Source organism: Mus musculus, chromosome 5, assembly GCF_000001635.26.
Source record: "Mus musculus strain C57BL/6J chromosome 5, GRCm38.p6 C57BL/6J".
Taxonomy (NCBI): Eukaryota; Metazoa; Chordata; class Mammalia; order Rodentia; family Muridae; genus Mus; species Mus musculus.
In genome coordinates this window covers 54,425,819-54,569,997 of record NC_000071.6, presented here as the reverse complement: position 1 = coordinate 54,569,997, position 144,179 = coordinate 54,425,819, and the positions used below count along the sequence as shown (strand labels likewise).

The window sequence follows — 144,179 nt, the reverse complement described above, 5'->3', positions numbered from 1 at the left end:
TGTCTATATCTTTGTTTGTGATCACTTGCCAGAGCAGGCATGTTGCATTATTTAAATTACTCTACATTCTTCCTTCTAACAAAACTTCAGACACTGGCTAGTAAACAAGACAATCTAAAATCCACATTGCTTCTGAAATATGTCACAGAAAGGCAAAGCCAATTCTAAAGTTTGCTTCTAGAAATGGCATGAGGTAAATGTACATACATATCACTTTGAATGTCCCCCAGGCTGTTGTCTCAATCATGAGATAATGAAAATCATTCTTCAAACCATATTTTTTAAAATGTAAACACCACACTCTCACGCACACAATCCAATGGAAAATACAAGTTGACAATCAACAAAATTGAGTCCAATTTATCAATGATTTTCTAAAACAAGTAGGATACTACCTAGCTGTTCTGCTCCCCTTTATCACAGAGTAGATTCCACTGCTGCTGAGCCTGCTGTATGTACTGTCAGTATATGGATTGCTTTTGACTTGTGCAGCTAACATCACTTCACTTAAGGCAAAGATGTTGTACATAGCAGAACACTGTAAAGTAAAATGTAAAAGCAATGTGCTCTTTACAACATATTGATTTTTAAATAACTAATGAAGGTTCCAAGTTAGCTTACAGAAGAGCACAAGCAAAAAATATGGATAAAATGAAATACACCCAATTTTCCTGTTCTGAAAACTTGTCTTTGAAAGCAATGACTAAAGCTACTTAGGAATCGATGTTAGAAATGTAAGTTAAACATAATAATAAGTGAAGGGTTGTATTTCCCAAACTTATTTTATATTTAAATGAAATAAAGCAATTAGATTTATATATTTAAGGGTAAATGTGTTCAAATGCTTGAGTTAAAGGTCCATGGATTTTTCTTAATGATAGCTCAAGGATACTGCAAAGCGTGGACACCTAAGATGTAGCATGTTACCATCTGTCCAGCTTTAAGGACTTTGATCATGACCAATTTAAAGGCTCTGTGAACAGAGGAATCCCTGAACAAAGCTGCAACTTATATTTTGATGTTTGATTTAAACAGTAGCTTTGGTCAAAATTGCCATGAAATGTTTGATTCCTCAAGGAATCTTTGTGTTGAATGACCTGAATGGAATCGGGGATGCACAGCTACTTGGCAAACATAAGAAAAGTAGAGAACAAACTGCTACAGTGAGAATTGTATTATACACAGAGGGAATGAACGTTGGATTGCTTAGGCCCTAAGACAACAGAGTCACAAAACAAACTACAATATTTGGAGTGTATAACAAGTCTAGGAAACAGCTTTGCCCTGGCCTCTCAGAAGGACAGCAGTTAAAGAAGGCTGATGCAAGCTCTTCATTGCATATCTGACTCTGTCTGATAGCCAAAGCTCTTCATACCAAGTGAGAGGAAAGAGGCCCTCTGATGATGCTTAAATGATCAGAGAAAATTCTGGAACAAACTGTGGAAGCTGCTTGGTCCTTGGAATCACATTGGTTTGATTCGGTATTAGAGGCTCACTTGGTTGTAAATATTCTACTCCATCATTAAAGCATCATTAAGTGTAGGAAACTAAATGCAACTGTCATAAAATGGCCCATTTTCAGAGAATACTAAACACCAAACGCTTCACATATGTCCCAAGGATGTGTGAGAATGCTTTTTGTGGGGATCTTAATCCATTCAGGTTCCTATTAGAAATGCCTTATGCTGATAGTTTGTGTGCAATAGAAATATTTTCTCAAGATTCCATACTCTGGAAACACCAAAATCAAGATACTAGCTGATTTGCGATTTCGGCTATATAGAGAGCACCTTTTTGGTGCCCACATATGGTAGAAGTGTAGACTGAAGCTTACTGAGACCTTTTTATAAAAACACTAACCTCACTAATGTGAAAGCTCCACCCTCATGAAATAACCATCTCCCAAAGTCCCCACCTGTAAATCCTATCACTTTTGTGAATATAATTTAATGAGAAGATTCATTTCAGATAAAGCAACAGCTTATTATGTTCTAATCATTGTTGAGGTGAGAAGAAAATTATTTTTTAATCAGGAAACAAACACAAAAGTTAGAGGTTATTAATATGAAATGTACATTTCTCAAATGTATTTCATGTATTTGTGCTTGGCATTTAGATTGATTGTAGTAAAAAAACGTTGTCTAAAATAAAATAAATATAGTAATACATGTGTTTAACCCCAGCACTCCGGAAACAAAGACAGGCAGATCCCTGAATTCAAGGCCAGCTTGTTCTACAGAGCGTCTTCTAGGACAGCCAAGGTGACATAGAGAAACCCTGTATTGATTTTTTTTTTTTAATGTGGTAAGAGGCGTTTGACAAATATTCTCCATCTGTTCTAAGATGTAGTTAGAAATGCAATTGTGCTCTGAGGCGGCGCCATTTTCGGCTACAGACAACCTGCCACCTTCCTGGTCAGAGCACAGGTGTCCGCACAGCCCGGGAGGCTTCTGCCTCACGTTCCGTGGGGGCCACCTTGGTTCCGAGACCCTGCGACCGGCGGTCTGCGGGTGAGAGTGTGGAACACAGAGGCCAGCAGCTTCTGGAATGGGCGAGAGCCACAGAGCCTCTGAGGCGGCGCCATTTCCTGCTCCAGACAACCAGCCACCTTCCTGGTCAGAGCACAGGTGTCCACACAGCCCGGGAGGCTTCTGCCTCACGTTCCGCCGGGGCCACCTTGATTCTGGGACTCCGCAGCGGGCAGTCTGCAGGCCAAAGCAACACAGCTTCTGGGAAAGATCCTGTTTTGGGCCTTCATCTTCGGCCAGGAGGAGGTCCAAACACCAGATAACTGTGCACCTCCCTGAAAGAGGAGAGCTTGCCTGCAGAGACTGCTCTGACCACTGAAACTCAGGGAAGAGAGCTAGTCTCCCTGGTCTGCTGATATAGTGTAACAAAATCACCAGAGGAACAATCTCTAAACAGAGACAACTATAACAACTAACTCCAGAGATTACCAGATGGCGAAAGGTAAACGTAAGAATCTTACTAACAGAAACCAGGACTACTCACCATCATCAGAACCCAGCACTCCCACTTCGCCCAGTCCAGGGCACCCTAACACACCTGAAAAGCTAGACCTGGATTTAAAAGCATATCTCATGATGATGGTAGAGGACATCAAGAAGGACTTAAATAACTCACTTAAAGAAATACAGGAGAACACTGCTAAACAAGTAGAAGACATTAAAGAGGAAACACAAAAATCCCTTAAAGAATTACAGGAAAACATAACCAAACAGGTAGAAGACATTAAAGAGGAAACACAAAAATCCCTTAAAGAATTGCAGGAAAACACAACCAAACAGGTGATGGAATTGAATAAAACCATCCAAGACCTAAAAAGGGAAGTAGACACAATAAAGAAAACCCAAAGTGAGGCAACAGTGGAAATAGAAACACTAGGAAAGAAATCTGGAACCATAGATGCGAGCATCAGCAAAAGAATACAAGAAATGGAAGAGAGAATCTCAGGTGCAGAAGATTCCATAGAGAACATCGGCACAACAATCAAAGAAAATGGAAAATGCAAAAAGATCCTAACTCAAAACATCCAGGAAATCCAGGACACAATGAGAAGACCGAACCTACGGATAATAGGAGTGGATGAGAATGAAGATTTTCAACTCAAAGGACCAGCAAACATCTTCAACAAGATTATTGAAGAAAACTTCCCAAATCTAAAGAAAGAGATACCCATGAACATACAAGAAGCCTACAGAACTCCAAATAGACTGGACCAGAAAAGAAATTCCTCCCGACACATAATAATCAGAACAACAAATGCACTAAATAAAGATAGAATACTAAAAGCAGTAAGGGAAAAAGGTCAAGTAACATATAAAGGCAAGCCTATCAGAATTACACCAGATTTTTCACCAGAGACTATGAAAGCCAGAAGAGCCTGGACAGATGTTATACAGACACTAAGAGAACACAAATTCCAGCCCAGGCGACTATACCCAGCCAAACTCTCAATCACCATAGATGGAGAAACCAAAGTATTCCACAACAAAACTAAATTCACCAATTATCTCTCCAGGAATCCAGCCCTTCAAAGGATAATAACAGAAAAAAACCAATACAAGGACGGGAACCACGCCCTAGAAAAAACAAGAAGATAATCCCTCAACAAAACTAAAAGAAGACAGCCACAAGAACAGAATGCCAACTTTAACAACAAAAACAACAGGAAGCAACAATTACTTTTCCTTAATATCTCTTAATATCAATGGTCTCAACTCCCCAATAAAAAGACATAGACTAACAGACTGGCTACACAAACAGGACCCAACATTCTGCTGCTTACAGGAAACCCATCTCAGGGAAAAAGGCAGACACAACCTCAGAGTGAAAGGCTGGAAAACAATTTTCCAAGCAAATGGTATGAAGAAACAAGCTGGAGTAGCCATTTTAATATCGGATAAAATCGACTTCCAACCCAAAGTTATTAAAAAAGACAAGGAGGGACACTTCATACTCATCAAAGGTAAAATCCTCCAAGAGGAACTCTCAATTCTGAATATCTATGCTCCAAATGCAAGGGCAGCCACATTCATTAAAGACACTTTAGTAAAGCTCAAAGCACACGTTGCACCTCACACAATAATAGTGGGAGACTTCAACACACCACTTTCACCAATGGACAGATCGTGGAAACAGAAACTAAACAGGGACACAGTGAAACTAACAGAAGTTATGAAACAAATGGACCTGACAGATATCTACAGAACATTTTATCCTAAAACAAAAGGATATACCTTCTTCTCAGCAACTCATGGGACCTTCTCCAAAATTGACAATATAATTGGTCACAAAACAGGCCTCAACAGATACAAAAATATTGAAATTGTCCCATGTATCCTATCAGACCACCATGGCCTAAGACTGATCTTCAATAACAACATAAATAATGGAAAGCCAACATTCACGTGGAAACTGAATAACACTCTTCTCAATGATACCTTGGTCAAGGAAGGAATAAAGAAAGAAATTAAAGATTTTTTAGAGTTTAATGAAAATGAAGCCACAACGTACCCAAACCTATGGGACACAATGAAAGCATTTCTAAGAGGGAAACTCATAGCTCTGAGTGCCTCCAAGAAGAAACGGGAGAGAGCACATACTAGCAGCTTGACAACACATCTAAAAGCTCTAGAAAAAAAGGAAGCAAATTCACCCAAGAGGAGTAGACGGCAGGAAATAATCAAACTCAGGGGTGAAATCAACCAAGTGGAAACAAGAAGAACTATTCAAAGAATTAACCAAACGAGGAGTTGGTTCTTTGAAAAAATCAACAAGATAGATAAACCCTTAGCTAGACTCACTAAAGGGCACAGGGACAAAATCTTAATTAACAAAATCAGAAATGAAAAGGGAGACATAACAACAGATCCTGAAGAAATCCAAAACACCATCAGATCCTTCTACAAAAGGCTATACTCAACAAAACTGGAAAACCTGGACGAAATGGACAAATATCTGGACAGATACCAGGTACCAAAGTTGAATCTGGATCAAGTTGACAATCTAAACAGTCCCATATCACCTAAAGAAATAGAAGCAGTTATCAATAGTCTCCCAGCCAAAAAAAAGACCAGGACCAGACGGGTTTAGGGCAGAGTTCTATCAGACCTTCAAAGATCTAATTCCAGTTCTGCACAAACTATTTCACAAAATAGAAGTAGAAGGTACTCTACCCAACTTTTATGAAGCCACTATTACTCTGATACCTAAACCACAGAAAGACCCAACAAAGATAGAGAACTTCAGACCAATTTCTCTTATGAATATCGATGCAAAAATCCTCAATAAAATTCTCGCTAACCGAATCCAAGAACACATTAAAGCAATCATCCATCCTGACCAAGTAGGTTTTATTCCAGGGATGCAGGGATGGTTTAATATACGAAAATCCATCAATGTAATCCATTATATAAACAAACTCAAAGACAAAAACCACATGATCATCTCTTTAGATGCAGAAAAAGCATTTGACAAGATCTAACACCCATTCATGATAAAAGTGTTGGAAAGTTCAGGAATTCAAGGCCCATACCTAAACATGATAAAAGCAATCTACAGCAAACCAGTAGCCAACATCAAAGTAAATGGAGAGAAGCTGGAAGCAATCCCACTAAAATCAGGGACTAGACAAGGCTGCCCACTTTCTCCCTACCTTTTCAACATAGTACTTGAAGTATTAGCCAGAGCAATTCGACAACAAAAAGAGATCAAGGGGATACAAATTGGAAAAGAGGAAGTCAAAATATCACTTTTTGCAGATGATATGATAGTATATATAAGTGACCCTAAAAATTCTACCAGAGAACTCCTAAACCTGATAAACAGCTTCGGTGAAGTAGCTGGATATAAAATAAACTCAAACAAGTCAATGGCCTTTCTCTATACAAAGAATAAACAGGCTGAGAAAGAAATTAGGGAAAGAACACCCTTCTCAATCGTCACAAATAATATAAAATATCTTGGCATGACTCTAACTAAGGAAGTGAAAGATCTGTATGATAAAAACTTCAAATCTCTGAAGAAAGAAATTAAAGAAGATCTCAGAAGATGGAAAGATCTCCCATGCTCATGGATTAGCAGGATCAACATTGTAAAAATGGCTATCTTGCCAAAAGCAATCTACAGATTCAATGCAATCCCCATCAAAATTCCAACTCAATTCTTCAAATAATTAGAAGGAGCAAGTTGCAAATTCATCTGGAATAACAAAAAACCTAGGATAGCAAAAAGTCTTCTCAAGGATAAAAGAACCTCTGGTGGAATCACCATGCCTGATCTAAAGCTTTACTACAGAGAAATTGTGATAAAAACTGCATGGTACTGGTATAGAGAAAGACCAGTAGACCAATGGAATAGAATTGAAGACCCAGAAATGAACCCACACACCTATGGTCACTTGATCTTTGACAAGGGAGCTAAAACCATCCAGTGGAAGAAAGACAGCATTTTCAACAATTGGTGCTGGCACAACTGGTTGTTATCATGTAGAAGAATGCGAATCGATCCATACTTATCTCCTTGTACTAAGGTCAAATCTAAGTGGATCAAGGAACTTCACATAAAACCAGAGACACTGAAACTTATAGAGGAGAAAGTGGGGAAAAGCCTTGAAGATATGGGCACAGGGGAAAAATTCCTGGACAGAACAGCAATGGCTTGTGCTATAAGATCGAGAATGGACAAATGGGACCTAATGAAACTCCAAAGTTTCTGCAAGGCAAAAGACACCGTCAATAAGACAAAAAGACCACCAACAGATTGGGAAAGGATCTTTACCTATCCTAAATCAGATAGGGGACTAATATCCAACATATATAAAGAACTCAAGAAGGTGGACTTCAGAAAATCGAATAACCCCATTAAAAAATGGGGCTCAGAACTGAACAAAGAATTCTCACCTGAGGAATACCGAATGGCAGAGAAGCACCTGAAAAAATGTTCAACATCCTTAATCATCAGGGAAATGCAAATCAAAACAACCCTGAGATTCCACCTCACACCAGTCAGAATGGCTAAGATCAAAAATTCAGGTGACAGCAGATGCTGGCGTGGATGTAGAGAAAGAGGAACACTCCTCCATTGTTGGTGGGATTGCAGGCTTGTACAACCACTCTGGAAATCAGTCTGGCAGTTCCTCAGAAAACTGGATATAGTACTACCGGAGGATCCAGCAATACCTCTCCTGGGCATATATCCAGAAGATGCCCCAACTGGTAAGAAGGACACATGCTCCATGATGTTCATAGCAGCCTTATTTATAATAGCCAGAAGCTGGAAGGAACCCAGATGCCCCTCAACAGAGGAATGGATACAGAAAATGTGGTACATCTACACAATGGAGTACTACTCAGCTATTAAAAAGAATGAATTTATGAAATTCCTAGCCAAATGGATGGACCTGGAGGGCATCATCCTGAGGGAGGTAACACATTCAAAAGGAACTCACACAATATGTACTCACTGATAAGTGGATATTAGCCCCAAACATAGGATATCCAAGATATAAGATACAATTTCCTAAACACATGAAACTCAAGAAAAATGAAGACTGAAGTGTGGACACTATGCCCCTCCTTAGAAGTGGGAACAAAACACCCTTGGAAAGAGGTAGAGAGACAAAGTTTGGAGCTGAGATAAAAAGATGGACCATGTAGAGACTGCCATATCCGGGGATCCATCCCATAATCACCTTCCAAATGCTGACACCATTGCATACACTAGCAAGATTATGCTGAAAGGACCCTGATATAGCTGTCTCTTGTCACAGTATGCCTGGGCCTAGCAAACATAGAAGTGGATGCTCACAGTCGGCTATTGGATGGATCACATGGCCCCCAATGAAGGAGCTAGAGAAAGTACCCAAGAAGCTAAAGGGATCTGCAACCCTATAGGTGGAACAACATTATGAACTAACCAGTACCCCGGAGCTCTTGACTCTAGCTGCATATGTATCAAAAGATGGCCTAGGCGGCCATCACTGGAAAGAGAGGCCCATTGGACACGCAAACTTTATATGCCCCAGTACAGGGTAACGCCAGGGCCAAAAAAGGGGAGTGGGTGGGTAGGGGAGTGGGGGTGGGTGGCTATGGGGGACTTTTGGTATAGCATTGGAAATGTAAATGAGCTAAATACCTAATAAAAAATGGAAAAAAAAATTGAAAATCAAAAATAAAAAAAAAATAAAAAGAAAGTGGGGAAAAGCTTTGAAGATATGGGCACAGGGGAAAAATTCCTGAACAGAACAGCAATGGCTTGTGCTGTAAGATCGAGAATTGACAAATGGGACCTAATGAAACTCCAAAGTTTCTGCAAGGCAAAAGACACCGTCAATAAAACAAAAAGGCCACCAACAGATTGGGAAAGGATCTTTACCTATCCTAAATCAGATAGGGGACTAATATCCAACATATATAAAGAACTCAAGAAGGTGGACTTCAGAAAATCAAATAACCCCATTAAAAAATGGGGCTCAGAACTGAACAAAGAATTCTCACCTGAGGAATACCGAATGGCAGAGAAGCACCTGAAAAAATGTTCAACATCCTTAATCATTAGGGAAATGCAAATCAAAACAACCCTGAGATTCCACCTAACACCAGTCAGAATGGCTAAGATCAAAAATTCAGGTGACAGCAGATGCTGGCGTGGATGTGGAGAAAGAGGAACACTCCTCCATTGTTGGTGGGATTGCAGGCTTGTACAACCACTCTGGAAATCAGTCTGGCGGTTCCTCAGAAAATTGGACATAGTACTACTGGAGGATCCAGCAATACCTCTCCTGGGCATATAGCCAGAAGATGCCCCAACTGGTAAGAAGGACACATGCTCCACTATGTTCATAGCAGCCTTATTTATAATAGCCAGAAGCTGGAAAGAACCCAGATGCCCCTCAACAGAGGAATGGATACAGAAAATGTGGTACATCTACACAATGGAGTACTACTCAGCTATTAAAAAGAATGAATTTATGAGATTCCTAGGCAAATGGATGGACCTGGAGGGCATCATCCTGAGTGAGGTAACACATTCACAAAGGAACTCACACAATATGTACTCACTGATAAGTGGATATTAGCCCAAAACCTAGGATACCCATGATATAAGATACAATTTCCTAAACACGTGAAACTCAAGGAAAATGAAGACTGAAGTGTGGACACTATGCCCCTCCTTAGAAGTGGGAACAAAACACCCTGGGAAGGAGTTACAGAGACAAAGTTTGGAGCTGAGATGAAAGGATGGTCCATGTAGAGACTGCCATATCCAGGGATCCACCCCATAATCAGCATCCAAACCCTGACACCATTGCATACACTAGCAAGATTTTCTCGAAAGGACCCAGATGTAGCTGTCTCTTGTGAGACTATGCCGGGGCCTAGCAAACACAGAAGTGGATGCTCACAGTCAGCTAATGGATGGATCACAGGGCTCCCAATGGAGGAGCTAGAGAAAGTACCCAAGGAGCTAAAGGGATCTGCAACCCTATAGGCGGAACAACATAATGAACTAACCAGTATCCCTGAGCTCTTGACTCTAGCTGCATATGTATCAAAAGATGGCCTAGTCAGCCATCACTGGAAAGAGAGGCCCATTGGACACGCAAACTTTATATGCCCCAGTACAGGGGAACGCCAGGGCCAAAAAGGGGGAGTGGGTGGGTAGGGGAGTGGGGGGTGGGTGGGTATGGGGGACTTTTGTTATAGCATTGGAAATGTAAATGAGCTAAATACCTAATAAAAAATGGAAAAAAAATGTAAATGAGGAAAATACCTAATAAAATAAATAAAAAAATATTAAAAAAAATAAAAATAAAAAAAAGAAATGCAATTGTAAAATCTGCATTGATAACAAGTGAAATTAAATTTTAACTACTTTGTTATTTTAGCTGTTACATCAGCGTATCTTTTTCACTGGGAGACAAGTACTTGAGTTGTGTTCCGGGGCCTTATACAAAGTAGACAAGCTTTGTATCACTGAACTACAACCAAAACCAAATTTCTTTTTAAGTACCAGGTTGATTTATTAATCAAGACTCAAGTGAAATTTTCCCTACTTTTTGTCTTCAGAGGCAGAATTAATAGCATCTTTGTGTTGTACACAGGGAGGCAGTGAACAATTGCTGTGACTGTAATCTTCTAGCTCACAGCAAATGACAAACAATTAGTTATTATTTGGAAAGCAAATAGAAGAGTTTTCAGTCCCTAACAAAGTAAAGTGTCTTCATAATTTCTCAAAATTAACTCTTCATTTTGGTAAAATGACTTGATAAGTACAACACATGATCTGTGCAGGGGCAGTTTCCTCTATTAAATGTGTTTTGTCCTTCATAAAACTTAAGGTTATGACCTCAGGTAATTTGTACAAATAAAGCACCTTTAAATAAGTTTGGCTTCTACTCAGATGAATATGTTTTACATGATGTAGTTCTGGAAACTAATTTGAGTATGTTCACACACACACACACACACACACACACACACACACACACACTTATAGATTTGTATATATGTTGCTTTTGCCAACTGTACTCCAAGGAAAAAAACTATGAACACCAAAAAGTAGTTCTCCTCCATATTGAGGAACACAGGCCTAGTATACTAGAAGATATGATAAGGCTGTAGACATTTCTTCTCTGTGAATCTTCTATTGTTAGGTCTCAGCACCACAGGTCCAAGAAAGTTGACCTTGTCAGCAGCCCTGGGCTTTCTAGGAACACATGTCAGAAACCAGACGCTCCTAATGGAGTGCTCAGTGCATGTATCGGTCTTATAAAATTCATCTTCCACTCTGTGTCCAATCAGCATGCTCAAAAATATCTCACTGCAGAAAGTCCAGATTACAGTGCCCATTTCTCTTCACTCTCTTAATATCGGTTTGCTTTAGCCCCTGCACCTCTCCACTATCCAATGCTAGAACTTCATCAGCAATGAACTCCATTTTCTTTTTTTTTTTTTTTTAGGATTTTTCTTTTTTTTTCTTTTTTTTATTACGTATTTTCTTCAATTACATTTCCAATGCTATCCCAAAAGTCCCCCCCCCCCACTCCCCTACCCACCCATTCCCATTTTTTTGGCCCTGGCATTCCCCTGTACTGGGGCATATAACGTTTGCCTGACCAATGGGCCTCTCTTTCCAGTGATGGCCGACTAGGTCATCTTTTGATACATATGCAGCTAGAGTCAAGAGCTCTGGGGTACTGGTTAGTTCATAATGTTGTTCCTCCAATAGGGTTGCAGATCTCTTTAGCTCCTTGGATACTTTCTCTAGCTCCTCCATTGGGGGCCCTGTAGTTGACTCCAATAGTTGACTGTGAGTATCCACTTCTGTTTTTGCTAAGCCCCGGCCTAGTCTCACAAGGGACAGCTATATCACTGTCCTTGCAACAAAGGCTTGCTAGTGTATGCAATGGTGTCATCACTTGGAGGCTAATTATGGGATGGATCCCTGATTATGGCAGTCTCTAGATGGACCATCCTTTTGTCTCAGTTCCAAACTTTGTCTCTGTAACTCCTTCCATGGGTGATTGTTTCCAATTCTAAGAATGAGCAAAGTGTCCACACTTTGGTCTTCGTTCTTCTTCAGTTTCATATGTTTTACATATTGTACCTTATATCTCGCTATAATAAGTTTCTGGGTTAATATCCACTTATCAGTGAGTACATTTCATTTGAGTTCTTTTGTGATTGGGTTACCTCATACACCCAACTGTACTTATTAGTTTATCATAGCCCTGCCATAACAGACTGAGTACATGGTCTCAGATGTGTGGTTGCCAAGACATGTTATGTGTATAGGACTAAGTCAAATCTTCTTCAGTCAAATAAATGATACCCCATATGCACTCTTTCTCTTCCCAATGTGTCTACAGATACTCTTGGATATTTTTTTGAATAAATAGTAAGCTATCAGCTATCAGAGTTATGGAATATTTAATATCTATGAGATTCATGGCCAATTCAAGAGTTAAAGAGAAAGCAAATCAAGACCCTGTGTAACAATACCATAGGAATTGACCCTTCGATGAGAAGAGAAAACATTAGCATCTGCAGCATCCTCAGGACCATCCTGAGCTTTCTCAAGCAACACAGAAATCCACGAGTTGATGATGCACTATCTGAAGATCGTGTAATGATTTTTACAAACCTTTCAAGGTACCTATTACCATCATCACCTTTCAAAGTTAGAGTCTAAGGTCAAAGATATCAGGCCATCTAAAAAAAATGAAAAAATAGGAAGCCATGATCTCTGATATTCAAGCAAGGATAAGTTATTCTACTGTTTTCATATCATAAACATAAGGAACCTCTGATACTTATAGATACACATAATTCAAAATAAAGCATTAGAAGACAATACTTTAGATGCAAAGACTCTGCTTTCTGTCCACATAAACTTACTCTGTGTTGATGATACTTCATACCAAAACACAAAACAGTGTCAGAATAAAATACATTTTGATAGAGATCTTTTTTTCTTTTTATTAGATATTTTCTTCATTAACATTTCAAATGCTATCCCAAAAGTTCCCTATACCAGCCCTGCTCTCCTACCCACTCGCTCCCACTTCTTGGCTCTGGTGTTCCCCTGTACTGGGGCATATAAAGTTGGCTAGGCCAAGGGGCCTCTTTTGAAGAAGTAACCAAAAATGCAAAGTAAAATGATTTTTACTTTGGTCTATGGTTTGCATAGTAACTAAAAAAAAAAAAAAAAAATTTAAGGAAGAAATAGCCATAGAACCCTTACATATTTCACCTAATAATTGGCAGAAACTGTGTAAGACCATTTCCTTTTCTGTCCTTATGGCCATTAGGTTCAGGCTAAATTTAATCAAGTACCCTATATATTTTATCTCTGACTTCAATTATAATGACATCTGACTAATCTGAGTAGTCTAGAAGCTATTTTCTTCTTCACTTTCACTTTGCCAATTTTTTTCAAAGCTCCCATAAAATCTTTAACTGTCATAGAAAAGAATAAATAGCTATTCTACTATCATGTTAGAATGAAGGAGAGTCTAAAATCACAACATTCCCAGTGTGATTCAGAGAAAATTGGTGATGATCAGATGCAGATAATTCCCACTTGGATTTAAATGTATAAATCATGCCAGTGTATGTTCTCTATAAAGCCATTATGACAGTTGCTTCACATACAAAATACATTTGTAGATAGATTTAACATTTTCCTAAAAATTCCCTTCAGTCTTTTGATCCACTAATCAGTAATATGAATACACAGTGCTATATACTATGGATCCTATCAATGTATTGAAAGCAATTCTATTCATAATTCATAAATTCAAACTTTTTGTTTTTTACCTGAACTTTGAGATTTGTGCTGTCAAAATAGCTCAGCAGGTAAAGGTGCCTCCCACGAAACCTGACAACCTGGATTCAATCATTTGAACTCACACAGCAGAGAGCGGACTCTTGAAAGTAGTACCCTTACTTTCACACAACTCGCCCTGCACCCCACATATAACATACACAAATGTAGAAAGATATCTGACATTTACCATTGTCAAATTATTTTTGCAGGTCAATATCAGACCTCTGTCCATTTTAGTTTCTCTACGCAAAACTCAAAGTTATTTTCTGTAAAAGCATTTCCCCTCTGTTCCCCAGGAGATAGATCATTTTCACATCCTTTGAGCTGAACTAATCTCCATATAAGCAGTTTTGCACATAAAAGATAATTATAGTAAATATATTGATTTCTATGGAAGGTCCGATTTACAGAGTTACTTTTGAATTTTATTCCACAACACAACATTCTATTTAACAAAAGCTTTTAAAATATCCTATAGTCTTTATAGAGGCCTACTCTGTTTTAATTGTCCCACTTTGGATTATTTATTGTTTTTGTTTATTTTTTTTCTAATTTGGGTCTTCTGGCAGCTTCTTCCCATAGAATGAGAAAGATCTGACAAGGAACTCTCAGTGATTTCTTGAGACAATTCCCATCTCAGGTGTTGTAATGTGACTTCAGTAATTCACTCCATATTTCCTCTGCAAAATAGTATCACCAAAATAAGTACCCATCTATTTCTGTCAACCATAAAATAATGTCAGTTTAACACAAGAGAGCTCCTTCTAAGATTTTTTTTTTTTGTATAAAAGTCTGTCATTGCTAAAGAACAACTATAGTTTAACCTCTAACATAACTTTGAATCTTTTCGCTTTTCTACTATGCAATTACCTTGGTGCTATTTCCTTACTAAACTAAAAGCATAGCTTTAAAAACAGAAATGTGTTCTCAGCTTACAAAATGAAGAATAACTAGCTTTAGAAGTTTTCAGTACAGGACATATTCTAAATTTAAGTTCAATTGTCAAGTTGGTTAATACATTTATGACAATTTATTGTATTGCAAAATGATTCTGGATTTGGAAGGCACTTTTTCAAGTATATGAGCTTTATAACTTGACTTCAAAGACACTGTTCAAAGTTTCTCTTCCTTTGTACTAGACAACAATTTACTTAAAATCCTTCATCGAAGAATGTCATTGGTCATGTCAAAAATAGGGGCAGTTTATCAAAAACTTGTATAAATCTCTGGATAAGATTATTCGTGAATTTTGTCTGTTCAACTCATTTCTAAAACTGGGTGATTGATAATTGTATAATTACCTTTTGTGCACATTATAATAATAAAACCTTTTGAAATATTTAGATAGTAAAGAGAAATAGGTTGTATAAATGTACTCCCCTCACACAATTCTACACACTAATCAAGCCCCAGGAAAGCAGAAGTCACAGAAATGACTGAGTCAGGGGAAGACAGAGTGGTCCTGGCCGCTCAAGGCAGCTACTCAAAAGGCACCATGGGAGCCCAACTCTGGATAAACTGTAAGGAATTTTCCATCATGGTAAGGAAGTGGCCTGGAGAGATCTATCTTTGTCTCCCCCCTAGGCCAGTTCTCCAAGTGCAGTTCCTACCTATGCACTACTTGTTAGGAGCAGGTGTGGCGGCAGTCCTAAAGGCGCCAGGGACTGTAGCTAAGTCGTATGACTTGCACCTGACTTCCTCATATAAGACACAAACATCTTGAGTGCTGGGCAGGTGTACCAGGATACAGGTGAATCCAGTCTGATGGAGATTTGCCCCTGCTGCCCTGATTAGCTGAAGCTGCGTGCCTGGTGAGGTGGCGTGGCCTGCTGTGCGTGGATGGGAACTGAGAGTATAAAAGAGTGAGAGGCCCAGGGTTCGGGGGAGATATAAACAAGGGAGATATAAACAAGGGAGATATAAACAAGAAGAAACAGGACTGAATAAACGTGTGCAGAAAGATCCTGTTGCAGCGTCGTTCTTCCTGGTCGCGTGAACGCGCGTAACAGTTGGTGCTGAAACCCGGGAAGAAAAACTCGGGACGGGACGAGAAGACCTGGGACGAGAAGACCTGGGACGAGAAGACCTGGGACGAGGAAACCCGGGAAAAGAAACATCTTCAGGCATGAGTGAAGACCCCCTGCTACAGGGAGGATTCAGAACTGCATAACGGGGAAGAAGGGGTTAATAAAGTGTTCCCGTAAAACAGACTGTTGAGAAGGATCTGGCGTGGATTCAGAACTCTTCAGCTGGGGAACGGTACTGATGAAGAGAAAGAAGAAAGATGAAGACTGAATAAACTGCTGTTAGAAGGACTGGTGGTCGCGTCGTTCTTGCTGGTTGAGAGTGGGCGCGACAATTGGTGGCCCGTACGGGGAACCGACTCCCCCACCGAGTTCAGAACTTTCAGCAGTCAGTGGTTGCCGGCAGGGTAAGTTCACAGTGAGTGAAACTTGCGACCCCAGGACTTTGGGAAGGACCTCGGATAAAATAGAGGTGAGCATAAAGTTGCCAGGAAGTAGGCACAAAGTAACCCAGGAGTTTGGGAAGGACCTCGGATAAAATAGAGGTGAGCATAAAGTTGCCAGGAAGTAGGCACAAAGTAACCCAGGAGTTTGGGAAGGACCTCGGATAAAATAGAGGCAAATATAAAGTTGCCAGGAAGCAGGCTTTGGGACAAGTTAAGGTTCCTGGCTTTGGGACAAGTTAAGGTTCCTGGGTTTGGGGACAAGTTAAGGAACTATGATAAACTCAGTGTAGTGATCAATAGATCCTCGCTGTGTAGTTATGCTTTTTTCTCCCATTGACCCTTTGTGGGTAGGTCTGATAGTTTTGGTCTTGTTTGTTCTGATATATGGACTCTGGTACTGTTTGAAACTGTGTGTAGAGGCAGTCAAGACAGGTCAGAAAATCCTTACAGAGCAACAAGAAAGTATGTCGGAAAAGGAGAAGGGCTTAAAAAGAAAAAGGAAAAAGAAAGGAGACACAGTGTTATCAGGTGGACAGAAAGGACAAAATAAAAGAGCTGAGGCGGAGGAGGAAGGCGAATTAGCTTTTGCTCCCCCTCCCTATGCCTCCTCATCAGCCATCCATGGGCAGACCTTCTGTCCGGAGGTTTGGAGAGAGGATAGATTCTCCTTGCTGGGATGTCCTATTTTCACCGACCAAGCAGGGCAAAGATAGCATGGGATAGGGATATGCTGCTTGGTTAAGGTCGCTTTGCACAACAACAAACAGGATATCCACTGCAGGTGTTTGAGCAGGTGAATCAGATTGCCATAAGGGCTTGGAAATCATTGCCCAACAGAGGGGAAGCTAGTGAAAACTTGACTCTCATATTGACTCCCCAGATGGACACACAGGTGATTGAGGTTATGGTCTCATCACCACGAGGTATTGTGTCCATCTCCACTGGGGATCGACCGGATCAGGTGTTGACGTGGGCGAGAGGGTCTGTTTGTGTGTTTCCACAGGACCAGATGGAACCTCTTTGGGTGCCGGAGAGATTGGTGAGACGCTGCAAGAATGAGGCTCCTGATCCAGTTGCCCCTGTGGATGTGGTGGATGATCCCACAAGCACAAAGGATGGAGCCGAGATGAGAGATCCTTTCGGTATTCCAGAAGCCGATACCAGCTCGACATGACATTCAAATTTTTCCACGCTTTTTGATCCCTGAATTCCCCTTAAAGAGATAGCCTCTCTGGCCATCTATCCCTTGCTTCAGGGAAGATGAGCAGGGATGAGAGCCCTGGGATGTATGCTTGTTATAGTGTGTGTGTGTTTGGCACATGTGTTAGGTGCAGAGTGTGCGGCCCGCACTTTCGCCATGGTAGCGTAGGCTTTTGCTGCAGTGGAGGCGGGACAATCTCCTCAGATTTGGTTTGCCGATCTAAAAGAAATTATGCTGCGTTATGCCGTGGGGTGCGAGGCTAAGCACTGCACAGAGGATAGCTGCTGTTGGCATCCTGTGGAAGGCATGTCTGATTGCATGAAGGTTCAGTGTCCTAGTTCCCTTCCCCCAGGAAAAACGACACGGGAGCTGGCCAAGACCTCTCTGGGTGATGAGCCTAAGGGATGGTTTTGTGTAGGGCCCCTATGCTTGCACACTGGGGATCAGACCTCTACCTTCACCCATGAGGCTTGCTTGCAGCAATTAAGATCTGGCCATAGATTAATCAACATCCTGGCCTTTTGATGCACCTGCCGCAAGCAAAACACAATCTCCCCAGGAGTGGCTTGGCATGATTGAGAGGTAGTCAGTGATAAGACTCCCTGGGCATGTCACCAACCTAAGACAGGGATCAAACCAATGCTGTTTGTCACCCAAGGACGGGTAAGGGGCATGGCTGCGGGGGGCTATCTACAGACATTCTCTCTGCCAGAAAAGAAAAAAGGGGGAGATGTTAGGAGCAGGTGTGGCGGCAGTCCTAAAGGCGCCAGGGACTGTAGCTAAGTCGTATGACTTGCACCTGACTTCCTCATATAAGACACAAACATCTTGAGTGCTGGGCAGGTGTACCAGGATACAGGTGAATCCAGTCTGATGGAGATTTGCCCCTGCTGCCCTGATTAGCTGAAGCTGCGTGCCTGGTGAGGTGGCGTGGCCTGCTGTGCGTGGATGGGAACTGAGAGTATAAAAGAGTGAGAGGCCCAGGGTTTGGGGGAGATATAAACAAGGGAGATATAAACAAGGGAGATATAAACAAGAAGAAACAGGACTGAATAAACGTGTGCAGAAAGATCCTGTTGCAGCGTCGTTCTTCCTGGTCGCGTGAACGCGCGTAACAGTTGGTGCTGAAACCCGGGAAGAAAAACTCGGGACGGGACGAGAAGACCTGGGACGAGAAGACCTGGGACGAGAAGACCTGGGACGAGGAAACCCGGGAAAAGAAACATCTTCAGGCATGAGTGAAGACCCCCTGCTACAGGGAGGATTCAGAACTGCATAACGGGGAAGAAGGGGTTAATAAAGTGTTCCCGTAAAACAGACTGTTGAGAAGGATCTGGCGTGGATTCAGAACTCTTCAGCTGGGGAACGGTACTGATGAAGAGAAAGAAGAAAGATGAAGACTGAATAAACTGCTGTTAGAAGGACTGGTGGTCGCGTCGTTCTTGCTGGTTGAGAGTGGGCGCGACAATTGGTGGCCCGTACGGGGAACCGACTCCCCCACCGAGTTCAGAACTTTCAGCAGTCAGTGGTTGCCGGCAGGGTAAGTTCACAGTGAGTGAAACTTGCGACCCCAGGACTTTGGGAAGGACCTCGGATAAAATAGAGGTGAGCATAAAGTTGCCAGGAAGTAGGCACAAAGTAACCCAGGAGTTTGGGAAGGACCTCGGATAAAATAGAGGTGAGCATAAAGTTGCCAGGAAGTAGGCACAAAGTAACCCAGGAGTTTGGGAAGGACCTCGGATAAAATAGAGGCAAATATAAAGTTGCCAGGAAGCAGGCTTTGGGACAAGTTAAGGTTCCTGGCTTTGGGACAAGTTAAGGTTCCTGGGTTTGGGGACAAGTTAAGGAACTATGATAAACTCAGTGTAGTGATCAATAGATCCTCGCTGTGTAGTTATGCTTTTTTCTCCCATTGACCCTTTGTGGGTAGGTCTGATAGTTTTGGTCTTGTTTGTTCTGATATATGGACTCTGGTACTGTTTGAAACTGTGTGTAGAGGCAGTCAAGACAGGTCAGAAAATCCTTACAGAGCAACAAGAAAGTATGTCGGAAAAGGAGAAGGGCTTAAAAAGAAAAAGGAAAAAGAAAGGAGACACAGTGTTATCAGGTGGACAGAAAGGACAAAATAAAAGAGCTGAGGCGGAGGAGGAAGGCGAATTAGCTTTTGCTCCCCCTCCCTATGCCTCCTCGTCAGCCATCCATGGGCAGACCTTCTGTCCGGAGGTTTGGAGAGAGGATAGATTCTCCTTGCTGGGATGTCCTATTTTCACCGACCAAGCAGGGCAAAGATAGCATGGGATAGGGATATGCTGCTTGGTTAAGGTCGCTTTGCACAACAACAAACAGGATATCCACTGCAGGTGTTTGAGCAGGTGAATCAGATTGCCATAAGGGCTTGGAAATCATTGCCCAACAGAGGGGAAGCTAGTGAAAACTTGACTCTCATATTGACTCCCCAGATGGACACACAGGTGATTGAGGTTATGGTCTCATCACCACGAGGTATTGTGTCCATCTCCACTGGGGATCGACCGGATCAGGTGTTGACGTGGGCGAGAGGGTCTGTTTGTGTGTTTCCACAGGACCAGATGGAACCTCTTTGGGTGCCGGAGAGATTGGTGAGACGCTGCAAGAATGAGGCTCCTGATCCAGTTGCCCCTGTGGATGTGGTGGATGATCCCACAAGCACAAAGGATGGAGCCGAGATGAGAGATCCTTTCGGTATTCCAGAAGCCGATACCAGCTCGACATGACATTCAAATTTTTCCACGCTTTTTGATCCCTGAATTCCCCTTAAAGAGATAGCCTCTCTGGCCATCTATCCCTTGCTTCAGGGAAGATGAGCGGGGATGAGAGCCCTGGGATGTATGCTTGTTATAGTGTGTGTGTTTTTTGTGTTTGGCACATGTGTTAGGTGCAGAGTGTGCGGCCCGCACTTTCGCCATGGTAGCGTAGGCTTTTGCTGCAGTGGAGGCGGGACAATCTCCTCAGATTCGGTTTGCCGCTCTAAAAGAAATTATGCTGCGTTATGCCGTGGGGTGCGAGGCTAAGCACTGCACAGAGGATAGCTTGCTGTTGGCATCCTGTGGAAGGCACATCTGATTGCATGAAGGTTCAGTGTCCTAGTTCCCTTCCCCCAGGAAAAACGACACGGGAGCTGGCCAAGACCTCTCTGGGTGATGAGCCTAAGGGATGGTTTTGTGTAGGGCCCCTATGCTTGCACACTGGGGATCAGACCACTACCTTCACCCATGAGGCTTGCTTGCAGCAATTAAGATCTGGCCATAGGTTAATTAACATCCTGGCCTTTTGATGCACCTGCCGCAAGCAAAACACAATCTCCCCAGGAGTGGCTTGGCATGATTGAGAGGTAGTCAGTGATAAGACTCCCTGGGCATGTCACCAACCTAAGACAGGGATCAAACCAATGCTGTTTGTCACCCAAGGACGGGTAAGGGGCATGGCTGCGGGGGGCTATCTACAGACATTCTCTCTGCCAGAAAAGAAAAAAGGGGGAGATGTTAGGAGCAGGTGTGGCGGCAGTCCTAAAGGTGCCAGGGACTGTAGCTAAGTCGTATGACTTGCACCTGACTTCCTCATATAAGACACAAACATCTTGAGTGCTGGGCAGGTGTACCAGGATACAGGTGAATCCAGTCTGATGGAGATTTGCCCCTGCTGCCCTGATTAGCTGAAGCTGCGTGCCTGGTGAGGTGGCGTGGCCTGCTGTGCGTGGATGGGAACTGAGAGTATAAAAGAGTGAGAGGCCCAGGGTTCGGGGGAGATATAAACAAGGGAGATATAAACAAGGGAGATATAAACAAGAAGAAACAGGACTGAATAAACGTGTGCAGAAAGATCCTGTTGCAGCGTCGTTCTTCCTGGTCGCGTGAACGCGCTTAACAACTACTCACAACCTTGTTAGAACTGCCAAGTATGAGCTTTACCCCAAATAAGAGCTGAATCTGAAACAATAGGGTGGGACAGATAATTAATATGTGTGCATGTGTGTATTTTTTTAATTTTTTAAAGCACTCAGTTTCACAGGAAAATAATCTGGAAAATGTATAGGGTGTTTTCATGAAACCTCTGCCGCACATATGCACAGCCTCTCTTGTCAATATCTCATAATGTAGTGGGACACTTATCAAAATGGGTGCAAATCTTAATATGTCATTATCAAATAAAGCCCACAGGTTAATCAGAATTTTCTAGATGTAACAGATTCCATAGGCTTCTATAATATACAAAAAAGTACTTACCAATTTAATATCAGAGTATATTTTTACTGTCATAAAAACCATTTGTGCTTTACCCACTCATCCCCTCTTATAATAACCCTTGATCCTGTCATCATTTCTTTATATTTGCCTGTTCCAAAATTTTCTGTATTTAAATATGATAAATCATAGAATCCTTTATTTATCTTGTGTGTCCTTCTGTGTGCATGTATGAAAAACAGAGACAGGCAGAGACAGACAGACAGACAGACAGACACAGAGACAAAGAAAGAGACAGAAACAAGGCAGAAAGAAAGGACATGCACATCAATTGCAGTTCAGGTTTGCATCCCCAGTGCTGTTTCTTGTAATATTTCAGTTCCTATGTGTCTAGCAGTGTCTAGATGGCTTGATACACAAACCAATAAATGGATCTCAAAGTCATTGACGTATTACTTTTCACCTACTTAACTATGAAATAAACTCACTGAGAAGGCACTACACCATGTGGCAATCCATGCCAATGAGTTAAATGCCTTACGAATCTATGAAACTCTAGAAAGTTGGGCTTATTAAAGAAGGGGAAACCATACAGAGAAGGGACATCTATCCTTAAAGTCAAGTCCTACATTTCTTGTATAGAATTGATCCAATATATAGTCTATTTTGCATCAAGATGTCTGTTGCTTTAAGAATTGGATCATATCTTTATGACTTTTGGATAAAAATTCAAAGGTGGAATTCTAGGTTATCCACAGTAAGAAACCATACCATCGCCTTTGTAACAAGCAACTGTATTCTAAACTATCACACTGGTGTTGAGATTTGTTGATGCAGGGTCAACAGAATACTTGTTCTGTGACAGATGGTTTTCAGAAGGCAGCTATATACTATACAAAGATCATCACACTTGCTGTGTGCTGCCATATGTTCACTGACATGACCCCACTCAAGACCTCCTCCTCATTGAGCTTTGTCTAGCCCTTTTCTCTCTAAATTACTAAATCAAAAAACACTTTCCGGAAATATACACGTACCCTTCTTTGGACCACTTCCTCCTCTCAAGTAGATAAAAAATTTTAGTTTGTCTTTGTTTTTTGGGAAGATTTTCCCTCTCCACTGTCTCTTAGGATGTTATGGGAATTTCCATATGACCATGGATATGTACTCTGGAAGAAGACTGCTAACTATGGTAAATCACATGGAAATACTAGAGCTAGTAGTTATAGTCTTTCCCCCTGTGCTTGTGTCCCGTATTGTAATCACATTTTAATTAGATATTTTCTTCATTTACATTTCAAATGCTGTCCCAAAAGTCCCCTATACCCTACCCCCTGCCCTGCTTCTCTACCCACTCACTCCCACTTCTTGACCCTGGCTTTCCCCTGTATTGGGGCACAAAAAGTTTTCTAGACCAAGGGTCCTCTCTTCCCAATGATGGCCAACTAGGCCATCTTCTGCTACATATGTAGCTAGAGACACGAGTTCTGGGGATACTGATTAGTTCATATGGGTGTTCCACCTATAGGGGGTTGCAGACCCCTTCAGCTCCTTGGGTACTTTCTCTAGCTCCTACATTGGGGGCCCTGTGTTCCATCCTATAGATGACTGTGAGCAACCACTTTTGTATTTGCCAGGCACTGGCAAAGCTTCAGAGGAGACAGCTATATCAGGGTCCTTTCAGCAAAATCTTGCTGGCATATGCAATAGTGTCTGCATTTGGTGGCTGATTATGGGTTGGACCCCTGGGTGAGGCAGTCTCTGGATGGTCCATCCTTTAGTCTTAGCTCTAAACTTTGTCTCTGCAACTCCTTCCATGGATATTTTATTCTCTATTCTAGGAAGGAATGAAGTATCCACAAGTTGTTCTTCCTTCTTGATTTTCTTGTGTTTTGGAAGTTCTATCTTGGGTATTCTAGGTTTCTGGGCTAATATTCACTTATCAGTGAGTGCATATAAAGTGACTTCTTTTGTGATTGGTTACCTCACTCAGGATGATATCCTCCCACTAAAATCAGGGACTAGACAAGGCTTCCCACTTTCTCCCTACTTATTCAATATAGTAATCACTTCTAAACACGGATTCCTAACTACAGTGAACTGCTGCCAAGCATGTACAAGGTGATCATTTGATAAGTCCAAATGCAACCAGCCTATAAATCTGAGACCATTCTTCATTCAGTGCTCCATGGCCAATAACCAACCCATCAGGCACGTTTTCATGAAATCTGTGGTGCAAGTGGCATAGTCTTTCTTCAGAATTCCTCTTAGACCTGTTATGCATTCTATATCACCAAAAGCTGCAACCATTTAGAATCTGCTGGGTTATATTGCCTGAAAAAGGAAAGCAGCTTCAATCACAGCTTTGATCTGCTAGAGTCTTTTTCTGCTTCATGCAGATCTATAATCTGGCAGTTATTTATGTTCCTCAAAACTCAGAGAGAGAAATTCCTAGATATGGGATGAGTTGTCACCAGAATCTAAAAGGTTTACCAGCTGCTCTACTGCCTTCATTGTGGTGATGGGTGCAAATTACTACAGTTACTCATTTACTTTCTGAGGGATTCTCTCACTATGTCCCTGATTCTGGTTTCTTTTGCATATGCCTTATCCCCTGTCTTCTGTTTTGATTCTGCAAAGATTCTACAATTATGAGGTACCCTTTGCTTGTCTTCTTTTTCAGTAAGCTGTCAGGTCTATCAGAAGGTCAGGTTTTTTTGGAGACTGTAGCCATAGTTGAGTTAATAAAAATAATTGGGGAAAAGACAGATTAAATACAGTGTTCTTTAAATACTGAATATCGTGTTTCTGACACCTCATTTGAATAGAAGGGAAAAGAATGCATTCTCCAAGCAAAGGGCTCCATATGAGCACATGAAGCCTGAACAACCACCTCTAAAGACAATTCCATATCCAAACTGACAACTGCTTTTACACCCCTGACTTGCTTAAGTGTATGGTAGACTGCAGTCATCTTCTATGATGTTCAGTGACATTCAGAATGTTGAATAAAATGTAGGTATCCTTTAGGATATAGTAGTATTGACATCCATAATTAACCCTAGAATTCATTGTTAGGTTTTTTTGTTTCTATGATTTTGTTTTCAATGTTTGGTCTTCATTGAGTTTATTTGATTTTAATTTTTTATTCTCTTGGTTAAGGTTAGGCACCATTATCAGATACTTCTATTTTGCCTACCCTAATTTCTTACCCCACAAACCTTACACAGTGTAAGTTATTCCAACTTTCAATAGGGTCTGTCCAAGCTATATTATTGAGGACTAGAAAAAATGAAACAAATAGGCATAATGGAGTCACAGCAAGGTGTGTGTGTGTGTGTGTGTGTGTGTGTGTGTCTGTGTGTGTGTGTGTCCGTGTGTCTGTGTGTCTGTGTGTCTGTGTGTGTTTATCAATATTCCATTTTAACTAGCTCCCACTCTAACAGGAATCCATGAGGAGGTTTTGAGAATCCACACTTGGCTGTCCAGTACATCTCTTTCTCTATTCACCTTTAGTATATAAGCATAATCTTAATTCCCAGTATGCACCCATCATGGATAAGTAGGCATAGATCTCTTATGAGTATGGAATAATCATGGCATACTCTCTTGTTATAATGCTGCAGAAACATTCACTACTCTGATTCCAAATCTGCAAATATCTGAGGTCCAAGTACCAAGGAAGATGCTGTGATACTTTAATGATGAGAGGACAACTCTAAGCCTAAATGTATTTGATTGCCTTTAGATTTTATTATTCTTGATAATAACACTCTTAATAGTTTTACTTACTATTACTGATAATAGCTCCTAGTTTTACTTATAAAGACTATACTCTATTAACAATCACTAAAGATAGTTCTTCCAAGCTGCCTCTGACCTTTTCCACCAGTGACAGTGGTCGTTTTCTGATTTCATTCCTTACGTTCTATCTATTACTGGGTACTCTTATTCCCGAGGCCATTGATAAGTCTGGGACCCTAAGTTCTCTTCTTCCCTTATTTTGGCAATAGAACTCCATGTTTCATCCTGAATTATTGTGGTTATGATGTATCACCTATCTAATTTCCCCATAATTGCCTACGTTATCAATGACTTCTTAGACCTAAACTGAACTGGCCTATTGTGGTTTAATGTGAAGTCAGGCGCTCATGAACTTGCTCTCTCCCTTGGTTCATTTTGATATTCAATGGCTTCTCAAGCACAGTGGCAGACCATTTTAAGCCCACGAATGGGGCAAAACCAGAACAATAAATTACAGCTAGTTTCCTAGATCTTCAAGAACAGACATTCTACCCCTCCTGAAAGCAAAATATCCTATAGAAAGACTCAAACTTCTGTCTTGTTAAAATACTTCAGCTATCAGGTATTTTTAGAACAGCTAAATCTGCACTCCACCACTCATCTCTGTCACAGTTTCATAAATCTATTTTTATGTAGACTCCGAACGTGTGGAAGGTAATTGCAGATGCAGAGAAAGCAAAAATCTGGAATAGTTTGGGGTCCAAACATCACACCATCAGCAGCATCAGACACATGCATTTCCCAGTCTGTTTCAATAGCTACTGTGAAAAAAGTGAAACCACAGTATCTTCCAGAACATGTTGCATCCACTCAGGACACTGACTGCTCAGTTTCTAACTCTTTTTTCTTTGAGTTAACCTCATTCCTTATTTTTCTGCATAGATCCACTCTGATCGCAGCTACTGCCATTACCATTAACAGCTCTACCTTCAAAACCATTACCTCCTGGGTTTCCAGCTCTTAGCTCTATTAATCTCCAAAACCATTTGAACTTCATGAAAAACATCTAATATTTTGATCCCATCATTTTTCATGTTCTTTTTAGCCTTCTTATGTTTGTTTATTCCTTCTTAGGCCTAATAGTATCTGTTTATAATAAATCATTCCCGAGTCCTTTGTTCCTGATTGATCCAGGTTAATATATTAGAAGTTTCTTTGGGTATTAAGAGGGAAATTGAACAAAGAAAGTAGAAAAAAATTTGCTACTATGATTCTTATTTTCACTAGGAAGAAACATGTTATAGTATCTATATCTTTGTATAAATAAATATATCTTTATTACATTGCCCACTATATAACTTGATATTAACCAACAGTTCCAAATAAATAAATGAACTATAAAATGTACCTAAATTTGGCATTAACTAAAATAGATAAGCTAAATCTGGTACTCAGGCTTATCCGTTTATTCATTAAAAATTAGCCAAATGAGTAACTCCCTCTATGGAACTTTTGGAGTTACTCAAATCTGAAAAGGTATTTACCACAAAATTACATTGGCCATCTTCTCGTGAAATATGTACAACAGGCTATACCATATGAAGTAGTATTGCTAATACATTTTTGCTTATGTATACATATGTTGATTACACATGTGTTTATTTTCATTCACATGTATAGAAATCATATGTGTTCAGGCCAGTAATTTCCTCAGTCCTGCTCCACTTTATGTCTTATGCAAGGCCTTTTGCCTTAACCCAGGGTCGGTTGTCAGACTATGTAGGCAGCTGGATCCACCAGGTATTCCCTGTCTCCTCCTCTCAAAGACTGGGATTACAAGAGGGCATAATTTCCACCATGCTGTGTGGCAGCTGGTGATCTGAACCCTTGTTCTGCCAGCACATGTCGGGCAGAGCCATCTCCCCAACACCCATATTTCTAATATTTTTATATTCACCTTCAAATGTGGGCATGCATTCTAAACTTAAGTTGGAGTGAAACTTAATTACTTGGGTTTGTTAGAACTTCCAAACATTTGGTAGATACCTGGTTATTGTAGGAAAAACACTCTGCTAACTAAAAACAAAAAGGGCACGAGTACATATTAAGAACTTTATTAAATATTTCCATATATTTTTAATTTTAAATGTGAAAGAATTTACGATTGATTATACAATGTTTAATAAGAGTATAACATTCAGTTTCATTCAAGAGTATATTAAAGTTAATTTATAGAATTAACAATAATTATAATACTAAAAATTAAAATTTTGTGTCACTGAGAGTAAAAATGTTTATTGTGGCAGCCTGGAGACACGAATTCAATCCATGAAAACCAAGATAGAAAGATAGAACTACATTCCAAAAGGTTGTCCTCTGACCATTACACATACCACAGGGTATTGTGAGTCTCTACACTCACACATGCATGCACACACACACACACAGGGTAAAATAACAACAACAACAATAATGAAATAATAAAGAATTAATTCTCTTCTAAGTAAATAAATGAATACATGAATAATTGTACATTGACCACTATATACAGCATTTTTCTTATCAATTATTAAATCTTATTTTTTGCATATTTTAAGAATGAGTCTCATTTGAGTATGTGTTCACTACTGCAAAAGAAAATTAATTCAGAAGATCAATTTCCCTAATAATTATTTCATCAGAGAGTAACAATAATCAGATATCCAAGATGCTGAACTATAGTGGATTTCAAAGACCCCCAAGGATGTAAATGTGAGGTCAGCACAATGAAAGAGATGACCCCTGGCTTGTTGTACAGGAAATGGCTCTGAAGAGATCAAGTTTTTCTGTATTTATGTCATTTCAAAGTCATAAAGTACAGTTTCATTTTTATTTCCTAAAACATGCAAAAAATAAAGATCATAATTCTGAATTTTTTCAAATTAGTTTCTTTCTCATATGTTTTATTTTCCCCAGCAGATATAGAAAATTATGGGCTCATAATTAAGTGCATCTCCATGATTGCTCTGATTAGCACATTGTGTCTTAAGCACTTACTACAAGTTTTAATCTCAGTCTACACTGACAATATCTTTATTTCTGTCCTGAACAACCATAGCCATAATACGAAAATGTATTTTGTTGGCAAAAGATCTGGTTGACTCTTGACCAATCTTTTCTATTTTCTGACTACTTGAGGTATTGGTATCCACATAGATGAGTTCCTTGTTCCTGAATTAATGTCTTCATGTTTATATGTATTTATTAACCTTCTTATCCATTCTTGCAAGAGCTTCTCTCTGAGTCAGTATACATTATGTACTTTCCTGAAATAATAATTACATACCACAGAAAACTGCGTGATTTTTATTCTGTTCTTCATAGAATTTGCTCTAAGTATTTTGCTTGGTTCATCATTTCCATTCCATCATATATGTTTAATAAATCTACAGTAGAATTATTAAGAACTTTCTATATACCATTACTACACTCAGTACAGACAAAGTAGTAGAAAAATCTCCTAAGAGCATGAATAGTGTTATACTGAAGGATAAGAATTACCTCACAACCAGTCCCAGGAAAGACAATGAAGATTGCAGGTTCTGTCACACTGGTCTATGCCAGGAGTACAGGAGTTTCTCCTATGATGTTTACCAAAAGGAGGGCAAATCACTCAGACATTGTTCCCTGAAACAAAGCCACCAATATGAGTGATTACAGGGTTTACACACAAGAGAAAAACGACAAGTCAAATAAAACAATAGGCATTATAAAACAGGTTATCAATTTTTAAAACTTTCAGCAAGGTGCTAAAGTCCAACACAAAATTTATGTTCAAATGATTAGTACAAACCAGCAACATTTTTAAAATTCCAATTTTCTGAGAGACAAAGAACTTAAGGATTTACAAAACCTTTCGATCCTAGATTGAGATTTTTTTGGAAGACAAGTTCAAGGAATTATTTTTTTTTCTTTTCAGTATGTTCTGCTATAAAGCACACACAAAATTCTGTGCTATAATTAAATGGTTCCCTTGTGTTCTGACTATCAGTCCCTTGGATACATAAAATCTACAAATGACTTTATATTTTAGTGTTTGAAAGCATGTGGGCTCATGTCACTATGTTCTGCAATGCTTTGTTACAAAAAAAAAAAAAAAAAACCTCAGAAATTTCTAGATTTTACACAGATGAAAATACAGTGATCTGATGGAAGAAACATTTACAGCATGCAAAAAATATTCCCTTGAGGTGAGTGCTCATGTGGTGATTATAGGCCTGACATTATCAGAAAGACAGCGAGCCACTCCTATCACACCTTAGCAGCCGATAGCAGCTTCCCAACACACTAAAGACTCTGTCCCTGTTTCCCCATGTGCTCATAGATCTTGCCCTAACAAAACAGCTGCAGTAGTTATACACTCAAAAACCAGTCTGTAGCAATGGAAAACTTTACATCTACTTTGTATGGAATGCTGAAATAGATGGATTTTTGTTTATTTACTGGAGCTTGCAGATAAAGTTAAAAATAAAAAAAAAATCCCTTTTATTCCTTGCCTGAAAAATTACTCCATATTTCATACCAGAGCTGGTACTAAAATTAGTATCTGTACACAGGAAGCTGAGATAACCACAGAAGGTAAAGAATGGAAGAGTATACTTAAAGCAACTTTTACTCTGGTTCCATGTTTTCTTGTTCTTTTGCAAATGAAATTCTATTTATTTGTATTGTACAAAACAATCACACATAACATAAATAGTGAGTAGGACAACAAACCTACATTTGTTGTGGAAAATATTCAGTAAATAATTTTGTCGTTCTTTTGAAGTATTCAGTGTGATTTTGGCATTGTTTTATGAAACCATGTCATATCTACTGGCAAATCGTTTGACCTAAAAGTCAATAATGAGATGTCCTTGCTAATTTACTCAGAGAGACAAATGAGAACTTAAAGACTGATGACCACATCATAAGAACCATATGTGAACAGAGGTGTGTTTAGCATTACAAGGCAACAAGACCACCATGAGGGTCTGAATTAAAGAGCCCAACAGTGTCGAGGAGGGCTTGGTGCAGCCTATAAAATGAAGATTAGCAAAATTGACAATATTTTAACATTAGAATTTTAAAATCATAAAATAATAATCTATTATTAATAGTTATTATTCTATAACATTTATTATTCTTGACTTTGGCCAAGTCCTGTTTTAGAAACAAGACTATTTATTCAAAATATGGCTGCCTTGAATCTTATTTTCCTAAGACAGTAAAAACACCAAAAGATAATACTTCAAAGTTCCCCCACTAAACACAACTATTCCTCATCTATCTGGGCTTAAATCCTCCACTCAAAGCTTTCAATATGTGGGATGCTTCAGTTTCTCCATAAGTCCAAGATCCTCACCTCCATCTCTGCTCAGTCATGAACAGCATAATACTAATATATTTCACCTTAACAACAACAATGTCTTTGACATGAGGTTCTTCATAACAATTTTGTTTATTTGTTGCTTTTTACTTGACCTTAGATAATGAGTAGTTTTAATATATTAATATAAATATAAGCACGAAGTAAATACTTAAGAAATACACACTCGTCAACTCTCAAATTAGATATAATTTGTCTTGTGGCAAAAATTCTACAATGAAAAGAAGGATAACTGTTTTTAATTCCATTTAAGATAGTGATGGAAAAATCCTGGTAATAAAATAAAAAGGTATGGAATGCTTCAATGTGTTTATGTTAATGAAATAAGTGACAAAAGTTTCTGTTTGACTTTACAATAATCAATTATGTAACCAAGGATGGGGAAAAAACACAAAACATTTTCTTCCAAACTAAAGTCCCCTTGAAATTCAAGAATGAGATCCTAGCCCAGTGTTTTCTCCCTCAGATTACAAGGTATCCAGTAAATAATGGTTGAAAATACCCTTTAGCACTAAAGACGCTTTCAAAGTGTAGAAGCACTATGGTCTTTATTTTGTAACAAAGAACTAAACTTAATTAAGTTTCACCGGGTCACAGAATTAGTAAATAAATCTCTTTTTAGTATATCTGCTCTTTAGTTTGTTAACACTTTGGCTTTTAACAAGTCAGCATTTTAAAATTCTCTTTTAGAAGCCCATTGGTCAGGCAAACTTTATATGCCCCAGTACAGGGGAACGCCAGGGCCAAAAAATGGGAATGGGTGGGTAGGGGAGTGGGGTGGGGGAGGGTGTGGGGGACTTTTGGGATAACATTGGAAATGTAATTGAGGAAAATACGTAATAAAAAATATTCTCTAAAATAAAATAAAATAAAATTCTCTTTTAAAGGAAAATAGAAATTTGTTTTACTAACTTTCAAGACACTTGGTCTCAAAATGAGTAAGTAGAAAAAAATCCCATAGAGAACTTTAATTTTTATCAAATTGTTACTATTTGGGGAAATTTTCAAAACAATGGAAAACAAGACCAAAATTGAAAATTAGAAACGCCAGGGCCAAAAAGGGGGAGTGGGTGGGTAGGGGATTGGGGGGGTGGGTATGGGGGACTTTTGGGATAGCATTGGAAATGTAAACGAGGAAAATACCTAATTTAAAAAAAAAAAAGAAATACTAGCCTTAAAACCTAACAAAGCTACTTTTCTCATAAATATCAAAATGATAAACAGAACCTAGTTTAAATCTTACTACAATGTTCCTCACATTTTCAAAGGTAGAAATCTTATTCATACAGACAGCTGACCATCTTGAATAACAGTCAGCATAGTCGTTGGAACTTGGGGACTTGATGAAACCTGAGAGCTCTGTAAATACTGATGAAGGAGGTCTCCCTCCCTCCCTGTCATATGTACTTGTTTGTCAGCTCTCTGTTCTAGTTATGAATTCCTCTCTGGAAGACAAATCCCTGTGCTGCCCTGAGTTACCAGTGTTGTGAATGTGTGTATAAATGCCCTGCATGATTGGACCTATTTACCTCTATTAAGGGATTCAGGCTAAAAGATTTGTTCTTTTATTTCAGACAACAAAAACTGAGGCACAGAAGAGACAAATACTGAAGTGGTAAAAACCTTCCCAAGAAGTTCAAGATTCCTGGGCCTGAAAGCTTATTGTTATTATGTGAAAAGTAACTATTGGAGCCAAGCACACAAGTGAACATTGCATATTTATACATGCATATGTATATGTATATATATATATATACATATATATATGCCTATATATAAGAAAAATGATCTAACAATGAAAACATAATGAAAGCATGAGAAGAGTTAAGAACACAAAGTGTGACGCCAAGTCAACAACATATTTCTAAAGGAGACAATTAAAAGAATTTTAAAATCCATTCTATAATGTATGTGCTTTGTTAGAATAATTAAACTACGCAAATTGTAGCAATAAGTTGATAACAGGGTGTTTCTTTCTTTTTGTATGTTTTCTGCCTTTGAATATTGCTTATTTGTAAAACCTTTTAAATACTAAGAAACTTGTATGAATGATTTCTGTTCATATGGCTATACCTTGTCAATTATTATCTCAAAGGCAATTAGTGCATAGTTTTCTCATGATAAAATGTTTGCATTCTTCATCTACCAGAAATATCAGTACCTATGTTGAGACAAGTGATCTTTAAAACTGAAACCCTTGGTAAACATGGTTTGATTTTAGCTTTCTCTGCTATCATTTTTCTTTAGTCCCTGGGCACTACTCCCCATATGCCAATAAGGACCTCTGGCAGGAGTCAGTCTTTTCTTTTTTGTGTGAAACATTCCAGCTGTATATACAAACATGAGTTATATTTTTAGTATTAACTCTATTTTGCTTCTCAACAAAAATATTAGACATTTACCAATGTTCTGAATAATCATTGTTTCATTCGGAAGCTCCATCAACATATATAAAGGAAAGCAGAGAAGGAAGGACTGCTCCCCGAAAGTTGGCTAGGCTGCTTGACCCCTTCACCCTTTTTTTTAAGTCAAAAAACTCTGAAACATCATTTTGCACCTTCAGTAAAAATGGCAACATACACTATGGACTCAAAGGGAGGAAAGAAACACACAGCAACCGCTAGCAGGACACTATCACCCACACATCTAGGGAACTACATTAATGCTTGAAGGTTTCTTCTTTTGAAGTAAGAGTTAAGTCTCCTCTCTCAGACACTAGCATGTGACCAGCATCCAGTGCCTGGGTCTCCTGCCATGCAGCTGCTACAGATAAAGAAATGACCTGGAACCTCACTCCAATAACATATATAACCTTAGGGGTGGGTTCACACTGTTTGATCTTTCTGAGACTAGAAAGATATAATAGCAAAAATAAGAAATGAAAGGCTTTTATCTTCTGGAATTGCATGCAGATAGTGGAACAATCATTGACTTGTAGGAAAAGAAAAATCAAGAGTTTACAGATTTCTTTTTGCCATCTGGCTGTGAAATAATCAATGGAAATAGATAGTTCTAGAAAATATTAAAGAAAGGCAGCAAAAACTTTCTTTTCTCAAAGGAAATGTCAATTTTATAGACTTATAAGTTAAGCATTTACCAGCTATATACATTTATTCTATTTGTGAGTAATTTAGAACGAGAAGTTTGTAAGTTACTCACATAGAACATATACTGTTAGAAAGTTAACTTTCAAAGAAAGTAATGCAATAAAAACTTCCAAAATACGGTGGCTTTGTACACACTGATGCCCTACGATAAATCTTACTGTGTTTGACAACTTAATGACAATAAGATCAGCTTCCCTGATTTGTTTTCAACTTTCCTGTGTATTTCAAAGAAATTCTAATGAGGTGTAGGAACGATAGAGAAATAACATATGTCAAAACTGAGAAAATCATGTTCTGTAGTTACACCAATTATCAAATCTCTGGCCGCTCTCTATGTCATTCCCCCCTTCTATCATTAGTACTTTGAAAATATTTAGACACATCACATCTTAATGAAAAAAGAGAACCACAGTATTGATTTTGAACAATGTAATGTAATGCCTGTCATACTGAAATAGGTGTACACAGCCAGAAGAAAAAATTCACACTATTGATTTCAGAACAGAAAATGGTAAACTCTTGAGACGAAGGAAAGTAGCATAAAGGCCTGTTGACGTTTCGTGCACCTCATTCTTTCATAGAACACCAGGTTCAGATTCCTGGATTGTCATTCATGCCAGTGCTGAATTCTGTAACACATCTATCACCAAGGGGAAAGTATTGTAAATGGACTTTTTTTCCAATTTGACAAGGTGTTGGATATTCTGAACTAAATACTTATCTTGATTGAGCATTAGTATAATGTGCACTTAGACCATCCAGGAGCGATGTATTGATTGGAATAGAAAGAAAATTGCTATTGGTTGAGAGTAGAGTAAATGCATTCGTGATTTGGGCCAGATTCCATATGTTAGAATGCTTAATTTTGCAATGAGAAATGAGAAAGTTACTAATGTAATAAACCTTGTCTTAAATTTATATACACACAGATATAACATCACATACATGTGTGTGCTTGGATGGATGGATGGATGGATGGATGGATGGACTTAGTATAGACACAGGTATGAAGGCAGATATTTCTCTCTAGATATGGCACATATATCCTTGGGATTGAAAACTTGCAACAAATGCAATGGATATCTATCTTGTGAAAGTTAGCACAGTCAGGAGATAGGTAGAGTGCAAAGGATTTATTACTTTCTGCAGGCAAGTGTAACATGGAAGTCATTTCCCAAACAATGCCCTTTTCAAAGAAAGAAAATATGAGGATATTATACAGGGAGCCTACACATACCTGTATACATGCTGGACAATGTCTAAGTACACTCAGGTAAGGAGTACACTCTTGAACATGCTCAGTGAAGAGGTAGAAATGTTATAATCTAATTGTAATCTCAAGAATGAAAATAAAGATCTCATTTTGAGATCATGGTGCAGATGTTTAGGAGATTAAAGGGGTCGCCATGAGGATGTGGGCATGCTCAGATTATACATGAGGCATGAGCTGAAAATAAAGGAAAGGACATTTTGACATTAAAATAGGAGTTTACCCCTGAAGGTGTTTGTCCGGCTTAGGGCCTAACAATCCTTGTTCCTCATTCTGAGTTCTGCCTTGTCATATTTTGAGCTTTTGTATACAACTTGATCTATAATATTTATTTTGCTTATGTATATTGCTAGAATTTTATTTACTTGAAGAGCTGATTCAATGAAATGTCAATGGCTCAGTAAAATAGCTTACTTCAAGGGTTAATGTGAAATCCCCATTCTATATCGGCTGTCATTATTGATGCAGATGCTGATGGTTATGGAGAGTCAAGGACTCATTAAAAATAGTACATGGACAAACATTTTCCATTTTCTCTGTGGCATTATGAATCTCATTATTTTAGAAAATTCAAATCTGAGATTACTCAAAGGTGAAAATTAAAACACAATAATTCATGAAAGTAGATACAAGTACATTCAGAAGAGTGAATTATTTGAATTATGAGAAGATAGTAGTTACTAGTAAATAAATGGATCCAAATAAATACTAAATGGAAATTCTGCATCAATAGACACATAATGAGGTGATATGCACTTTCCAGGAGTTGTCTCATCAGAAAAAAATATTAGATTATACAAGAAAATAGACAGTGAACTTGAGAATTTATTTATTTATTTTTCTTTTTTTTATTACATATTTTCTTCAATTACATTTCCAATGCTATCCCAAAAGTCCCCCACACACACTCCCCTACCCACCCACTCCCATTTTTTGGCCCTGGCGTTCCCCTGTACTGGGGCATATAACGTTTGCCTGACCAATGGGCCTCTCTTTCCAGTGATGGCCAACTAGGCCATCTTTTGATACATATGCAGCTAGAGTCAAGAGCTCTGGGGTACTGGTTAGTTCATAATGTTGTTCCTCCGATAGGGTTGCAGATCTCTTTAGCTCCTTGGATACTTTCTCTAGCTCCTCCATTGGGGGCCCTGTGATCCATCCAATAGTTGACTGTGAGCATCCACTTCTGTGTTTGCTAGGCCCCGGCCTAGTCTCACAAGGGACAGCTATATCACCATCCTTGCAACAAAGGCTTGCTAGTGTATGCAATGGTGTTATCGCTTGGAGGCTATTGAGAATTTATAAATGAAGGTCCATCCACAATCTAAAGCAGTAAGACAAACAAGACTGACAATAAAATGAACTATGCCTTGGGGAGCCAGGGACAATATCAAAAATTGTAACGGATACATATGTATGTGTAGTCTAGATGGGGAAACAGGAGAAATTCAATAGGGCAAAATCATGCATTAGAGAAATAATGGCTGAAAACTCCTAAAGTTTGATGGAAGATAAAGATTTCAGATTCAAACTTTCCAATGAGGACATAGCAGAAAAATTAGATCATAAAGGAAAAATCACAGAAAAATATACACCAGAGTCAAATTTAAGGATAAAGAAAAAAGTTCTGGAAGCCATCATATTTTAAAAGCCTCGTTACATAACCAAAAACAGAGTTAATTAAAAGAACAGAAGGTGACGTTATGCATACAGCTGAACAATTACTCCAAAGTGTGTGCCTCAGGAGAACCTGGTAGTCGCTGATACAACTACAGATTTCCAGGTCCTACCCAAGATAATTATGTTGTAATGGGTTGTGCTCTGATTTCTAAATTGTTTTAACATTACTCTCTATGCGGACTTGCTCATGAGATTATTTTAAATTACTGTGCTCATGAATACCCTAAAATTTCTTATTCCCTTCAAAAAATTGTACAAGTAATATCAAGTAAGCAATTGGTCAGATAGAGACCTGGGTCCTCCTGAATTTTATTTCCTTTACACATTCCATATCAGCAAGTACTATCTGCTCCAACTTGATTATACATCCCAGATCAAGTCTTATTTCTATAATACCATCACTATCTCCAGCCCCTCCTGAGTAGAAAGACTGCTGTTGTAATCTATGAATTACATCTGTAGAGAGAATCGAATATACTGTATGGAAACATCACCTGTCAATAAAATATGTTGTTGACCTATAAGCTTAGGCAGGAAGTAGGGAGATGGAAATTCTGGAATAGAGAGAGGAACTCTGGGAAAAGAGTTAGGTGCAAAAGATTGACACTAGACTCAGAAAAACATGGTCACATGAAACTGAGCACTAGGTACCCGGCAATGTGGCATGACTTAGAATATAATAAAAGGGATAATTATGTTACAAGCTAGTTGGGAACAAGAAAAAGCCTGTGGCCTAACCATTTATTCATATAGAAGAAGAGTCTGAGTTATTATTCCATTAACCTGGGCGTGGGTGGGAAGGTGTGAGGTTACAGATGGAATTTGCTACAGCATCTCTTGTCTTCTTGTCTTCTAGAATAAGTATTCATCTCAATAGAGTTTTAGGAGGAAGAAAGTAATTGTGCTCCCAATGACTTAACCTTATAGCTCTCTTCCCTCTGTCTTTCCTCAAGACACACAATGTTACAAGTTGTTTAAAAAAAACGATTAGTAATTTTTATACATCTACCCAATTTTCAAGTCCAATTCTTTTGATGCATTTACTAATTTGACTCAGGAAATTTTTTCATATACCTGCTGTCTGATCTGTAAATAACCATTAAGTGAAAATGGAAAGGAAAGCATCAGAAAGTATGTGGTTTCAATAATGTGCAGTCCATAAGCTCAAGAGGGTTCTTGTTCAAATTTATAATGGTAATTATAATAAAATATTGATTTACAATGTCAAGAAATACTTTTTTTTTTTGCTTTTTGTTTATTTGAGACAGGGTTTCTCTGTATAGCCTCAGCTATCCTGGAACTCACTCTGTAGTCCAGGCAGACCTTGAACTCAGAACTCAGAAATCCACCTACCTCTGCCTCCCAAGTGCTGAGATTAAAGGCATGTGCCACCACTGCCCGGCAAGAAATACTCTTTTTTGTGACCTCTAATATCTAGCTATTTCCTGATATTGAGAATTGAATTTGGTTTTGACAGGACTAATCATGTGCTGTGATTTTGTTCATATCAGACTGGATCCGAGTTGTAGTAGTTTGAAAAGTAGTGGTTCCCTAGGCTCATATATTGAACTAGTTGGTCCACAGTTTGTGGAACTGTTTGAGGATTAGCAGGTGTGGTCTTGTCGGAGTAGTTGTTCTCTTTCATCCTTAATGCTTGTGGGTCAAATTTAAGCTCTAAGCTACTGATCCTTCATCATGCCTATCATGCCTACTGTGCCTGCCTGCCTATTGTGCCTTACTACTAAGGCTGTAATCTACCATGTCTGGACAGTTCCTGAGCTCAGCACAATGGAAGACTCCTTTACTTTAGTGGGGCTTCTTCTCTTCCTGATCTGTGGAGCCTGACTCCCACATGTTCTACCTGAAGGATGTCACATAGTCCATGGTGACATTACAAATTCAACTTAATGCAATGCATGCAAATGAGGTATTCCCAGAACCTTAACCCTTAGCCATGAAACATCATCCTAAGAAGAACCTAGTCCCACTCTCCAAGTTTTATATAGTCCTTGTTCACCCAGAATGAAGAATACAAGCTTTTTCGAGGATATCATCTAAAAGAGCTGTTTCACTGATTATTATTATTAATTATTATTGTTGTTGTTGTTATTAATGATTTCGCTTATTTATATGAGAACGCTGTAGCTGTCTTCAGACACACACCAGAAGAAGGCATTGGATCTCATTACAGATGGTTGTGAGCCACCATGTGGTTGCTGGAAATTGAACTCAGGACGATCTGGAAGAACAGTAAGTGTTCCTACCCTCTGAGCCACCTCTTCCGTCCCTCAAAACTGTTTAAGAGACTTATAACACTAAAATCCTCAAGGAAGGCCTTACCCCCCCCCCCCGTCACAGCCAGACCAAGATACTGCTGACCCACCTATTTTGAATGCACTCCACCGTTGCCCATCCTTTGTGAAGTTGTACCTCAACACCCTGAGGGAGGAAGCATAATGTGGAACAACACTTGCCTGTTTCATGGTCTTCACCTTGATAATCATGGACTCTAATCTGTTGGAACCATAAGCATTTAATTAAATGCTTTCTTTTGTAAGTTGCTTTGGTCATGCTGTTTTCTCACAGCCATAGAAAAGTAAATAAGACAAAAAGTATAGTTAAAATTCTCAGAAATTCCAAGAACTAACAACGCGAAGACCAGAAATCATAATCATATCTCTATGACTCTTTCTGAAATGTTTTTTCAAAGTTGTTGTATTTATTATACTTACTTTCTTCCTATCTGCTGTTCATATTTCTTGGTGATGCTTATCTAGAAATTAGTGCTAGCTATTACTGTAGCTTCATTGGTATCAGTAATGTGATTTGCACCATTAGCAAAATCATAATTGTGACATTATTTACTTGTTCATCCAGCTATTCTTTATTAAGTGCATTTTCTGCACGAGACATTATGCTGAGCCACAAAATAGCAATGTTAATACAAAAATGCATAGTTTACTATTTCTAATATATGATATTTAATCACAAAGACAATAATACTAGAGAACTGTTAATTTTACATTAGCTAATGGCGCACATATCAGTGGGGGTCCAATCTAGCATACGCACTCAAGGAAGGCATTGCTAATAGCATGAATTACAAAACAAGATCTGAAAAGTGGGTGAGATTGAGCACAGAACATCAATGGGTGATACAAGGCAGAAATCAATGGTGGGAAGAGGACTTTAGCAAAATCAGAAGCAAGGTCTACAAAATCTAAAAGGAAGGAGAGTCAGAAACAGGAGTTAGTAGAATGAATCCACAGCCACTTAGTGAAGTTTTACTAACTAGTGCTTTGTATTAAGTGAGCACAGTGGGTAATTTCATTGAGAATGAAGTCAATTTTTCAAGGATTTTTCTGTGCATTAATTTTTTCACATGTAATGTGGTCTCTTATAGCATATGAATCCCATGAGACAAAAATGAAGAGTCTTGGAAGAGATTTGTTTAGCAATTTAAACAAATCACAATTTAAGTAGTTATGACACCTAAGGACCATGGGCTTGGGTGACAAAATTCATTATCTGAAATCCAGAAGAATGTAGATGTAGAGCTAAGCTGTTGGAAAGAGGAGAGTATGGTATTCTCTTCTGTTTCACCTGAGCAAAAAAAAAAAAAAAAAAAAAAAAAAAAAAAAAAAAAAAAAAAATGAAAACAGTAAGGTTATCAGAAACCCACTTCATGCATGTTATCCTGTCCCTTATCATAATTTATTTTTTATTATAGCATACACACACTTATTCTGATGGAGGGTGAAAGGTTATATCCCTGAATATTTATATCAGTGAGAGTGCAAATGCAATAGTAACAATAAGAATAATACGTAACTATTCTTATCATACCCTCTAAATGTTCCCTGTGGTGAAGTACCTCAGTGTCTTCATCACATATGTGCAAACTTTGTACTCCTATCATTCTTAATATGAAGATAGAAATTCAGGCACAACTGTTGCTGTCCTCCCAGTTCACAGGGCATTGTGAAGTGAGATTTCAGCCTAACACCCTAACTGTAGAGACCACACTCAAGGGCATTTATTTCTATGCATAGTCCACACAGGTCAAGTTGTGTGTTATGGGGTGAAACACAAAGGGATGGAACAGTGTCCCTGAACAGATAGGATTTACCCAACTGTACATAACAAAATCAACCCATCTTTACTCCAGTAATGCCACTGCTCCCACTTAGAAAATAACGATTTACGATGAAAAGGCACATTTGTGGACTAACCAGCATATTATCATCCTAGCCATAAGCTGATGGACATACAACAAATACAACAAATTTACATATTATTCAGAATTCTACTCTCTAAAGTCACTTTCTCTTGATCTGGCTGGAAACCCTTATCACAGGTACAGAAGAGACTTCTATCATTGGAGGTTTTCCTGTAAATTAAACAAAGATTAGAAAAATGAAAATATCACTATAAACAAAGTATTTTTCAATGGAATGATAAGGTATGCAATGTAAGAACAAGTAATAAGATATTTGTTCTATGATGGTTATCCCAGAATAGAACAAAACATAAATTCTATATCAGGAAAGCAATTATTCAGACTATCAATATCCTATTGTAAAACTTCATTCACAAAGGTGGGATGCTACTCTGCTTCATTTACATTTCATGTAAATCCAACAAAAATTCCAATGGGGATTCAAGAAGCTTTAAATCCTAGTCTCAAATTATTTTTTTAACACAAAATTTAAAAGTGACTTGATGGTATCTGAGCAACAGTTTAAAAAAAACTAGTAGAAATGAAAAGACACTACCAGTTATTAGAATTTTTGAATATTTATTTTTGTATAAATGTATCTGCATGTACATATATATATATATATATATATATATATATATATATATATATATATATATACTCTGTATGTGCTTGGTTCTTACAAAGACCAAAAAGGTATATGGGATTCCCTGTTACTGGAGTTTCTGGTTATTGTGAACCACCAAGTGAGTGGTTCTGGGAACTGAACTTTGGCCTCCTGCAAAAATGATAATTGCTCTTAATTGCTGAACCATCTCTCCAGCCCTTGGATATCAAAATTTCTACAAAGTCATAACAATTAGCAAGTTATATTCATACAAGTGTAGAATGGGTTGGCAATCCTAAAATCTGACCTCTGCACACAGACTAATTGGTATATAATAGAGTTTACATTACAGATCCATTATATAGCAAATAAGATCAGCCCACAAGTGAACGGTGTCTTTAATAATTGCTAAATTTTTACCTAGTGAAGAAGAGTTTGAGAGAAAAGTAAGATCAAATAAAATGAGAACCAATAATCAGATAAAGTCTTTATCAGACAATTTTATAAATCACTAGCCTTCTGAAGATTAGAAATTAAGACAGCCTGGGTCAAAGGAAGCCTTATAAAGTATGCAGAAACTCAGAATTAACTCTTCTATGAATGAAAATCATTTACTGAATGGTAGAAGTGACTGTAGCAGATTCATTGCCAATAAATCTTTGCATGCACAAGAGTAGAAACACTACAGAGCATTAGTGGTTAAGGGTATTTAGGAGTATAGAAAATGCTTCCATGTTAAACACGGAAAAGGAACAGCTTGAAAGCAACAGAAATTGATGTCAGAAAGAGAAGGGGTGCTTATCTGTATGCAATGGGTCCTTACTAATTTGGTGATCATAAACAATATTAATTAACCAATTAATTAAATCTCTACATTCTGAGTAGTACTTCAAGCTGAATTGGAAATAAACATACACCCTGATATAGCTGTCTCTTGTGAAACTATGCTGGGGCCTAGCAAACACAGAAGTGGATCCTCACAGTCAGCTATTGGATGGATCACAGGGCCCCCAATGGAGGAGCTAGAGAAAGTACCCAAGGAGCTAAAGGGGTCTGCAACCCTATAGGTGGAACAACAATATGAACTAACCAGTACACCCAGGAGCTTGTGTCTCTAGCTGCATATGTATCAGAAGATGGCCTAGTCGGTCATCAGTGGAAAGAGAGGCCCATGGTCTTACAAACTTTATATGCCCCAGTACAGGGGAATGCCAGGGCCAAAAAGTGGGAGTGGGTGGGTAGGGGAGTGGGGGGAGAGGGTATGGGGGACTTTTGGGATAGCATTGGAAATGTAAATAAAGAAAATACCTAATTAAAAAATGTAAAAATAAATAAATAAATAATAAATTCAAAAAAAGAAATAAACATATAATTTTAGATAAATTAGACATCTATATTTGAGAACTGCACGTATCAGTCTAATTATAACTCTACTTTCTCCTCTCTAAATCTTTATTACTCATGAATTAAGAATAATTAGTATGATCTCACAGTTTATGAACTGTGTAACTGGTATTTAGAATTATACCTGACATAGCAATTTTACAGTTTGAATAACACTTATAATGTATAGTTATATCATATAAGCAAAAATTGTAAAGTAATATTTCCATAATTCCATAGACAGAACAAAGCACAATGGATATAGTAAGTTATCTATCTTGATACTACTATATAAATTTTCTACACACATAGAAAAGAAAGACCTGCTGTAATAGTACATGAAAGTTATCTCTTATTTTTTATTATGCCATTTATGCCCACAGCTTCATCTGTGATTCAACTAGAGTAAAAATCAAATAGTTTTCAAAATGCATAAAATTCCATCATTAATGCAGTGGCACTCAGTTAAAAGAACTATGCTAAAGTCCTCAGAGCTGTTCAAGGTTGGATACTGGCTCAGCTACTTACTAGATCTGTGGCAGAGTAAATGTTGATATCTCTGTGGCTCTATTTCCTCCAGACATAAATATAAACAATGGCTGAGAATTCAATTTGTTACTGTTTTATTTTGCAATTACATACTCACACTTAGAGCATCCCTGACATGTACAGCCACTTAATAACTAGAAAGAGAGAAAATCAACTTACAAGACAGCAAAAAAAAAAAAAAAAAAAAAAAAAAAAAAACAGAATTGAAGTCCATATTTTCAAACTGTGGAGAAGTAATATCTTCATGTGAAAAGAAACTTTTCTTGTAGTTCTACACCCTGACTGTACAACATCATCTAGACAAGCATTTGCATATGAGGAAAGAGTTAACATATCTGAAATGCATACTGACATTTGACCCCACCCTACTGGTCCCTGCCCTCGGTGCTTACAGCTACCTGTTTACTATATACATCATTCCTATGCCTTTTGTAGCATGCAGACATTGGAAAATGGAAAGGTTTTATGAAGCATGTATTTCATTCTCCATTTGCATAGACACAAACTCTCATGAAGGACTCTGTCAACTCTATTTCACCCTTTTCTTAAAGCAAGGTAACTCAGTCACTTAACCTGGAGCCTTTATGTAGAGAAAAAGACAAAAACGATAAAACCAAGTTCTTACAAACAAAACTCTTTGGAGTTCAAGTGCTTGGGAATGTAACACTGTTGGTCTTTTAATTTTCATCTTCTCTGGCAACAAATGCAGCTGAAGGGCTCTCCAGTCCCATACTCCTGCTGTTCTTAGAGTTTGATTTGCCATTTCAAAGATCTTTAAAAAGCAAAGGAAAACAGCATTTTATATATGATATAAAACACAGAGGAACACTTGGCCATGGAAGTAATCTTTTTGCCCATCCTTAAAGCATATGAACAGATGTCAGATAACTGCTCCAAAGAAGGAAGCCTGGAGGCCATCACAGATTTTTCTTTCAGCTTGCTTCCCGTCCTTTTCTGAACTATATTCCTATGCTCCCACCAGAGGTGTCTGAGGGAGGTCTTCATGTTGTGACTTGCCTCTGGACCCCTGCACCAAATAACAATCCCTCTAGCAATGGGAAAACTTCAAAGAGATCATCATGAACATTCCTTGATGTTTTCCAAGACTGATGTGAGAAACACACTAAGTTTTGAATCAAAGATATATGTAGTTAGATCCCTTGTGTCTAGATCAGTCTTTCCACCTAGGAGTTGAGAGCAACAAGAGGAGATGCTGAATATCATAGTCTCATATTCCTTCATTAATAAAATGTGTTTACAGTAAGAAAGTAATATTGACAACTCTCTTAAGAAGCAAGCCAGTGTGTGTTCTAGAGATATTTCTGCCCTCTTCCATACCTCTCTTCCACTCTATTTAAAAATTTTAATATAATATTTTACTAGTTCTTTGAGACTGCCATATGTGTATATTGTATTATATTCAATCCCCAGACTTCCCTCTAGATCTCCCAAGATTCACTTCCTACTCCCCAGCCTCTCCCACCTTGTTTTTTCCCCTTACAATATAATTTGTGCTGGTCATAATGGAAATCCATATGGAAAGACCATAAATGAGGTTTTTGAAAAATTCAAAACATTTTATACACACAAACACATTCTCTTTATATAGATAGATAAATAGGTAGGGAGAGAGAGAGAGAGAGAGAGAGAGAGAGAGAGAGAGAGAAAGGATATAGACATAGATTAGATAGATAGATAGATAGATAGATAGATAGATAGATAGATAGATAGATAGATAATGATGAGCTTAACTGTTAACATGGTCTTCCCAGAAGCCCTAGGTTCCAAATAAATAGCACAGTGCCAAGTGTGAAATATCCCCTCTCAAATTGTTGGTCAGGCTATTGCTATTATTCTTTATTGAACACCAAAACCTAATGCTATGGTCTTATTACTGAAGGCACCACATACTTTGGTCACAGGACATGAAAAAAAATCAGTTGAGTATTGACCAGCTTGTCTCTCCATCCCTCTACCTCCCCTTCTGGGCTACCTCACTTTCATATTACTAGAAAGTGCTGTTCAGACTGCTGAGATAAATAATGTCTTACTCTACCATTAACCTGTGAACTATAATAATGACCAATGTGGCAATATATGCTCATAGGTACATAGAGTGGCACGAATGTTAAAGGGGTAACTGGTTGCTTTCTAATTGAACTTACAGGAACTACATTCCTTATACTTGAAATCTTGTCAAGAACTCATAGTTGGAGACCTCATAGGTTTTGGGTGTGAACATGTTACTATTATTATGATAAAAATGACACAGTATCAAACTGTTCTCCAAATTCATATCTCCAGCAATTAACAAAGGTCTCAGACCTCATCAGAGACATCTCTTTGTGGAGCAAGAGGCAGTTAATACAGAAACACACAACTGAACAAAACAAAAAGAATAAGTGTCCACAGAGCTCTCAACCACAAATGAAATATCTTTCTCACACTGTCTACCCTCAAGACTCGGTCACTGTAAAAATAAATAGATAGATAGATAGATAGATAGATAGATAGATAGATAGATAGATAGATAGATAGATAGATAGATAGATAGATAGATAGAAAGAACAGAATGTTAGAGCAGAGGCCAGGGTAGATGAGGTGAAACTCTATATTCTGGACATGACAGCACTGGCATTCATATGTATTAACAGCACCTCACATGTGTGGGTCCCTGCACAAAACCTGGCCTAGATCAATCTTGTCAACATTTAAGTTTAGAATGGAGAATTCAGAAGTTAACTCTCTAAGCTAGGGAGCTATCAATCATTGATGGTTTGGGGAGAGGGAAAGTCCAATTTCTCTAAGTCTCTGGGAGGTTGACAATATTCCAGGGGTCATCTTCTTTCCTTATTAGTTCTGACTTATGAAAAGCAGAAAGAAGGTGATTTATTCAATGTTGTCACATTACAAAGAGGGACAAGAAGGATATCCAATTACCACAAGTCTCAGGTCCATCTTCTGGGACCTGACATGAGCTTAGATTTTAAATAGAAAGTGAGAGATGTGCATAACTCAGCAGTCCAACCAAAGCGTGTTCCCCTGCCCAGCACTATCTCAGCTCACTATCTCTCCTGCAACAACTATCTGACATATTATAAATCTCTCTCCAGGAGATAAGTTACTGCTCTGCATGACCCAACATGTAGCCATGTCTTTTCCACCTGATTATTTCTGAGAAAGTTCTAATTTCTTGAGTTCCATTCTTTCAATAGTCTGCTAGCCAATGTGGGAAGGACAAATGTCTTTATATTCATTCTTACAATGGAATCAGATTATCTCCTCCTCTCCCCCAACTGATGCTTAAATATACATTTAAAATCATTTTAAAAAGTAATATCTATCTCATAATGTTGTCATGAGAGTAGAACATGTTGTCATGCATAGAACACATAATAAACACATATACTCTCTCTGCATCTTTCAATTCTTAAAACTGAAGGAAATATATGTGGAGACTCAACTTCTTAGATTCAACTTCTCAAACCTAAAACTGAGGAGTTCCAATAGAGTACCCACATAGAGAGTAAATATAGCCTTGACTTTGGAATCACTAATTCATGTGTAGAAAATACAAGGCAAGAGAGATTTAAACAACAGTGGTAAGTCCCATTAAGGAAAACCTAGCTGCTTTTGGTCAAGGGGTGGAGTTGTTAGCCTGACTGAAGTCCTAACATTCCAAAATACCTAAAATACAAAGGAGTAAATCCAATTTGGATAGTCAATCAGCTGCCTGAACAAGGGATCATCCCACTGGAGTTCATGGTAACCTCTAGAAAGTCATGCTGGCAAATGGACAGAATAATTATCTCTTTAACAAGCTAATGTAATAATCCTACACACACACACACACACACACACACACACACATACACACACACATACACACACACACACACACACACACACACACACACACACACACACTGCAGTTCTTGTATGACACCATCAGATTTGACTTGGTCTATCTACTTTTCTGAGCCCTCACTCAGAACATACAATTATTTTTTTTTCTTATTTGTCTCTTTCTCCCTGATGCTGGTAAGAGACCAGTTATGCCTTCCCTGGTACTTTGAGCTTCCATATACTTCCTTAAGATGTTTTCCATCATGTGGCTAAACCTCCTGGATAGCATCACTCACATGGCATGACTATTTTCTTTCTCTCCTCAATTATCCTTCTCCTGACAATAGCTGAGATTTAAACCTTGCATGACCTCCTGCCTTGGGATTTTCTTTTAAAATTTCTAAAGAAATTGTTCTGGTGGAATCACCATGCCTGACCTAAAGCTGTACTACAGAGCAATTGTGATAAAAACTGCATGGTACTGGTATAGCAACAGACAAGTAGACCAATGGAATAGAATTGAAGACCCAGAAATGAACCCACACACCTATGGTCACTTGATCTTCGACAAGGGAGCAAAAAACATCCAGTGGAAAAAAAACAGCATCTTCAACAAATGGTGCTGGCACAACTGGTTGTTATCATGTAGAAGAATGCGAATTGATCCATTCCTATCTCCTTGTACTAACGTCAAATCTAAGTGGATTAAGGAACTCTACATAAAACCAGAGACACTGAAACTTTATAGAGGAGAAAGTAGGGAAAAGCTTTGAAGATATGGGTACAGGGGAAAAATTCCTGAATAGAACAGCAATGGCTTGTGCTGTAAGATCGAGAATTGATCTCATGAAACTGCAAAGCTTCTGCAAAGCAAAAGACACCATCAATAAGACAAAAAGGCCACCAAAAGATTTGAAAAGTATCTTTACCTATCCTAAATCAGATAGGGGACTAATATCCAATATATATAAAGAACTCAAGAAGGTAGACTCCAGAAAATCAAATAACCCCATTAAAAATGGGGCTCAGAGCTAAACAAAGAATTCTCACCTGAGGAATACCAAATGGCTGAGAAGCACCTGAAAAAATGTTCAACATCCTTAATCATCAGAGAAATGCAAATCAAAACAACCCTGAGATTCCACATCACACCAGTCAGAATGGCTAAGATCAAAAATTCAGGTGACAGCAGATGCTGGCAAGGATGTGGAGAAAGAGGATCACTCCTCCATTGTTGGAGGGATTGCAAGCTTGTACAACCACTCTGGAAATCAGTCCGGCGGTTCCTCAAAAAACTGGATATAGTACTACAGGAGGATCCTGCAATACCTCTCCTGGGCATATATCCAGAAGATGCCCCAACAGGTAAAAAGGACACATGCTCCACTATGTTCATAGCAGCCTTATTTATAATAGCCAGAAGCTGGAAAGAACCCAGATGCCCCTCAACAGAGGAATGGATACAGAAAATGTGGTACATTTACACAATGGAGTACTACTCAGCTATTTAAAAGAATGAATTTATGAAATTCCTAGGCAAATGGATGGACCTGGAGGGTATCATCCTGAGTGAGGTAACCCAATCACAAAGGAACTCACACAATATGTACTCACTGATAAGTGGATATTAGCCCAGATACTTTGGATACCCGAGATATAAGATACAATTTGCTAAACGCATGAAACTGAAGAAGAACGAAGAGCGAAGTGTGGACACTTTGCCCCTTCTTAGAATTGGGAACAAAACACGCATGGAAGGAGTTACAGAGACAAAGTTTGGAGCTGTGTCAAAAGGATGGATCATCTAGAGCTTGCCATATCCAGGGTTCCATCCCATAATCAGCTTCCAAACGTTGACACCATTGCATATACTAGCAAGATTTTGCTGAAAGGACCCAGATATAGCTGTCTCTTGTGAGACTATGCTGGGGCCTAGCAAACACAGAAGTGGATGCTCACAGTCAGCTATTGGATGGATCACAGGGCCCCCAATGGAGGAGCTAAAGAAAATACCCAAGGAGCTAAAGGGATCTGCAACCCTATAGGTGGAACAACATTATGAACTAACCTGAGCTCTTGACTCTAGCTGCATATGTATCAAAAGATAGCCTAGTCGGCCATCACTGGAAAGAGAGGCCCATTGGACTTGCAAACTTTATATGCCCCAGTACAGGGAAATGCCAGGGCCAAAAAGTGGGAGTGGGTGGGTAGGGGAGTGAGTTGGAGGGTATGGGGAACTTTTGGGATAGCATTAAAAATGTAAATGAGGAAAATACCTAATAAAAAGTATAAAAAAAGAAATATATAATACAAAAAAAAAGAAATTGTTCTTGTGCACACACTGCCTTCACTTGGACTTTTAATTTTGTGACTTTCATAAAATTCTCCTCATTGAGTAAACTTGGCTTTTGCTTAACTTTTGACTTTTCCTGGATTTTAAGCCTTTATTGCTTCTTAATTCTTTAAACATCATTGAAAACAAACCTATTTCTTTACCCAAGGATGGTATCAAGCTCATTTCCTTGGCTACTTAATGAGGGAGAAGTAACTGATGATGACAGCCTAGTAGCCCCAGACTTTGTCAAGATTAAAGGTGATTGGGTATCTCTCAGTCTCAGGCTATACAGCGAGGAGAACCACTATCCTACTGCTCACTCTTGGTCTCAGGAAAATTGCAAGAAGGTCAAGAGCACACCAGTTGGGAAAGGTTGATAAAGAGGGCCTATGAACGCCAGCAACATCTAGAGAAAAACACGGCCAGTGTGCAAAGGCTCAGTAGGGAAGCTTCCCAGAGGACAGACAAAAGCACCACAGTAGTGTTAAGCTCACACATGCTTCCTATCTTCTGGTTTCAAAATACCCAGAGTCACTTTGTGAGAGGACAGCCAAGTTGGCAAAATCATCTAAAGAATTTTTCTCTTTTCATCCTCAAACTCTAACCCTTACTTCATGGAGAAAAAAAAGGAGAGAAAAGGAAACAAAGAAAAGCCAACTGCATTTCCTTCTAAAAGGCCAAGTGGTTTGCTTATGTTTCAAAAGCTAGCATAAATAGTATGAACATATTTTTAAAGCGATATGAAAGCATTGACTTTGTAGAAAACATATAGTTTATTTAAAAGTGTGATAAATTTTATCCTTTTCATTTATTTTTTAAATGTATTCTGTGATTTCTAACTATGTGTACACCAGAGTACCTGTGTCGGGTTTGACAGCATGGGTTTTGGTACCCTTTGAATCAGGGACATGAGATCTGGAGTGATAACAGCTCTGAGCCCCTGGAAGTAGGTGGCAGAAGTAGGCTAGGGTCTCCAGCAGGAGTAGCAAGCATTTTGAATGACTGAGGCATCTCACCAGCCCCATCAAATTCCATTTTTTAATTATTTTTAAATGTCGTTGTTTCAATTTATTACTTCCTAAACATAGCAATAAATTTCTTCAGTGGTACCTTAAAAAAATATCCCAGATCAAAGACATAAAACATTGAGTACCATCACACCTCTGCAGCAAAATCTGGTGGAAATGATGTGAGCACCATATGGTATCTCAAGACCATCTTCTAGATCCCAGAGGAAGCTGCATTTTTTTAAAAAATGCTAGTCAGCATTTATAATAACAAAATATTCAAATGAAATCTTTTGCACATATGTTGGCATATAGCAGAAATCCCAGAGGTATGGATACTTCACTAGGTGGGTCATATATTCAAGACCATCCTGGGATATAAAGCAAGATATTGTCTAAAAATATTAAGTGCAATAAATAAACCATTTTATTTAGTTTTTTTAAAAAGCATTTTTTCCATCACAAAAAATTAAATATCTCAAAGGAATTTTCTAAGACAATTGAGTCTAAATAGAAAACACATATAAAAGAAGATGTGAAAAAGTTCTCTGAAGTGTTGTGAACTGGATATGACAGATTTTTGTCACAGTAGTTGTGACTGAAGGAGTAGTATGATTAGAAGAGCAACGCACAGGATCCAGCAAGTTAATCCTTCCACCATGTACCAAGGAGAGATTACCACGGCCCACCCCTGGTTGACGAGCTATCATCAGTGGCTTCTGGGAGAACAGAGTCTTTTTTTTTTTTTTTTTTTTTTTAAAGATTTGAGCACTGTTGGTTAGTCTTGCCCCAGTGGAAGGCCACACACCTCTGTGCTAGAAGTTATCACTGATTGTATTCAGTAGATTTGAAATCTATTTTAAATTTTATAAAGAGGACATCAAGTAGGAAGGTAGAGGTGACTTCCTAACCATGAGGTGAAGAGCTGTGTCCTGGCCTGGCCTGACACCATGATGCAGTGCTTTTAGGAAGAAGATATAAATGAATAGTGTAGCTGCACAAAGTGGGTCCTAAAAACCAGTCTGTGCTGTTTATACTTTGGCAGCTAGGAAGCAGAGAAAGGAGAGTGTCCAAAGTCCTCAAATCCCTTTCAAGGGCATTCTTCCAGTGTTCTTCTTTACTAAGTCCCACCTCCCAGAGGTTCCACAGCACCACAGCCTGGCTAACACATGGGTCTTTAGGAGAGGATAAAAAAACTGGGCACACACCTTTAATCCCAGCATTTGGGAGGCAGAGTCCGGTGAATTTCTGAGTTCAAGGCCAGCCTGGTCTACAGAATGAGTTCCAGGACAGCCAGGGCTGCACAGGAGAAACCCTGTCTCAGAAAAAAAACAAAAAGAAAAAAAGGGGGGGTGGAGAACAAAAGAAATACAAATATATCTATTGTGCTCTCCCTGTCTGTCTGTCTTTGTCTGTCTCTGTCTTTGTTTGTCTCTGTCTCTGTCTCTGTCTGCCTCTCTCTCTCTCTCTCTCAATCTCTCTCTCTCTCTCTCTCTCTCTCTGTGTGTGTGTGTGTGTGTGTGTGTGTATGTGTGTGTGTGTGTATGTTTGTGTATATGTGTGTGTGTGTATATATTTGTGTATATGTGTGTGTGTTTGTGTATATGTATGTGTGTGTATGTGTATGTTTGTGTATATGTGTGTGTGTGTGTGTGTGTGTGTGTGTGTGTGTGTGTGTTTTCCTTGGTTGGTGGTTCTTTGGGAAAGTTGTAGAAACTCTAGTAGGTGGAATGTCACTGAACTAAGTGGGTCACTAGAGGATAACCTTGAGGCTTTATAACCCAGTAATAGTTGCTGTCCAGTCTCTCTGTGGACTCAGCATGACCAGCCAGATTCATTCTTCAGCCACCATGCCTCCCCTACCTGCTGCCATGCTTCCCTGTCAAGACAAACTTGTCTGTCTGGAACTATACACCAAGACGAACCGTTTTCATGTTGTTAAGTACCTTTTACTGGGATATTTATACACACACAATGACAGAGGAAGAAGCCGAGACAATATCTTATGCATAAGTAGTGAAGGAGCCCAAGATGTAAACTACTGTTACAAGTTACCAAAAACTATAGATGAGCAGAACAAGTGAAATCTGGCTTTTGCCCTATCAATAGTTAGTCTTCAATATATTTCAAGGGAAAAAAATCATGAAATGATTTAAGGCAATCTGCAGGAACACAATAAGCATGAGCTCAGTTGTGTGGCTCTCAGACAGACTTAGCTCTTAGGTAAGTAAACTGGGATGCCTTTTCTCTTCTGTGAGACTAAAGGCATATTGGTTGTTCTAACTACTTCAGATGGTTTCTTAAAGAAAAAAATTGATGCAAATGTAAACTAGATGTGTAGGAAGAGGGTCATCGCATTAAGATACTACCAACTGATAAGGGACATAGTCATAAGGATCTAAGTCAGAGCCAATAAGGAACCTCAGAGTCAAGCTTTTAAAGTGTTGTTTTTAATTACGAAATAACTAAAACCATAAATCATAAAGAATAAAACCAATATCACATGTTTTTATCAATTTTAAAGTGACATCATACTCGCTTTAGCAACTCATTTAGAAAGATTTAAATCAGGAGAAAGTAAGTAAATAGAAAATTTTACAGATAACATTATCCATCTCATTCAGTATTTCCCATTTCTTTTATGTATCTTACTACTTCCTTCATCTTAATATGTATTATGGACAAAAACCATGTGTTATATAAGAAAGCCATTAGGGGCTAGAGGCATGGCTCAGTTCTTAAGAGCACTTAATTCTCTTGCAGAGGACCAGAGTTCTGTCCCCAACACCCATAAGATGGCTCACAGTCAGCTGTTAATCTACTTCCAGGGAACCCCAAGCTCTTTCTGGACACCATGAAATGGTGGCACTGGACACTGTAGTAAAATGCTTATATGCATAAACTAAAAATAATACAAATCTTAAACAGATTTTAATAAAAGTATCTTAAACAACATAAACTGAATTCAGCCATGACTGTTATTCTACAACTTAATTTTTCATGCAGTATTATGTTTTAAATTGAAATTTTCAGTAAAAAAGAAATTTCTGTAATAAGTACAGATTTTCAATTTCTTCTCTAGAACTTGAATGTTTAAATTATTGTCTGTTTAAGCATTAAGCTGTCTTATTTTTCATAGTTTGTGGGTTTCATGTATTTTAGACTATTACTTCTGGTTGTGCTTTTCAGCTCTTCCTTTTTAAAATTTTATTTCTAATTTTATTACTTCATGGTTAGAAAAAGTATTTCATTATCCCTATTTATTTTGCTCAGTTCTGCTTCTAAAGTCAATATTTTCCAAAGTCCCATCTGTACACGAGCTCTTTGTGTTCACTAACATGAAATGTGGATCTTAGAGAAAGCTTTTATTGTATTATTCAAGTAATCTATAGCTTTGGTATTTCTATTGTTTGATCAATATTTATTGACAAATGTATGCTACATTTTTGAAAACATATTTGTTGCATTTCCAATTTCTTACTGGAATTTTGCCAGTCATGTGCTGAAACTAAATTATGAGAGCTCTACTAACGAAGACTTAGATTGTTTTTAAAGTTTTTCAGTTATTAATAATCCTACAATAATATTTTTCATTTTCAAGCAGACATATTGATATGTCAGTGAGATTGAAATCCAGAAAAAGATAGATTAACATGTTTGCACATTCTTAAAAATCAGAAAGATTTTCATAAAACAATCCATCCTGCACTTTAGAAAAAAGAGAGAGAGTGAGCTGGAAGAGCCTTGTGAGAACTGGTGTACCCTGACCATTAATAATGACTATCTTAAGAGAATAAGGACTCAAATCAAACTTGAAGATGCCTTGAAGAAAGTTTTGCCATCTACCTTTGCAAGTCTTAGTTCCAGCTCTGCATCCTGATAAGATGGCTAAGCTTAACTGGGGAAGCTGGAAATAGTTCCATTTCCATTTCAGAAAACTTTGATTTTTTTTTTCCCCTAATACATATTTCTCCTGTTCCTTTGACGTGCATGACTGTCAGTATAACCCAAGTGTATAAAAAAAATGAAAAGATGTACTTTCCATCTCACAAATCAGAAGATATTTCTCAAAATGAGGGCATCGGAGATAAACTGCCCCTCTTTTGCCAGCCACGGTGAAAAACACATAACGAAGAAGGTTCCTGGAGTCTTTGAAAAATATCCTCGATAAATTTCTGCAAGCTCCAATTTTGATCTTCTTGAGAAATATTACCATGTTCCTTCTGATTCACCAGGAAAAGTCATTACCTGTGAGTTCAAGATGCCATTTGATCTATTTGAGGGCAAAGGTTAAAATGCAGGCATCCAAACTGCACAAAATGACAGTGTTTTTCTCCTATGGGCTGGCAGCCCAGTTTCTTTTGTTAAAGCAGGAAGCAAATGTGTAAAGATAACATCGTTGGTATACTAGTCCATGGTGCTCATCTTTGAGGAAAGCAATGACTTCTGGGGGCAAGACAATCTGAAGAGGCAAAAAAGTAGAACTTTCAGCTTTGGAATTATTCTTCAAGCTCTTCTTTTCCTGTGAGATATGTTCACCTATTCAATTGGGACAATGGGTTCACCTTGAAGGTCAGAGTTAAAGTGTAGCTGGAATATACAAAGGCCCTGTGACTTTTGCATGTTCCTATTGATAGTAGCATCTGAGAACACAACATACTGGTAATATAATGACTGAGACTAGATATCTCATTGGAGTAGGAAGCTAGAGAAAGTACCCATAATTCTACTTGAAACGGGAGAGCAACAGGGTCCAAACATGATATTTAGTTTAACTGAACCCACAAACCCACTATTTGGCAGATATACCTGAATATTGTGTCCGGCCAGCAGATCACATCCTGGGTTCTAGCCCAGAAAGGCATTTTGGAAACCTGGAAGAGAAGAGGGGCTGGGCTGCGCGAGTTAAGGAAGGAACCAAGACAAAGGTCTCTACTCAAGGTTCAATTTTTACTATTCCGGCACTCCTTTATAAAGGAAGGGGGAGGGACCCGATTCCCGCCAATTAATCTTAGAATCCAATAGCAGGGTGACCACGTGTACGGCTCCGAACTGCAAAGCGGCAGGTTCCAGCAGTGGGTGTGGCAGAACGATTGAGCTGGCATGCTCCATCCAGGTGTAAACAGTGGAACCATTAAGGCTGGGGGAGGGGAGGCTACACCTGAATCCATTAGCCCGTGTGTGCTGACACCTGAAACATAATTTAGAAAGAGTTAAACTTGATTTTACGGTGTAGGATTGATGGTGTCTGTGTCTTACTGGGAGGGGTATAGTTGTGATTACAGGGGGAATGGGAAATATCAAGAATTTATAAGGACAGGACATAGGTAGCACCTAAGAAACATGAATTCACACACAGACACACACACACACACACATACACACAAACTCACATGGGGTGGGGAGGAGTTCCTAATCACAGCCCTTAGCTAACACTGATGTTGAAATTTCACAGTTGTTGAATGGAGACATACTGCCCTTTGCCTATGCTTAGGTAAAGATACATATGAACATCAGGAGTGCCTGACAGACCGTCAGCAGATATATAACAGTAGATTTACAAAGGCATTGGCAGTAGCAGGCATAATTGCATGGTAAGAAGATCCAGAAGAGGAGGTAAAATCCGTATATGAAGTGGCTTACTCTTGGGAGAGCAGGCTTTATACCAGCTATAGATGCAGAACCATACCCCAGAAGAGTCATTGCTAGGGACTTCTCTAACATGCCATGCTAACGTCTCTTCTGACATGCTTTCTCCTGAGCCCAGTTTTATACCATGTATTTATTGCGACCTCCAGCATACCAGGAGAGAAAAAGCCATTTTATCTCATACTCCCTACTTTCTTCAATCAGATATGAATGAGAGAGCTAATAGGCTAAGCTTTTTTTTCTAGGGTTTACAGTCTGGTAATGCTAAGAACATGTGCCATCCTTCACCTATTTTTCTGATCCTGGTTAATTCCTGTTTCTTAAAAATTTGTCTAGTAAAAAATGCTTACAGGAGACTTTACATGATTGTTGGATGCTTTAACCCCCATCCTATGCCCAGTTAAGTGCTGAAGGTAAATTTTAGTAAGCCCTTTGGCTTGGATTCTATCCAGTTATTCAAACACTATTCTTGGCATGATTGTACAGATATTCTGTGGACTAAATGTCTGTGACACTGTTTAAGAAAAAAAGATTATCCCATATAATTTGGTGTAACAACTCAATCTGCTGAAAGATCTTAAGCAAGATCTGACTAGTTCCAAAGAAGAATAAATTCTACCTATAGACAACACCTTAAACCTGTATCTGAAAGATCCAGTCAGTTCGTCCTGATGACCTGCTATAATATTTCAGACTTGCATAACTAGATGTCACAACTGTGAAAAAATTAGGAACATAGACACACAACTCGGAATCAGTTGATGCATCAAAGAATATTATAATTAATTTTTTTCAGTTTTAATTTAGGTATCATCTCTTTTTTAATATTTTTTTAATTCTTCAAGATTATCGCATATACTGAAGACCAGCTGAGCCATCTAACCTTCTAAACTAAGCAACTACTGGATATATAGATAAATGAGAGAGAGAGACAGAGCTATGTCAGTAGATAGATAACTGATAAGTGATAAACAGATAGTAGGATAGATAGATGATAGAAAGAAAGAAAGAAAGAAAGAAAGAAACAAAGAAAGAAAGGAAGAAAGAAAGAAAGAAAGAGAGAAACACATACATACATACATACATACATACATGAGACTTAGAGACACAGAGAAAGAAACAAAGATAGACACATTCTATCAGTTCTGTTTCTCTAGAGAACACTGACTAATAAATTGACCTAATTTCATAACTTCTCATGAGTAAATATTTCTTAATGATAAAATGAAAACAGGACCTAAAATCTGAGAAATCTAATAGTGAATTCTTTCTCTTACCAATTGTGGAGCCCTGAACAATGTTTATGCTTTCAACCTTTAAACTTCTTTGCTATTAAAAAGAAAAAAGCAATGGGGGCAGGCGGTAGTGGCACACGCCTTTGATCCCCAGAACTTGGGAGGCAGAGGCAGGCAGATTTCTGAGTTCGAGGCCAGCCTGGTCTACAAAGTGAGGTCCAGGACAGCCAGAGCTACACAGAGAAACCCTGTCTCAATAAACAAAAAAGAAAAAAAGAAAAATAAACAAACAAAAGTAATGGGAGTTACAGTGCCTATCATATTGAACTGTTATAAGACAAAAAGGTTATTGCATAAAGATTCCTTAGTATATTAACTGGCATGTATTGAGAATTTAATATTTAAATACTTGTTCTTTTTATGGTTTGAAATTTAAAAGTCTGTATCCTTCTCTTGAGAAATATCCAATTGCATAGCAAAAAACAACTAGCCTGCATACATCTGCCTCATTCCTGATGCTGGAATGCCTTAGAGAATGGAGACTTATTTTGATTGTGGGTCCTGCTGATCTTAATCGCTAGGATGAAGGCTGAGTGCTAACAAGGTCCTTTGCCCTACTGAGAACTCCATGCATGCAAGGCGGAACTCAGTGAAGTCTCAAATCAGAACCTCTCCTTTTCATTAAAATGCCAAGTCTGTAAAAGAATATGCAATAATCTTACCCTCAACTCTTTCCGAAAAGATAAGATGATAATTCCTTCTTTGCATCTTGAGAAAGAGAAATGACAAAACCAAGAAGGGCATCCATATTTAGGTGATCTTATGTACTTCACTGCATGTTCTACTAGGCATTATCTTCCTTGATCCTTCGAGTCATCTCATCAAATAAGGTATTTCCAATCCACTCTGGATGGTTGATGACATAACTTATTTATGTGTAAATATTTTCTGAATATGTAAAAGGATTTATAATCCATTGAATTCCAAATGAGAATTCCAAGGGCACTGCTCATTTGTAGACTGCTAGGATCCTTGTCCTTAAGACTTAGCTTTTAAAATGCCCCTCCTCACACACAGTTTTGGATCTCAAATTTACAGACAGGGAACAGTTCCCTGAGAGTGGACATCAACAGTATGCATTACGCAACCATTTTCAATTTACTTAAACTTGTCAGATTCAATTTCTTTAACAGGAAAGTTCCAATAGTAATATTTACCCCTAAATAATCATGATGGTTAAATTATAATATATCATAATCATACAAAATCAAATGCTTCATTAGAATCACTGCAAGAGTATATCTATATTATCTTTCTCTGAACAAACACCATTGTACCATGTGAAGGAGACTGGTGGATCCAATTGCTTATTCCCACTGAAACAAAATCAATTGATAAATTCAGCCAAGTAGTGAGTGAGTGGGAAGTAACTACAGTAACCTTCTATGTCGGTGTAGTCAAAAGTCCTGTTTACAGAGTCTTCACTTCAGAAATACTTTCAGCAGTAATTAATGAGGGCAAAGTTTCTTTTTTGACTTTCTCTTATCTAAATCAGTGCCAGCTCACAGAGTCTGTATACTATGTACAAAATCAACTAATATAAATATTACTAGAAATTTTTAAATACATTTTCATATCTCTTAAAGACAGATGTCCTCTTCCTCAAAGAATGAATGCTGCATTCTAGGAGGCATAAAGGTGGATGAATAATATGTAGCCTCTGTTTGTTTCACAGTGTAACCCACATTACCATTCTCTGAACTGATCTTTCCATTTTACATCCAAGTTAAAGTCTGACCTCTAAATGACCCAATAAGAAATAATTTATAAGACAGTCTTGGAGATCTTATTTTCTAGAGACAATAGCAATGCTTATGTCTTCAGGTGATTACACATCCAAAACCCTTAAAACTCTCTTTAGGATGCTCAAATATCTTCATATTCTAGAACACTGCATACATGTAATGGTCATTGTCCCTGAGGCAGTTTGGTATGGTCTCACTTTTACATCACTATCTTGAATTACAGCTGACACAACATGTTACACACTAACTAAAAACTAAGTATATGGAGAATTGCTGAGGCAGTAAAGTGTATGCTGCCCAAGCATGAAGATCTGAGTTCGGATCCTCAATGCCCATGTAAATGCCAAATCATATGCCTGTGACTCCAACAAGAGAAAAGGAGGGACAAGAGGACACATGGGGCTTGCTGGCCTGCAAGAATAGTTAAACTGGGAGCTCTAGGTTCAATCGGAAGTGCTGTCTTGAGGAAGAAAGTGAAGAACAATTGAAAAAGTACTGAACAGCAAATTATGGCCTCTACATATACCCAAGCATATAGCTGCACACACAGAAACATGTACACACAAGCATACACAGAAAAAAAAATGAAAATACATTGACAAATTTATGCGTAGATACATTCATATCCCCCAAATATTCCTCCGGCCTTATTCATCTGTAATTTGTGAATGTATGTATACAATACCATTTAACATAAGACCAATCAGGAAATTGCTAAGTATAAACACAATTTTATTAACTAGGGACTTCTCAGCAGTCCAGACCCAGGACTCACATTGCATAATGGAACTTTCTACCCCTTAACCAAACCTACCACCAGACTCTGGAAACCACAATTCTACTTTCTGCTTCTAAGAGCTTGACTGCTTTGGAATCATACAAGACAGATCATATGACATTTGTTCTTCTGTGTCCAGCTTATTTCACTTAGTATAGTAGCATGTTAGTTGTTCAATTAATATATTTGGACAATATTAGCATATTGTCCTCAAGTTCCAAAGATAGTATTTTTTTATTAATTAATTGTTATTTATTTACATCGCAATTGTTGCCCCCTGACAATACCCCCTCCAGGAGATACTCCCTACCTCCTCTCCTTTGTCTCTGAGAGGGTACCCTCCCCTGGCATCCTCCTTTCCTGAGCTATCAAATCTCTACAGAATTAGGCCCATCCTCTCCCACTGAGGCCCAACAAGGCTACATATGTGCCAGGGAGTAGGTTAGAACCAGCCCATGTTGCCCTTTGGTTGGTGGCTTAGTTTCTGAGAGCACTGAGGGGTCCGGGTTACTTGATGCCATTGCTTTTTCTCTGGGGTTGCCATCTGCTTCAGTTCTTTCAATCCTTTCCCAACTCTTCATAGGAGTCCCCAACCTCAGTGCAATGGTTGGCTGTGAGCATCTGCATCTGTCTCAGTCAGCTGCTGGTAGAACCTCACAGAGAACAGCCATGCTAGACCTCTGTCTACAAGCACAACATGGCATCAGTAATAACATCAGGGTTTGGTGCCTGCCCATGGGATGGAACCCAAGTTGGGCCAGTCACCGGATGGCCTTTCCTTCACTCTCTGCTCCATTTTTGTCCCTGTATTTCTTTTAGACAGGAACAATTCTCGTTCAAAAAAATTGAAGGTGGGTGGGTGGCTCCATCCCTCCACTGGGAACCCTGTCTATACACTAGAGGTGGTCTCATCAGGTTCCATATCCACACTGTTGGGCATTTTGGCTAAGGTCATCCTCACTGAGTCCTGGAAGCCTCTCACATCCAAAGTCTCTGGAACTTTCTAGAGGTTTTTCCCCAGTACCCCCACACCCTCCCCACTCCCCCATACCACCCCTACCCCCACCCATAGCTGCATATTTCCGTGCAATCTCCTGGCCCTCTGGGCTTCTCTCCTGCCTCCCCCATACCTGATCCTGCCTCTCCTTCCCCCTCACCTTCCCTTCCCTCTGCCTCCCATGATTATTTTCTTGCCCCTTCTAAGTGGGATTGATGCATCCTCACTTGTTGAACTTCATTCAGTTTGTGAGTTGAGTCATGGGAAGTCTGTACTTTGGGGCTAATATCTACTTATCAGTGAGTACATGCCTTCCATGTCCTTTCTCTTGGGTCTGCAGGTATGGTGAGTGATGATATAGGAGGCAAAGAAACAGAAGAAAATTTCAGATTAGAGTCGATTACAGCAGATTACACAGATATTTGAAATCTCTGAGTTAACCCAACTTTGTTTGTGTGAAATGTCCAAACACAGATTGTCTGCTTTTCATTTGTTCTCTGAAATAGAATACTAGTCTTTAGTCTAGGCTGACCTAGAATATAGTCCTATTTCAGGCTCCCAAATACTGAGATTATAACAGACATGATCCTCTGAGTGGTGACTAATGTTCTAATTTCTAATTTGATACCATGCAAGTGAGTGGACTACAAAATATCATCCTAAGTGAGGTAACCAGACCCAAACGGACATGCATGGTGTATACTCACTTATAAGTGGATGTTACCCTTAAAGTAAAGAATAACCACTCTACAATCCAAAGAACCATCAAAGCCAAATAACAAGGAGGATGTTTCAATCATTCTTAGAAGAGAAAATCAAATAGATATCGAAGGTGGAGGGAAGGAGGAAACTGGATGGGAAAGGGGAGAGAAAGGTGAGCAACGTGGGGATATGGATCCTGAAGTGGATACTTTCTGTAGCCAAGAAGGACTCCTAGAGGAGGGATAAGAACAGCAACCCACCCACAAAACCTTCTACCTGAAATGTGTTCTCCCTACAAGGATGTGCGAAGACAAAGATAGAACAGAGAAGGAGGGAATGACCAACCAATGATTGGCCAAAATAGAGACCCTCCCTATGGGCAAGAACCAGTCCCTGACACTATTCATGATATTCTGTTATGCTTGCAGACAGATGCCTAGCATAACTGTCCTCTGAGAGGCTCTACCTAACAGCCACAATAAAGAGATACAGAAACCCACACCCAAACATTAAATGGAGCTTGGGGCGTCTTGTAGAAGAGTTAGGGGTAGGATTGAGTGACATGGAAAGGACAGGGACTCCACAGAAAGATCATAGTCAACTAACCTGGAACCTTGATCCCAGAGACTAAACCAACAACCATAGAGCAAGCATGGGATGGACCTAGGCACCCTGCACATATGGACCAGAAGTGCAGCTTGCTCTTCCTGTAGGTCGCCCAACAACTGAAGTGGGAGCTATAGCTGAACTGGTTGCCTGCCTGTGGACCAAGTTCCCCTATCCAGATGGCCTTGTCTGGCCTCAGTGGGAGGGGATGCACCTAGTCCTGCAGGATTTGAAACTCTAATGATTTTCATAGTGTTAATGAATTTATTTTATCAATTATTAGTGAATACTTTCAAATTTGAAACCCAGATTCTTAGAACTTCATATGTATATTATATATGTATAAATGTATATTATATACACATATATGAGAGACATGTGTATATACATACATTTATGTATATGTGAAATTGTATTTTTTACCTATGTACTATTTTAAAGAATTGTGTATTCCTGAAGGGCGAGGCAAGAAACCAAGGAAGGGGGACCCAGAGAGGTTTCCCGATCTCAGAGATGAAAGGGAGAGGAGAATTGAGGAATCTTTGTGAGGGGGTACTGAAAGGAGAGTGTGGCTGATATTGAAATATAAATTGAAATTTTAAATTAATTAATAAAAAATGAATTCTACTGTACACTACAGCATTGTTTAAAGTGTATCTGTCAAACTAAAATTTTACAGAACCAAATTGTTGTTTTACAAAGTTTACAAAAATAGATTTAATTCAATTTTTAAGAATGTACAAATAGTCAGTGACAAGTATTTGGGTGTGGGTACGGAAAAATAGAAAACAGTATAATAAAGATATAGTTATATATGTCATATGTAGTATATTTTATATACTCTATAGCCTTATAATATTGTACTCTGCTGCTTTTAAATATATACATGTATGTGAAATATATATGTATATGAAATATATACAAATATTACACTGAACTGAATTCTAAACTATCTCTCAGATTTAAATTTGCTCACAAGAAAATTTAAAGTTAAAGAAGTGAGGTTCAAGGACAATGGGGCAGTCTTGTTTGGACTCATTGTCAGTATGTCAGAACAGATATGAGGATTTGTTGATCTGGTTTCTAGAGATATTTATGAAGATATCTGTCATTCTGATTTCACAACGTAGACTTCCAGAAATCTGTGGAGCCCAATGGTGGCTTGAAATTTTACCCTCAAGACTGCTCTAACATCTTGTTAGCACAACTCTTGGGTATAGTTAGAAAACTGACTCGTGCCCTATTTCTTATCACTGATTTTAGGATGTATTTTCACTGTCTTGCAGCAGACCAAATAACCTGAAGTGATGGATGAGAAAATTCACTCATGGCTGAGTTTGCTGTGCTGGAAGTGGTAATTGTATTGCGAATTGGATAACTCGGGGAATGGGGAAATTAATCTGCACAAATGAGCAAAGCCCTGATAAAAATGCAGATATGAATATAGAATGCATAGATGTACAGGCTAAAACTAGAGATGTAACATTATTTGTTCGGATGATAGGATGTAACCCAGTCCCCTCCACCAGGATCATCAACTCTATAGTCACTAATGAGATTTTGTTCCAGGGAATTTAAACCTGCATCTGTCATGAAGAATGTTGCTGGGTCCCCAGAAGCTTCTGTGAACTCCTCTCCTCTCACTAGCTGGCTTTATTAGCCCCAGCTATTTTTGTGCCTGAGCTTTCTGTCAGTCTTTTTGTTAATTATTTCTACTGGAGAATATTATTTCCTGGCATTATCCAAGGAATCCGAAAGCAAAACATTTCCCTGGCATGTCAGACCACATTCTGGTATTCTCCCAAATGTTTTGTCATTTTTATTCTGCCTTCCAAGTACTTATCCTAGAAAGTTCAACATCATTCCTATTTGCAATACTTCATGTGTGCTCTGGTGGGCTTGAAATTCTAATGATTTTCATAGTGCTGGTTAATTGATTTTATCAATTATTAATGAACGCTTCCAATTTTGAAACTCAGATTCTTAGAACTTCATATGTATATGTATAATGTATATGCATATATATATATATATATGAGAGAGAGACATGTGTATAGACACACATTTATGTATATGTGAAAATATATTTTTTACCTATATACTTTATTTTTCTCTTCTTTTTATAAAGAATTGTATATATAGTGGAAAAGCAGATGAATGTCCCTAAAGGCTCAAGTTGGCTAGCCATATGTTCGTTGATAACATTTTCTCTCACAAGGCAGATCTCACACTTAACACTGTCTTTCTAAAAACAGTGAGATGTTTCAGCAGGTCAAGGTACTCGCTGCCAAGCCTGATGACTGGAGTTTGATCTCTGAAACCTACATGATAGAAGGAGGAAATGAACTCTTGCAAGGAGTGGACTCAGACCTGCACATGCATCCTGTGCACATGGGTGTAAATTAACATGCCTTCATGCTTATGCAAATACAGACACACACATAATAGTAAATAAACGTTTTAATATTGATTATTTAATTATAAACATAGATGGAAATAAATTCACTGGCAAACAGATTTAGACTAAGATCTTCAAAACAGATTTTTCTCCTCATTATTGGTTGTTGATAGTTTCAAAATCAGAGGGGATAAAACTGTCAAGATTTGTAATTACTGAGCTTAAGTGAAGTTGACTGAAACACATTTAAAAAAAAAAAACCTATCACCGTTACTTCATGGGAATATATCTTGCTTGTACAAACCATCAGATCTCATGCCCAGTTTCGCCCTCTTTTTGGTGACTGTACACCAGTATGTCAGTTTCACTGAAAAAATTGAGGATGTTTCATTAGTAAAGCTTGCCATGATCTGTCTTTATCTGGAACCTACCTTGGAGCAGTGACCCACTAAGTCACTCCCATATAGGAGAATTTGAGTGTTCATCTCATCTCTCCTAGCTTCTCTGATATGTGACATCAGGAAAATTGCTTCACAATGTCAGCTTCAAATCTTTGCCTCTGAAAAATGTGGGTTGTAAAATATACTTTTAGGTTACAATGAGACACAGAAAGATAATTTGGTCCTAAAACACGCCAAAGCTCTAGGCTCTAGGTTCTGTATGCTCATCTCTCTCAGAAATCAGGATGACCCAAAGACATAAAAACAGAAAGGCCCTAGTTTTAGCTGCATCAGACTCAAACAGCATGCTCATACACCAAAGTGGTTGAGCAATTTAATGACAAGAAAGTTGTACTTCAGGTATGTGATAACGGGGGTAATCGAGGAACTCTGAGAATATGTCAAAGACCATGGGAGTGTACGGAATGGTTAAAGGAAGAACAGTGAGTTGATCCTTGATATCATCTCAATTTTTAAAATAAATGGAAATCTGAAATTAGTCGATGATGACATGACCTAACGATCACATCACCTAATCCTTCAAACACTGTAATTTAGGTGGGATTTGCAGAAAAGGAAGTACAATAAAGAAGGGACATAACCATATTTTTAGAGAGAATGTAGAGCAAGGGGTCTTTTAACAAATTTGATATCCATACTACTTGTCTCATTATATCCTGCAGCTACTCATTCATATGAATATGAAACCAACCTCACTGTAGGACTTACATTCACAGATTTGGGCATTTCCATTTGCCTTTTACAATGTACCCCTACCTTAGTATCATTATCTAATTATTAATACCTTCTAGTATTTGGCCCTTTGTATTCTGAAAGTGGTAATAATTACTATAATTCTGCTTAATGTCTTTCTGAAATTTCCTATTTCTTTCTCAGTAGAATGAAATGCCTTCCAGGAATTTTACAGTACTGTTCTCTTAAGATTGGATTCTGTCTTCAAGTTGGAAACTATCAGGAAACCAAATGGTATTGGATAGTTGTCTGTATTCTTTGTCTATTGCAAGATAAATAGTATAATTTCTTTAATAAGAAAATATTCACCATGTGAGTAGTGTAGATTGTGGTTCTTAAGCATGCCCAACCATTAAAGTCATCTCTGTTGTTTAAAATTTTAATGACCTGTGTCTAGCCTTCAAAGACTGGTATCAGGAGAGTTAAGCTGACTATTGGGTGTGAAGTACCACTGAGAAATTTAATTAACATTTAAAAATACTACTAAGTTGGTAAAGTATTTGTCCAGCATTTGGTTTTTTTTTTTCATTTGATACTTTCTTTATATACATTTCAAATTTTAAATGCTATCCTGAAAGTTCCCTATATCCTCCCCCGCCCTGCTCCCCTACCCACCCACTCCCACTTCCTGGCCCTGGAATTCCCCTGTACTGGGGCATATAAAGTTTGCAATACCAAGGGGCCTCTCTTCCCAGGGATGGCCGACTAGGCCATCTTCTGCTACATATGCAGCTAGAGACACGAACTCTGGGGGTACTGGTTAGTTCATATTGTTGTTCCACCTATAGGGTTGCAGACCCCTTCAGCTCCTTAGCTGCTTCTCCATTGGGGGCCCTGTGTTCCATCCTATAGATGACTGTAAGCATCCACTTCTGTACTTGCCAGGCACTGGCATAGCCTCATATGAGACAGCTATCCATACCAGGGTCCCTTCATCAAAATCTTGCTAGCATATGCAATAGTGTCTGGGTTTGGTGGCTGATTATGGGATGGATGGGATCCATGGGTGGGGTAGTCTCTGGAAACCCCATCCTTTCATCTTAGCTCCAAACTTTTTCTCTGTAACTCCTTTCATGGGTATTTTGTTCCCTATTCTAAGGAGGAACGAAGTATTCACCCATTGGTCTTCCCTCTTCTTGATTTTCTTGTGTTTTGCAAATTGTATTTTGGGTGTTCTATGTTTCTGGGCTAATATCCACTTATCAGTGAGTGCATATCTAAAGACCTCCATATAAAACCAGAAACACTGAAATTAATAGAGGAGAAAGTGGGGAAAAGCCTCGAAGATATGGGCACAGGGGAAAAGTTCCTAAACAGGATAGCAATGGCTTGTGCTCTAAGATCAAGAATTGTCAAATGGGACCTCATAAAATTGCAAAGCTTCTGTAAGGCAAAAGACACTGACAATAAGACAAAAAGGCCACCAACAGATTGGAAAAGGATTTTTATCAATCCTAAATCTGATAGGGGACTAATATCCAATATATACAAAGAACTCAAGAAGCTAGACTCCAAAAATTCAAATAACCCCATTAAAATGGGGTACAGAGCTAAACAAAGAATTCTCAACTGCGGAATACTGAATGGCTGAAAGGACCTGAAAAAAATGTTCAACATCCTTAATCATCAGGAAAATGCAAATCAAAACAACCTTGAGATTCCACCTCACACCACTCAGAATGGCTAAGATCAAAAATTCAGGTGATAGAAGATGCTGGCAAGGATGTAGAGAAAGAGGAACATTCCTCCATTGCTGGTGGGAATGCAAGCTTGTACAACCACTCTGGAAGTCAGTGTGGAGGTTCCTCAGAAAATTGGACATAATACTACCGGAAGATCCAGCAATAACTCTCCAACTGGTAATAAGAACATATGCTCCACTATACTCATAGCAGCCTTATTTATAATAGCCAGAAGCTGGAAAGAACCAAGATGTCCCTCAACAGAATAATGGATACAGAAAATGTGGTACACTTACCCAATAGAGTACTACTCAGCTATTAAAAACAATGAATTTATGAAATTCTTGGGCAAATGGGTGTATCCTTAGTGAGGTAACCCAATCAGAAAAGAAGTCATTAGATATGCACTCACTGATAAGTGGATATTATCCCAGAAACATTGTCCAGCATTTGTAAAGCCCAACACTGTTACAAACCTGGAAAGGTGATGCACACCTGCTGTTTGAACACCCTAGAAACAGAGAAAAGAATACACAAAATGCAAGGTCACCATTAGCTTTTGAGCAAGTTTGAGAACAACCTGGAATGTTTATATGACACTTTGTTTTGAAAGTTATTCTTTTTATCTGTTGTTGTTTGTTAGTTTTCTCTCTGAGAGGAAAACCACTTACAAATTTTTCCATTCATATGTGCACACATATATACTGTTAAGTACCTTGGTTCTGCATGTAATAAAGCTGAGCTGACAGCCATTAAAATTACATACACACACGCACACACATGTACGTGTGTGTGTGTGTGTGTGTGTGTGTGTGTGTGTGTGTGTGTGTATTTTCAGTTTTGACTGTATGTTACCTATATACCTTTGCAAGGGAGTTTTCGGTAACACAAATGTCAGAGCCAATGTGGATGAAATGATGCTGTTATCACATATTTGATATCAAAAAAAGTGTTTAGTGGACTTCTCCCTCAGATATTTCCCATAGAGGACATTTTAAAAATTATAATACTAGTGCAAAATACAAACTAGGAAATTGCCAGAGAGATTTTATATTACAGGACAAGGTCTCTAAATTGAATAATAGTGACTAACAAGACTTCATGAACAGACCAAATGAGGTATCTACTGTGTGCCACCTACTGTGACCCACACTTCACTAGGAGTCAATAGTTTGCTGCATTTATAGTTGTGAAAATGCATAAAACTATAACTGACTTCTGGGGGTATCTCTACTCTTATTTGTCATAACTAATATAAACTCCAGTATAAAGTTTCATTCTTTGCAATAAAATGATCAAAAACTGCAACTCATTATGTTTAGTGAAATAAGCCAAACTCGGAAAGATAATTCTTTCTCATATACAGTACTTAGAATTAAAATTATATATGGATATATAAAAGTGTGTGTGTGTGTGTGTGTGTGTGTGTGTGTGTGTGTGTGTGTGTGCATATGTGAAGTGAAAGTAGAAAAAGTATCTAAAAGAAAACTGAGAAATCTTTAGGGAGGCAGGAGAAAGAGGGTAATACAATATATGTGACATGAAACTAGAGGTGGGACCTGTCTGGGTGGGAACTATCCAGAGTGAGACAGAGGAGCAGGGAGGTGGGCTACGGAGTGTCAGGGTGGGGGAGTAATAAATGAGGGCAAACTACAATAGCACATTCATCTGAAAATAACCACAGTGAATACTATCAATTTGTTTACTGCCTTAAAAATTATCTCTAATCCTGAACCATCAAGATGCATCCAACTCTAAAGCCCTGATACATTTGCACAATGCTTATAAAAGTTGAGGTATGAAAGGCTTGAGAACTGGGATCCTGAGTAAAGTGAAGATGTGTTAAGTATGTAGAGGATGATGTGGCTTCCTTCTTTTGGCTTCTTGAGTTACTATCGGAGCTGTCACACAGCTAGCTGGAACCTACTAAAAATTGCATGAATACATCAAGTCTGTGGGCTCTTAAGCATCTTAATATTGTATGAGATGGGGAAAGACAATATATAATCATGATAGAAGTTAGATATATTACAGAGTAGTCCTATAAATGACACGGGAAAAGTAAAGCATGCTATTGGGGGAGGAAGCAATCAAAGTTGAAGCTGTCCGTAATTCCTTGCAGTTAGAGTAAAGGTCTCTATAGAAGGAAGTTTGTCCAAGTTACCTAAGCTGTCTCCGTGAACGCAGCATGAAACTCTATCTATATATTATTCAAGGTTTGTAATACAAATTGTCATAAATCTAGAAAGAAATAGGAATAAGAGTTCCCATTCCTGTATCTCATATAGATATATAGATGGAATGTAATTCATTTCTAACTAGGTAATATTATGACTATCACTCTGATTTCACTTTATGTGAGAAGCTTGGTTTAAATAATTCCCAACTTGCTGTGTTATGTTCCTAGCTCATCTTAGGAAGGTGCCTTCCGTATCCTAATCAACAGGAGTAATTTTCATCAATTTAGCTAGTTGACAAATTTAGACATGTAATAATGCATCCAATTACTCTTGCCCCAGGCCTTCTCTTATCCCTCTACTCCATATTAATTACTTTATAGATACTCGCAATCCAGTCATACTGATAGCCATGGTTACACTAAATGGGACATAAAACCAAAAAAGGTTTTGAATACCACATGAAGAATCCATGTTTTTTAGGAGTGTACCTTCAAATAACTAATTTCCAGTGACTGCTCGAGTTTTTGCATACTTTTTTCATGTTTTTATTTTTTACATTTGCAACCTTGAAAGTATTTATAATTTGGGAAAGATATGTTGTCCCCCTAGACAACAATGAGCCTTCAGCAGAGCAAGACTATTCATTATTTACCCTTGAGCTGACATGGAAAACATAACTCAGTCTGAGTTCTTAATACTAATTATATTATTACTGTTATAATCACTATATTCCACAAAGAGTTGGGAATGAGTCAAATTCCTATTGTCTAATATCCAGAATTAGTTTTTCCTGGGTTATCTCATATGGTAATAAAAATGAATGATGATTATTCTCTTATGATGGAATCATTGAAATCTACCAACTCTGAGGCAGAATAGGCTTTTTAGCCACTGTGCATGTGGGGCAAGGCTGGGCACAAAATAAACAGCTAAAGCATTAACAAAGACATGCAAACAATTGTTCTTAGAGACTAAATTACCAAATAGCAGTTATTTCCAACATTGATGACACATTTTGTAATTGAATAAGAAACTTTTCTAGTCCAATATTATAAAACAGTAGATGTTTTGGAATTCATTACACAGACTGTGACATATCTAGATGCAAAATCTTAATCCTCAAGAACTTTGTAGATGAGATGTAAAGAGTAGAATTCATCTGAAATATCAACAGTATTGATTTCCTTTCTGACTGGCTCTTCTAGACCCTTGTTTCATCCAAGGGTGTCAAGATAAAGACAGAAAAGTGGCATTCTCTATCAGGGTCTATGTAATCGTGAGAAAGGAGATCAGTCATACTCAAACTGATTTTATGAGTCAGATTAGAAGCCAGTTGTGTGAAACTGGCTTTCCCCTTCATTCCATAAGATTCTTTGTGATAGATAAAGTAAGATGTAGATAGTAAGATAAGATAATGACTGCTATGGGCTGCAGGAATTTTTTTGTGAGCCATTGTATTTGAATAAATGAATTGTTACCCAGATAACCAGCACTGCTCTAGGCAACAAAAGTTATGCATCTGATCAAACAGTTCATTTATCACACAGTTGTTAACTAACCAAACTTCCATCAACAAATTAGCCACATAGTGTTCACCAAGACAAAAATCACTTCGTTATGACTTCACCCAGTGACAATGCAGTGTACACATTAAGACACAATCCTGTCTTGGACTGAACCCCAAAGCCCAGACTCTATGAAATATCTGCCTTTGGTACCATTTCTGAAACATGACTATGACTTGGTCAAGCTGTTTTTCACTCTTACTACAATATTCATGAATGTGTCTGCATGAACAGCAAAATATTGTAAAGTCCATGTGAGGAAATGATGGCAAACCCTTTATGACAACATTTAAACATGTATCTATAATCTTTCATCTTTTTCAATGTCATGGATAAATTTGAATAATCATGAGAACACAGAAGGGCAAGCAACTGGTGAAATACATAGTAAACTGCACATCTCCAGATATTCCAAATGCTCTTGTTAAGAGACCAGTGTTTTGTCTATTATCAAAAGAGAAATCTTCTCATCATCTATGTAATTTGATGAATTATCAAGCATCTATGAAAGAAAATGGTAAGGTATTTTTTATTCAAGTAATGCATTTCCAGAAAGAAATAATAAAGGATAAAGAAATATATTCCAAGCAAAGTTTATAGTATATAATTTATTTTCTAAATAATTTCTTAATTTGCATCCATCACCTTCAGTACATTTTCTTCCCTGCTAAGCAGATTTGTTAGCATCCAGGTACTTAAGAGTGCTGTCTCTGTTATTTAGCGATGCTCAGTTCCAAGCTGGCTACATCTATATTAGTTAGAAAATGGTCTCTCATTTCTCTTCCTTCTTTTTTAACTGATTTGCCACTTTTATTGACTGTAATATATAAAGAATTCTGACAATGTGCTTTCATGCCATACTAGAAAATATTTAAATATGTTGTACAAATATGCAACATTGTAAGTGGTATCTTCATACAAAGAGGCATTGAAAATTTTTGCATACTTGTGTCTATTTGGCTTTGTTCCACCGTCACTGGCTATCCTGGTAACCATGCATCCCAAATCTTCTTTAAAGCTTGGATTAATTGATTCATTCATTCATTCATTCATTCACTTATTCATTGATTACTTAAGTCTTCTTGCCTTGTTCAAATTGTGGAATTAATAAATTTTAGTTGTGACTTAACTCAGTAATGAATGACTCATAAACATACTACCATTGTACACATTACTTGATTTATCTTATTTTTCCAATTTTGGTAACCTCAAGAGATAAGAAGATAGTGGCTAGTAAAAATGAAATTTGCTTCATTGCCTATAGGAGGGGCAAGTTGTGCCATTAAGTTTTACAAACATAATCTCCAGGACAGATAAATGCACAGACATCTCAAGAGAAAACATAGCAAAAGTCTTTACGGGGGATTCTATGAGGAAGGCCAAACAGGCATAGTGTTGGCTATTTTGAACAATTTTAGTACACTCTGTGCTATAAAGGCTGTTTCTGAGATCTGGTACCTTGTCCTGGAATGACTGAATCAGAAGATGTTGCAACCTGGACAATAAAGCTAAGGGGAAAGTAGATGAGAGTGTGGGCACTGGTGAGTTTAGTAAACACATGAAAGTTTACTGTACTTTAAAACATTCTATTCCTAGGATACAAACAAAGTCCACCATCATTAAAGTCCTGTTACCAGAAAATGAAGAAAACATGAAATTAAAAATAAAATAATACACATGATATACATTACTTTGAGATATAACTTATAAAATGTAATAGAAATGAGCCCTAAATGTCCACCATAAAAGTTGTTTATGTTTGTATGCAGCCATATACCACCCTTCAGGTCAATATTAAAATACTGTCATTATTCCAGAAGTTCCGTCTATGTCCTTTCTACTTTATTTCTACTACTATCGTAAGATAATTTTTACTGGATCTTCTATCACTGTGCCTTAGATTTTCTTACTCTAGAGTTTCATATGACTGCAATTATATGAGTGCATTTACACCTCTTGTGAGTCAACATTCCCTTTTGGAATTCATCCCTGTGTTTGCACTAAACAGAATATGTTCACTATTTGGAGAATTTCGGAATGAATATTGCAATATATGTATCCAGGCTCTAATAATCAGGTTGTATAGAATACTTTTGTACATTTTTTTTTCAGGAACCTAATAGCTCACTTCTCTCATGTATATTCCTAGGACTAGAAGTGCTACAACACCCAGATAGCTGCATCAGTCACATTAGTTAATAGTGCCACAATGTTGTCCAAAGTACTTAAAGCAATAACTATACCTCTGATATTGCAGGAGAATTCATATTACCTACATTCTTGCTGATTGGTATACTTGTTGGTCACACTAACCACTGAGTAGTGGCTCCTGTCATCATGCAAATTTGCATGTTGATTGGAATGGAAAACACATTTATATATGTGTGCTATAGATATGCTTATTGTTAAATGTAATTGAAGAGTTTTGCCATTTATAAATAACAGAACACTCTAGACATTTAAATTTTGATCTATACAATTGTTGTGGTGGGTTCAGAGTGAGTCTTTCATAAGGTAAATATTTTGAAAACATTCTCTCTGAGAATCTAATTTGTCTATTGCCTTACTTAATGAGGTCATTGATGAACAAAAACAAATTTGACATTTTAACCTTTAAAATTAGTGATGTTTTGAATCCTATTTAGCAATTATTCACCAATCTCGAGATTATAAAGATATTTTCCTGTTTAGGGAGAAAGGATTTATTGATTTTTTTTTTTTATCTTTTGGGTCTAACTCTGTAGTTCATATGGATTAATTTTTGCAAATTAGAGTGAGATAGTGACTTCCATCATGAAACTTCCTTTCCAGTTTTAAAGAGAATGAGCCCTTCATGAGTTGTGAAGATTGTGGCAACTAGACTGTGAGGCTCTCTATCTCCATCCATCACCAAGTTTCCATACTGCATGGAAGCAATGGTTTACAAATGTCTTAGGACCAAAGTAAATACACTCAGAAAAGCAAAAGCAATGTAATCCAAGCTGAGGAGTCAAATGCACAGATACGCCCATGCTGTGCATCTGACGTCTACTCTTTCTTAACTATTCTATGTAAAAAAATTAAAGTAGTTGTCTACATTTGGTCATGGCTTTCTTCAGGGTTACTTTACAAGATGTGCTTATAAACAAGTGCTACACACTGAATCTTTCCTTTACAAACTCACTAATGATGGATTTCTTTCACTTCATGTGTTTTAATGTCAAAAGAAATCTCTCAACAACTGACACTTAACTAAATGAGATGAAATCTCAAATATTCTGAATGCCTGAGTTGGGGCTTTTTGGCATCTAAAAACATTGCAAATTTAAGGATGTATAAATAGAAGAGAATGCATAAAACTTTTATTACAGTATTTGAGATTTATCCACTTGTCCAGCCTTTACTAAATTCTGCCAAAAACTTAGAAGATATAACTTAGGAATTCGGTTACATGCTAGAGCCCTTGAAAAGGAAAAATATAGTAACTTTGAATAAGACATTGTAGCTATTTTCTAACAATCCTTCATTCTTCAATAAATATTGTCTGCTCTTCTTGGACCATGAATTGAAACAAGAAATTCATTGCCATGGCCCTCTTAGAGCTTCCATTACAAGTGGAAAATAGGTTAACATATAAGCCTGAAGATACACTGATATGTTGTTTTTTGTGTATTAAATATTCCTCCAATGTCTATATGCTAAAGGCTTGTTCAATAGCCCATGATGCTATGGAGATATGACAAAACCTTTAGGAGGTAGGCACAATAAAAAGGTCAGTCATCAAGAGTGTGCCCACAAAGGAGGTAGTGACTTTCAATCTCTCTCTCTCTCTCTCTCTCTCTCTGTCTCTCCCCTCAGCCTGCTATACTGCTACAAAATAATAAAACAGGCACCCTTGCATATCTCTATGGTGTATCCTCCTCCATCACCTTTTGCCCAATCTGGTCCCCTGTATAAAAAAGCAAAACAATCACAGGCTGAACAATGAGCCAAATTAAATCATTCTTCCATTTCAACTGATTGTCTCAGGTGTTTGTCACAGCCACGGAAAGTTAACAGCACAAGGAACTAGCAAAAAGTTCAGATAACTTTCCAGCTTCTGGCTGTTATAAATAAGGCTGCTATGAACATAGTGGAGCATGTGTCCTTCTTACCGGTTGGAACATTTTCTGGATATATGCCCAAGAGAGGTATTGCGGGATCCTCCGGTAGTACTATGTTCAATTTTCTGAGGAACCGCCAGACTGATTTCCAGAGTGGTTGTACAAGCTTGCAATCCCACCAACAACGGAGGAGTATTCCTCTTTCTCCACATCCTCATGAGCATCTGCTGTCACCTGAATTTTTTATCTTAGCCATTCTGACTGGAGTGAGGTGGAATCTCAGGGTTGTTTTGATTTGCATTTCCCTGATGATTAAGGATGTTGAACATTTTTTCAGGTGCTTCTCTGCCATTCGGTATTCCTCAGGTGAGAATTCTTTGTTTAGCTCTGAGCCCCATTTTTAATGGGGTTATTTGATTTTCTGGAGTCCACCTTCTTGAGTTTTTTACATATGTTGGATATTAGTCCCCTATCTGATTTAGGATAGGTAAATATCCTTTCCAAATCTGTTGGTGGCCTTTTTGTCTTATTGACATCATCTTTTGTCTTGCAGAAGCTTTGCACTTTTATGAGATTCCATTTGTCAATTCTTGATCTTACACCACAAGCCATTGCTGTTCTGTTCAGGAATTTTTCCCCTGTACCCATATCTTCGAAGCTTTTCCCTACTTTCTCCTCTATAAAGTTTCAGTGTCTCTGGTTTTATGTGGAGTTCCTTAATCCACTTAGATTTGACCTTAGTATAAGGAGATAGGAATGGATCAATTCACATTCTTCTACATGATAACCACCAGTTGTGCCAGCACCATTTGTTGAAAATGCTGTCGTTTTTCCACTGGATGATTTTTGCTCCCTTGTCAAAGATCAAGTGACCATAGGTGTGTGCGTTCATTTCTGGGTCTTCAATTCCTTTTATCTACTTGTCTGTCGCTATACCAGTACCATGCAGTTTTTAATCACAATTGCTTTGTAGCACAGCTTTAGGTCAGGCATGGTGATTCCACCTGAGGTTTTTTTTATCCTTGAGAAGATTTTTTGCTATCCTAGGTTTTTTTTTCCAGATGAATTTGCAGATTGCCCAGAACCCAGATGACCCTCAACAGAGGAATGGATACAGAAAATGTGGTAGTATGCAATGGAGTACTACTCAGCTATCAAAAACAATGAATTTATGAAATTCCTAGGCAAATGGTTGGACTGGAGGACATCATCCTGAGTGAGGTAACCCAATCACAAAAGAACTCACACAATATGTACTCACTGATAAGTGGATATTAGCCCAGAAACTTAAAATACCCAAGATATAAGATACAATTTGTGAAACTCATGAAACTCAAGAAGAACGAAGACCAAAGTGTGGACACTGCCCCTTCTTAGAATTAGGAACAAAACACCCATGGAAGGAGTTACAGAGACAAAGTTTGGAGCTGAGATGAAAGGATGGACCATCTAGAGACTGCCATATCCGGGATCCATCCCATAATCAGCTTCAAAACGCTGACACCATTGCATATACTAGCAAGATTTTGCTGAAAGGACCTAGATATAGCTGTCTCTTGTGAGACTATGCCCAGGCCTAACAAACACAGAAATGGATGCTCACAGTCAGCTATTGGATGGATCACAGTGCCCCCAATGGAGGAGCTAGAGAAAGTAACCAAGGAGCTAAATGGATCTGCAACCCTATAGGTGGAACAACAATATGAACTAACCAGTACCCCCTGGAGCTCGTGTCTCTAGCTGCATATGTATCAGAAGATGGCCTAGTTGGCCATCAGTGGAAAGAGAGGCCCATTGGTCTTGCAAACTTTATATGCCTCAGTACAGGGGAATTCCAGGGCCAGGAAGTGGGAGAGAGTGGTTGGGGGAGTGGGTGGAGGAGCATGTGGGGGATTTTGGGATAGCATTGGAAATATAAATGAAATAAATAGCTAATTTTAAAAAAAGTTCAGAAAACAACACAAGAGGGCCTCTGTAGATGGAATAGAATGCCCAGAGAAAAACTACAGGAGTGCTACAAATTCCTGAAGTCACTGCATATGGAAATCACTCACTAAGACATTGGTGAGAGGGCAAGTCTATACGAGCAAGGTATATATCTTCGCTCATTTATTAGTCTTCAGATTTAGAAAAGAGAAGAAAATAAGGTATGAGGTCATCCCTAAGACCCGAAAGTGAAGAATCAAGGTGACTCCAGTCAGTCGTCCCCCACAGGGGACGTATGAGACAATCACAAGAGTCGCCTAAGCCTCTGGTGTCTACCAACATTAATGCATAAAATATAAGCCATTCCTAGTAGACATCAGAGACTCAGACTACTACTGTAGAAAAACATCCAGGGACTCCGGCAGACTGTTTGGCCTTGTAGGCTTTGATGTGTCTGACCCAGAGCCATGGGATATAAAGTATTCCAGCCTTCACTCTGACTCTCTGGCTGGAGTTTACTTTAGCTTTTGCCACTGGTGCAGTTTGTTATTTTTAATGGCATTCTATGCAAGGATACAACATATTCTTCAAACAGACAGTGTGTGGCTTACTCTACAAGATAATTCTGCTACTTCAGGTGATTGTGCAGCCCTATCATCTAATATAAAAAGAGTTTAATGCTTGGCACTCCGTATTCTCTTATAAACAGTGCATCCTGCAGTGTGTGCGCACACTTTTCTCTAGCAGAAAGGAAAAAACTCCAGGGATTTTTTTTCTCTTTTATTGGGTCGAAAGTAGAAAAAGAAACACTTCTAAGGATTTTTTTTTTATCTCCTTCAATTCTTTTTTTTTTCCTGTGAATATTCTGTGCTGCTTCTCTTACAATTAAATAGAAAATAAAAAATAAAATGATTCTTCTAAGAAAGCTCTGGACTCTTTTCACTGGGTAAACTCTGAATTAAAACATTGCTGGATGCGGAGACATATAAATTAGGACTTCTAGAAGCACGATGGTATGCTGTGTGATCAAAACCCAACCAAACTTCTTGCAGAGCCTGTTTGGTAAGATGACATCTTGGGGTCCAGTGTCTACTTATAATGGATAGAAAGAATCCTTGCTAGATGGTGGCATGTTTTCCTGTTCTCTCCCTTAAAGTCTAAGATGAGAAGTGTCATTAAGCAGACCACTGTTCTTTATGAAATGCGCTGATTGGTTTTTGCCAACTTGACATAAACCTGGACAAATCTGGGAGAAAGGAGTTTTAATTGAAAGCAAATCTCTCTATTAGCCTGTAGGAAAGTCTGTAGGTTTTATGTTGATTAATGGTAGATATGGGAGGTCCAAGCCTGGGCAGGTGATCCTAGATAGTATAGAAGAGCATACTGGAAAAGGCAGAAAGAGATAATCAGTAAACTACACTCCTTTGTGGCTTCTTCATCAGTCCCTGCTTCCAGATTCCTGCCCAATTTCCTTTTATAATAGACTATGCTGTGGAAATGTAAGCAAAATAAACCCTCCCCCCACCAAGTTGCTTTTAGTCATGGTATTTTATCACAGCAATAGAAACCCTAATTAAGAAAGAGAATGAGATAATCATCAAACACACAAATTTACTCCTAGAGAATAAAAAATATGTCTTAGAGAATACAACCAACCCTATCAGAAGAACAACAATATTACCGGACCAGAGTAGACCCCTCAGAGCTCCCAAGGACTAAACCACCAACCAAAGAAAACACATGGGAGGACCCATGGCTCTCGCTGTATATGTAGCAGAGGATGGCCTTATCTGGCATCAATGGAAGGAGAAGCCCTAGGTCCTGTGAAGGCTCAATACCCCAGTGTAGGGGAATGTCAGAGCAGTGACGAGGGAGTAGGTGGGTGGGTGTGGGAGCACCCTAATAGAATCAGGGGAAGGGGGATGGAATGGGGAGTTTGTGGAGGGGAAACTGGAGAAGTGGATAATATTTGAAAGGTAAATAAATAAAATATTCAATAAAAAAAGAAATCAATTTGGTGGTTTCTAAGAAAATTGGAAATAGATCTACCTCAAAACCCAGCTATACCACTGCTGGGCATATACCCAAAGGATGTGCCACCATACCTCAGAAAGTGGAAACAACCTCAATGCCTCTTAATCAAAAAATGAATAAAGAAAATGTGGTACATTTACACAATTAAGTATTATTCAGCTATTAAAAACATTGACTATATAAGTATATATATATATATATATATATATATATATATATATATATATACACATATATATGAACAATATACACAGTGTTTTTATTGAAATCACATTATAATAGTTACTTGACATTTGACTTCACAATCAACCTTGTTTTTTCATGAATTCTGTAGGTCTAGAATTGGGCTAAATAGCAAACAGAAGTCATTTGTCCCTAAGTTAAAATGTCAGAGACCTTTGATAGGAGAAGTAAAATAGCTGGAAATCGATGCAGAAAATGAGAGCTAGGATAATCAAGACTGACGGATCTATTCCTAAACTAGCTTCTTCACATACATACCAACATTGGTAACAGTGAGAGAGTTAATTGGCACTACCATGTGATCTCGCTGTGTGACCCAGTTCACCAGCCTGATGGTTGATTTCCACCAGAGAGCATTCTAAGAGGAAATATTCCAACCCAATGTGATACCAGGTGCAAAGTTCCTCTCCCAAAGCTCCTGACTTCTAAGAAATTATGTTACAAGTGAACATAATTTCTGCATATTGAAAAGGTGGTGTCATAGAATTGTATAGGCTATTTCAAAACCTTCTATCCACAAATTTCTTAAACTTCTTCCGGGCCCTCTCTGTCTCCCTTTATCCCTTCATTCTTTCTTTGGTGTTAAAAGGGAACATTCCAAAATATCACTAATCTCACTCAAATCAGATTACTGTAGCATAAAATGAGATTTGAGATGCATCCATTAGGCATGTTTAGTCACAGTAAAAAAGGATCCAGCTTCCTGTTGCCCTACCACCTATATGCATGGTGGGTAGCAGAACAAATCTTCTTTTTCCATAAGAATGACTGCATGCTTTCTTAGACTCCTGCCTTTGTGTCCACTGCAATACTTGAGTCCACAAGCCTGTCATCCTTCTCTCTCTTCAACAACTCCAGGATGGTGCTGATGCTGCCAATATGGTGGTCTTAGAAAATGTCACCCACTTCTTAGGTGATCAATTTATAATCCTTTCTGTTATACAAAGCACAAATCCACAAATCTGTTCATAAGCCATTCTCCCCCTTGAGATCTGTGACACATGACATCACTCTTGAGACTCCTGGCAGCACAGTGAGAGGGCCTATGAGGTGTACCATCAGAATGACTTTCTGCCCAAGAATTATGAAGCACTACCTTCAGCGTTTCTAAGATCGCGGCAGCATGTTTTATAGTCCCGCTCTGAATTCTGTTCCTTACACCCACATTTTCCTGGCAGTGCCCTGGACTTATTTTATCTGCTCTGGGAGGGACTGATGGTGATAAACAGTTGTACTTTCAAACACAGAGTTTGGGGTCTTTTATAGTCTCCTTAAACACTGCTTGAGAACTAATTCCGTTTTCTATTTATAGTTTATTTGTCTCTCTGCAGTCATAATGTGAAGGTCAAGCAGCCAGGGAATGCTTTTACTGTTGGTCTTTCTTAGCCTGATCCTTATTAATTAGGTATATTTTCTTTTTTTTATTAGATATTTTCTCTATTTACATTTCAAATGCTATCCCGAAAGTTCCCTATACCCTCCCCCCGCCCTGCTCCCCTACCCACCCACTCCCACTTCTTGTCCCTGGCGTTCTCCTGTACTGGGGCATATAAAGTTTGCAAGACCAAGGGACCTCTATTCCCAATGATGGCCGACTAGGCCATCTTCTGCTACATATTCTAATCTCTCAGATCCCAATTTTCTACTTTCCCTAGCTTTGGCACAAAAACTCAGCAAACACCAAACATTAGACCCGAGAACCTGTAACTTTTAGGGATAATTGTAAGGGAATTCTTCACTATAACAATCTAGGGAAGGAGTTGCTGAGTATCCCTCTCATCTTTCAGAAACTAATGTCAACAAGTGACCTTGTGAAATTAAACAGCTTCTGTGCAGTAAAAAAAACAGTTCATCTAGGAGCGAGACAGCATAAAGGCTGAAAGAATCTTTCCCAGCTGCCACCAATTGGAGGATCAATATCTAAAATATAATTTTAACTCAAAAAATTGAACAAATAAAATGACAATTCAATCAACCAATGGGCTAACGACATGATCACAGAGTCTGTAAAAGATGGCTAGAAGAAGAAAACATGAAGAAAATGTTTCATCTTATTAACAGAAAAATTCACTGAGATTCCATCTATGAAAATTTCAATTTTATTGACATTTCTACTAGAATGTCACTCATGAGTAAGAAAACACACAACCACAAATAGCAACATGCACACAGATAAAAAGGAACTCATCTTATACCCTACAGTTGACTATGTAAAGAAATCCAACAGCTATAGAAATCTCTATGATGTGTTCACATAAAAATTAGAAATAGACTTCCCTCATTACGCTGTTACAACACTTGTGGTTGGTAATCGATGTCTGTTTTAGCACTTTTCATGAAACCTGAATTGTAAAATCAACCTAACTGTCCAGTAGCAGAGGAACTGATGGATGAGAATAAGGAAAATGTGGGACAAGCACACAAAATGGAATTTATTTCGGCTATAAAAATGAATGTAGTTATAGTGTTTGTATGAAAATGGGATGAGACTAGAAAAATCATATTCAGTACATTAAACCAACCTCATAAATAAATATCAAGTTTTCTCTCATTTCTAGTTGCAGCATTTCAGAGAGAGAGAGAGAGAGAGGAGGGAAGGAAGGGGAGGGGAGAGGGACAGAGGGAGAGAGGGAGAGGGGGAGAGAGGGAGAGAGGAAGGGGGGAGAGGGAGGGGAGAGGGAGAGAAGGATGGGGAGAGGGAAGAGAGGGAGGGGAGGGGAGAGAGAGGGGAGGGGGAGAGGGAGGGGAGGGGGAGAAGGAGGGGGAGGGGGAGGGAGAACATGAGCCAGCTTGTCCTTTGCTTTGACTTCAACCTCTGGATTTCCCTAAGAAAAAAAGGATACTAAAAGTATTGAAAACAGAAATAAAAGGGAAGAGAGGAGGAAATAAGGTAAGAGAAATTTACTCGGAATACAATATGTACCTGTAAGAGAGCTTAGAAAGTCAAATATAAAAGAAAAAGAAGGAAGGCAGGCAAAAGAAAGGGAGGGAGGGAGGGAGGGAGGGAGGGAGGGAGGGAGGGAGGGAGGGAGGAAGGAAGGAAGGAAGGAAGGAAGGAAGGAAGGAAGGAAGGAAGGAAGGAAGGAAGGAAGGAGAAAGATACATTTTATCTCATTGTTTCAGATATTTTAGTTCATAGTCCTTTGACCCCGTATGTGTAAGCAGAACACAGGGCATGTGGAGACAAGGAGACTTGCCTTGTAGTTCATAGGACATGGAGAAAATGAAAGACAGGAAGCAGCCAAGGCAAGATTTAGCTCCCAAGAATATAGCTCAAATAGTACCTCCTCTAAAGAGGCCCGAACTCCTACTTTTTACTGCCTGTCTAGAATATCAATACATTATCAATCACTCAAGGGATTTAATCTGTTCAGTAGGTCAGAGTCCTTATCCAATTACCACAGGAAAGACCCACACAGACATACCCAAAGGTAATTTTACTAACCTAGATATTTCTCAATACAATCATTTTGAAATCAAGATTAGCCATTACCCTACTAATAACAGTGTGTGTGTGTGTGTGTGTGTGTGTGTGTGTGTGTGTGTGTGTGTTTGTGTTAGTTCTACATAAAGGCTTCGTCCCAATTCTAATATTTGTTTCTTCATTTTCCTTTACACCCACAGCTTACTTGACCTTTATCAGGGTTCCATCAAGATACTTCCTAAGACCTCCCAGTTTTCAACAACCAAGTCTGTCAAAGGCCATCTTAAAACTTAGTGAGCTTGGAGCTGGAGACAAGGCCCAGCAGATACTTCAGAAGTTTGGAGTTTGCTTCCCAGTACCCATGTCTGGAAACTCACAACTGCCTGTAACCCCAGCCTTAGGAGGCTCCAATGCTTCTGGCCTCCATGGGCTCCTATATTCATATACGCATATCTATATGCAGACACATAAACACTCACACATATATACCAAAATTAAAAATAATAAAAATAAACCTTATAAAATAACTTAGTGAAATAAAGTGCTAGTTATTTTGTGATGTTCACAGTGTGGTTGACAATGCAAGCAAGAGTCGTGGAAAAGTCACGTGTCTTCTCTAAGATGTTCAGGGACTCAACTGGAAAGGCTTGAACAGCCAGGTATGGCTCACATTGCTGGAAGCTCGAGGAAGAGAGGCCGAAGGACCCATTTTCAAAGTGTCTCCGTATCATACCAGGCTCCTGGACTAAAATGACCTAGAGATTATGTCTGTCTGCTCTATCAAATAGGACCCAAATGTAGCTTCTTCCTGAAGCATGGGATTCCCATGGAATGGTGATCAAGATTAAAACCAAAACCAAAACCAAAACCAAAAACAAAAACAAAAACAAAAACAAAAACAAAAACAAACAAGAACGTCCTGAGCGAGCTGTCCAAAAGAACCAAGCTAAACTTGGTGGCATTTGTAGTAGGCCAGATGGAATTTTGTTTACTATAACAATTTGATGCTGACTAGTTCTAAGGAAACATTAAACACAGACCAGCTTACATTCTCTGAATAGAGATTAGATTATCTATGTTTATTCTCCCTTTGTCTTCTAGCATCATCACATGTAGAGAAAAGATGAGAGCAGGCATGCACAGTAGTTCAGCATTTTTATTCATTAATTTCTGTTTTCTTTTCTTCTTAAGTCTGCATTAATGGTGGGTTTTTACTGTTAGTACCACAAAGGTTATGCTACAGTGGGGATATCTTCTTGAAAACATGTTGTAAGTTGTGGGTCATTCTGGGGTCCCCCGGATGCAGAAGAGAGTTAAGAGATATGAAAGACCCAGAGTGCTTCCTTTCACACCTCAAGAAGCTGATGATTTCCACAGCTGCAGCCTAACGGCTTTTCTTCCAGCTTGTTACACTCTCATGGCCTCGGCTATCACACAGCACCACATCATGTTAACACATACTAACACACTCACAAGTCAACCTGAACATGAAAGAAGATATTAAAAGCCTTGACAACAGTGGAGAAGTGGCACAGTTTCCATACGTCCTTACTTTCCAGTCAGTATGGCTCTAGTCTTTTTTTTTTTTAATTTGGCATTTTTATAAAGAAACTATAATAGTTTTTTTAATCTTCTTTGTAGAACTTATTGAAAAAGTATCCAGATAATCTGTAATTGTCTCTCTTTAGGTAATGAGTTAGTAACTGCTTTGTAGAGGAGAGAAAACAAAGGAATTAAAAGAAACATACTGAAGTGGCTTGTCTATGTAGTAAAATGCACAGAGAGTGAGAATAGGAAATACATGATTCCTATCTCCTTAAACCGACAAGCAGTTAGAATGTCAGTAAAGGTACAAACTTGTAGCAACCATGCCTATAATTAGACTTCTATGTGAGTCACTAGTGACTATAGTACCTACAATGATGCTCACTGATGTCTTTCTGATTAATGTCCTATTCCTCCACAAATGTTATGTCCTATAGCCAAGGATTGCAGATGTTGACCATCAATGTTACAGGATTGTGGAGAGGCGATTTGCCAGCCTTCTGTCAACACTAGAGCCAGATGACTTTCTGGTCAAAAGAGTGGAGATGGATCTGATAGGTATCACTCATGGATATTGTGTCAGGAATTTTTTTTTCCATTTCTCCTCAGCTGATCAGATACCACAGAACCAAGTGGTGAGAAAACACAAAGGGCTCAGAATTCAGTAGTCAATATATGTGAAATCAATGGAAACACATTTGTAAGAAGCCTCAGCCTTCTGCTGTCTGCCATACTTTAAATACAGAAATCTTGCACAGAAAATCCATTTTCAGACTTCTGTGGTCCCAGATGCTTGGATTTGAGGAAGTCAAGCAGGGACATAATTGTTTCTCAGACAACTTAACTCCAAACTATTCTTGCGAGCACTGTATCCCTGCCTTGTACTAAGTGTGTGCCATCTGTTTCTATTCTAGAACCACATCTACTGTAGTCTTCTTACCCTGAGAACAGCAGCACTGATTGTCATCCTCATTCAGTGCTCTGCTTGCTGTACCAACAGGGCCTGGCTCCACATGGAGGAGGTGAGGAACATTCACAGTGCATGACTGCCTCCCTCCCATAAAGGATCCAGCATGTAGTAAAATATGCATCTTCTCCACACCTCAAGTTCTCTGCAGTCTTAAAACACAGGTGTCCAGTGAAACTAAAAGTTTAGTTCAAATGTATCCCTCCACCAGTTTCTCTAAACAATGATTTGTGCACAAATAAACTTTGACAATATTTGTTTTCTACATCGGGATGCCAGGAATTATGACAAGTACTTTATGGCTTTCTTTCACAATAGTTATGTTTTAAAATATGTTGCAACTAATTTTTTCTTCTCTCAATAGTTTTAGGCTTATGGATAAACATATGCTTTCATAGGGAATGGATGAAACTAGGCTTAAAAATCTACCTTACCTGCTTAGGAGTTACCCTTGAGCATATAAGAGCAGTTTCACAAGTAATCTATTTCTGAAATGGAAATGTGAATAATAACTTTAGCTCTCCTAAAATGATATGGAAATAGAAAAACTGCATGTAAAGCGCCAGGTAAATATAAACTGTTGGGAAATCATGACTTTCTTTCCTTAACAGAAAATGTGCTTCGAGATCATAAGATCCCTCTAGAAAACAGCATTCAATTCTTTTCAGTAATTTCCCAATTGTTATATGTTTGCTATGATGTCACAGAGTTATGAAGGATGTCTCCAGAATCATCAATCAATCTTAACATGGCTCTCAGCTCCAAGGCTCATTGACTGTGAAATATTACTTACTCTCAGCACTATACTCTTCATCCAAAATGTTAAATAAGTATGAGTTAAATAAAACCATTTCTTTAAGTAGAGCATTGTAATTTTTCAAAATTTTGCAGCATATATTGACAGCAAATCTGAGCTCAGTGTTCTTTTGAACATTAAATATACATATACAGATAGATAGATAGATAGAGAGATACAGATAGAGATAGATAGATAGATAGATAGATAGATAGATAGATAGATAGATAGATAGATAGATAGATACAGACAGACAGACAGACAGACAGACATATTAATTTGAGAGAGAGTAAGGGGACAGAAGGAACTGGATGGGAAGAATGGTGAAAATTAAATAAATACAGTACTCATATATGAAATTCTCAAAAAAGAAACGATTTTAATTTAAAATTCACAGTTCCCAATGGATTTATGAGCAGCTAGACATGGAGCCTGATAAAATAGGTCCCAAAACAGTGGTGCATATTGCTAGCCTTGCAGATTAGGAGGACCTTAATGAAGTACTTTTGATTTCATGGTTTAAAGACAAGTAAACACCAAGAAAATTGGGAGAAAATATAGACAAATGAGTAGGTGGAAGGCAGAGAAGGGAATGATGAGTGAAGTGGGGTAAGGGTGCTACTGTACACAAAGTGTGACAGTGATGACCCTGCCATTGTTATTAATGAGCATCTTTAGCCATCTGGGCAGAATGTAGGTTTAAAGGTCCATAGGAAACTATGTAATACAAGCCAAGTGATTTCCCACTAGTGTACTGATTTAAGGAAGTCCCCTAAGCTGCAGTGGAGGCAAGCTGTACAGACAATATATAAATGGACATTTCACAAATCATCGTCTACACATACTCCAAGAGCTCTTAATTTGAAGTAGCCGATATAAATCTTGCCAAAATGTTAGTATTGTCCCTATCATTTCTGAAGAGAGACACAGCTCCATGCATGAATCTGGTCTACCTTCCTACCTACTTACAGGTAGGTAGACCAGATGGCAGCTTCATGGTAGCTGGATGGCATGGGATGTGGGACAAACACATTGTGTTTTGAGGCCTTGATTTGGCTCAGTTGGCAAAAGTGCTTGCCATGAATGCTTAAGGACCTGATTGTAGATCTACAGCACCCCATAAAATGTCAATGTAGTAGTCCATACTTGGAGACCTACTGCTGGGGATATAGAGACAGTTGGAGTCAGGGTCTTATTGTCCAACCAGTCAAGTTGAAGCAGTGAGTTCCAGGTACAGTAAGAAACTCTGTGTCAAAATAATGTCTAATAAAGAAAAATACTCAAAGCCAACATCTTGCCTCCATATAGACATGCACAGGCCATCATATATTCACACTAAATAAATTAATATGAATAAATAAAATAAAATGTGCTCTGACTGGTATATATTCTGCTAATAAGGTCTGTGGTCTCAGCCTAGTCACAATTTTGGCTATGTGCATTCTTATGGCTGGTGGCTGAAGTAAAATCATGCCTAAATATCTATTGCTTGGCTTTCTATAGCTTCAGTAACCAGGCATCTGAAAGTAATGTTGACTTAACTCTTTCAATAAGTCTCACTCACATAGCTTTCATCATGTGCTATTTTTATGATTATTGTACTTTCTCATTCTTGTTGCTTATCTCCTCTTGTGCCCTAATGTATAAACTAAACATTTTCACTAATATATATGTATAAAAAAACTGACACAAGACCTTCATGTTACTCTTTATGATTTGGAACATCAGAGTTGATAAGAAGAGATTATTAAAGGACGCAGATGTAGCTGTCTCTTGTGAGACTATGCCGGGGCCCAGCAAACACAGTAGTGGATGCTCACAGTCAGCTAATGGATGGATCATAGGGCTCCCAATGGAGGAGCTAGAGAAAGTAGCCAAGGAGCTAAAGGGATCTGCAACCCTATAGGTGGAACAACATTATGAGCTAACCAGTACCCCGGAGCTCTTGACTCTAGCTGCATATATATCAAAAGATGGCCTAGTCGGCCATCACTGGAAAGAGAGGCCCATAGGACTTGCAAACTTTATATGCCCCAGTACAGGGGAATACCAGGGCCAAAAAGGGGGAGTGGGTGGGCAGGGGAGTGGGGGTGGGTGGATATGGGGGACTTTTGGTATAGCATTGGAAATGTAAATGAGTTAAATACCTAATAAAAAATGGAAAAAAAAAAAAAAGAAGAGATTATTGTGCAATGAACTTGAAGGAATTGTTTTTTTTTTTTTTTTGAAAAGCAACTGGAGACATCAACAACAAATATCTCACTGGATTATTGTGTAAATTAAGTATGATAATCAGCATAGGGCATTTTAAAGTATGTGGTACACAATACTAAACAATCATATTTGATTACATGGCAAAATATATACATATATATTTGATTACATGGCAAAACATGTATATATATATATATATATATATATATATACACACACACACACACACACACATATATATATATATATATATATATATATAAAATTTGCTTTAAAAACATTTTTCCTCTAAGAACACTGTAGGTGAGCATCTGTTAAACAAAGTGGCTACTTTCTCATACAAAGAAAGGAGAGACAGAACTTTTATATCAAATATGTACCAAGAAGGACACCATTTTAATTTAACTTCCCCTTGTGATAAAAGAGCATGACCAAAAGCAACTTTTGAAGAAAACATCGTTTGTTTGTTTGGCTTTTTTCTTAATGTTACAATTCTCACGGAGGTAAGTGAGGGCAGGAACAGAAGCAAAGGCCCTAGAGAAAAACAGCTTACTGGCCTGCTCTCTGTAGTTTGTTTATCCTGATTTTCTATGGCATCAGAAGCCAAATCCTCAGAGTGAGTGATCTGAGCCTTTTTATATCAATCAATCAGGAAAATGTCTGCAAGACTTACCTACATCTGCTGGAAGTATTTTCTCAATTGAGGATAATTCTAACTTGTCTCAAATTGAAACAAACAAACAAACAAACAAAAAACTAGTCAGAATGCTCATTAGAAGTAGAAAACCTGGGCTTCTTCCTGTTTCTACTACTTTCTGACATTATGACATTTATCCTCAGAAAGTCACTGTCTAGCTATGTGTGGGCTTTCTAATTTCCAAATCTATAAAATGGGAGTCATAATAATACAGCATATTTAACACAAAGAAATAGGAAGATCACAGGAGATTATGGATGAAGAAATGCACATAAAACTATAAAGCAATATAAATAAATAAATTGTAGTTTATTTATTTTTATTATTTTCTTTATTTACATTTCAAATGATATCCCCTTTCCTGGTCTCCCTCTGCAAACCCTCTATCTCCTACCCCTTCCCCCTGCTCACCAACCCACACACTCATGATTCCTGGACCTGGCATTCCCCTATATTGGGGCATAGAACCTTGCCAAGACCAAGGGCCTCTCTTCCCACTGATGACTCACTAGGCCATCCTCTGCTACATATGCAGCTAGAGCCATGAGTCCCACCATGTGTTTTCTTTGGTTGGTGGTTTAGTCCCAGGGAGCTTTGTGGGTACTGGTTAGTTCATATTGTTGTTCCTCCTATGGGGCTGCAAACCCCTTCAGCTCCTTGGGTACTTTCTCTAGCTCCTTCTTTGGGGACCCTGAGTTTGTATCCAAAAGGGGAAAAATAACACTCACACAGAAATGGAGAGAGAGAGAGAGAGGGGGGGGGGGGGCTGCTACAGTGTGTGCATTTCCTTCAGAATGGGGTCTTGTTTTAGAAAGAATATCTTTGCACCAAATGGAAGAAATGAACTAACTATCTGTAATAGTGAAAGAGAACCTTCCCATCACAAGAATTCTATAATTTAAAGCCGCACAAGTAAATTTGTGTTAAGCTCCTAGAAATACTGAACTGTCTTATTTTATGTTTTCCGATTATGTTACTCAATTAATATGAATGTACAAATGCACATCATTGTTCAGAAAAAAAATGTTACGTTCATTTAAGGTTTGTTGAGGTGAGTAGGACTTCTCTTTACATGTGCCTATGTAATGTGGCTTATTCTTATGCCACTCAAAACAAAAGATTTTTTTCCTTAAATATGTTGTAAGGAGGCATATTAAGGGCTTGTGAAATATAATACTAAGTGCACATTGCAGTTTTTTCCAAATTCTAATTATCAATTAACATGGGATTAAATGAAAAATAGATGTTAATATAGAAGCTACCCAACATGCATCGTTTATACATGCTGAGAGTCTAAGCTCTATAAATTCTCCAGTTTGAACAAATATCATGATTCACAAAGCCATTCTCACGGATCACTGTGTCCAGTGGATCATAAATTTCCAATCACTAACTTCTCTAAAACTCACGCTAATTATGATCTCTCCTTCCAACATCAAGAAGGAGAGGTTAAAGTATTTACCCTTCAGGGTTCACTATAGGAAATAAAATCCAAGGGTTTTAAGCAGAAACATTTTTAGAGCTTCTCTCTAGATCCTTCATGAGTTAATAAAAAAATTTTAGTGGACATTTACTTTTTAAAATATGAGTTGTAATATTAGGTTCTGAAACGTGTAATATTCCAAACCCTTTAATATTTTATATATTAAATGCTTGCACAAGAAATTTTTAAAGCCTCAAAATTAATGAGCTAAATAATAATTCTAACAAATTAGTTTATCATGTCAAAAATCAGGAACAAAAACAAAATCAGTGGGTGAAAATAAAAATATTTCAAAATTATTTTAAAAGTCAAGAAAGTGATTCCCTCAGCAAAAAAAAAAAAAAGCCTTTTCATGTACGTACATATAATGTACATATACATATATGCATATATGTAAAAATATAAAATGTATATATATGCAACCTGTTTGTCTGTCTGAGAGTACAAAGGCAATCATAGGAGTAAAATGAGAGATGCAGAGACACAATAAACCTGTAGTAAACACACTTAAGTGTCTTGTCCTTAAGACATCTGAGTTCCTTTGCTTTCTTAAGTATGGAGGATGGATACTTATCCCTTATTGAATACACAGTTTACAATATGTCTACCCATATTCTCTTCCCTCTGTCAATTATTCAGATTACTGTACAGAGTGTTTTCCATTGGTTAAAATCCCATTTGTTTCTCTGTTTTCTCTTGATGACCATGCTGTTTGTTTTTGTTGTTGTTACTTTGACAAAATAACTGACAAAACAAGTAATTTACAGGAGTAGTAGCTTCTCCTGCCTTACAGTATAGGAGGAAACATTCCACTGTAGCATCGGTGGGGGTTGGAATAGGACTTACAGTATAGGAGGATACATTCCACTGTAGCATAGCTGGGGGTTGGAATAGGACTTCAGCTGGGCTCATGAGTCTATAGTCAGAAAGCAGTGCATGAATAGGAAGTAGGGCCGAACTATAAAGTATAACTATCCCAACTGACAACAAAGCTGTACTTCATAAAGATTCTACAACCTCCCCAAATAGCTGTGGATTATGTGTTAAAACTCATAAACCCATTAGAGGCATTGTACATCCAGAAAACAGCAAAATGCAGACAGACACAGAAAAAGACAGACAAGAGATGAAGTTTGCATAAAGGCTGGGGTTCTGGGAGAGTATTTGGGAAGGAGGAATGGGGAATAATGGATTGCTAACAGTAATGGAGTTCCTTGTGGGAGTGAGAAAATATTCTAAAACTGATAGAGAGGATGATTCACATCTGTGAAAAAACTAAAAACAAAAAAGTGAGTTGTACACTTTACATCAATAAATTCCATGGCATGCTAATTCACTTCATTATAACTTAAAAAAAAAAAACTACTGCCCTTGCAGTTTTACAGAAATGCTTATGAATTTTAATAGAACTAAAGAAAGAATGCAGAAGTTAGAACATGGGCCTTAGACACTGCTCCACGCTACTACTTGCAGCCATCAGGGTCCTTCCCAGAGAGGTCTACTAGGGTGGAACCATGATTGCCAACTTCACCATAGAAGAGTTCATGGTGAACTATACTATGAAGCACAGTTGGGTTGGTGTCTGTCAGGAAGATACTTGAATATATTCTTCATGCAAATTTCAGCTGAGGTGTTCTTCTCTCTTCCCATGCCATCATCATTTCTCCATCTTTCTCTTTATTCTCATTTGGAAAAAGGGTAGATCAAGAAGATGAGTAATATGGTATGATATTGACTTTGAAGGTCTTGGCTTGGTTTTCATAACTGGTTTCCATGGGTTTATTACACTATTAAAAATAAGCTGAATGTTTAAATAAGCATGCAGTAGGTTTTAGCCAAAGAAGAAAGAACAAATAACGAAAGAAATATGTACATACTTGGTCCTGAACCCTCAGCAGAAACCCTCCTTTGACATAGTGTCAACAGTCAAGAGTTGGAACAGTGATTCTGAGTCATTTATGCTCAGCCAGACCTGAATAGTCAGAATTAATTTCAGTTTCCAAGGAAGTTTTGCCAAGCAGTTTTTCCATCTTGGACGCCAACCTTTTGGTAGTCACATGTACTTCAAAGCAGCCCAATTTCTGACAATTTAAATAATTTATATCCAAAATGCAAAGCAAAGGCTGAAAACTTTAAGGCATATTAAATCATTCTTAAGGTCACATAAGCATAATAAAATAATTTAAGAAATAATTATGGGACACTATGGGTTGAATGAAGTCCAACTAAAGAATCATGGTGCCCATACCTTTTCTTGCTTCTCCATCACTGGCATAACAGCTTAGCAAGTTAAATCAAGGAGATTTTAGGTTAGACTTCAATCAAATTGTCTCCCTAGGCACAGGGCATGGGTCCAGAATGGAGCCCGACTTGAAACAAAGAAACAGATTACATTTTTTTCCAAGATGTATTTCTTTTCACTTAGAGAAAATGTCCCTATTTTACCAAGCTCATCAGCATCTATGAATGTGTTACAAAGTGAGAAGAAGCCTGTCACTAAGTAAATAATCCCACTCAATTGACTTCAGATGATGCTATCTACCATGTTATCTTCTCCAAGGGAGGTGAATGGCTGCCCTGCAGGAGCCCCTGCAGCAGCAGCTGTCCAGCAGGGAGATTATTTCAGTGGAGAAGTAAGCCTGCTAACAGGGTCAGTAAGCAATTTAGAGGCTCCTTTTATCACAGTTTCCTTACAAGATAAGTTTAAACTGTCTTTCAAATTAGCAAATAGCACATAACATTTAGGTAAGGACATTGAAAGAAAGGCGAAAAGGGGGCTCCTTTCCAATGCCTAGACATGCACTCTGGACAGGAAATACAACTAGAATTTAAGCACACTCTCTCCAACAGTAAGAAGGGCAACTTCCTATGTTTCACTGAAGAAAATTCAAATCATAATCTGATACATAAAACATATAGCCAGTGGCTATAAACTGGGACCATGGACAATATGAATACATAGAACAATTTAAGTCAAGAACAACCACCTAAATATATTGCTAAAGGCTTTTATTAATTTATAGGTGTTGCCATGATATATTTTCAAAAACTGGGTGACTGCATGAACTTCTAATATCCAGAAAAATAACTTTCAACTACTTCAAGCCACATGGGTTATTTATCTCTTAACTCAAAAAGACTAAAACATAGTTTATTCTGGAGCCAGATATGAGTGCCCATGGCCTGGGACACAGACTTGGGTTAACCTTATTCCAACACTGTGATAGTTTAAGTAAGTTCTTATAGTAATGGGGAAAATTCATAAATCAAGGCATTTTTCAAATATATAACTAAGGATATCACATGCATTCTGGGCAGGCAATACAACTAGAATTTAAGCATACTCTCTCCAACAGTAAGAAGGACAACTTCCACAGCAAAGAGGAGAAATCTCTGCTATAGGTCTTAGATGTTATCTGATGTCATTCTTTGCCTTAGCATTGATGACAGATAGGGACATGTTTGTCAATTCTAAAAGGTCACATGAATATTAAGTCATGCACCAAGGTGAGCAATAGATGGCTTTTGGGGACCTAAAATAGCTCCAGATAATTTGGCTCTGGACCTATAACCTTCCAGTTCTCCACAGTCTTGGAAGATTTCTTCAATCAACCTCTTAGAATGCTTCACACAGCTATGGCTTCCCTCCTTCCCCCTGGAAACTTCAGTTCCTATTCATCCTTCTACCACCTGTCTCTGTTCACATGTAGACGTCCATTCTGTGCCTCCCCACTGCATTCTACATTGTATATCTGCATCTTTACACCCTTCTTATGGAGGTCCATGTAATATTAAATTAGAGTCTACCCAAAATGAGTTTCACTTCATCTAAAATTCTTTACAAGCTCAGGGAACTGTTTCCAATGACCTTATGGGGTTAGAAGTCAAAATACCTTTAAGGTAGACTTAATTCACCTCACAATACTTATCACTGTAAAGTTTGTGAGAAGAAAAAAAAAGAAGTATTTTTATAAAAAGGTAAAATTCTTTCTTTACCCTAAATATGCAACTAGATAAGAATTCTGGGGATTGGAAACATCAGGCTAACTGATAAGAGACCTGATTGTAAAAGCTTGATGCTTTCTCTGTCTACACTCAGGTATTGGGAGGTTATGGTTTTCACATCACACTTAGTGTGACTACACTTCTGGACAATATACAGATTCAGGGATACACAAACCAGTCCTTTTAGTTATCTATTAAGAATGTCTCCTTTTTTTCTTTGAAACCTCCAATAGGATTTGAAAATGCTAAATTTTCTCTTTCTCTTTTGAAGTCAGCATATAGCGTAATGCTCCAACTTCCACTTTTGAGTCAGGTGCCCTAACTCAAGCTTTCTTAGGATGACAAAAAAGAGGTCTTGTACAAGAACTTTCCAGATAGGGAAGCAAGAAAAGGTCCTCTTGCACAGATCCATTGTACAGAGACACCAAAGCCACAGTGGATTCAATTGCCATATCTGTATATAGCACCTGGGAATAAGCAACACCAGCCAAGATACCTTGTTCACACTCAGCCCTCAGAGACAAAGTCCAGCAAGTTGCCCAGATCCATAACCCAACACAAGCATTTCTATTGCTGCAGAACTTCCAAGTTCAATTCTCCACCTATTCAGCAGATTGTGAATTCTATTCTGCTCATTGATACTTTCCTTCTCCTTGCCACACTTGGGTCACTGAGGAGGAACACTTATTATGAAAGCAAAAGAACATGAATTCAAATCCCTAGGATCTGTGTAAAGCTTAGAATAGCCATGAGTCCTGTAACCCCACCTTTGGAAACAGAGACAGGCAGATTCCAGGAGCACACTAACTTGGCAACCTTGCCAACATGTTGCAGTGAGCTTCAGGTTCAGTAGAAGACCTTGTCTCAAGAAATAAAAGTAGAGAATAATCAAGGAAGACATATGATTTGGCCCTCTGATCTCCTCATACATGTTCCTGGGCACCCCCACAGAACACAAACACACACATACACCATGTAGAATAACTTGGTTGCTGTTTTGAAACAAAGAGCCCTGACTTATGAAATAGGTAAATAAATAAATGTATCAATAGATACAGCACTTTCTCATAAATCCCCAAAACATTATGCCATGAATAAGTGTAAGAACAACTGTTTCAAAGAATGAGAATAAAGTCTCATGGTTACTATTATAATTTCATTTAAAAATAAATGGCACCACTTATTCCTGGTGATACAACCTTGAATTTTGAAGGTCTTTTTGCTTCTGATCCCCATGTATAAAGGAGAAAAACAATGGCACCAATCTAGTGGAATGCTTGGAAAAACTCTGGTTAGATACACTGAGCACTCAGAACAAGGTAGTTCTTGACAAGGGAGTTTCAAGGGGAAAATTAATCAGTCTACTTAGAAACCATGTGTTCCTTTAGATAGCTGGCAATAAATAGATGGGTCCAGAAAAGAATTTCAAAACCCTGAAAATGAGCACATGGGGTTTCAAGCTCTCTTGTGAACATCTGATGATGAGAGGGATAAACACACACACACACACACACACACACACACACACACACACACACACACACACACACACCGGGTCTACAACAGAAAGAGAAGCTGCAGAGATCTGTCTGAATGTTTATCTCTGAAATGTAAACAGTAGCAGTGCAAACACATACACACACACTCAGATATAAGCCTTCTCACGTCTACTCCTTGAGACTTATCAGGTCTTTTTGTCTCTAAGGCACTTGAGCTATTAAATGAGGGAAACTGAAGGAATATTGCCCTCATGGAGCTTATACAACAGACCATTATACACAAGTGAATTAATAAGACTGAGAGGCCAGCCAATTCTATGGTGTTCCATGATGAGCTTAGCAAAATAAAAACAAGACAAAGCAACTCCAGAGACTCATGGAAGAGCCTCCAGCAGGTTCTAATACACAAGACTTTTAGAGGAGTTATATTCAGAGTTATAGGAGACTATGGTAGAAATATTTGTAGAAATAGACTTGCAAGCAGAGGAACAGCCATTGCAAAGGCCCTGAGGAAAGATCATGGAAGAACAGAAGGGAAGTTGGACCAGCTATAGGAAAGGGAGAAATATCACTAGACACAAGATAGTTAGGAATTGCTTCGCACGGAGCTTCTCTACCTACCCAGGGCCAGCTCCATGAGCCTGCTGGTACCAGTATCTTCTTTCTGTCTGTGGTTATAAAGTTTAAAAGTATGTCTCATCAACCAGATTACACATCTCCAACTGCCCAAACCTCCTAGTGCCCATACCAGAAAGTAATTCAACTTAATTTTAGGTTCTGGTCTCTTCTAATATAGCCAGCTAATTAAGCTAAGCCAGTCCATAGCATAGCATATAAAGTACATTAAAAGAAGGAAGAGATCCAGCACTCAATATAATAGAAGCTATCTACAAACATAGTTCCTAAACACACAGAGGTAGGAAAACAACTTGCTAAAACTGCAAATTTCCACAACTGAAGCATCAACTTATTCAAAGTCTCCCAGAAAGAAAGACACACACCTATTCTTTGGATGAGTTTTCTGAATTATCCCAGTAAAAAAAAACTAAGTTTAGAACATACTGATTTGGACCGAAACCTTCATTCCAAATGAAGAACCAAAAATCCCAAAGGAATTAAATCATTTTCAAAATGAAATCCCTCCTCTCCCCCAAATGAGAAGGGATTTTTTTTTTCTTCCTTTTTCTTTCTTCTTTTAACTCTTCTCATTTCCCCTCCAATGTATAGGAGTTGTGTGCTTTTGATCAATCTCCAAGAGGACTGGTGACACTTCCTAATCATGTCTCCTAGGAGAAGTGACTTTGGAAACCTAAAACCATTCTGGGAACTGCTCTATCCTTTCCTCATGAAAAGCTCACCTTGAAACGGTGGCAGCCACTCAACTCCAGGAAGATGATTATTTCTTCTTAATTGGGACCATCTAGAGAGGCTTGGATCCACACAGGCTCTCTTTGCCGAGTTTAAATAAAAAGGCGTCCCTTTGTCCTTGTTATTTTCGAGATGATACATGTGATCTAACGGCTCTTGCACACCATGGGGTTCTCATTGACATCAATGGGCATTATGCATGTGAAGGGGCAGCAGGAGTGGGCTCATTATCTCCAGCCCAAGCAGAGAGAAATGCAATAATAATCGTTCTCTGCTTTTCCCCAAGCTTTTAACTAGTGTTGGAAACATAAGTAACCTTCATGTTTTGGGTTACAGTAAGCATCACCTTGTTCAATTGGCAGACAAGGTTCAATTCCTGCTGGATCCACCACAGGGATGGAGGAAAGGAGCATTGAATGACTGCAACTTTTCTCATCTATAAAGCTGGACTGGCTCCCTTGTCTCTCAGAAGAGCTGTGGTGGCTCTCTGGTAATACTTCCTACTACAGCCAAACTCTTGAGTAACTGAAGACTTAGGTAGCCATAGAAGTTCAAGCTCCTATGTCAGAAGTGGCAACCGAGATGCACGGCTTTTTCCAAAGCACATTTGTAAGTCAAGTCATCATGATTATCAGAGGCTTTCGCTCTTCTCTCCATGCTGTACAGTTGATGCAGCTTTATATCTAGATCTCAGGAGCCCAACAGTCATAGTCACCTACCTGCCTCAGGAACAGGACTCCAACACAGATCACTCAGAGAACTGAAAGGGCCTTAATCTTGAAAGGCACCCTGGCCATCAACTTAAGTTTTTGTGTTTCTCATATCTTTTATGATACCACAAGAGAGTTATTGGAAAGAAGTATTAACTGCAGACATACCATCATCCTACAGGAGACATCTAGAACTTATACACTGTCCATATCTGAAACTAGATAGTCATTATATAGAAACTATTCTCTATCTCTCTCCTTTGCCAGTAACTATCATTCACTGTAGATACAAGTATTTAGATGCTTAGATGGCAAATGTAGGTATTTGCCACTCAATTTTTATTTTCTATTTATTAATCATTTTAGTTGTTTATATTTCAAATGTCCTCCTTCCAGGTCTCCCCTCCAAGAACCCCCCCCCCACCCTATCTCCATCCATTTTGCCTTTAAAAGGATGCTCACAAACCTACCCACCCAATCCTGCCTCATAACCCTTCTCTGGGGCATCTAGCCTCCACAGGACCAAGCACCTCCCCTCCCACTGATGCGAGATGAGGTAGTCCCCTGCTACTGACATAGTGGGAGCCATGGTCCAGCTCATGTATACTCTCTTGTTGGTGGTTTAGTTCCTGGGAGGTCTGAGGGGTCTGGTTAATTGATACTGTGGTTCTTCCTATGGAGTTGCAATCCTCTTTGGCTCCTTCAGCCCTTCCCCTTACTCTTCCATTAGAGACCTGGACTCAGTTCAATGGTTGGCTATGAGTATCTGCATCTGACTTATTTCTAGATAACTGCTGTAGGACAGTATGCCTGCAGAGCCTCTCAGAAGAGAGCCATGCTAGGCTTCTGTCTGTAAGCACATCTTGGCATCAGAGATAAAGTCAGGGTTTGGTGTCTGCAGATAGAATGAATTGCATGGTGGGGAAGTCTCTGGATGGACTTTCTTCAGCCTCTGCTCTATTTTTGTCCCTGCATTTCCTTTAGACAGGTACAATTCTGGATTTTAAAACAAAATTGTAGAATGGTGGGTGACCCCATGCCTCCACTGGGGCCATGTCTCTCTACTGGAGGTGGTCTCTTCAGGTTATATCTCCACGATGTTGGGTATTCCTGCTAATGTCATCCCCACTGTGTCCCAAGAGCCTCTTGCATCCCTGGTGTCTGGGACTTTCTGGTGGTTCCACCAGGTTCCCCACTCCTCACTGCTACTTATTTCTAGTCATTCTCCTGGCACTCTGGACTTCTCTTCTGTCTTGTCCCATATCTGACCCTGTTTCCCTGATTTTTTTCCTCCCCTCTCATCTCCCACTGAGATCCCTCCCTCCCTCTACCACCCATCATTATTTTGTTCCCCATTCTAAATAAGTTTGAAGCATCCACACTTTGGCCTGCCTTCTTGTTAAGTTTCATAAGGTCTTTGAGTTGTACTATGGGTATTCAGAGCTTTGGGGTTAATACCCACTTATCAGTGAGTACATACCACATATGTCTTTTGAGTCTGGCTTACCTCACTGAGGATATTTTCTAATTGCATTCTTTTGCCTACAAAGTTCATGAAGTCATTGTTTTTAATAGCTGAGTAGTATTCCATTATGTAAATTAACCACATATTCTGTGTCCTTTCTTGCCTTGAGGGATATCTGAGTTGTTTCGAGCTTCTAGTTCTTATAAATAGGTCTGCTATGAACATAGTAGAGCATGTGTCCTTATTATCCATTGGAGAATCTTTTGGGTATATGCCAAGGAGTGGTATAGCTGGGGTCCAGGTAGAGCTATTCTCAATTTTTTGAGGAACAGCCAGACCGATTTTCAAAGTAGTTGAACCAGTTTGCAATTTTAAATATTCTTTCTCCATGTCCTCGACAACATCTGCTGTCACCTGAGTTTTTGATCTTAGCCATTCTGACTGGTGTAAAGTGGAATCTCAGGATTATTTTGATTTGTGTTTCCCTGATGACTAAGGAAGTTCAACGTTTCTTTAGGTGCTTCTTGGCTATTCAAGATTCATCAGTTGAGAATTCTTTGTTTAGCTCTGTACTCCATTTTTAAATTGGGTTAATTAGTTTTCTACAGTCTAACTTCTTGTGTTCTTTGTATATTTTGGATATTAGGCCTCTATCAGATGTAGGATAGTAAAGCTCTTTTCCCAATCTGTAGATTGCCAGATTGCCATTTTGTCCTATTGACAGTGTCCATTGCCTTACAGAAGCTTTTCAGTTTCCTGGGGTCCCATTTATCTTTGTTGACCTTAGAGCATAAGCTATTGGTGTTCTGTTCAGGAAATGTTCCCCTGTGCCAATGTGTTCAAGGCTCTTTCACAATTTCTCTTACATTAGATTCAGCTTATCTTGTTTTATGTGGAAGTCCTTGAAGCATTTGGACTTGAGGTTTTTACAAGGAGGTAAAAATAGATCAATTTACATTCTTCTACAAGCAGACTGCCAGTTAGACCAGCACCATTTGTTGAAAATGCTTTTTTCTACTGTATGATTTGGCTTCTTTGTCAAAGATCAAGTGAGCATCGGTCTGAGTTTATTTCAGGGTCTTCAGTTATATTCCATTAACCTACCTGTCTGTCTCTGTACCAATACCACGCAGTTTTTATCACTATTGCTCTGTAGTACAGCTTGAGGTTAGGGATGATGATTCCCACAGAAGTTCTTTTATTGCTGAGAATTGTTTTTGCTCTCCTTAGTTTTTTGATAATCCACATGAATTTGAGAATTTCTCTTTCTATCTCTGTGAAGAATTGAGTTGGAATTTTGATGGGGATTTCATTGAATCTCTACATTGCTTTTGGTAAAATGGCCGGTTTTACTATATTAACTCCACACATCCATGAGCATGGGAGATCTTTCCAACTTCTGAGGTCTTCTTCGATTTCTGTCTTCAGAGACTTGAATTTCTTGTCATACAAATCTTCCACTTGCTTGGTTAGAGTTACGCCAAGAAACTTTATATTATTTGTGACTATTATGCAAGGTGGTGTTTCTTTAATTTCTTTCTCAACCAATTTATCCTTTGGGTAAAGAAAGGCTACTGATTTATTTGAGTTAAATTTATATCCGGCCTCTTTGCTGAAGTTGTTTATCTGGTTTAGGAGTTTTCTGGTAGAACTTTTGGAATCACTTGTGTATACGTACTATCATATCATCTGCAAATAGTGATATTTTGACTTCTTCCTTTCCAATTTGTATCCCCTTGATCTCCTTTTGTTGTCTAATTGTTATGGCTAGGACTTCAAGTACTATATTGAATAGGTAGGGAGAAAGTGGGCAGCCTTGCCTAGTCCCTGATTTTAGTGGGATTGCTTCCAGCTTGTCTCCATTTAGTTTGGTGTTGGCTACTGGTTTGCTGTAGATTGCTTTTATTATGTTTAGGTATGGGCCTTGAATTCCTGATCTTTCCAAGACTTTTATCATGAATGGATGTTAGATTTTGTCCAATGTTTTCTCACCATATAACGAGTTGATCATGTGATTTTTGTCTTTGAGTTTGTTTAAATAGTGGATTACATTGATGGATTTCCATATATTAAACCATCACTGCATCCCTGGGATGAATCCTACTTGATCATGGTTAATGATCATTTTGATGTGTTCTTGGATTCATTTTGTGGGAATTTTATCAAGTATTTTTTGCATCAATGTTCATAAGCAAACTTGGCCTGAAATTCTCTTCCTTTGTTGGGTCTTTGTGTGGTTTAGATATCAGTGTAACTCACTGTGGCTTCATAGAATGAATTAGGTAGTATTCCTTCTGTTTCTATTGTGGAATAGTTTGAGAAATATTGATATTAGGTCTTCTTTGAAGCTCTGATAGAGTTCTAGAGCACTAGAACCATCTGTTCCTAGTCTGTTTGTGGTTGGGAAACTTTTAATGAATGCTTCTATTTTCTTAAGGGTTATGGGACGATTTCGGTGGTTTATGTGGTCCTGATTTAACATTGGCACCTGGTATCTATATAGAAAATCCATTTCATCTAGATTTTCCAGTTTTGTTGAGTATAGGCTTTTGTAGAAGGATCTGATGATTTTTTTTAATTTCCTCAGTTTCTGTTGTTATGTTATTTCTGATTTTGTTAATTTGGATACTGTCTCTTTGTCCTCAGTTAGACTGCCTAAGGATTTATCTATATTGTTGACTTTCTCAAAGAAGCAGCTCTTAGCTTTGTTGATTCTTTGTATAGTTCTCTTTGTTTCTAATGGGTTGATTTTAGCTCTGAGTTTCATTATTTCTTGTCATCTACTCCTCTTGAGTGTGTTTGCTTCTTTCTATTCTAGAGCTTTCAGATATGCTGTTAAGTTGCTAGTATAGGATCTCTCCAATTTCTTCATGAAGGTACTCACTTCTATGAATTTTTCTCTTAGCACTGCTTTTCAACTTACTGTGTCCCAATAACTTTGGGTATGCTATGCCTTCATTTTCATTAAATTCTAGAAAGACCAAAATTTCTTTATTTCTTCCATGAACAAGTTATCATTGAGTGAAGAGTTATTCAGTTTCCATGAGCATGTGGGCTTTCTGTTGATTTTTGCTGTTATTAAAGACTAGCCTCAATCCATGGAGATCTGATAGAATGCATGGGATTATTTCAATCTTCTTGTAACTGTTTAGAGCTGTTTTGTGTTTGATTATATGGTCAATTTTGGAGAAGATACCATGAGGTGCTGAGAAGTTATATTCTTATATTTTAGGATGAAATGTTCTGTAGATATCTGTTGAATCCATTTGGTTCATAACTTCTGTTAGTTTCACTGTGCCTCTATTTAGTTTCTGTTTCCATGATCTATCCAGTGGTGAGTTGAAGTCTCCCACTATTATTATGTGAGCATCAATGTGTGTTTTGAGCTTTAGTAATGTATTTTTAGAAATATGAATTCCCTTGCATTTGGGCCATAAACGTTCAGAACTGAGAGTTTATCCTGGTGGATTTTGTTCCTTTGATGAGTATGAATTGTCCTTCCCCATCTATTTTGAAAACTTTTAGTTGAAAGTCTACTTTATTGGTTTTTAGAATAACTACTTCAGCTTGGAACCATTTCCTTGAAAAATTATTTTCCAGCCTTTTAGTGTGAGGTAGTGTATGTCTTTGTCATTGATGTGTTTCCTGTATGCAGCAAATTGCTGAGTCCTGTTTACATATGCAGTCTGTTAGTCTATGCCTTCTTCTTCTCCCTCCCCCCCTTTTTTTGTTTGTTTGTTAAAGTGGAATTGAGTCCATTGATGTTGAGAGATATTAAAGACCAATGATTATTTTTGTTATTTTTGTTGTTAGTGACAGTATTATGTTTTTGTTGATCTCTACTTTTGGGTTTGTTATAAGATGATTAATCTCTTGGTTTTGGGAGGGTATGGTTTCCCTCTTTGTGTGAGAGTGTTCTTTCTTTTACTCTGTGTAAGACTGGACTAGTAGAAAGATATTGTGTAAGTTTGGTTTTGTCATGGAATGTCTTACTTTCTTCATCTATGGTGACTGAGAGTTTTGCTGGGTATAGTAGCCTGGACTGGCATTTGTGTTCTCTTAACATCTGTATGACATCTGTCCAAGATCTTGCTTTTAGAGTCTCTGTTGAGAAGTCTTGTGTAATTATGATAGGTCTGCTTTTATATGATATTTGGCCTTTTTTCCTTAACATGTTTAATATTCTTTCTATGTTCTGTGCATTTAGTGTTTTGATTATTATATGATGGGAGGAGTTTATTTTTATGACCATCTTTTTCTTTGGGTTAGGGAAGTTTTCTTTTATGATTTTGTTGAAGATGTTTCCTGTCCTTTTGCAGTGGGAATCTTCTTTCTCTTCTATTTCTATTGTTCCAGTTTTATATTTTCATTGTCTCCTGAATTTATTGGATATTTTAGATTAGGTGCTTTTTGCACTTTGTATTTTCTTTGACTGTTGTATCAATATCTTCTATGGTATCCTCTATGCCTGTAAATTCTCCCTTCTATCTCTTGTATTCTGTTGGTTATCTCTAACTTCGGATCTCTTTCCTAGGTTTTTTTATCTTCATGGTTGCTTCCCTTTGTGATTTCTTTATTGTTTCTATTTCCATTTTTTTTTTTTTTATATCCTGGATGGTTTGTTTCAATTCTATCGCCTGATTGGTTGTGTTATCATGTAATTCTTTAAGGGACTGATGTCTTTCCTCTTTAAGGGCTTTTAGCTATTTACCAGTATTCTCCTGGATTTCTTTAAGGGAGTCATTTATGTCCTTTTAATATCCTCTGTCATCTTCATGAGTTGGGATTTTAGATTGGAATCTTGCTTTTCAAGTGTGTTAGGGTATCCAGGGCTTGCTGTAGTAGAAGAGTTGGGTTCTGATGATGCCAAAATACATTGGTTTCTGTTACATATGTTCTTGCTTTTGCTTCTCACCATCTGGTCATCTGGACTGAAGCCTGGCCTTCCTATGAGCCTATGAGCCTAGATGTAGTGAAGTTCCTGGGAATCAAGCTGTTTCTGGGTATGGGAGGGGGTCTTAAGGGTAGGCTCTGCCCCAGGCTGAGTTGTGGGTTAGAAGGAAGATGTGTCTTTGGGGGACAGAGCAGATAGTGTCTGCCTCCCCTGGACCCTATAGAAGTCCTACTTAGGACAATTACTGGGGTGGAGAGTGTCTTACCAGTGAAAATAACCAGGTGTTGGAGCACCTGGAAGTCAAGCTGTCTCTGGGTATGGGAGGGGTCTGGAGCACAGTATCCACCCCAAGCCAATTTGTGGGCCAGAAGAAAGATCATCACTCAATGTTTATTAGAATGTCATTTCATCCACTGCATCATATATTAGCACAATTTGATCTAATGAATAATATTCAACTTATAACATGTAATATTCAATATATGTAATATATTTCTCTTGCAATAGCCATATATTCTAAGAACTTTTCTCTTGTGGGTCATGTTAAGATGAACATAAGTAAGATCTTGGTTTAATTTTCTTTGAATATGTACAAATCCTTTAGGGTTTCTATTATACATGGTGTTACCTTTTTAAAAGTTTTTCAAGGACTGTCCATTCTGTACTACATGGCAGCTGTACCAATTTGTCCTATCACCAAAAGTGAACAAGGTTCCAAGTTATTCACATTCCCTGGGATTTTTACACATAGGTACTATAAGTATTCTGTCAAGTATATGGGAAGGCCTTACTGAATTTTGATCTGCATCTCCTTGGTATGCATATTGTTGAAGAGCTTTGCATATATGTTCTTAGCATCTGTATTTACCTTCAGATAGAAATAGAAATATCTATTGGTGGAGACCTTTACCAATTTTGTAACTGATTCATATAAGAACTTTATTTTAGGAGGAATACTTATTATGGGAATACTTATAAAGTGATGGTCCAGTTTCTCCATCATCCATGTAAGCAATACTTTTTACAAATGAGCAGAGGTCCAGCTGGTCACTTCACCAAATATAATAAACTCCAAAGTCACTATTAAGAAAGTGAAGCTCAAAAGGGCTCAATTTCCCTATGGTGTTTCCATGTCTTGCAGCCACTAAGAAAGATTTTTTTGCTTATTTTGGTTAGGTTTGGTTTGGTTTGGTTTGGTTTGGTTTGGTTTGGTTTAGTCTGATTTGGTTTAAGCTTCTTGCTATCTTTTGACCATATTTTTTTCAGATTTAGTAAAAGATAAGAAAGTTAGCTAATGTTTGCCCTCCTAGGGTCATGACACAGGTTTGATTCCCCATCGTTCCTGCTATTCCTTTATTGATTGGAAGATCAAGGCCTTTAAACTACATACCAAGCCCATGCACTCACAGCTAACATTTCTTACTTGCTACTGGCAATATATATTTTCACTTCCCGGAACAATTTGAACCTCTGGGCATAGGCAGAGAGCTAAAAGTAAGGTATCTTGTCTTCTCCTGGAAGCAATAAGGTAAGATACCAGAACCCAAAAGGAACATGCATATTCTTTCTGTATTTTGGGACATGCTTCAAATCCATTATTGTTACTAAAACACCTCTCTTTGCATAAATCCATACTGTTCCAAGCTGGCTTATTCTCCACACGTAAGGACACAGAATAAAAATTCATCCCTCTTTAATCCACTGTCAATGACTTATCACTCAGTGCCAGTCACATTGTAAGGATAAACAAATTCTTATTTGTGGACATAAAATTCAATGAGGATTCAAGAACAAATCATATAATTGAAACGATTATTTTCAAATACTCAAATGGCCTCTTAATAAAATATGATCTTTAGAGTCACAAACATAAGTGGTTGGTGCTTAGAACCTAGGCATTTAGTCTTCAACATCCTCTTGCTTTCTCAGGGTGATCTTTATGCCTGGAATAAATATGTGTAATGAAACTGTGCTGTCATTCTAACCTAAATATCTCAGAAAATGTCCTGTCCTAAAGTTCTCTCCTGAAGGGCATAGCATTCACTTAACATCCACAGAACTAAACTTGAATGCCTGTGAGTAGAAGGAGGTGGTGTCCATGTCTCTACCCCAGGGCTTGTCTTGTAGAGAAGAGATGCTCTGTGTTATAATCAAATGACTGCATAATGGAAAACAAAGTCTTTCCTTATCTCTTACTCACTTTCTTGGTCCTGGCATTACTCTCTCTCTCAGATTTACCAGCCTTGGATTTACATATTCTAATATCCTGGTTCTCTGTCGCCAAATAACCAGAAAGTGATATTGGAAACACCTAATTCCACAATTCTTCTCTCCACCAATCTTGACTGTCATGGAGGTATAGTAGAAATTCAATCCAATTGTCATTTACTTTGTACCTTCTATTTACAAATCTCAGGGTTGGTTGGTAGAAAACATAGTTATCTATAATTAACAATATTGATGTCCTAGTTCTCATATATAGATTGGACACTAAATGAGTACACTTAATAAGTATTTAAAAGTACTAAACTATAGACAAATATTCTTTAATTGATCTTATTAAAAGTGCATAACTCCTTGGGGGACAGCTCCATTTTATTCACTCAAACCATTTGTTACTTTATCTAAGAGTATATAGTAAACTGTGTGTTACAAGCACTGTGTCAGGAAATGAGAATATAAAAGGAAATAATGTCAAACCTGTAAGACCAATACATTTGTAAATAAATAAGAGATAAGAGTAAAATAGAAGAAGGGAAAGAGAGGAAAGGAAGAAGAAAGAGAGATACAGAGAAATAGAAACAGAACAAAATCAGGACAATAAAGTATAAATGAGTTTACAATAGAAGTCTGTTCTATAGGAGATTTTTAACATAAAGACATGGTACTAAAATATAAGCAGAGTTAATCCATTAAACATACTAAACTAATAGACATGCACTGAACAGCTAGGAGAGAAATATGGGCAAGATGGAAAAAGGAAATGAAAAATAAAGGCAATAAATACAACACAACCTAATTCCATGTGTGAGAGAATAAATAAAAGAGAGAGAGAAAATCTTTAAGCATTCATGAGGATTTTGAACTTTATCTACAGTCAGTGGGAAATGCTGAAATTTTCCAGTTTATGGATAACTTGATTGTATGTGGAGAGAATTGGGTAGATGTGGGAAGGCCAATGCTTCTGTGAAGTAGATTACTAGAAGTGACAGTCTTTAATATCAAAAGGAGAGTCGATCCAGGCACCTTCCATGCCAGAGGAGAGGTGCGTCCACCCGGGAGGGCTCTGACTGCCCAAGCAGGTGAGGAAGTATTTTGGGTCCGGGGTCCCTCAGAGACCAGTCTGCCCAGGTGAGTGGGAGGACTACAGAAGCAACACCACTTCTGGGACAGGAAGAAGCAATACAGCTTCTGGGACAGACCCCTTTTCGAGCTCCAGACATCCAGGCACTTTCCCCACCAGAGGAGAGGTGTCCTCCCCGGAGGGCTGACTGACAGAGCAGGTGAGGGATCCATCTTGGGATCCTGGTACCTCAGAGACCAGTATGCACAGGTCAGCTTGCAGAATGCAAAGGGTGAGCGAACAGACTGCAGAAGCAACACAGGTTCTAGGACAGACTCCGTTTCAGGCTCCAGACATCCAGTCACCTTCCCCACCAGAGGAGAGGTGTCCGTCCCGCCCCCCCCCCCCTGGGAGAGCTCTGACCACCAGAGCAGGTGAGAGAGCCATCTTGTGTCCCGGGTCCCTTGGAGACCAGTCTGTGCAGGTGAGTGTGCAGACTGCAGAGGCAACACATCTTCTGGGACAGGCCCTGTTTCAGGCCTCCATCTGCAGCCATGAGGCAGGTCCGAATGCCAGATATCTGTGCACCTTCCCTGAAAGAGGAGAGCTTGCCTGCAGAGAGTACTCTGACCACTGAGATTCAGGAGAGAGCTGGACTCCCAGGACTGCTAACAAAGGCAAACAGAATCACAGGAGGAACAAGCTCCAACCAGAGACAACTATAACAACTAACTCCAGTGATTACAAGATGGCAAAAGGCAAATGTAAGAATCTTACTAACAGAAACCAAGACCACTCACCATCATCAGAACCCAGCACTCTCACCTCAGCCTCTCCTGGATACCCCAACACACCCCAAAAACAAGACTCGGAATTAAAATCATATCTCGTGATGATGGTAGAAGACATCAAGAAGGGCATTAATAACTCACTTAAAGAAATACAGGAGAGCAGTGCTAAAGAGGTAGAAGTCCTTAAAGAGGAAACACAAAAATCCCTTAAAGAGCTAGAGGAAAACACAACCAAACAGGTGATGGAATTCAACAAAACCATCCAAGACCTAGAAAGGGAAGTAGAAACAATAAAGAAAACCCAATGTGAGACAACTCTGGAGATAGAAACCCTAGGAAAGAAATCAGGAACTATAGATGTGAGCACCAGCAACAGAATACAAGACATGGAAGAGAGAATCTCAGGTGCAGAAGATTCCATAGAGAACATCAGCACAACAATCAAAGAAAATGTAAAATGCAAAAAAGCTCCTAACTCAAAACATCCAGGAAATCCAGGACACAATGAGAAGACCAAACCTACAGATAATATGAGTAGGTGAAAATGATGACTTTCAACTTAAAGGGCCAGCAAATATCTTCAACAAAATTATAGAAGAAAACTTCCGAAACCTAAAGAATGACATGCCAATGAACATACAAGGAGCCTACAGAACTCCAAATAGACTGGACCAGAAAAGAAATTCCTCCCGACACATAATAATCAAAACAACAAATGACTAAATAAAGATAGAATATTAAAAGCAATAAGGGGAAAAGGTCAAGTAACATATAAAGGCAGGCCTATTAGAATTACACCAGAATTCTCACCAGAGACTATGAAAGCCAGAAGATCCTAGACAGATGTTATGCAAACCCTAAAAGAACACAAATGCCAGCCCAAGCTACTATACCCAGCAAAACTATCAATTACCATAGATGGAGAAACCAAAGTATTCCATGATGAAACAAAATTCACACAATATCTTTCCACGAATCCAGCCCTTCAAAGGATAATAAAGGAAAAACACCAACATAAGGACAGAAACTACACCCTAGAGAAAGCAACAAAATAATCCTTCAACAAACCTAAAAGAAGACAGCTACAAGAACAGAATCCCAACTTTAACAACAAAAATAACAGGAAGCAACAATTACTTTTCTTTAAATTCTCTTAACATCAATGGACTCAATTCCCCAATAAAAAGACATAGACTAATACACTGGCAACAAACAGAACCTAACATTTTGTTGCTTACAGGAAACCCAACTCAGGGAAAAGGACAGACACTACCTCAGAGTGAAAGGCTGGGAAACAATTTTCCAAGCAAATGGTATGAAGAAACAAGCTGGAGTAGCCATTCTAATATCGAATAAAATTGACTTCGAACCCAATGTTATCAAAAAAGATGAGGAGCACTTCATACTCATCAAAGGTAAAATCTACCAAGATGAACTCTCAATTCTGAATATCTATGCTTCAAGTACAAGGGCAGCCACATTCATTAAAGAATCTTTAGTAAAGCTTAAAGCACACATTGCACCTCACACAATAATTGTGGGAGACTTCAACACCCCAATCTCATCAATGGACAGATCCTGGAAACAGAAACTAAACAGAGACACGTGGACATAAACGAAGTTATGAAACAAATGGATTTAATAGATATCTACAGAACATTTTATCCTAAAACAAGAGGATATACCTTCTTCTCAGAGCCACATGGTACCTCCTCCAAAATTAATCATATAATTGTTCACAAAATAGGCTCCACATATATAACAATATTGAAATTATCCCATGCATCCTATCTGATCACCACGGACTAAGACTGATCTTCAATAACAACATAAATAATAGAAAACCAACATTCACATGGAAACTGAACAACACTCTACTCAATGATTCCTTGGTCAAGGATGAAAGAAAGAAAGAAATTAAAAACTTTTTAGAGTTTAATGAAAATGGAGCCACAACATACCCAAACTTATGGGACACAATGAAGGCAGTCCTAAGAGGAAACCTCATAGCCCTGAGTGCCTCGAAAAAGAAACTAGAGAGAGCATTCACTAGCAGCTGGACAGCATACCTAGAAGCTCTAGAACTAAGTGAAGTAAATTCACCCAAGAAGAGTATACAGCAGGAAATAATCAAACTCAGGGCTGAAATCAACCAAGTGGAAACAAAAAGAACTCTTCAAAGAATCAAGCAAACCAGGAACTGTTTTTTGAGAAAATAAACAAGATAGATAAACCCTTAGCCAGACTAACAAGAGGGCACAGGGACAGTATCCTAATGAACAAAATCAGAAATGAAAAAGGAGACATAACAACAAAACCTGAGGAAATCCAAAACATCATCAGATCCTACTATAAAAGGCTATACTCAACAAAACTAGAAAACCTGTATGAAATGGACAACTTCCCATACAGATACCAGGTACCAAAGGCAAATCAGGATCAGATTAACAATCTAAACAGTCCCATTTCCCCTAAAAAAAATAGAAGCAGTCATCAATGTCTCCCAACTAAAAAAAGCCTAGGACCAGATGGGTTTAGTGCAGAGTTCTATCAGACCTTCAAAGAAGACCTAATTTCAACTCTTCTCAAACGATTCTACAAAATAGAAACAGAAGGTACTCTACCCAATTAATTCTATGAAGCCACAATTACTCTGATACCTAAACCACGCAAAGATCCAACAAAGAAAGAGAACTTCAGACCAGTTTCCCTTATGAATATCGATGCAAAAATACTCAATAAAATCCAAGAACACATCAAATCTATCATCCATCATGACCAACAAAAAAGTTTACATTAGCATAGAAATAGTATTCAAAGTGCTACCTGTTCTCGTATATATAACACAGCTTTGTTAAAGAAAATAACTGTTTCCAAAAGTTCCTTATCCAGGCAACAGAGGTTTGGTTCCAATTATGATGTATGTCCTTGACTACATTCAAGTTCACAGAACAGCTCTTCTGAAATAACAGAGCATTGTCTTGCCCCAAGCATCCCTGAGAATACTTGGAATTTATCTGAAAATCACTTTGAGAGCTTTGCAGACAGCTTTTTGTAATAGCTCTCTAAGTAGGTCTCTAATTGTCTGCTTTATCCAAATTATACTAAGTCTCCTTCTTTCTGTACATTATGTCCTAGCTAAAGTCCTCAAGGTTCCCCAAGAAACACCCTGACAAGAGCCTATGTTTATCATTCTAGCCTTGTGGAGTTTCTAGGCTATGAGGGAAATCAGAAGCCAGTTCAGCCCAACATCTGAGTGTAAAAATTGAAAAACAAAGACTAGACACTGAGAACATGAGATGAAAAATTGGGGATATGGACATGTTAGTGGTGGAGTCAGAGACCAGCACTTATCTTCTGATTCAAGATGAATGATCTTTTCCTAATAGCATGCAAGTTGCCAAAACGTTCTATAGGAGCCAGGCACATTAGGCAAGGCTTATTTTCCTGGCTACCTTTACTGGATGCTCCCAAGTAATCTCACAAATTTAGGCTATATGGTGGCTAAATTTGATCGATTGTGAACCAACGCAGCCCTTCCTTCCTTCATTTATTTTTGTCAGATGTAGTTCGTCACAGCATTGAGAAACAGAAATTGGTGCTAAGGAGAGGAACATTGCCATGATAAACTTGACCACATGGTTTTTAAAGCATATTTGTGAGAGGAATGGAGACTTGAGATCCAGAGTTCCAGAAAGCCACTGAGACAGCCAACGTGTGGTAGAATAAGACTCATTGCAAAGAGAGCCTAAGAGGCCATTATGTAGAGCTCTAAAGATAAAGCCTAGATTACAACAGAGGCCCAGAATGCTGCAGATTTGAAATCAATTCTTTTCCTTCCCACACATCCTCAGAAGCATGCCAAAGCGTCCTATCCAGCATTTCTTTTCTTTATCCATTCATTTGCTATTTTATTTATTTGCCATTTATTCCCTTAATGATGTATCCATGTGCCATTTGTGTTTGCCAATTTGCTTCTAAGCACTAAAAGTTATAACAGAGATTGCATTTTCATAGCCCTTGCATTTCATATTTTATGATTTTAAGTTTTGGGTTGTGTGTAATGCTTGAGTTTAGTTCAGGACCACAAAAAAAAAAGACATGGCAACTACTTTCCCATTGGTTTATACCCAGGTATTTGTGATATTTGTAAACAATTAATATTTATTTTCCCAAAACAGTCAGAGGCCCTGGTCTGTAGAGAAACTAGAAACTAGAAACGAACTAGGAAAGTATAACCATAAACTTTATGAAGTATAATGAGGCATTTTAATGAACAAGACATTTTTATATATCCATGAAAGGATTTCTTAAACAGGTGAACATAGAGAATGGTAGGAACATGTACCATCCATGTGAATTGTTTTTATTTTTTGTTTTCTTTTGGGGGGAATGTTGCAAGGGCAGAGGGCAGGTATGGAGAGATGCATGGGATTAGGGTGCATAATCTGAAACTCACAAGGAACCAATATAAAATTAATTTTTCCCTTGGAAGCCAAGTATAATGATAGAAACTTACAGTCACCACCTAAAAGGCTGAAGCAGGATTGTCTTGAGTTCCTAACCAGCAGGAAAAACTTGACAAGACCCAAGACCATCTCATGAAACAATTGGTGACTGGTATAATCCTGGCTTCGAGAAGAGGGATGCAGATTAACAAACACCAGTGTCTTCTATGTGTCAAGAAAAAAGGTTTGGTTTCTTCCAACCAATAGTTAACTATTTAAATATAAGAAATGGAAAAGGGATGAGGGAGATGTAGAAAGGGTAAGACAGAGAGGGAGCAGAAGAAAGAGAAGGAGAAAGAGTATAAGAAAGAAGAGAAATTGAAATATAATTGTTTCAAACATTCCTAGCCAGAGACCAGCTGTATGCTTTTTTCCTTTGCTATGCTTAATTAATTCACTAGTTCTTTTCAAAACATAAAATATAAAAAGCTCCCTATGATATCTACAAAAATGTTCCTTTAGCTCTCCTCTTCTAGTGCCTTATTATCAAGAAGTATCCTCAGGCCAGCTAAAAACTTGCCACATTATCCACACCTGGCTTGACTCTTGTAGGGATGCTGCCTCTCACTGGATGAGCACAGAGATGTGCTGAAACTTGTCCATTGCTACCTGACATGCACTCCTTTCTTCCTCATCTCTGTTCTTGGAATCCAGTCACTCTCACCAAGATTCTCAGAGCAGAACCCGAGGACCCTGCTCTCTCACCATCCATGTCTCTCCTTAACCCATGCTGTCTGGTTTCTATCTCGGCTGGGATCATCTCTGTGTCTACTCTTGATTGTCTCCTCTGTTGTATTCAGAGCTCGGAGGAACAGATGCTAGTCAAAGAAACTTCTACACAAGACAGCACTGATAGTGACTAATATCCCCCACTCATTTCTATAACCCCTTTTGCTACATTCTTCTAATTACTTCTAAATTCAGAGTGAACAATAACCCTTCCACCTCTCATATATCTTACATTGAAAAACTGGGGGAAAAATGTTTACAGCTGTATTTGTACCATGAGACAATTCATGCTACCCAAATGAGGGTAAGAGGGTTCTAAATGAGAGAATGGCTGTATCCAATGATGTTTATTCTACTGCAGCTCTTCCATGTACTTCTTCAGTTATTTAAAAAAAACAAAATGTCACTATGCCCCCTCCCCCAAAAAAGCAAGCATATCCAGTCTCTGTAGACAAGGAAAGGGGGCTGGGGCTTTAACAAGCTATTTCATACTTTTGCTTCCCAGTGTCACAATTTTATGAACTCTCTTCTGTGAGAAAAACTGTGTAAGAAATGCTTCTGGTGACAGAGGAACATCTCTGTGAGCTGATCCATGTCATTCTCAAGTCCTCAATTTTGTATGTTGGAGCCATATACACTAAGGAGATGAATAAGGTTAAATGAGGGCCAAGGTGTCACTATAATTCAACATAGCAAGGGGAAGAGATACCAGTGGGTCTGATCCAGCTCAATTTATTGACTTAGAACAAGAAGAAGGTACCCCAGAGATTCCCGTATTTTCTTCTTTTCATTGTGCTTTCATCGGCTCTTCTTCCAACTCTATCATATGAGGGCACAATAAGAAACCAGATATGTCTAAGTCAAGAAAAACAATCTTACAAAGAACCCTGCCTCTTTGATACCTTGTTGTTTGAATTCCAAGGTCCAGATTAATATAAATACATTTCCATTGCTTAATCCACTCAGTCTGTGATGTTTTATTATGGCAGTCTGAGTTGGTTAATTAACAAAACTAAAAAAAGTTATCAAATCTTTTTCCAAATGAAATAAGCATCAACAAAGGGCAGAGGCCAAACCTCTGCAGACATAGAAATACACAAAGATGTCTCTTTCTTAAAAAGACAATACAAATAAAAACAAAACATTAGTTACTTGTCTTCAGTTAATTTCCCATTAGGTAACTTTTATTGCTCTTATATATTGATTAAAATATATAACTCGGGATTTTCTTAGATTAATTCAAAATGCCTACAAGTTTTAGCAGTGCCCAAATAGCATCTCAAAGGAAAAATATTACCAGAAGGAATTAAGCTTTTGATATGAACTCCAATTTTAATTTAGGAAAAGTTGTATGGGTAAGGCAGAAGAAAAGGGTAACACGTAAGTGAAGAGAGGCATTACCATACAGATGCAGCATACAATGGAAAATGGCTTTGAAATGACACTAATTGCTTGTTTATTTTCCTTTCAATTAAAAATAAGTTTGACTGTATTTCTAAGAAAGGAAAAATGTGGAGAAGTGCCATATCCTTCCATGGACACATCCTCTTATTAAGAGTGAGAATAGTAGCTTTTATCAGCAATAGATCAGGGACTGGAGACTGGAGTTCAGGAGTCTCTTAGGAAATGTGTGTGTGTGTGTGAGAGAGAGAGAGAGAGATAAAGAGAGAGAGAGATAAAGAGAGAGAGAGAGAGAGAGAGAGAGAGAGAGAGAGAGAGAGAGAGAGAGAGAGAGAGAGAGAGGCTCTACCATAGAAGTCAAATAAAACCATAAGAGGCACACAAAGGGAGGTCTGGGGACTGACTTCCAAAGATACTTAAGGACATTTCCATTTGTTCTAGGACCCATTTGTGTCAAACATGGCTCTTCAGAGTCTCTGAGTTTCCCAGAAGGATACCTAGAAGAGGACGGGAACAGAACAGGTGCCTAACATGCCCTTTCTGACATTTTGAAACATAATGCTAGGCAGGAAGTGCAGCCTCCGGATTCTCTAGAGACATCCATGACTTAGCACCCAGTTTCTGGGCATAGGTTACTATCTTAGTTAGGGTTTTACTGCTGTAAACAGACACTATGGCCAAGGCAAGTCTTATAAAAGAAAACATTTAATTGGTACTCGTTTACAGGTTCAGAGGTTTGGTCCAGTATCATCAAGGCAAGAACATAGCAGGCAGGTATGGTGCAGGCGGAGCTGAGAGTTCTACATCTTCATCTGAAGGCTGCTAGCAGAATACTCCCTGCCAGACAGCTCAGGTAAGGATCTTAAGCCCACAGTGACACACCTATTCCTACAAGGCCACACCTGCTAATAGTGCCATTCCCTGGGTGTTATTAGACGCGTTCTCACGACCGGCCAGGAAAGACGCAACAAACCAGAATCTTCTGCGGCAAAGCTTTATTGCTTACATCTTCAGGAGCCAGAGTGCAAGAGAGCAAGCAAGGAAATGGCGAAACCCCATCCCTTTTTAAGGAGAATTATCCTCCACCTAGGACGTATTACTCCCTGATTGGCTGCAGCCCATCGGCCCAGTTGTCATCACGGGAAAGGCAGAACACATGGTGGGAAAACTGCCCCTGCATGTGTGCAAACTATGTTTACCACTTAGAACACAGCTGTCAGTGCCATCTTATAATGGCAAATGTGAGGGCGGCTCCTCACAGATCCCCCTTTTCTTTTAATAAGAGCAATAGGCCACCCATATTAATGAGAGTGGAGATAGAGGTCAAATCCCCAGTGTGCAGGTAAAGGAGCCGTACACATAACCTCCTCCCAGGCTCATCACCCAGAGGGGTCCTGGTCTGGTCCCGTGTTGTTTTTCCTGGGGGAAGGACACTTGAACACTCAACCTTCTTGAAAGATGACATGTCTCCCTAGAATAGGCTCATATGTGCCGCAGAGCCTTTCCATTGCAGTGCTTAGCCGTGCAACTCTCTCGGGCTGCTGAAGCACACTCACTCTATCCCGTGCAATGAGACTAGCCTCATGGGAATATAAGAGCTGAGTGGCCAGCGACCTATTGCCTAAGCATAGATAACCATATATCAGGGGGAGCACCATGTTCTAGAGCTGCAAGCGCCTGGGCAATAACCACCTTGTCTCTCCTAGTTTGGGACTTAAGCTTACAGACCAATCAAAGAAGCAACACTAATCCACAGCAAAGTGTATCTCCAAATAATATTAATCCCACCCATTTTTTAAAGAAAGAAAATGCTGAGGAGATCCAATTGGGTAATCCTTTGGTCAGGGACAGGTCCAAGCGCGTGGAGTTGACCTGAATGATGGCAAGTCTCAATTCCCGAAGGGTCTGTTCAAATTCAGCCATCCAATTCTGTAACATATACTGAAAAAGACTGTTTGACAAATTAGCTGCCCTAGTAAATTTAACATACTGAATGGAAATAACACACAATCCCGGAAACTTTTGTTCACAACCCTGCTGAGTTATTTGTCATAATACATCTAGTTGTATCTGGACAAGATCTATGAGTTGATTAACCAGCATGAGACCTCTCTGTACTGGGCCAAATAAGTTCATTTGCTCATTAATGGCTCTGAGGTCATGGAGCAGTCTCCACTTTCCTGACTTTTTCTTAATTACAAAAATTGGAGTATTCCAAGGTGAGGTAGAGGGTTCAATATGGCCTAATTTTAATTGTTCCTCTACCAGTTGAATCACAGCTTCTAGTTTTTCAGAGGATAGGTGCCATTGAGGAACCCACACTGGGTCCCCTGTTTTCCATAGTATGGGTCGTGCTGCCCCAATGGCCGCTATGGAAAACCCAGACCCTGTCTGTCTTGGTTTCCATTAGGTAAGATAGGCTCTATCCTTCCCTGTTCTTGATGTCCTAACCCTTTTCCTTCTTTATAACCCATCTTTGCCATGATATTTTTTGCTTTAGCTGAATACCCTCCTGATGGGGCGTTTTCATTGGACAAAATAAGGCCCAAATGCTGCATAATATCCCTTCCCCAGAGGTTAACCGGGAGTGGGAGCACATAAGGTATGAATTTCCCTTGCTGTCCTTCAGAGGATTCCCACGTCAAGGCAACGGAGCTTATAGTGGGACATGATTGATATCCTAGGCCCTGTAATGAATGAGATGACTCTGTGGTGGGCCATGCTTTGGGCCACCAATGTGTAGAAATTATACTTTTATCTGCTCCGGTATCAAGGATGCCTTCAAACTCTTTTCCGTTGATCTTAAGGCGGAGCTTAGGTCTATCATTTAAAGATACAACCAAATAGGCAGAATCATTTCCTGAGGAGCCCATTTTCTTTATCTCAGGTCCTGCAGATTTCTCCCTGGTATTATCAGGGAGGAGCAGCAGCTGAGCTATCCTATCTCCTTTACTAATAGAAAAAACGCCTTTAGGGCTTGAGCACAGGACCTGTATTTCAGGGGAATGTTGACAATCCATAACTCCAGGGTGGACTACTAAGCCCTGTAAGGTGAGTGAACCCCGGCCGAGAATAAGGCCCATGGTTCCCGGGGGCAAGGATGGTATAGGCTCCACCGGCACCGGCTGAATACTCATTTGAGGCATTAGTAGGAAGTCGGAGGCGGCACGCAGGTCCACCCTTGTGGGTCTTCCTGGGTCGCCTCTCTGACTGCTTCCTGGGTCCTGACAAACCGGTTCCCATATCTTTGAGGGCCCTGGGACCGAGGGCCCGATGACCCGTTTTTTGGCACATCAGCTGATTGACTATCAGGTGGGGGAAGGACTCTGCCCTTTATATCCCTCACAGAGCGACACTGGTCAGCTCTATGATAACCCTTGCCACACTTAGAGCAAAGAGTGAGAGTCCCTCCCTGTTTACCTGGAGCTCTGCAATCTTTCTTAAGATGCCCAGGCTTCCTGCAGTTAAAACATGTCCTCCGATCATTTCTGCCCATGGAGCATTTTTGGGATTGAAGGATGGCAGCCGCTAAGCCTGCATTGGTGAGAGGTCCCCCAAGCTCCCGACAAACCCTGAGCCAGTCTTGTAAACCTTTGTTCTTTCTTGGGGCTATGGCTGCTCGGCACTCCTTTGTGGCTTGCTCATAGATTAGCTGTTTTATCAGAGGCGCAGCTTGCTCTGACTCTCCAAAAATACGCTCTGCTGCCTCTGTCATTCTGGCCACAAAATCTGAGAAGGATTCCTGAGGTCCCTGGATTATCTTTGTTAACTGACCAGTGGTTTCACCTGCTCGAGAGAGCGCCTTCCAGGCCCTAATAGCCGTGGAAGAAATCTGGGCATAAGCTCCCCAATGGTAGTTTGTCTGATCAGCAGAATAAGCTCCCTGACCCGTTAACAAGTCAAAAGTCCAATCTCTCTGCTCTGGAGTCAAAGCAGCTGCGTTTGCTCGGGCCTGCGCTTGTGCAGCTTCGTGCCAAAGCGCTCTCCATTCCATATATTTGCCCATACTAGGGAGAGCGGCTTTTACAACCGTTTGCCAGTCAGCAGGAGTTAGTGCCATGCCGGCGAGCCTGTCTAACTGCACCAAGGTAAAATTAGCATTGGTTCCGTATTTACGGACCGACTCGGCAATTTCTTTAATTTGTAAGTATTCTACCGGAGCGTGGACACGCCCACCCTCGGCTCCTTCAAAGACCGGAAATGCCTGTTGTATTTTCCTTTGTTCCTCTCTGGGAATGAATGAGTCTGCGCACTGTCTCTCTGCGCACTGCCTCTCTGCGCATCTCTCTGCGCACTGCCTCTCTGCGCATCTCTCTGCGCACTGCCTCTCTGCGCATCTCTCTGCGCATTGCCTCTCTGCGCATCTCTCTGCGCATTGCTGACGCACTACGCAGGGCGGGGGCTCCGCATAGGGCGGACCTTGAAACCGACTGCCGGGAGGTTGAACAGTACGCTGGCTTTCGCCAGCCGCTTTTGGCTTTTTTCTTGACCAATTAGCTGGCTGGTAATGGGCTGCTTCTTCCTCCCAGTCTGTTTCCTCAGAGGAGAATTCTTCATCTGCTTCAGAACTACTAAGAGCTGGCTTCCTGAGCTCATCTAGTGACGAGTATCTCCTAGAGACCTCCGCTAATCGATCTTTTTTCTTTTCTTTTTTTCCTCTTTTTCTTCTAATCTCTCTCCAGGTATTCCTACCTAACCTTAACTTTTCCTCGGGTTCAAGACCCTTGGAAAGGCCTGTATACTTATTTTGTGTACCATATTTTCTCTTTGCTCCTACTCTCTCTCCCCGCTTTACTTCTGATAGCTTGTCCTGAATTTCATCTAGAATCCGCCCTATCTTAACCACTTGATAACATGTGAAAAGGAACAAAAGGGCTTTTAACACTAGAAAAAATTCAAGGCCAAACATATTCCACTTTACTTCTGATAGACTGTCTTGAATTTCCTTAGAAAGTTCAAGATCAGACTTACCTCGTAAAGCTGTACTCACTGGTACTCTCGTTCCCCAGCTGAAAAGTTCTGAATTCATACAGTTGAATCCTTCTTAACAGTCTGCTTTACGGGAACCTTTATTACCGCGACCCGCAGTTCTGGTTCTGGAATGAGGGATCTTCCTTGCGCCAGTCCCGAGTTTTTTTCTCGTCCCGGGTTTCAGCACCAATTGTTATTAGACGCGTTCTCACGACCGGCCAGGAAAGACGCAACAAACCAGAATCTTCTGCGGCAAAGCTTTATTGCTTACATCTTCAGGAGCCAGAGTGCAAGAGAGCAAGCAAGGAAATGGCGAAACCCCATCCCTTTTTAAGGAGAATTATCCTCCACCTAGGACGTATTACTCCCTGATTGGCTGCAGCCCATCGGCCCAGTTGTCATCACGGGAAAGGCAGAACACATGGTGGGAAAACTGCCCCTGCATGTGTGCAAACTATGTTTACCACTTAGAACACAGCTGTCAGTGCCATCTTATAATGGCAAATGTGAGGGCGGCTCCTCACACCTGGGTCAAGCATATGCAAACCATCGCAGTTTCCTTGTAGATGCAGGTGTCATGGTGGGTGGGATTAATTTTTTTTTGAGAGGAATGTTTATTTATGAGGTGCTCAGATAAGGGAGTGAAATATGAAAGAGAAAAGCAGGTGTAGACCAGGAAGTCAGGGAGAATTTGGGAACTGCAAAACCACTGGACATCACTTCCTCAGTCCCTTCAAAAGGACTTAGCCTATCCATACTTTCATTAAAGCCCATAGAAGCCCATTCTAATCAATGTTTTATAACAATTTCTCACAGTAATAAAAGAAAAAAAGATTACACTACAGGGCTGAAATAATTACTTCTTAATCCGCATCAGCTTTATAGGGGTATTTGTCAGGTATCAGTCTGACAAGGCTTCAATCCCCCAAAATGCTAATGGAGTTTGTCTGCCTGGAAGAGTAAGAACTTAACCATGTACATATTCCTCTCTTCCATGACTCTTTCCCAGAGTTCCACAAGTTACATTCTGAGAAACACTAAATAAAGCCAGATTCATCCTAAACAGCTCTGTAATAGAGGAATCAGAAAGTAGGTTTGCAGTAACCCCCTGTGTAATTGTCATCAGTTATTCCCAAGGAAGAACACTATCTGACTGTGTCCCACTATTCATTGAGTCAGTGAATCTCAGTAGCATGTGTAGCATTTCAAAGTAATAACAAGCATAAGAAACGAGAGCAGAGGATCAGGGAGATAGCTCAGTCAGTAAGGCCCTGGAAACAGAAACCAGGTATCTAAACTCAGTACCCTAGCATGCATATAAACAAGCTAGGTATGATGAAATACACCTCCAATCCCAGCACTGGAGAGGCAGAGACAAAGAGATTCTTGAGGGAGGCTGGCCAGCCAGTCTAACCTAGTCTGTGAACTCAAACTCAAGGCATAATGAGATACCCTGTCTACAAAAATAAGGTGAAGAGCACTTGAGGAGGACAAACAGTGTTGACATGTTTTCCCTATGCATGCATACACATACACACACACACACACACACACACACACACACACACACACATACCGCATACCACATACCCACACAAACATATATGTATACGTATATATGTGTGTGTATATATATATAAACATATATATATTCATCATATTAGTTTATTTCCCTATTGCTATAGTGAAACTCTTGACAATATATAACTCAAGGGAGAAAGGATTTATTTCAGCTCAGCTCACAGGACCAGTCCCATGGCAGGGAAGTCAAGGCAGCAAGAGTTTAAAGCAGCTGATTGCATTCCTTTCTGGATCCAGAAGAGAACAGTGAATGCCTGCCCTCCCCTAGCTTCCTGCTTTATATGCAGTTTAAAATTGAAGTCCAGTGAGTGGTACTGCCCTCCTTTAGGATGGGTCTTGCCACCTCAACTAAGGTAGTTCTCACAAACATCCTCAGAGGCTAACCTTCCTTAGATATTCCCTCACAGATGTGCCTGGGGGCTTATCTCCTAGGTGATATCAGATGTTGTCAACTTGACAGTTATTGTTCTCTCTCTCTCTCTCTCTCTCTCTCTCTCTCTCTCACACACACACACACACACACACACACACACTCGTAAGAATGAATCCTGGTCATGTGATCTTACAGACCTAACTCAGTCTCTTTAGGCTTTGCCTGGATACAAGTCTGGATAAGAATTCCTCATCTCTGGAACTCAGTTTCCCTGTAAGACTCATATTGTAGCCTAAGCTGGCCTGGAATTCATTAAGTAGATCAGGCTGGTCATGAACTCTGTTCTTCAGTCTCAGCCTTCTGAGTGCAATTCCTGAATACCATACCGAGATTATAATATGGTTTAACTCCAGAACCTCTTAAATTTCTTGCCCAACAAGATCTTCTAACAGTGATCCACTTGAGTTACTCACAGTACAAACAAAGGGCTCTAGAACTGTCCTTGTTCTTCACCTCTAGTCAACTTTGGATGTTTGCTAAAGACATTTATAAATGTGAGACTTTCTTTTCCACTTTCAGGTCTCTATTTTCCTGAAGAAATTACATTCTTCCAAATGGAGGAACAGGTACATCCAGCATATGCCTGGTTTCCGTGGCTGTTTCTTCACAGGCACAGCCTCGACCCAAATCCAATTTAAATAAAAGCATGATGGCAGGGATCCCAGCACAATGACAAGCAAGAAGACACTGAGTGCTGGTCCTTGTCCCCTCCCATCCCCAGCCTGCATTGTCCTCCTTCCAGGGTCTACGATAGACACTCGAGACTCTGCAGCACAGTTCCTGAAAATGGTGCCAGAGAATGTGCTTTTTCTGAGCTGAGTTTCTGATTGGAGCCATCACTAGGGATTTCTGCAACAACGCCCTTGCCTCTGCGCTTCTTACCTGCCAGGTTCCCACTTCAGCCCTTACACGTGTAGCCCTTGCTTCCCCGCCTGCCAGACACAGCTCTTTCAATGATTCCAGCCTCATGAGCCACCCTATTAATCATCTCATCCCTTTGTTTCCCTGCCTTCTTCCTCTGGCTGCCTCAGCCTTATCAGTTCTTTGGTTTGGCATCGCGTCTAGGACAAGCTAAGTGGCAACCTTTCTCTGCTCTGAATTGTTCAAGCTAGAACTGCAACATTCGACCCACTTCACATAGGTCAGGGAGCTGCTATCTTATCTCATAAAGGAAATTATAACAGAGGGTGAAGAATATGTACTCGGAATCAGTAGACATCAGTTCAAATCCTGGCTCAGCCAACCACTAGATCTGTGGCTTTGATGTAGCTATTCATTCAATCTTATTCATTCAACACAAAGACCTTTGTATTCTGTCTATAAAATACCAAAGACATCATGTAACCAAGATAATTTTGGATATTAAATGTGGTGTTTGTAAGACACCTGGTACATAGTAAATGTTCGATGTGGCAGCTTTTATTACAATGATAATTATCAGCTAACCATAATTCCCCCAAAGCAATGAATTATAGAATGGCTAGATTTGAAATCATGTCACATTAACACAGGTGCCATTGGGGATATTTAGCCTGAAGGAAGAAGGCAGCAGACAAGAGGATAGCTGTCTTCAAATTTGTCTTTTCCTCTCAAAAATAAAATAAAATAAAACAAAACAGGACTGCATATGTTTTTTCTATGCAGTGGAAACAGGCCAAAAATCAATGGGTTATTTCTTCTCAGCATGATAAATAATTTTCTTCAGCTTAAGCTACATGGAAATGAAATGACTTCTTTGAAAGGTAATGAGTACCCCGTGGTTGGAAGAATTCAAGGAGAGCCTGCCTAGCCTTTGGGTGAAAATGGTATGTAAGAGATGTAAGCATAGCATGAAATTACTGAAGTTTTATGGCTTTAAATACCCTCTAAGTTTAAGGTGTGTGGTTCTGGGATCATTACCATCCCCCAAAGCAGATACCAAAGGAGATCTTGTTCTGTTGCACTTTGTTTTGCTTTAGGTAAAGGGAATCTGATCAATTTGGCTTCCTGCTAGCAGTTCTTGAGAGAGATAAATGAACTAAGGCTGTTTATGACATTAGTAAAACTAAGGAGTGGGGATTGCAGCATTGGGTACCTTCCCATCTACCATAGCTCTTAAGTGCTTTTTCGCAGTTACAGGCTTGTAATGCCAAGTTCATTATGTAAACCCTGAGTGGATGAATACTTGTGAAAGACTCTTTAAAATGTTAACTCAAAGCTAAGCCCATTACATGAAATTATGTCTACTTAATTAGCTGAGGCTTAAAGGTACTGAAAACAGGTAAACCATCTTTTCTCCAGCTGAGAAGATAAAGATAGATGTGATGGATGATATGAAGTAGCCCGAGAATTTGTAAAATGTCAGGAGCACTGAGCTAGTGAGCGCTAAGGAAAGGTACCTGCAGATGTTTTTGAAGACTTAATAAAGGTTAGCAAATTACTCTCTCAGTGGATTGCTCACTCCCTCAAAATGGTTCAAGAACCTCTTGTGGAAACAGGAAATTAGCTGTCTTGTAATCGAAAAGAAATTGTAGTAAGCACTTGGGAAAGTAATTTTTTAAGGAAAGTATCCAACTGAAATGTTAAAAAAAAAAAAACCTGACTTTACACAGAGAGGGAGCAATTTTGTGTACAAGTGAGAAACAGATGTCCTGAAGTAAGATTACCAAAATTAGACATTGCTTCCTATATTCATACCAATTGGGGATCAACTTCATTATATTATTCTCTAAGCTATCTTTCATAATCACTCCACACAGCTTACATAGGGCTATTTTACTTCAATATCATTTAAACCCCTGCTTGGGCATATGGGGAAATTTGAGTATTACATATACTCTTTCTCCCATATTTAGAAATTTGTCACACACACACACAGGGAAACAGAGACAGAGACTGAGACTGAGAGACACACACAGAGAAAACAGCTACATACACCCACGAAAGTACTAAAAGGCTTGTCCTCCAAAGATTATTGCAAGGACATTTCATATCCTCAGACATGCCAACTTTTACTTTGTTTTGTTTTATTAACCATTTTATTCATTTACATTTCAAATGACATCCCCCTTCCTGGTTATCCCTTCACAACACCCCCCCCCGCACCCCATCCCTTCTCTTCATGCTCTCCTTTGCCTCTATGAGAGTTCTCCTCCACCCACTTACCCACTCCCACCTCACCACTCTCCCATTCCCTTAGCTTGGGGCCTCAAGCTCCCTCCCCTCCCACTGATGTCAGATAAGGCCACCCTCTGCTCCACATGTATCTGGAGTTCTGGCTCTCTTCATATATACTCTTTGATTGGTAGTTTAGTCCCTGGGAGCTCTGGGTGGTCCAATTAGTTCTTCCTATGGGATTGCAGTCGCCTTCAGCTCCTTCAGTCTTTCCCCTAACTCTTCCACTGGGGTCCCCAGGCTCAGTCCAATGGTCACATGCCAACTTTTGAATGAAACATTTCATTTACTGAGTGCTATTTGAGCAAATGCAAATGGCCCAGGTGTTTTTCACTGATTACAAGCAGTTGTAATCAGTTGAATAAGCATTTCAAAATAATATGTACACAATGAATATGAAGTAAGAATTGTATATTAGAACCAGGTATGGTAATTCACATCTATTATCCGAGCATCTTGGAGGCAGAAGCAGTAAGATCTCAAGTCTGAGATCCTGTTCTAAGACTTTTGCCTGAAAAACAATCACAATAGCAAAACTCTATCCTTGTCCTCTGACTGGAACGGGAAGTGTTACTATAAATAGTACCTAGTACTAAGACTGGATCTCTCCTGACAAGAGATTAGCAGAGCTGGCCTCATGTGACATATTGGACTACAAATAATTTAATCTTTCAACCCAGGAGCAGACATTAGGCCTACCTAGATAGGATAAAGCAGGGTCATAGGTGGTATTGAGAGATCCTGGCAGAATGTAAAAGGTCACAGAAGCCCTCAAATTGGCAAAATAGATCTTATTGTTAGTAGAACTAGCTTCACTGATTTAGAAAAGTAAAGGTGCACAATGCTGGCCGCTCCTCGAACCTGTGTGTCTGCCAATGTTCTGACCAGGTGTGTGCCCATTGCTGCACCTGCACTAGACTCTTTTCTTGTCTCCCTCCCATACCCATTTCTTGAAGAATTAATCATTTTAGAATAGATATTGTTTAGATCTGGAAATCCCCCACTCCCCCCGCTTCTCCTCCCCCCCCCCCCCGAGGGCCTATAAAAACTGGGACCTCTTTCCCCTCAAGGTCGACTCCTCTACCCCTGCGTGGGATATGAGTCGTCCCCAGACCTCTGGCTTCCCCGAATAAAGCCTCATGTGGTTTGCAACAGTCTCGGTCTATCGTGAGTTCTTGGGTGTCTGCTATTGTCCTGAGGCCTGAGGGAGGGGCTCCTTTCGGAGTCTTTCAGTATCACAGGCTAAGAAAAGTGACCTAGAAGCCAGTTAATATGCTATATTGCCACAAATGCAAATGACTAAGGAAACAAGAGAAGTGGATATTTCTGCTGGATGACCCTGTGGCGCTGAAAGGCATCAGGCATCGACCAATCACCCACTAAAGGTTCACGAAGTGAACTAAAATGCAAACAGTTTTCTCTCAAAGGTATTTTCCCTTTCCAATTAGGGTTCTGTGAGATGACGTTAAAACTTTCCCAGCACTACTAGCAACAATAACATTTAATGTTGACTAGATATGTACCATATTTAGAAATTAAAGGTTAGTGCAGCATAAAAGGGAACACGTTTAAGATTTAGGCAGCTATCCTGGGTCATCACAAGGCAACACTGAAAGCTAAGGCTGTAGCTGCAGTTAGAGCGCTTGCCTAGCTTCACCTAGGCTGAGCCAGCTCCGGAATGGAGTAGTGATTCACACCTACATCCTAAATACTAAACAGTTAGATTCAAGAGGATCAGAAACGCAAGGTCATGCCCAGGAGAGGGTTGGCTAGAGACAGCCTGGTCTAGCTACATGACGTCTTGTCAAAGATAGATAGATAGATAGATAGATAGATAGATAGATAGATAGATAGATAGGTAGGTAGGTAGGTAGGTAGATAGATAGATAGATAGATAGATAGATAGATAGATAGATAGATAGATAGATAGATAGAATTAACCTTAAATGTGGGGAGCGGGTGTGGCGGCAGTCCCAAAGGCGCAATTGTGGCGCCTTTGGGACTGCTGCCACACCCGCTTCCCACACTTAAAGACCTTAAAGATTAAAACTTAAGCAGAGAAATATGAAAGGGCCTGGCAACAAGGAAAAATCATCCATTGCTGTTGAATTACATCAAAAGCAGCAGGGAGCAGATCTCTGGATCCAGGAGAGCTGGAGACGCAGCTGTCCATCCAGGACAGCTATAGGATCAGTGAGAAGTGCACTGGGAACAGGCTGGATGCTCAGCTACAGCTACAGCTACAGCACTCTGCTTCCTAGTGCTCTGTGCTTGTGTGAAGGAATGTGCAATGCAGCAACCAACACTGTGAAGCTAATACTTAGCTCTGTGCAGTGTGTGCCAGCTCCTGATGTGTTCCCCACTCCGTAACTGGAATGTCACAAGAAAGAGGTAGTAAAGGTTCAATAATAAGAACTTGAACGCTAACCACTATATTTAGATACTGTTGTACCCCTCTGTCTATAGACGGGGAGTCCATGAGGGAGAGAGCTGCTTAATCTTTCTCTCTTTGCAGGTTTCCAAAAATCCCCACTCATTTTGCATCCAGTTGTGCTTTGTACAAGTGCCAATCCCCTCCAATTCAGCCCTGATGTCAAGTGACAAAAGGAAATACTCCCATTTGAACTCTGCTTTTTTTTTGGCTCCAGACTCCTGCAAACAAAGGCCTTGCCTCTGATTCCCAGCTTGAGACCACTTTCTTAGATGACACATAGCCTTGTGTGGCCAAGCCGTTAAAGATAATAAATAAATAGAAGGACAATGTGTAGATTTCCCCCACGATGTAAATTAGAGAGCTGAAGCTCCAGGGAGGTCTTCCAATGGTGTCTCCCACAGAGCAAGGGACTGTTGGATTTCCGTCTGTGTGTCTCATACCATTGGTGGCCATTGATTAAATAAACATTACTTTGTATGGCTTCTTTTAAAAAAATTCAATACATGTTGATGCCTGGTTAAAAGGAAAGAAAATTGCAGTATTAAAAGACTAGTATTTTCAGAGTCTTGTGATGTAAATTGCTAATTTAAAACCCAAAATATTGTTAAAGTGTCTTTATTTAATAGCAGGTGATTGCAAGCTGTAATTTGCAAGCTGTAGATGCAGATGGTAATGTTTTTCCTCTCTTTTCAGCACTGCAGTACAGTATTTACTGCGGATCTATGCAGACGGGGGAACAGCCAACTGTGAAAGAAAAACGGCTCTGGAGGAAGAAGATGAAGTACAAAATTTGGGGGGATGAAAATGGGTTTGGAGACCTGCTCATGTCTTAGCCAAAGGAGGTTCTTCCTCTCTTCCTGGGCTGACAGGGTACCTGTTCAATAAAAGAAGCAAAAGATGCCATGTCTAGGTCTTCCAGCTGTTTCCAAATGTTAAAACATGTGTGCGAGAGAGCCTCGTATTTAATTTGGCTTGATTTGTCTATTCCTTACGAGCAGGCACGTGGAGAAATGGAGTGTGGGAGTGGAGTTGCCAAATAAAATGTAGGGCACCTAGTCCAGTTTGAAGTTAAGATAATAAACAGCAAAACTCTTATCAGAATAAGTGTGTCTTGTGCAATTTTGAATAGACTTACTCTAGCAAATGGTACAGGACATACTTACACCAGCAAGGTTTTCATGACTTATCTGAGGTTTAAATTTAACAGGGAAGCCTGTGCTTCTAATCATAGCCTTGAATGGGGAAAGGGTGTTATGATGGCAGGTGATAGACAGGGGTTAGAAAAAGGATGACACATTGTTTTTAAAAAAAAAAGTGACTTATGCTCCCCTTTGTTGTTATGACAACAAATTATCAGGCTTGCTTTGTTGTTGTACCTTTTCAAGGATCAAACTCATAGCTCTGTGACCTTTGCTGAATTTGCCATGATTGTGTCATTCACTGTGCAAGTGATTTCAAGCTGTCATTTGCAAGCTGTCATTTGCAAGCTATAGATTTGGGAGCCAAGGTTTCCACTGGAATCAAGGCCTCAAATCAACCCAGAACAATACGTTATCCCATCTTTGCTCATTGTTCTGCTATAATGCTTAGAGACTCCAGAAGAAACCCTGTATCCTAGTGATCTCCCAACTACCCTGATCACATATCAAAGCAAACCCACACTGGAGGCCATCATCAGTCCTCATTAATTATCTTCTTCCTCCTACTTGATGCCCATGGGAAACAATGGCATTGTGCACCTGATGAAGAGGGATAATGAATGGTCTCCTCTCATTCATATTATCCAAGCAACTGCTTCATAATCACAATAATAGCTTTCATCTACTGCAACCACTCACAAGAGACTTAGGGTGGACTGGACTTCTTTGAGCATTTGACCTTATCCTAATTTTGCAGAATTCTGGGACACTAGAACCCATAACTCAGTAAGGAAAATGGAAGGGAGCTCTAGAGTTTACTTGGGAATCTGACTTCCCTTTCTTCTTGGTCAGGCCTTCTTGGTTCAGGGAAGCATCTCCTGCTTTGAGATGTTTAGAGTGTACGATGCTAACCTTGAATATTACATCCTTGTCCTAGTTAATGTCTTATTCATATTTATTTTCAGAAAAAGAAAAATGACTATTCTTCATCTACTAAAGGCTATTATCTGAACCAATTAAATGTTATATTCTCTAGTGCCATCTAGAGGATTTTATACTAAGGAAATATGTGGGTCTGGTTGAGAGAGAAAAGCAAGCTGCAGCAGAAAAATAATTTCTTACCCATATCTAACTGTACTGTAACTGTATTTTATAGCTTGAATAACTGGGCAAGGTCACACATATACTGCATCTGGAGAATGTATAGGTGAGTGAAATGGTATTTTGCTTCTGTTTAGTGACACCTCAAAGGGGAAAATATTTCTCCATTGAAATCATGTCTCTTTCTCAAATTAACCCAAGCAGTATTTATCCATGATGTTTTAAAATCTGTTATCTGGACAGCTAACCTTCCCCTTGTTCAATGTTTTTTTTTTTTTTTTGTTTTGTTTTTTTTTTTTTTTTTTGTCTTCAACACAAATTACTTGACCAGGGCCAAGAAATTGTTTTAATAAGTTTCAGAATCTTAGGCAGACATTGTATGTCCCCAACACTTCCCTATTTCTTCCAATGAGAGAATGATGCCTTGACCCTTACTCTTGTGTCTAAGATCTTCTCTTTTCTTTTTTTTTCCATTTTTTATTAGGTATTTAGCTCATTTACATTTCCAATGCTATACCAAAAGTCCCCCATATCCACCCACCCCCCCTTGTTCAATGTTGATAGCTATGAATCCTATCGAGTGCTCCTTTGAAACTAAAGGAAAGGAAAAAAAAAAAAAAAACAGAGTACCATTTTTCAAAGTCTCTGTGTCTGCAGCCCCAACCACCAGCATCAGACCTCACAGGACCCTCCAAGTGTTCCCTTCACTGACTCAAAAGTACTGACTGATGGTGTATGGTGTATGCTTTTTCTAAAGTCACATGTCACACAGTTCATTGAGGTACACTCTGTTAAGCCAAATGAGCACATATTAGGGCAGTTCACAGCCTGTCTGTGTGAGAGTTCTGCATGAGGCACTTTTCCCAAAAGTTATTGCAAGAATTATTTCCCCCAACCTTCATCCATATAAACACACAATTCCCACTACAGATTTAAAATACTTACAAGATTGAATAGCACGGAATGATTTAAAATCAGGGGTGAGTTTACAATCCACATCACACTAGAGTACCAAAGACTGTGTTTCTGCCACTAAAGGGCACTTTTCTAAGTTATATTACGAACTGACTACTAAATGTCTTAGAGAATATTTCAACAAAGAAGGAACTTTATGCTAGGTTGAGCTGTATGCAATTCCTGACAATCAATTTTTGGTTTTAATTTAAAGCTTATAGGCTGAGGGGTGGTTCACTGGGTAAAGAACTTGCAGTGCAGATATGAGGACCTGAATTCAGATGTTTAGCATACCCAAGTAAAAAGCAGTACATGAGTGTATGAACCCAGCAGGGAGGGGAATAGGACCATGGTGGATCCCAGGAGCTCAGAGGCTATACATATGGCACAGCCAAAATGGTGAGCCCCATGTTTATTGAGAGACTTTGCTGAAGAAGAAGAAGGAGGAGGAGGAGGAGGAGGAGGAGGAGGAGGAGGAGGAAGTAGAGAGAGACAGAGGAACACACATGCTGTCAGCCACCTCTACCTACATATTCATAGGCAAATATACCCACCCATGCAGATATACAGCACACATGCACACACACACACTCACACACACACGCACACACACTTATTTGCAATTTAAGGAAATACAGTTTCTGATTCATCTACTTCAGTTAAGGGCTGTAGAAAGAAGCTTTTGCTGTGAATCATCTCCTTTGCTTGAGTTTTGATGGTCTCTCAGCTACTGCAAACAGCAGTTAATTGAACTGGATTACTTCCGAGGAGAACAGGACTTCCTCGTATACACATATGTGATCATCAAACCCGAGGCTGATCACACTTCACCACCAAGTGTGTGTGTGACAGTGAGCATGGAAGAGACTGTCTTAGCACTGTTCTTTCTCAGCCACTTTGTTTAATGTCTGCCTTGAATACGTGCACTTTAGCAGTTGGTTCATTTGGCTGGAGTAAGTCTTTCATGACAGGATAAAAAGAAGAGGACTGTTGTTGTCAGGAATGTATGATTGGGGTGGGGGAAGGGGTAGAATCATCAGATAAGAAGTCACTTTCTTTGATAAAAATAAAATGTACCAAGTGTTTCACAGCTATCAAAAAGCCCAGGTGCAACACTCAATGAAGTATGCAAAGGCCATGGGCCAGAAAGTAAAAATTAGATTTTTTAAATGGCATCTCCTTAATATTCAGTCAAATGATGGTTCATTTTAAAGAACAAAAAAATATGACTCTTTACATAGTTCCCTCAAAATATCCTCTTTCCATTCTTGTATTTCTTGTATAATAAGAAAGAAAGGCATTACTGAGAAAGTACAGATAGCTTCCTTCTCTATTTTAACTCACACTTTAATCACTTACCCAACTAAGGAAGAGTTTGTAAGAATACTCAAAAAGAAAAGGGTTGAGGAAAATATACCAAAACCCACAGAAATTAATACAGAGATAATAAAACAGAAACCATAACTATATTTTAAAAATGAAAGGAAAAAAATGGGACATGTGAGTAGTCTGGGAGAGCAAGAGGCAGAATGACAGGGGTGACATCCTTCTATCAACTCAAGAGCTCCAGCTCAGTGGGCAACAGCCCTTTTACCATGGCTCTAGCATGAGTTAGGAACCTAGAGTGTACTCACTTTTGCTAAACTGAGCAATAAGAAAGATGGTTAATATGATTTGTTTGTGTAGAATGAGCTGGTAAGTCACTGCCCATTCTCCACAGTGTCTTCGTAGTTACGGTGCAAGTTGCCTGAGTTCTTAACTTTGAACTCCGTGAAGCTATCTCAAAAATGCTTGTCTCCACTTTGTTAGCACAGCCTTCACCCTCAACTACTCCTCATTCCTGTGTCTTCTTGAGTCTGTCTGGTATAAAGTACCCAGGCAGCAGATATTTTAGACTTCATGGAGCATAAGTTAAAATTATTTACATGTTCAATTATATTGTAAAAGAAGTCATTGAAATTAGGCAAATAAATAAGCATGATTGAGGTCCAATTAAAATGTTTACTGACAGTTCAACAAAATGTTTCTATAATTAATGAAATTTTAAAAAATCAATATTCATTCCTCAGCAACCACACCTGTTTGGGTGCATATATATCTGTCTATGTATTCATATAAGTATGAGGGTGAACATGCATACACAGAGGAGCCTAGATGTACAGGTTGGGCATACTGATATAGACATAGACATGGACATGGACATAGATATAGACATAGATATGCACAGGTGATGACGATGAAACTTGGGTGATGCTCCTTAGATGTTGTTCCTGTGTCTCCTGAGATGGTTTCTCTCACTAGCCTAAAGATTAGGCTAGGCTAGCAGGCCAAAAATCCAAGAAACTCAATTCTCTGTCTTCCCAGCATTGGGATGCAAAGGCAGAGCACTGCACTAGGCTTTCTCACAAGGCTTCCATAGGTGGGATTCAGGTCATTGTGCCTGTGGGCCAAGCATTTTATCAACTGAGCCATACCCATAACCCCAAAACACACTTTGTGTTATGAACTTTGCATAAGCAAAGCATACCCAGTGTACCATTCTCCCAGGAAAAGGATGGTGGTAATAGCAGGCAGCCATAGCTTCCATTCATCTGGGTGATGATAAGTGCAGACAAGGTTTTGTTTTATTTTGCTCTGTTCTGTTTTATTTACTCAGTCACAAAGTATTTCACCTAGTTATGACGTTTTTGTGGTTAGTTGTGAGATGTGTTAAATGCATGTTCAACTTAAAATATTTACAGTTAATTACAGATTTATCTGCATAAGCCCATTGTGTGCCAAGGATCATCTGTAGACGAAACCAGGTGCTTGGTAGCATTTAACCCAATGGTCATAGTTTTGAACATCTGCCTTTGCTTATTAATGTTCCCTTCAGGTTATTTTAAACTGACTGGTTAATGGCAATTAGAGCATAGAACTGGGTAAGAGCTCTGAAAGGGTAAACTGAAAAATAGCATTCTGCCCATTCCATGGACACACAGCCCTCCACTGAAGCCTGGAGGATTGCTTGTGCTTATTCAGCAAGGAAAGAAAACAGAACTTGGTGTACTTCTAACAGTCTCTGCCAGAAACGCTTTCTTCAATGGTTGTAGAGAGAGTTCCATGAGATAATGAGTATGCAAAAATACTTTGTAAATTATAATCTGCTATGCAAATCTGGAGTTCTATTTTTAATTATAATTACTATATGCAATGTCTCTATGAATCCCTCACTACCAGGGAATGGTAGACCTTTTATAAATAGGAGGGTTTATGAGTATAAAAGGCACTTAAAACTTTTGGACCAAGCCAATTATGACTCTCAAGCTGAGGAATCAATCGGGAACCTTTCTTCCAACTTCGGGGCCTTGGAGTGCCCTAGAATCCCCTCGCCCTCTGCGGTAGAGAAGAGTTTCATATGCAAAGAAGCATCCATTGAAGTACTTTCCTGGTCATTTCCATACTCTGATTATTCATGGTAAAACTGAATTTTCCTTATGATACCCTTCAATGCCAGAAACAATAAGTTGAAAATATAAAAATGAAGCTAGTATTAACTAATTAACAAAAAATCCTTGCTTAATATTCTCCGAGAGTAAAGCTCTGTGCTGGGGAGATAGGGCACATCAGACAGAATATTAGCCAAGATAAAACTATTCTCAATGTGATCCCTTCAATCAGATTTTAAAGGTCTTGTTTCTAAATCATTTAATGTCTAAGATAGGGTCATGGGATTTTTTTAAAAATCATTTTACAGTAGCATGCTCAGGGAAATTATTCCCCTAATTTTTTAAAAAAAGGAATCAGTTTGTGTCTTTTGAATGATAGAATTAAACATAAAGAAAATAAAAATGTAAAAGATTAGAATTAATTATATTGACAAAAAGGATAATGTAGGATTAATTTACTAATTTATCTAATTTTTAGTAAAGTGACAAATTGAAGGGACTTCCTATGAGGCAATAATCTGTCTATCATTTGTTATTTACAACAAAGCAAGGGAATAAAACATTTTAATGAGTTTGTAAAGACGTCAGGGAATGTGGGAGGTGGAACATAGAGACATTGCAAACAGCTGTATTGGTAAACAGAAAGAATCCTTATTGGAAAGAGAGGCCCATTGGACTTGCAAACTTTATATGCCCCAGTACAGGGGAACACCAGGGCCAAAAAGGGGGAGTGGGTGGGCAGGGGAGTGGGGGTGGGTGGATATGGGGGACTTTTGGTATAGCATTGGAAATGTAAATGAGCTAAATACCTAATAAAAATGGAAAAAAAAAAAAAGAATCCTTATTTGAAACAATGGCCTAAGAAGATGTCTGTGTCTCATCATTGTATACAGTTTCTCTACTTCCAAATACCCAAAAATCAATATATAGGGTCCATTTAAGATCCATTTTCCTCTGTTATCCCGTCCTAATGGTTAACGGTGTCCTCATTCTTCTTTAGTGTCTCTAGTTTGGAGACTCCGCTGCGCGGGCTTTTCTTCTTTGGATGCATGTTCATAGCTTGCCATTCTGAACTCAGGGAAAATCACTCAGGATGGCTCTGAATAGATTTTCAAGTCTAGAAACTAGAAAATATTCAGAAACAAAGAACCAAGTAACACAACCAGAGACCATGGGCCCATGACTAAAGGGTGGCTTGTGACTGCCCTCCTCCATTAAGCCAGTTTTTAAAAACTAAACATCTGTTAAAATGAGCAGGAAAAGTAGATTTGTGAGCTTTGGAGTACTGAGTGAAAAGTGTTTGGAACTCTACATGAGTTTTAGTCACCATTGGGTGGGGCGGAGGAGGGGGAAAGGAAACCCTGAACTTGAACTTTAACTCCTAAAATATGTTTTGGGTTTACAAAACCCCAGAATTCCTTACCTGTTAGAAATAATATAATGTGCCTGAATAGGTCTTCAACTTAATTCCTTGTGTTTGCTAAGATGAATATTTCTGGGTATCTGTTGCCTCTTGATTGATTATGAGTTAGTCTTTAATGATCACATTTCAGATGTCATGTCAGAATGAGTCCACAATATAGAGTTCCCGTATCATCGAAATATAATACTTAAAGAGAATTCATGCCCCCGATCCACCATATGAGCCATCCAGAAGGGCAGGAAGACTGTATCACAAAGTGGGCCATGCACCAGCATCAGAAAACTACATGAACTACATGGGATCGCACTGCTCACTGATATTTTTGTGCCCGTGTCCAGATCATCACACACAGCAACACACACCCTCCTAGATCACCTGCCCTGCTGTTCCCTAGTACAGTGTATGCTAGCAAAGTGGACATTTTCCTAGGAGACTCCACTCCTTAGAAGATCTGAAAATGGGAATCAATTATCTCTTGCACTAACCTAGACTTTCAGACTGTGAAACAGTAAGAAATGACCTTTTCATTTGTTCACCCTTCCACTGTAGAATCTAACCCAGTATCTACCTTTGTAAATATTCTTTGAATATATTTATACATTAAAAGTAAATGAAGAGCTGGGCTTGGTGGTACATGCCTTTAATCCCGGAACTTGGGAGGCAGAGGCAGGTGGATTTCTGAGTTTAAGGCCAGCCTGGTCTACAGAGTCAGTTCCAGGACAGCCAAGGCTATACAGAAAAACCCTGTCTCTAAAAACAAAAACAAAACAAAAAGAAGAAGGAGAAGAAGAAGAAGAAGAAGAAGAAGAAGAAGAAGAAGAAGAAGAAGAAGAAGAAGAAGAAGAAGAAGAAGAAGAAGAAGGAGAAGAAGAAGATCACAAATGTAATATCCTGACAGAATATAAAAGAAGGTTGGGCCATACATAGCCATGGGGCAGGGTAGAGACTGCTTGCTTCTTTTCAAGATTTCTACAGCTTGAGTAATCAATGAAGAACAGGTTCCTTGAAGGATTAACGGCTTCCCTAAAGAAGCAAGCAAAACAAAATAGGAAAGAAGTCTGTGGAAAAGTTGATGACATTAAAAAGAAAATGGACTCCTATCTTGGATGAATAGGAAAAAGATACAGATAGTAAATCATTGGTTGGGGAAGGATAATAATATCGGGGATATATAAACATCAAGTGGAATGCTGACAGTTACAGCCTATAGAAGTTTTAATTCAAGTTGGCTTCAATAAGACAATATATTTTCATTCAAAGCCAGATGTCCAGGGTAGGCAAGCAGCTACATTGGGTAATTCAGAGACTTTAAAACTTCACTACTCTGGTTCACTGTTCCTCCTTTGACCCTGTAGAAACCTCAAATGAAATCTGTAACCTCTAAGTGGTAACACAATGAAAACAAACCAGTAGTCACATCCTGACAATAATGCCCGGAGAAAGAAGAGAAATGACCGTTCCCTGTGGCTCTCTACCTACTTTATTTATGTACATGTTGTTCATCTATTTTTGAAGAATGCATGTTCTTTATTACTATTAATGAGGCTTGTAATCCCCTGACTCTCCATGAACCTGAACAAACATATTGTTTATAGCCAGTGTCTGCAGCTCTACTTTGGCAATCAGAAAACTATCCAAAGAGTCTCAGCATCTTTCCTCCCACTTCCCATTGACCAAAGTCAAATCCTGTACCTCTTCCTCACACATTCCTCACAAGCAAACTGGAATTCCCATGGTACGCATATAAAAGCTATAGTAAGTGTCCACTGAGGAATGTGACTATACATGGAAGAATGAATGTCTAAAATGATAGGCAGGGGAGAAAAATCTATCATGTGGGCAGTGATCAAAGAACATCAATGGTAAAGCCTTAGTTAGTTCTATTACAAGTGAAGACATAATGAGTACACATGCATATTACATATACATACACATACACATACACATACATGTACACGTACATAGAGTTCCCGTATCATCAAAATATAATACTTAAAGAGAATTCATGCCCCCGATCCACCATATGAGCCATCCAGAAGGGCAGGAAGACTGTATCACAAAGTGGGCCATGCACCAGCATCAGAAAACTATATGAACTACATGGGATCGCACTGCTCACTGATATTTTTGCGCCCGTGTCCAGATCATCACACACAGATCATACACATACACATACACATACACATACACATACACATACACATACACATACACATACACATACACATATACATATACATATATGCATCTTCACAGATAAAGAACCTGGACTTCAACTGCCTAAAATGATCCTAAGTGGCTATGGGGCAAGTATATATTGAAACTCAAGTACTTGGTAAAGATTTGACTGGCTATCTCAAAAGAATACCAGCCATCCCAGTACTCAGGAGGCTAATGCAAGAGGATCTTGAGTTCCAAGCAAGCTCAGACCACACAGTAGGACCCTAATTTAAAAAACAGCATCAACATTCAAATTCCAAGTTACAAAAGTGTTCAAAGAAAAGTTCCAAGAAAACACTGAATTCCTTAGAAAGCTGTATGTTAAATAAACTTCTCTCATTATACTAGGTTCTTTTCATATACTCTTTACTCCACTTTTTGCTTACTTATTTTGCTTGCTTATTTATTCCATAGACTCTTTTCTCCGTTATTTAAATATAATATAGTTATAAATATAAGTATAATAATTATAAATATATTATATATAAATTATAAATAAATATAAAATATATTAAAGTAATTATATTTTTTTACTTTACATCCCAGCTGAAGCCCCCTCCCTCCTCTCCAGTCCCACACTTACAAATCCCTTTTCCCATTACCCCTTCCACTTTTCCTTGGAAAGGGGGAAGTCACCCTTGGTTACCACCCCACCCTGGGACATCCCAGTCAAAACAAGACTAAACACATCTTCTCCCTCTGAGGCCCAACCAGGCCATCCAGTTAGGGGAAGGGGACCACATGGCTGGCAACAGAGTCAGAAACAGCCTCTACTCCAATTGTTAGGGGACCCACATGAAAGTCAAGTTGCACATCTGCTACAAAGTTATAGGGGGCCTAGATTCTTATATGAATCGAAATTTATTAGATATTTGAGACTTCCGATTGTAAGAATACCTCACCTATATCTGTCCTCCTGAATTTATAACATGTCAAGTAAGAATAAAAGGTAAGGAAGCTGTTGGGTAACATGTGAATAATACTGACAAGAGACATGCAACATCACTTGCATGTGTTATTCCTAAAATACACATGCACTTTACAATTTGTCTGCTTCAGAGAGAAAAGACAACGTGAAAAGGAGAAATCTAGAAGCCAAGTCATATCATGTATGCCACATCAGGGCACAACACAACCGAGCATCCCAAGGGAATGTAGGGGATAATGTGCTACAGGAGGTCAGAATGAACATTGAAAACTATGCTGGAGCTTTCTGGGGAGAGGAGAGTCCATGAAGAAAGAACAACACAAGGGAGATCTACCTGTGGGGCCACAATAATGGACAATGTGGCTCTTAAATGAAACCTCTCATGGGTGTAGAGTGAAGGGAGAATGAAGGTGTGTTCACATAAGCAATCTTTATTTTCATGGGATATTCAGCTTCCCAATTATGCATATGGTGACTAAGGCTAACACATTCCAGAAGAGTTTAGCTGTCGTTTAGCTCTCTTAAGCACCATTGCATCCTCTGGATAAGCAGTGCTTGCCCATGCACTCCTCAGAGGATGAGTGTTCTGGATCTTGTGTGGTGTTCCCTATGATGGGCAGAGCTCAATGTAACCAGCAAGTGGTACCAGGCTAATTAAACAAAGGACTATCTGTCTTCTCCTTGGCCTTAACACTCAAAAGGATGGGGCACGCCCTTTCTGGTGAACAAGGTAAGGCAGAGAGACATTCCAAGGTACTTCATTTGTGAAGTCACATCTTGAAAGATAAAGGTAGAGTGAGCCTTGAGATGGCTGAAGTAAAACTGAGTCCGGAGTGAGGAAGAGGAGGAGACACGAATGGTTCCCAGAAGTAGAGAAGACAAGATCCACTCAGGTGGGGGTGGATTCAAAAGATCAGTATCCATTCAGTTATGAGGAAGCTAGTTTAAGTCAAGCCCCAGCTGATCTGGGAATCTTCTAAATGTCTAAATATAAGGAACAAGTGACTGATTCTCCCTCCCTCCCTTTTACCACTGTTCTGAACATATCTGTGTGCCCCTTACGAATTGGACCTCCCTCTATCTTTGTCCAAGAGGAACTGAATTGTTGATTGGCTACAATAAGAACAGGAGCCTCGATCTTGTTTGTTCTACAGATAGAGTAGTGAGTGACACGTGCAGGGAGATGGTTTATGGTTCAAAGAAATGGAAACTTCCTGGTGAAGAGAAGCCACCAGGAAATGGAAATTTTCTGACTATTACTGGGAGCAGGAAGCAGTAAAATATACTCAAACTAGGATTTTGGTGGTCCACATCTTCTCCTAGCCTATGGACCCTAAGGCTTCAAGATTATATTTATAGGTTTAACCAACCTTAGCCCAGATCCAGGGACTTTAAGCTCTTGGCCAACATCCCCTATCGACCACCATGATCACGAAGCCACATCCCCTATCCGACCACCATGTTATAGGACCACGAGGCCAGTGAGAAGTTCTGCGATTGCCTAGGGCAATCTGTAATGAACCGGTTTTGGTCATGTGTGCACACCAATATTCATAAACAGTATTAGACTTAATAAAATTATACTGAAATTTACTACTGTCAACGTTATGTGTGTGACAGTTCACCTGACCACTTTCTTGAGATCTGTCTGTTAATGAGACAGTAGCAGCTGAAGGGTCCAGGTGCCCTGGATCAACATCAGTTTCACATCTGGGGCACTGAACATCGATCAGCTCTGCATCTTCCTTTCTGATGGAATGCACTGGGAACTCTAGAATGTCTCTATGGTTAAACAGTGCCTAGCAACAGTATCCTCCAGTCGCTCTTCTCTTACAGCCACAATTAGCCTTTTTTCAAGGATTCTGCTCGGCTCAGATTTTTACAATTTTTTAATTATGCATTTTACGATATTTTAATTTTATGTTTATTCATTATTAATCATCTTTATTATATTTTAATTGTCAATGCAGCATCCCAAGCAGGGAGAGGGAGAACTTCACAAATAAGAATATTAATTTATATGCCTTAAAATAATAATTAGGATTTTAATAAAAATTACTCCCCTTAATAGGTCCCTGGGGAATGTAAATCCCCACCCTCTAATGAACTAATGAGCTAATGCTGAATATCATTAAGCACTGTGCTCACTTCTAACTGAAAGATTTTAAAGAGAAACAGTAAACTTCCAAAATGTTTACCTAGTTGCAAGCAGCAGCTTCCCTGTAAAGAGCTGTGCACACAGTCAAGATGTGTTGTGTTTACTCACATCTCTCCTATTCTGACACCCATTAGGGAAAGGGACACAGATAATTTCATTGCTGTTTCCACTTTGCCCCTGATTTTGTCCCTTATTACTGCTGTCTAGACTTCCCCTGGGGAAAGACAAATATCTATTGACCACAAATAGGGTACTGAGGACAGAGCAGAGAAAGTATGGTAGCTTAGTGAAGTGTAACTTAGTGGGCCAGTGAATTTATGGTATGGGTAAGGGGTTATTCACAGGACCATGGTTGAGTCAAAGGCAGCTGCATCACCAAAAGTTCCACTCCAGCATGGGTGATGACTTTCGAAAGCTGAATCTCTGGCTTTATGAGTACAAAGGTCAGGCATCGAAGCCACTTGGGGAATTTCCCCTCTCCTGAAATTTTTATTGTTATAAAAATTGAGGAAGAGTCCTGTGAGTCTTGTACATTTCAGGAGCTTCCTTGACCTTCTAAACTTGATTTACTTCCTGGGACTAATAAGCTGCCCTTCTTCATCCAGAAAGGTTGGTTTCAACTTAAAGGAAACAGCCACACAACAATGAGACATGAGCTACCCATAAAAACACAGCTCTGCAGAGCATCCTGGGAGCCACTCAAGGTACACACCTGCCAGTCAGGATGATGATCATCTTCCATCCAAGTATGCCACAGTGTTCCAGAAACACCAGGTGTCCTTCACAAGTTCCTGAACATGGATGAGACTGTTGTCTACCTCTTTAGCCTTGAAGAGCAGAGAGAGAAAGCAGCTTGTGGATTGGTTTTGCTTTGTTTTGCTTTGCTTTCACAGCTACCATGCAGAAATCATATGGAGGTTGAGCATACCAGATTCCTTGACACGCAGACTACCCTAGAGACTGCTAGTTTGCCTCTGAGTTTTTCTATTGTTTTGTATGGACACAAAAAGGAGGCTGTATGTGTTCTTCTAATGAGCATGCTCTTCTGAATTGCCAACAGTACTCTCTAGTAATGAATCCACTGATGTATAGCTTTATTGTCAGTTGAGAGTTTTTATAATCTGCTCCCATTTTGTAATCTAAGAAAGTCATTCTTGGCTCTGGCATGTCTCCTTCCAAGCAAAAGATGCTACAGCCATCCTGGAATTAACTTCATATTCTACCAGTCTCACTTTAAAACAGTGTTCTTTTAATGGATTTGAGGTATATCTCTTACCAGTAGGCTTTCAATGTATTCCTGTAAGGAGCATTAATTTTTTTAATGCAAAATGTGGTTTTTAACCCCACAAAATAAAAACAGAAAAGAAAGACATACACACGCATGTGCACACACACACACACACACACACACACACACACACACACTCACTCACACACGGGCACATATGCATACATTCACATGTAGGCAGAACATTTGAGGGTTGTTTGTTGTTGGTTAGCTTATTTTTAACTAACTGTTAAGACAATTCCTTTCGTATTATTTGGACTCTATCCTTCAGGATGAATCACTTCAAGAAAATTTCTATCCTGTTTACTAGGGGAATAAAATCTCCATGAGGCATGATCAGTAAAAGCAGTTAGCCAGATATCATGAAGAGTCATTCTTGCAATCGCATTTGGTGGCATGCCCAATGCCTCCTACTTCTCTAATTCATATGCACTTCTTGTAGTAAAACCCTGGGCACTTATCAAGGAAGCCCTTGATAACTAATCATAAGAATGGATCCTTCTTGTTTTTTACATGCCCTGTTAATTTAAAAAAAATTTTTAATAAGTTCACCTCCTAGAATGCCATGCATCTCATGCCAGTGATGACTACAGAGTCAGCACAGGATTCTTCCACAGGACTTCTGGATATGTACCCAAAAGAGAGGTGGGGGGAGGAAACCTTTTATAGAGATATTAGCAAAGCTATTTATTATTGCATTATCGAATATTATGGAATCCAGATTATGAAATCAAACCAGCAGGCTATCTTATATGAACAAATACTGAAGCTATAGTATACATGTACAGTAAAGTGTTTATATATCCATAAAGATAAAGACGACTAAAATTATACCATTTTCATGAAAAATGGAAAGACTGGGGTTTCCAAAACTACACAAACATAGAGACAATTATCATGTGTTCTTTCTCATACATGAAATCTAGGGTGGGGAAAGGAAAACAAAAGTGAAAAACAGAATACTAGAGATATGGAAGAAGCAGGGGTTATTGAAGAAGGAGTAAACATGATCAGAGTAGAATATAAGCTTATGTGGAGACGTCATAATGACACCCCACTTTGTACTCTAAATGCCTACTAATAAAAATGATCATAAAAATTAATACCAAAGGAAATGCCTCATGCCCTTGGCTTCACACTCCTACTTTGTCAACCAAGGAACAAAGTCTGCTGGATACCTCAAGAGTCCCAAAGGTCATCACAGAGCTTTAACAA

General features: G+C 38.9%; 1 pseudogene; it reads right to left on the bottom strand.

The window, feature by feature from the left end:
• Positions 1-93, bottom strand: part of Gm18451 (predicted gene, 18451) — an 8,167-nt pseudogene extending 8,074 nt beyond the window's left edge.